General features: G+C 40.1%; 2 protein-coding genes and 1 pseudogene across 2 annotated transcripts; 1 reads left to right on the top strand and 2 right to left on the bottom strand.

Annotated features, from left to right (window-relative positions):
• Nucleotides 1-2,525: 2,525 nt before the first annotated feature.
• Nucleotides 2,526-62,055, bottom strand: LOC124787617 (bridging integrator 3-like). The gene is made up of 4 exons (XM_047254377.1): nt 61,870-62,055; nt 61,621-61,728; nt 16,296-16,470; nt 2,526-4,074 (listed from the first exon to the last, which is right to left on the bottom strand). Exons 1-4 carry the CDS (start codon nt 61,875-61,877, stop codon nt 3,535-3,537), a joined length of 831 nt encoding a protein of 276 aa, XP_047110333.1. The 5' UTR covers nt 61,878-62,055; the 3' UTR covers nt 2,526-3,534.
• Nucleotides 53,397-53,514, bottom strand: LOC124790824 (annotated as a pseudogene).
• A 1,147-nt stretch (nt 62,056-63,202) lies between the features above and the next one.
• LOC124787618 (uroporphyrinogen-III synthase-like) lies at nt 63,203-100,354 on the top strand. The gene is made up of 4 exons (XM_047254378.1): nt 63,203-63,706; nt 65,448-65,645; nt 65,807-66,090; nt 100,037-100,354. The coding sequence occupies exons 1-4, from the start codon at nt 63,514-63,516 to the stop codon at nt 100,154-100,156; spliced, it is 795 nt and encodes a 264-aa protein (XP_047110334.1). The 5' UTR covers nt 63,203-63,513; the 3' UTR covers nt 100,157-100,354.
• The last annotated feature ends 21,633 nt before the right edge of the window (nt 100,355-121,987 follow it).

The raw sequence follows: 121,987 nt of genomic DNA, 5'->3' as shown, positions 1-121,987 counted from the left end.
AAAGACCTATTCAAAAACATATCACAGTGTACCATTCACTGAAACGCAACAATATTAATTACATAACACAACATTGATGTTGACACTCCCAGTGCTTATTGCAGGTACTCAGGGAAATGGAACACATCCATGTGCTGACAAATGTAAACATAAGTAGAATGCATACCGGTCATTCAGTCAATCATCATCAGTTGGAGAGTTGTGTGAGTAGAATGTACACCAACGACGAGAAGTTAGAAATGCTACTCATCTATGCGGAATGTTAAGTAAGCAGAACAGTAATTGCAATACTGTTTTCTTATGTACGGGTACATTTAGTACAGTAGTTTAGTCCTTTTAAATACTGATGTGTGGAGTAGGCATAAATTAAAAAACTACAAACTGCATCGACATAACGTTTCTTTTATTGTTGTTGTTGTTGTTGTTGTTGTTGTTGAAGGTAGGCAAAGTGCTACGCAGGCAGCGGAACTGTACAGAGAGCGATATCCTGATAAGAACCCACCTTCCCGATGGATGTTCTCTCGTCTTGTTGTGACGCTTCAGGAAACGGGAAGTTTCAACCCACAACAACGGAATCATCGTAGCACTCGCACAGACAAAACTGCCGAAGTTACTGTTCTCACTTCCATTGTTATGAATCCACATGTGAGCACACGACAGCTTGAACGTGAGACTGGCATTCCTAAAACCAGTGCACATTGTATTCTTACATGTCACCAGTTCCATCCTTACCATGTACACCTACATCAAGAATTGCATGGGAATGATTTCCAGAATTGTGTACAGTTCTGTCAGTGGGCACAGCAGCAAATCCCCACCAACCCTAACTTCTTCTTCAATGTTTTATTAACCGATGAATGTTCCTTCTCAAACGAAGGACAGGTAAATACAAGAAACATGCATTATTGGTCCAGCGACAACCCACGATGGCTTAGACAGGTGGAACATCAGCATCAATGGAGAAAAACGTCTGCTGTGGGATGCTTGGTACTACAATTATTGGCCCTTATTTCATCAATGGCAGTCTAAACGGCACAGCGTATGCCAACTTCCTCAGACGAATTCTTCCTTCTCTTCTGGAGGAAGTGCCACTAAGAACCAGAATGCTTATGTGGTATCAACACAATGGATGTCCAGCACATAATGCCTTGTGTGCATGTCGTGTTCTGAACAGAAGGCATCCTGCCAGATGGATTGGTCGAGGAGAAACAGTTACTTGGCCTACTAGGTCTCCTGATTTAAATCCTCTGAACTATTTTCTTTGGGGAAGCATAAAAGACGTTGTCTATCGCGATATTCCAACAACTCCAGAGGACATGCAGGACTGTATCCTGCTTGCTTGTAATTCTCTTTAGCAGGCAACAGCAGTAAATAATTCTTTCATTCAATGAGTGCACCAGTGTATCGGTGTCCTGGGCCACCACTTTGAGCACCTCTGAATGTTCTACCATTGGGTAATGGTACAGGAGAGTCAAAGTCAATTTTGTGTTAAGTTTTTACTTGGTTTTCATTTGTTTTCTGACAACTCCAGCAAGTGGATGAGTTTGTGATCCCAGTCTCAAAGTCAATGTTGTGTTATATAATTAATAACGTCGTGTTTCAGTGAATGGTACACCATGATACATTTTTGAATAGGTCTTTATGGGAGGAAATGAATTACCGAATAAAAAATACAGGGTGGCATTTAAAAAAGTCATATCGCTGTTCATATCTTTGTATAAAACAAAGCTACAACGAAGGAAATCATGCTGATTGATATCCCCCTGATGGCTAGAGAACATTTGCTTGAAACATTTTGTAATTTGCATCTGGACAAACAGTAATTTAAGTGGTCAAGGTAAAAAGGGCACCCTGTATATATATATATATATATATATTTTCATTTTTACAGACCATTATTGAGTTACACACTCATCTTCAGAAACTGTGTATTTTATTTGTACGTCCTCTTTCATAACTGTTTGAGGATGTGCTGTAAACCACATAAAATTATTACAAACATCTCCACAAACATGTTCGAAAAATTACACAAGAGTCTTCATGGAATTCTATTTTCAGCAAATTCTTTTTGCAATAAAAGCTGTGGTGCTTCCAAAAATTCCCATCAATAATGAAAATACACATTATGAAGATAAAGGAACATGATAAATTGTGCTAAAAACAGAAATAGGTCTGTAGGACGTCAATTTTAATATGTAGAATGGTTTTCATTAATTTGCTTCACTGATAGCATTAAACATGATGCCAGCTGGAACCTACATAGCTGTGAAGTGAAGGAGCCATCTAGTGTTATCCAGCCCATGTCGCCTGCACCAATCATCTGGCTGAAATGAAAATAACTTACTAATTCAGGACAAGAATGCCTTCTGCTGACGATACAATGAACTAATTACAATCTCTTTTACCAGATTTTTATAACAGTAATTTCTTAAAATGTACCCTCAAAAAAATTAAAACAGAACATTTTTTAAACACTGTTTTTAATAGTTGTATTAAATTTGAACAAAAGTCTGAGAGCAATAGAATTACTATCAAACCATGGAAAATTGGTTATGAGTATAACTTTTAAAATATACGTATCCTTTAAATTCTGACACAGTTAGTTACTTTATTTCTGGACTATGTAACTTATTCAGTAATTAACAGCTGACATGCTTGCAGGCACAAAATGTTAAGTACATTTGGTTTTAAGTAGTAAGACAAGTTTCCATTACAATGGTTATTATTTTTCATTTTCTTTCCATTAGTTCTGAAGATGACCACTTACAATAGAAAATAGCCAAATCTGGAAACATGAGAGTAATTGGGCATGGCAATAATTTTTTTTTAACATTCGTCAGTCACAAAATTTTCCTTTGACAATATGCCAATTCTACCAACAATGTCTGTCTATTGCAATAAATGCTTCACACAAGCCCTTTCGTACTGGACTGCAAATCTTGTTTCTTTGTACCTTTCAGGGAAAACCTCAAAAGCTCTACGCCAAAGTGCAACCAAAATGTGAACAATTTGAAAGCTCTTAATTCCAGTAAACAATGATTGTTAACTGCCTTTCACCAGTCAACCAAACTGTATACCTGGGCAAAACTCATACGCTACAGCTACAGTACGACTTTCATTTGTTAATAATTAACCTGCACTGGCTGTTTGCTATTAAGAGCCAGGCTCTGCCTTCCATCAGGAAAAAAGAAAACAGACTTAGATATATGGTCTTAAACAGATGACAGCTGGGGTTCAATTTTGCCATTGAGGTCATTAGAGACTGAGCACAAACCTAGACTGAACAGGGTTTTTCTGAAAAGGAACCATCTTGGCATTTGCCTTAGGCAATTTAGCGAAACTACAAAAACCTTGGTCAGATAGGATTTCAACCCCACACCTTCCAAATGGGAGTTCAGTGCCTTAAACTTTGTAACACCTGGCTTGGTGGGTCACAGCCGAACAGGACAAAGAAAATAAGTAGCTGTTGAAAACTTACATATCTTTTGTCACTGTTATTCCTGCACTATTATCTAGAGCAGAATATTGTACGTATTATGTATGTACTGAACTGCCCTTGGATTGTTTCACAATTGACAGCGCCCTTATTTGTGACAACTTTGATTGAACAGACTGCTGAAATTCTGACTCAATAATTGCGGCAGAAGAAGGAGAACCTTTTGCCGCAGATCCTGATGCAGGTGTAGGGACAAGGAGAGTAAAGAGTCGTGTAGCCTCCCCATAGTAATCCAGCTGAGCTAATACAAGGGCTTGCAATGAAGGCTGCAAATAGTCGATACGGCGTGAATAAAACTGAGTAACATCTGACAAAAGTGATTTGTGACACACTATAAGTTCCTCTGCAGCTGTCTCGGCAGTCTTTCTCTCACGTTCTAATTTAACAACATTGCTAGCAGTTCGTTCACGTTCTTCAAGGCGGCGCACTTTTGCAGCAGCATTCTTCCATTCTTGTACCAACTGTTCACGGCGATGAAATGTGGCATCAATGTCACTGAAGAAACTTCCGTACTTTTTTAATGGGTCCAAGAACCCCTGTTGACATATTTTAGATAATTCTGGAACATTTTCTACACCCTGTAAAAAATATAAGAGACAATTCAGAGACAAAGTAAAAGCCTTTTCTTGCAATAAAACAACAACTTAATACAAAGCTGCAAATAAAACTTCTTGCTTGCTCCACAACAAGCATACACTTCACTATAACATCAGTAGTTTTCAGTTCTCGTCCCTGATGTGTTACTTAACAGTTTCTCCACTATGTGCTTTGTGCAACATGCAAGAGCTAAATGCTAAATACTTTGGTTGCATTGTGTCACACTACTCTTCCACTGGCTTCACTTTTGTTTTGTGATTATTTGAAGAAACAAATGGCTGTATGCAAATAGAGTATATTTGCAACAAGCCTCTGTATAATATAGATGCTCAAGATATTGCCTATATGGGGAATATTTTGAAACAAGGAGTAACAATGTGCAACACCATAGACCTTATACATTTTTCTCGATTCTTGCAAGGAGAGGTCCCCAATGGGGAGATCGATTTTTTGAAATTGTCTATGTGGTGATGTCGGTTAAAATCCCAGATATCGCATGCTGCAGCCATTAACCCTGGTGGGCCCTCGTCTGCGAGTAACTGAAGAAAGCAAAATTCAGAATTTTGTGTGACACTCAATAAAGTTAAAAAAATTGTATTGTTTAGTCTGGTTGAGGAGGTATTGAACATAATTGGGGAGAAGAGGAGTTTGTGGCACAACTTGACTAGAAGAAGGGATCGGTTGGTAGGACATGTTCTAAGGCATCAAGGGATCACCAATTTAGTATTGGAGGGCAGCGTGGAGGGTAAAACTCGTAGAGGGAGACCAAGAGATGAATACACTAAGCAGATTCAGAAGGATGTAGGCTGCAATAGGTACTGGGAGATGAAGAAGCTTGCACAGGATAGAGTAGCATGGAGAGCTGCATCAAACCAGTCTCAGGACTGAAGACCACAACAACAACAGTCTGGTTGCATGGTGTAACAGATAGGGTAGTAGCTTCACATGCAAGATGTTGTCGGTTTGAATCTCATCAGAAGGATATATCTTTTTTTATTTCTAAATCATTATCGAAATTACTTCAATCATCATTTTTATTTAATTAATTGGTTTGAAAGTAAGGGAGATTTTTAGAATCAAGGAAGGATATATTTTCTTGAGCGACATGTATATGAAAAAACTTAATCAGACTTTCTGTGTACTTGAGGAAGGGTTGCTTATCACAGCAGGCATAAAAACTTCAATGATATCTGCTACTAAAGTTGGGTCCCCCCCCCCCCCCCTCCCCCCCCAAAATCTATGGTGTCAAGTGAGAAAAGCTTCGTATAAAGCCCCATCCAGGAAGGGGAAATGTTGAGGTTTTGGAAAAAAGAAACATACTGTCTTAGACTTGATTCGAACTCATTATGAAATCACAAGCAAACAATGTGAAAGTTTTCAGTGTTAAACATGGGGAGTCAGTTCTCACAAAATTATAATGAAATTTTACAATGTTCAACTATGTGGCTTTCTAAATAACATATAGAAAAAGAGGAAACAATGAAAAAAGCTATCCAATAATAAGAACTAAGTCATAGAAGTACAGTGGTGTGTGTATTTGCTATTAAATAATGTCGTGTGTCTAGGGCCTCTTGTCGGGTAGACCGTTCGCCAAGTGCAAGTCTTTCGATTTGACGCCACTTTGGCGACTTGCACGTTGATGGGATGAAATGATGATGATTAGGACAACACAACACCCAGTCCCTGAGTGGAGAAAATCTCCATCCCAGCTGGGAATCGAACCTGGCCCCTTAGGATTGACATTCTGTCGCGCTGACCACTCAGCTACCAGAGGCGGACATTTGCCAGGTGTGTGGAATAATTGCATTAAGATGACTCATTGTCAAAGCATGACAGTACAGCTGATACATGCTATCATGTTTGAATACGCATATGACCAAACGACTGTGAATGTAGCAGCCCTATTGGTTGTTGTATCAAATGCGGACTGTCCAACATGTCTACAAGTAATGCTCTGTCACTCACATTCATGTAACACAATGAATACTAGTGACTGTGGAAAGATCCTAACTGACATGTATCAGAGATGAGTGTCATGCCTTTCCAATGAAAGTAAGTTTCAAAATAGGAATTGATGTTGTCTGTGAATGCAAGTCCACCTCAGCCAGTTTCACAATGAACAGTACAAAGGGAATTGCATGCAATGTATATTTGGATACAGGTACCTCACAAAAGGTCAGTCCTCACAGTGGCAAAAGCAGCATGTCTTCAACGGGCCAGACAACACAGATCCTGGACAGTAGCTAACTGCTGATGTGTAATGTAATCTGAAGAGTCATGATTTTGCCTCTTTTCAATTGATGTATGGCATTGAGGGCAGTTCAATTATCCTGCAATGTGTGGAGGAAGTAGTGTAGGCTGCAGGTTGTTCTGTTATGTTTTGGGAAATATTCGTGTACCATGACTTGGGACTACTCATTCACATAATTGTGAACATAAATCAGAATGTTCATTTCAATATTCTCAGTGACTAAGTGGTGCCATTCCTTTTAAATCTTTATAATTGGTATGGTGCGCACACTCCAGCCTTCCAAAATGCTACAGCTGTTTTCAGAGGGCAGCTTGCATACCCTCCTGGTTTGACAAACATGCATGTATCCTACAGCACCTCAACAGGACTGCTAAATTACCCAATCTTAATCACACAGTGGATGAGATTGACAATCAGCATCCCCACAACTTGGTAACTCTACAGGATGGACATGCCACATCTGAAGAAACTTGTGCGATTATCAAGCCAAGAGGCAACGTCACATTGGTATTAGCGTTATCTCTCCTGTTGGTTGTGAAAATGGAGCCTGCATCCATAAGCATGGCTTAAAACGAGCACTCTACCATCCAACCTTGCTATCCTCACATTGCCTAAAGCACCAAATTCTTCTCTCACTGCAAATTTAATTTGCCTTGGCCTCATGCCTGATCACAGTAATGGTTGCCAAGAACGATTCAAATCAAGCACAAGAAGAGACAACAAAATTCTACTAAAATGTGTCAACCACAAGCTCAATGAAACATAAATGTTTTTCATAGATTCACTGGGAACCATTTAAATGAACGCTCACTCTTTCAATAAATTAGAAAACAATGAAATGAGTGGCAAAAGTGCTATTACCGTAACGAAACTGTTAAGGTACCAGCAGTCAGCCCTCAGTCAGTAAGGAAGAACAAAACATAGGAAATCATGGAACACAGATCAATATAGAAACAAATGGAGGAGAACAAGAAAAATTCTTTCGAGTTATGGTACCTGGCAGTAGAATATTTAAGATTATCTTAGCGGCAGCATAAATGCCTCAGTGGTTCGAATGCAATCATAATTACAAGTTCCTGTCATAATTCTAATGTATCAATTGTCACAACTAGCTAGCAACAAGCCTGTAAGTGGTTCTGCTCGACAAAACTTCTCAAATCCTGAGGTATTAGTCACACAGGTAAGCTGCAGCAACATGGTGCCTAAGCTGTAGGCTCACGTGGCCTGGAGGCTGACTGTATGAACTGCAGAAGATGTGTGTTACCTACAGAAGACCAACACGCAAACTGAGAGTGATCTATGGTTTTGGGTGGCACCAAAAGAATACAGCTGACTGTCCAGAGAGCTGTTACATTTTAGAGCAAACCTATCCAGGTTTATTTCTCATAACTTTGGGAAGGTTGCTCACAAGCAAAACTCCCTATCACAGCCCCCTCAGATTTAGTGGTAAGTTGGGTGATTGGATAGCCTGTCAAAAACTGAACTGAGATCAAGTATGAAAACTGGAAGAAGGTGTACGGAACTGTGGAAAAAAGAAGAAAAATAGTAACAGTGAATGGTCCAAATTTAATATGTGCTATTTCGAGGAACATGAATGTCTGCTGTGCCCAGGTTATGTGGTCAAGATGTTGGACCAAAATGGCAAAGATCTGGGTTCAAATCTCAAAATCTCACTCGTTCCTTCCCCCTCCCCCCATGAACTTTCCATCCAGACACTGACATGTCTGGTCTGTTCAATGTATTCATGTATTCATATTAGTGTATGTGCCATGGCGTTTGCAACAGTGACTTGTAACAAAGGGATCTCCAGATGCACATACCTAATATTTGTTCTATGCAGGTATCACATGTTATGTCTCTTGTGTTCCATCTTGGAAGTCTTAACTCCTGATTTCCTTTGTTGTAACATAGTTCACACCCACTTATTTTTTGTTTTCATTTATGTGAGAGGCATATGCAGCATCCTCCCTTCTGTCACTATTCAACTCATTTACTTGCGATGGTAATAATGTATATACTTACCATACGAGTCATATTCTGTGGAGACACATAGGTCACAAAATAAGCTTTCAGGGAACAAGGCCTTTGTAGAAAATAGACAACAGACATTGAGTATAGTAATGCATTACAAATTTTTTTGACAAAGGCCTTGTTGGCCGAAAGCTTATTTTGTTGTGCCTATCTGCGCCTCAGCATCTCGGCTATGTGGTGAATAGCGACTACCCTTTTCATAATATTGTTACATCTCATCCTGGATTAACCATTGTTTGCTATGCTTTAATTACATTAATTATTTATCAAATTCCAGCACCCCAGACAGTATGTCATCATAGCCTGACTAATGTTTTGTTGGGTGTACTAATGTGGATTATTAAACCTATAGGAACTAGGTCCACTGAAAACTTCACAGCCTTGGCAGCAGTGAAGCTGAAGAACCTCAAAATATTAACTATTCCTGCATAACAGACCCGCTTTCTAAACTCTTATTTAATATATCAATGTGTTGGCTTAATTCACATACAATCAGTCCAAATAACTTTCGCAAAAATGGATATTTCACCTTTTTTATCACTGCAATAATGTGCGAACAAACTAGAAGCTTCATACTCTGATGCACCAAAGCTCCACACTTGGTAAGTAACCAACCATTTGCATTACACAAGAATTGCTGTGTGACTTTTATTACACGTAAGTAATTTTATCAATGTGATACATATGGATTCACACAATTACTAACGAAGTTCTTATACACAGGTGTTTGCTTGTTAAGGTTATATGGACATGAACTATTGTGTCAACTGATGACATTCAGAAACTTCATATTATGTAACATTTCTTTTATTGTTAATTGGAATAAACTAAGATCAGAAAAGTGAACTGATATTTAAAACTTTTCCAGCGTACAGACAGTTCTCTGATACTTCAGGTGAACTGCTGTAAGTTGGTAACTTCCTTCCATGCATGATATTTTGGTGCAGGGCCTTCTGTCCATCCACAGTTCCACTGTCTCAAACAAATCTGAGCTATAAACCATAAAATATTTTATGGTTCCCATGAACTGACCCAATGTATCATGAAAAATCTGTGTCAGAACAAAACTGTTCCCCCCCCCCCCCCCCTCTCTCTCTCTCTCTCTCTCTTTAACAATTAGAAAACTGTTTGCGTTCCACAATTATTTCACATTTTGCTCTATTTTGTGATGCCTGTGCAGTTTACCTTTTCATGCTATCCCTACGTAATAAACCTCACAGCTCCTGCAATTTCCTGTGTTTGTCTGTATAAGGTCAATACCACAAAATGTGAGAGCAATTTTTTTAAACTTTTTCCATTCAATATAATAAGCCCATAACAAGCCAAGATTAAAATTGTGGTGTAACATTACAAGGAAGTACTTATCAGAAACCAGTAAAAAACCAAATTGAGCACTACATAACTGAGAGATATATAAGATATCTTTTCGTTTTTTAAACAATGGAAACTCCATGTAGGAATATCAACAATGTAGGAAAACACAGATGGCTACTTTCTGTAAAAAATACACGTCAAGTTGCTGACAGGCACTGGTTCCTTCATCAGAAAACCAACCTTTCAGTAGAAGAAAGACCAGCCACACACAACCTCAAAACAAATCCTGACTTACATCCTACCTGTGGACAAAGGTTCCACCATTGTTGTTATGAATCGAAATGACTACCTAGCATAAGGCCTCCGCCAATTATCCGACTTCTCCACCAAATAAACTCTGCCAGAGTGATCCCATCCCAGAAGTCAACACAAACTACAATCTCCGCTTAAAGCATTAGGCCCTTCCCAGAACATCTCCCCTGAATCTATTTCCCTTCTCGCCCCTATGGCCGGTATTACACTATCAAATTTCTTTGTCCAATATCTTTGTCAAAGATATTTGATAGTGTAATAGGGACTTTGTCAAATGTCGTCCAATATTTGATCAAATCTAGGGCCTCGCTGTATATTTGATCAAAGAAACTGCTTGTCTTCTGTTCACTGCAATGTGACATGTTACCACATGGAGCACTAGCAGCGCTCTGTCGTCTGTAGTGTTTTTATAACCATTGCCGGTAAATACAATTGGTGTGTGCCGACAACTACAAAATTAATAGAGCTGAAGCTGATGAGGCGCTTTACAACGTGAGGCACCCTGAATACAAAAATAGATTAAGAAGATTGGAGACCTAACCTGACCTGACCTAACCTAACATAACCCTCTCCTGTAGCAAGGAATCGGAGTGTTATAGTGAGCCTGTATTCTGAAGATGTAGCAGTTCTTAAGTGAATATTGTGCTTTGTGATATGAGGATACACTTCATTGAGCACATACAGAAATGTATGCTCATCCATTCTTAAGTAATTGATGTACGACTTGACATCTTCCACTGTAAGCTCACGTAACAAGTTTTGTTGAATGCTTTTATCGTGTCGTCGTAAAACCCACGGCTTCACCCAGATTAGATTAGTTTTTCGTTCCATAGATCCGTGCTGAGGAGATCCTCGTGGATGTGGAACATGTCGATTTTTTTAAAGCTGAAATAACAATACTAATAGTATGAATAAATACAATACATCATTTGTTTCTATTAAAAATTTCGCCAATGGAGTAGAAGGAGTTGGCCAGTAGTAAGCCTTTCAGGCTCCTTTTAAACTGATCTTTATTTCTAACTAAATTTTTTATGTTTCCTGCCAAGTTATTGAAGATGAGTGTTCCTGAGTAGTGGACCCCTTCTTGAACTACAGTAAGTGCTTTTAAGTCCTTGTGCAGATCATTTTTGTTCCTGGTATTGTATGTATGAACTGAGTTGTTTGTTGGAAAAAGAGATATATTATTTACGACAAATTTCATTAAGAAGTAAATATACTGAGAGGCAGTAGTTAGTATACCCAGTTCTTTGAAGAGGTTTCTGCAGGAGGTCCGTGAATTTACTCCACAAATAATACGTGTTACACGCTTTTGGACCTTGAAAACTTTTGTTTGACTTCAAGATTTACCCCCAAAATATTATCCCATATGACATTATGGAATGAAAGTATGCAAGCTTTTTCATTTTTATGTTGCCTATGTCTGCTAACACTCGAATTGCAAATACAGATTTGTTAAGGCCTTTCTGCAGTTCTGTGGTGTGCTCCTCCCAACTGAATTTATTATCAAGTTGTAATCCCAGGACTTTTAAGACTGTCAACCTCGTATGTATGGTTCCATTTTTTCCCCCCACTTCTTTTCCACATGTGCACACAATGCAATTGGAGTACGTAGAACTGCTGCGGTTAATAACAAGTTGTTGTCAGTCATCTTGAACTTTGACGAAAAATTTGATGACAGTGTAATACCCCTTCTAGCGCTCCGTCAAAGATCTTTGTCAAATATATTGGACGGAATATTGGATCACATCTTTGATCAAATCTTTGACAAAGAAATTTGATAGTGTAATACCGGCCTATGACACCCTGCACACCCATCTTCTACATGCTCCCTAAAATCCCCAGACCCAACAATTCTGGATGCTCCATTGTGGCTGGTTATTGTGCCCCCACTGGAAGAATTTTGGCCCTCAGGGACCACTACCTCCAACGAATTGCCCGTAATCTAGCCTCCCATGTCAAAGACACCAACGACTTCCCCCACTGACTCTCCACCATCCTCACCCCTTTCCTTCCCTATACACCAACATCCCTTATGCCCATGGTCTTCCCGCTACTGAAAACTACCTTTCCCAATGTCCTTCAGAGTCCAAACCCACTACCTCATCCCTCATACACCTTACTAACTTTATCCTAACCCACAACAACTTCTCATTTGAAGGGAAGGCATATAAACAAATCCATGGCACAGCCATGGGCACCCACATGGTACCCTCCTATGCCAACCTTTTTAAGGGTCCCTAGAGGAGACCATTCTAGCCTCCCATAACACCAAACCCGTAGTCTGGTTCAGGTTCACTGATGATATCTTCATGCTTTGGACTCACGGTTAAGACACCCAATCTCCGTTCCTTCACAACCTCATTCCTTCTCTCCCATCCACTGCAAGTGGTCCTCCTCAACCCATTGTGCCACCTTCCTACACGTTGACCTTCTCCTCTCTGATGGTTTCATCTGTACCTCTGTCCACCTTAAACCCACCAACCACCAACAGTACCTGCATTTTGACAGCTGTCATCCCTTTCAAACCAAAAAATCCCTCCCGTACAGCCTGGCCTGCAAGGGATAGCATATCTGCAGTGACGAAACTCCCTTGCTCAGTATGTTGAGGGTCTTACCAATGCCTTCACAGACAGGCACTATCTCCCAGACCTAGTCCACAAACAGATATTCCATGTCATTTCCCCTCATACCCCCAGGAAGAAACCACAAGGAAGTGACCCCTTTATCACCCAGTATCGACCCGGACTGGGTTGGGGGTTGTTTGGGGGAAGAGACCAAACTGCAAGGTCATCTGTCTCATCGGATTAGGGAAGGACAGGGAAGGAAGCCAGCCATGCATTTTCAAAGGAACCATCTCGGCATTTGCCTGGAGCGATTTAGCGAAATCACGGAAAACCTAAATCAGGATGGCTGGACGCGGGATTGAACCGGCGTCCTTCCGAATGCGACCTGCAGTGGCACAACTGAACCACATCCTTCAGCAGGGCTTTGATTACCTATCATCTTGCCCTGATCTGAGGAAGATCCTACCCAAGATACTTCCCACCCGTCCTAAAGTGGTGTTCCATCACTCACCCAACCTCCACAACATCCTAATCCATCCCTATGCCACTTCCAATCCCAACCCGTTGCCACAAGGATCATATCCCTGTGAGACCGAGGTGAAAAACCTGCCCAGTCCACTGATCCAGCACTTCCTATCCCAGTCCTATCACAGATTTATCCTACCCCAACAGGAGCCAGGCTACCTGCAAAAGCAGCCATCTCATTTACTGGCCCTGTTGCAATCATTGCACAGCTTTTTATATTGGTATGACTACTAACCAGCTGTCCACCAGGATGAACGGACACTCCAAACTGTGGCCAAGAGCAAAGTAGACCACCCTTTGGCACAACATGCAGAGGAACATAGCACATTTGATTTCAGTGGCTGCTTCACTACTCAAGTGATCTGGATCCTACCTTCCACCACCAGCTTTTCTGAACTGTGCAGATGGGAGTTATCCTTACAACACATACTACACTCTCGTAATTATCCCGGCCTCAACCTATGGTAACATAATGTCCCCTCACCCTCCACCCAACAGTTTCCACCCCTTCTGTCCTATCATCTCCTCCCCATTCTCATCTCCAACCTTGTGTATTTGCAGCTCTCTGTCAACATATCCACCCGTTTTTCCCTGCACCTCTCATTTTTTGCACCTTTTTTTCCCCACCTCCCTGGCCCACAACCTCCTGACACTGCACAGGTTGGCGGTCTACTTCCTACATACTCCACAAGACAGCATTTTTCTCTCTCCCCCCACCCATACACTACCATCCCTTCCCCTTCCCCACCCCCTCCAGATTGCTGCATGCATCCCACATGATGTTGTACTCCCGCTAAAGATGCTGGAGTTGGTGGTTGTGCATGCATGAGGTGTGCTTTTGTGTGTGTGTGTGTTTTACAGGCGAAGGCTGTGGCTGAAAGCTATGTGAGTGTCTTTTAATTGTGCCTGTCTGTAACTTTTCATTCTTTATGTTTCTTCACATATTCTCTGCTCTGATGGTATGGTTTGGCATGATTTAAGTGCACAGTTAAAATCATGTTTTATGTGCGCAATTAAAATAAGAGTAACAACAAAGAACAAAAATAAAATTACATGAAATGTATTCGTAGTTGTGGATACTGACAGCCACCAACTGTATAATGGAATGACGACAATGAAAATTTGTGCCAGACCGTGACCCGAACCCAGATTTCCTGCCTTATGTGAGTGTCTGCCTTCAACTCATTGCACTGTACTTCTTAACAGGCACTGCAATATAATATTTATCTGTCAATACCATGCAGCAACTTTCAATTAAAATGTCCTCCACTGTAGGGGAATTACGTAATATGTAGTGCAGGTTGTGATGCACGAATGACGACATATGGACATGTGGGTCTGGCCATGGGTCATGTACAGATAGCCAAAGCGGTTAAGAAGATCACTCGAATAAAGCAGGTCTGAGACCAGATTCAGCATAAATTCTCATTGTTGTCATTCCATTATACAGCTAACGGCTGCCCATGTTCGCAACCGTGAATTATTTGCAACTGTGACTACGTTTCATGTATTTCATAACGACTGTAGTCATGCAGTGCCTGTTCCTTTGGAATTGCATGTATGTCCAAAGGAACACTGCATCATACTTCTTAACAACACAGCACTGCAATATCATAAACATAAAACTGATTACTTCAATAGGTATCTGGTGTTGTATATATCTATGTTCATGGGACTGTTATCATTTGACACCTTTCCTTGTGAAAATGTACACTGAAATTGTATGTGTGCACAGTACTGACATGATTACGGGGAAAGATAGATGCTTCCTATTGACAATTAAACAAACCTTTGGGAAAAAAAAGAAACAGCTTTACGAATACTAAGAACCATGTGGCGTGATAGTATCAACAAAAACAGAAAATCTGGAAGGTGGGAGGAATATAGGGAAGGGCAATAAAGGGAAATCAACTTGAGAGCAACAGTATAGACAGAAAGAGCAAACAAATAAATATGAAATGGGAGATATGATACTGCAAGAAGAATTTGAGAGCGCACAATGGCCTAACTTGAAACAAAGCCCTTAGAGAAGATGAAATTCTCTCAGAATTAATGTGATCCTCAGAAGAGCCAGCCATGAAAAGACTATTTCACCTGGTTTGCAAGTTACAGTGTTACAATTACTGAGCTATACGAAATAAAATCATCATAACTTCTGAACGGTTTGCATTAGGACATTTAAACTGCACAGCTGGCCATGCAGCATGATGGGAGTTAGTATGAGCACGCACATGCACCTTGTTGTTGTCGACTATTTGCACGTCAAAATAATTGAGTGTCTAGTGCCTGTGAAGGCCTACTGTGCAAGCAATAACAGCCCAACTGCAGCTCAAAGGAAGCTTGTGACCAAGTTCAAGCTGAAGACAACCAGTCCAAGTGTGCTAAATATCAATAATTTGATTTGCAAGTTTGAGAAAACGGGTAGTGTTTGTGAGGACAGTGTTGGGAATGTCTACTGGCATGGGCCTTGATTGGCCGCCATATTCTCCAGATCTGAACACATGCTACTCCTTTTTGGGGGCTGTAATAAAGACGAAGTGTACAGCAATAACACCAAAACCATTTCCAAGCTAAAAAGAGCCATTCTGGAGCTCATCAACAGCATCGATGTTCAGACACTTCAGCAGGTCATGAAGAATTTTGCTGTTTGTCAGCGCCACAACATCACCAGTGATGACAGGCACATCAAACATGTCATAACCCAATTCTGAATATTTGTAGCGACATTTGCATTTGACTAATGTGTGTGCATGGCGTAGTTCGTAACTCATTTACATTTTTTTCATATAGTTCAATAACTGTCACCCTGTATATGAGATAGGCAAAATATCCTGCAGGGAAGTGAGAGGGTGGGGGAATTGGAGGAACAAACCTAAGCATGAATACGGTAAACAGTTCCAAGAGATGTAGATTATAGTAATTATTCAGAGATGAAGATACTTGCACATGATAGGCTACTGTAGATAGCTGCATCAACAAAGTCTTTGAGCTGGAAACCAGAACAATAACATAGTGCCATAGTCTGAAAAGATTATTTGCATTCTTGAGACAGGCATGATTAGATGTAATACATAGACCTATGTCTGATGATTTGTATAGTCATCCAACTGTGAATGTGCAGAAACATTAAGCAATTGAAAACGGAACACACAAGTTATGTCTGCATTTGCTGAATTAGTTTTATTAGTATTTATAAAAAAATTACCTTAACAGTAACAGTATGGTAATCATCAACAATTGTGCGAAATCTTTCATTTTGATGAGACAGTTGACTTGAGCTCAAATCAGCACTAATTTTCTGTTCCGCTTTGCTGAGAGCTCCAGCAATTTCCAAATATTTTTTCATCTCTTTCTGCAATCTTCTTGTGATCTCTTCCAAACTGTAATGAAAGAAAGACCATTAAAATCTCATACAAACCTCTCACTGAAGACTTTTTTTAATGTAAATCTGCTTGTCTATCTGGGTACATAGAAGTCACAAAGCACACAAAGTCATGAAGCACACAACTGCACCAGGTGTCAGTGTGACAAATGGAGCAATGGTGACTCAATGCACTTCTATGTGCAATGTTAAATACAGAAATTTCTGAGGTTCATTATACTAAACTACTATGCTTACACAAGATCATCAAAACAACAAACACTGGGTTAAAAATAGTTTTCTTCACTGATAGCCACTGTACGGTAGTAGCAGACATCCTGAGAAATTAATCAACAGATTCTGAAACAACGGGAATTAGTAATCCAGGTGCATAACTGAGAAGTTGATTTTTTTAAAAGAAAAAGCAATAAAAAATGTAAAACCTCTTTAAAATGGCAGTAAGTGTACCATAATTTTTGCACAATCAGCCTTCCACAGAGAAGATTTAATTGAAAAATTGAAAAAAAAAATAAAAACAGCTTTAAATAACAGACAGAAAATTTTAGGACACATTTCCTGCATAGAAATGCAAAGGGAAAGCAAGCAATGAGTCAGGAAGTATTGTAGTAGATTATGGATACACATAACAGAAATACAGTGACAAGGATCAGCATAAATCATAAAATCATCTGCAGGTGGAACAGCATAGCAGCAACAATAAATGGATCAATAACAAAAGGGGCCAAAACATCAAGAGTGAAGAAACAGTAAAGAGAAATTTGGAAAGTGAATTAAAGTTAATGGAGAAAAAATTTTAAGTTTGATGTTTGCAGTAACAACGTAATTCTGTCAGAGACAGTAAAGGAATAGCACCTGAATGGCTTGGATAGTGTTTTGAAAAAGAGATTATAAGGCGAGAGTCAATAAAAGTATAACAAGTGTTATAGAAAGTAGCTGAATCAGATAAAGTGATGTTGAGGAAATTAGATTAGGAAATGAGATACCAAAATTAGTAGATGAGTTTTTCTGTTTAGGCAACACTGACGACAGCCAACGTAGGGTAGATACAGATGCGGACTGGCAATAGCAAGAAAAACATACCTGAAAAAGAGAAAATTGTTAACATTGAATATAAATTTCAACATTACGGTCTCTTTTCTGATGATATTTGAGGGACACCAAGGCTTGAGACACCAGTAAGTAGGTTTAAATTAATGTAGATTGCACTACTTATGTATAAATGAAGAGGTATGCACAGGATAAACAATAGTCCATGTCACATAGGAAGGCAACCCAATTTCCATCCATTCTGCACATTGCCCCATTACTGCTGGCAGCCAGTAAGATGCGTTCTCTTTCCATTCACCTAGCTGCAAATTACTGCTAGATGGCGTGAATCTCTCTCCTGTAGGCTGCACTGTTGGCATACTTCAATGTGACAATTTTATTCACAGATCGATTGCACTATTCACTTAACCACTGGTGACATTTTCTGTAGCAGTGTAGCTGTGAATGTATGAGGGCAAGTCAAAAATTATCTACACTTTTGCCATAACATTTTTTACATTGCGCACGTTGTCTTCTGTCCCTGCACATGTCATTGTTGTACTGTTGTGGTAACGCTGTGACAGTTTGATCTTACTTCCGCCATTGTTCTTCCTTCTGTTGCATATATGGCATGGCAGTTTCATTAGAAGTGAGCACCAAAGAGGAACAAGTGGTGATCCGATTCCTCTGGTCAGAGGGTCAGAGGGTGTCAGAGGGGCAGACATTCATTGCAGACTATCATCGTAATGTGGGAGAAGTGCACTATCACATAAAACTGTGTTTTTGTGGATCGAGAAGTTTAAAAGTGGTCGAACAAGTGTAACACATGAAGAGGGAGTGGGATGGCCATCAACCTCCACTACATATGACAACATTCAGCAAACTCGAGAGATGGTTATGGTGAATAGGCGAATCGCTATCGATGAGGTAGCATCCACTTTAAACATCAGCCATGGCTCCGCCCATCACATCATCCGCGACAAGCTCAGTTTCCATTAGGTCTGTACACAGTGGGTACCAAGAAAGCTTACCGACGACTATAAGCTCACCCGTGTTAGGGTATGTCAACACTTACTTGCTTCAACAACAAAGGTGATGCATTTTTGAGCAAAACTGTCATCAGAGATGAAACATGGGTGCATCACTACAAGCCTGAGTCAAAGCACCATAGTATGCAGTGGAAACACACGTTTGTGCACTTTCTAAATAAATCTATCAAGTGACGGCAATAATCATGAAATGCTCCAAAAGCAGGCAGGTGAGAGCAGTTATTTACCACATTTATAACTTTTTAAAATCTGAATCTAAACGTGGGACTCCTACTGTTGACATTCTGATAACACAAGAATGGACCACAAAGCACGTAGTGTTGGCAAAGAAACTATACAGTGAATTGTAAACAAAAGTGTCACAACTGTAGAAATGTCAGGAGTAGTTGGTTTCAGATCACCTGGAAGGCACTGAAGTAACAACAAATCTACAATGCATATGGATGGTTTTGACAAGGATGTTTTACACTCTGTTTCTGAAATGTATATAAATAGCAGATATTCGACCTCACAGCAACTTGTTAGTATTATGCATGAGGATATTGACTTCAAAGGTACCACTTTATCAATCAAAAAATTTTTAAAAGATATTGGTTTTAAATATTTTAATACTTGTTCAACATTGCATTATTACTCTGATGAAACGTGGTTGAACCAGAATCATTCCAAGGAAACTGCTGGAAAAAGAATGATGGTACTGGCAGTTTTCAAGTTCCCGTAGGAATACGTCCTCAGATAACTGTTGTGCCTGCTATTCTTCTTATGGTTTTGTTCCTGAGCGCAAACTTATACTTAGGTGTAAGAAAACCAACAGTGATCACCATTCGGAAATAAATGCTGTCACTTTCAAGAAGTGTTACACAAAACAGTTCTTGACATATCTTGCTGCAAGGTCCATCATTGTATTAACAATGCCAGAATAGCAAATATTGTGCTCTGGCTTTAAAATAAAAATATTCTGCGCAATACAAGCCAGATACATGCCAAACTCCTGCAGCTTGCTAATTTATGCAACTTACGATAGAAAATCTATGAACTTAACTTACATGCACATCAATACAGTCTCACACCATACTCCGACTGAATTAATTTGGGCATAGGTTAAAGGTTATGTGGCAGAAAAATGAAACATTCAAGATAACAAACACTGAGTCACTTGTGCATGACGCCTCACACAATGTCTCTCCTGCAGCTTGAGCAGACTGTGTGTGACATGGTGAAAAGCTTGAAGATGAGGTCTTTAACAGGGAGGTGAAGACAGATATAAGCCTTGAACCTATCTTCATAAATTTACAATCAGATCATTCGGATGCAGTCTCAGATAACAGTGATGAAAAGTATTATGATGTCAGAATCTGGAACAAAATAAGTAATGACAATTCTTGGTTTTAAGAAATCATTGTTTAAAAAACGTTTATGTTTTTCAAAATACCAATTACATAAATAGTGTATGACAACTTCCTAGCCTTCATTGACTGGGAATTAGTAACCCAAGAAGTATGCAAACATTCACTTGTTATGAGTGACACAACTATGATGTTCGACATATCACCCAAGGAGAAGCAGCTATTTAGTTAATTAGTTAGTTTCGAATTTTAAGCTTTTTGCAGCGTCTAATGTGCTCTACTAACTTGCGAGAATGTGGCTGGATAAATCTGTCAAGAACTCTGATATTTTGACAGGTAACCCCCCCCATGTAATTTTCAAGGCACAAACTGGAAAAGCCCTTAGAATGATAGGAATGATCATTTGTCAAGATATGGCTAGTTTTCAATGAACTTGTCAGATGCATTATTCAGAAAGAAGATCATTAGTTGTTTGCTTGCACATGAATCACACATACGGTCTCTCACTGTAATGTGGAATAAGTTAGATTACACTCACAATGATTTATTTATTTTTTTTTTTTTTTTAAGCAAAAAATACGACAATATTCGACCATTTACACAACAGACTTCCGATTTAACCTTTGCCAAGTATAATTCTTTTTTACGCACAGTAATTTACACTTAACTACATTAAAATACACCTGCACAAATGCATTATAAAAGTACACTGTTTTAAGAAATTCTATGGCGTAGGAATTGTCAAGAAAATATTATGATTCCCATTTATGTTTGAAGTTAATTTTATTATCCGTTAAGACTCTTTACTTCAATCGATAAGCTGTCAAAGATTTATTTGGCCAAATACTTCACTCATTGCCATGCCACATTATGGATGATTGATGGTCAGTGTAAAGAATCTCACTTTAATTATTGTAATGATGAGTGTTACTGACATTTTCAAATTGCAATTGATCATTGAAAACAAACTTTTTGTAGTAGTCACTGTCCTGTAAGGCTGTTGCCAGTATGCCTAACTGTTTTATGAGCTGTCTGCAAGAGGTTTCTGGAGTGAACATCACAAATTATCCCTATTACATGGTTCTATGTGACCAACACTTCATTCCTCTTAAGAAGAGTGACCAAAGAACATGATGTCATAACAAAGTAGTGAATGAAAGTAGAAAAAGTCAATCAGCTTTACATTTTCATTTCTAAAAGTCTACTGTTATCTGTAAAGTTGCAGAGCTTGGTTGATCAAGTCCTTTAACATGTGAATTCCAATTCAGGTTTTCTCAATATGTGATTGCGTATTACATTTTTGCTTTTAATCAGTTTTGATGACCTTGTCATTAGACAATCGTTTTTTTGAGAAAAACTGGACTTGACGTCTTCACAAAGCAGCAGAAGTTGCTTTCACCTTCCAACATCATGCAAAATACAGCACTGGAACGGAGTTGTCAATCTGTGAAATGAGATCATCAATCTGTGAAATGAGACTTATCTCATGTAGATGATTGATCAAAAACAGTTGCATGTGGTGTCCTCCTCAAAAGTATAATATGATGTACCATAGTCAAATGAACCTGACTGTTGTTCACAGGAACATAAGACTTTATTTATCCCCTCCCTGTTCCCATGTTTACGCAAACCACTTCCCCTCCACACTTCCCTTGTGCTCCCCCATTTCTAGTGAGCTGCCTTCCTACATGACAGACTGTAGTGGCAATCTAACCAAGCTCCTGAGTAAAAACAACAACAGCAGCAGCAACAGCAACAACATCCCCCCAGTGCCTAGCTTGTGAAGGTCTATAGCAGACAGATTTTTCAGTGAGTTTGATGTGTTACTAACTGAAACTAAAAACATGTAATAATGTCAGGTAATTTCAATATTATATTAATGCAATAACAGAAAAATCTTGCATTACAAATTTATATGGATTGTTAACAGCTACCATCTACAGGGGTTGGACAAAAACATGGAAACTCCGCAAGAAATGCAAACTTGAACATAAATGCACACGATAGCCAAGCCTGCAGGTTACGCAATCATATCTGACCACAAATGGCACCTGTACAACATCCCTAATACATTGTAATTATCATTCATTGTCAGAACAGTGTTCTGTGTTTACATGTACATTATGCCAGAGGCAAGTGGATGCAAATGTGGGCAAATTGTTTGTGCTTGTACACCAGGTGCGTCTGTGACCAAGCGAAACAATGTACTTTGGTTTCAAGAGGTAGTGTATCTAAGATTTATACCATGTACAGGGGAAATGGAAAAACATCATCTGCTAAGTCACAATGCAAACAAAAGTATGTGTTTAGTGATCATGACAGATGGTCATTCAAGAGGGCAGTGGAAAACAAATTAGAGGATGACAGCTGTAAAAGTCACTGCAGAACTGAATGTCACACTCACGAACCCTGTCAGCACCAAAACAACTTGAAGGAAGCTGCATAAGCATGGAATTGCAAAGCAAGCTGGAATTCCAAGGCGAGCTGGAATTCCAAAACCACTCATCAGCAATGCAAATGCTTGTAACAGGAAAATGTGACGCTGAAGCCATGCAACATGGACTACGGAGCAATAGAATTTTCAAATTCTGCATGAGTTTACATGCCAATAATGAAACATGGCAGCCATAGTGGTATTCCACGGGCTCCATGGTTACTCTACAAGGCTGCATTACTGCCAAGGATTATGTGACCGTTTTGGCTGATCAGATCCTTCCCATGGTACAGTGCTTGCTCCCCAATGGTGATGCTGTGTTCCAAGACAAAAAGGTACCTGCCCACAAAGCGTGCATCATCCAGGATTGGTTTTATGAGCTTGAGGATAAACTGTCCCATCTCCCCTGGCCACTCCAGTCACCAAATCTCAGTATTCTTGAGCCTTTCTGGCCTACTTTGAAGAGAAGGGTGTATGATCGCTATCCATCTTCACCTTAGTTCCCTGCACTTGCCGCTATTTTGCAGGAAAAATGGTGTAAGATTCCCCTGAAAACTGTACAGGGCCTGTATTTATTCATTCTGAGATGACTGGAAGCTGTTTTGAATGTCAGTGGGTTTCCTGCACTGTATTAATCATGGTAATGTGCTCTTTTTGTGGTGCTGCCACATTTTTTCCACTACTCAAAAAAGAGAGAGAGAGAGAGAGAGAGAGAGAAACTGCAAAAAACTGTATAATTTTGAACATTATCATGGTAGAAACAAAATGTACAGGCTGTATAATCTTTAGGGCTTAAGAATGGAGGTAAAAAAATGTGGCAGCCAATTGAAATGTGAAAATTTAGGAGTATAAAAAATGTGGCAGCCAATTGAAATGCGAAAATTTGGTAGTAGAAAAATGACAAGCCAACCCACAGAAACCGAACATACTAGAAAAAGGACTGAGACCATATTTGCATGACAAGAAACTTCGAAAAAAGATGGAAAACTACCTGTACAATATTAAGCTAATGTGTAAATAAAGCTTGTTATTAAATTATTAACAGAGGTACACATAAACCCAAATACAAGCTGAAGTAGGGAAGCGAAAATTAGGGAAGCTGAATAAAAATTACAAGAAATTGACAGAATTATCAAATGTATAAGAGACACTGACAGTAAGGCTTAGAAACTCTTGGACTTTATTATCTTTGAGCTGGCTTGTCTCAAAATAGTGCACAGAAAAACAAAATCCACGCCTTTTTGAAACACAGCCTTTTGAAAACCAGACAAAATTGATGAATAAATTTTTGAATCGACTTTGATCTTGGATAACTCTGTAATTATTTGCGAAATCAAGATCCGACCTGCACAGCATTATGACATGTTGGCTGACTGCAAATGGGGGGAAAAAACAGCATGAAAAAGTCATTCTATCATAAGATACAAGCTGCCAAACCTTCTAAACTTGCCAGAACAAGCTGTATGAGCTACTTTGACAGCAGACTACAATGAATCTCCTGTACACTGAACAAATGTTCAGCAAATAGGCTACAAGTTGATCAGAATCGAATCATCAAGTTCCTGCCCAGAAGCCCGCTTGTTTCATGAGCAACAGTAAAGCAAACTTTGTGATTTATTCATATCTATCACAAGGTGGAAAAACTTGCCTTTACAAGAGCATGCCTAGTGGCCCCACCATATTACTTACCAGACTGTAATTTGGCATGGCCCCATGTAAGACCCTGTAAAAATTTCATCAAAATTGGAGAGAGTTGGATGGAAACTGTTAGGTCACTTGACTTGAGCCGGCCGGAGTGGCCAAGCGGTTCTAGGCGCTACAATCTGGAACTGCATGACCGCTACGGTCACAGGTTCGAATCCTGCATCGGGCGTGGATGTGTGTGATGTCCTTAGGCTAGTTAGGTTTAAGTAGTTCTAAGTTCTAGGGGACTGATGACCTCAGAAGTTAAGTCCCGTAGTGCTCAGAGCCATTTGAACATTTTTGAACTTGACATGAAATGACCCAAATTCAATACATAAGGATAATATACTACTCACAAAGGAGGGGGAAGGGGAGGGAAGTAACATATCCACATAAGGCACATTACATTGTTAACTGATACTACAATAAGGCAGTCCACATGCTGGTATTAAAATTAATACCATGAAAACAAAGATCAATAAAATAATGTAATAAACAGTACATTTATTGTGAAAGGGGTAAGAATTTTATACAAAAGATTCAAAATATTAGTCACAAAAGCTGCCAAGAGATGACATTGTACAATGTACATCTCTTACCAGCACGCAAAAACAAACTCATTCTCTGCAAGAAATTTTTGCAGTCAGATCACAATCTTTTCAACCACTTGCAATAGAGGGGTGTCACAAACAAATAATGAAATTTGACATCACATCTTGTAGTGCGAATAGCTTCACGACTTGCCTCAGTCCACCAAGGGACTGAGATACAGTGTGGTAAACAGGAAGTGCAAGGAATGGAATGTTCTGCAGCGGTAAGGATAATGTTTGTAAGATATACTACCTGGTCAGCGCAACTGGGAAAATGCTGTTCGTTGAAGGTCGCCAGGGAGCAGTAAAGCCTCCAGTCGGCCAAAAACTGCCATTTGGGTGTGCACGTAGGTGGTGTGGGAATCAGAATTGGATGGCACACCGGAAATGGTCACTTGAGTAGGTGTCAGAGAGAACGGACAACTCGAGATGATGGGCAAGCTGGGCAGTGGGAATAGGTGTGAGTGGAGTCTGAAAGGAACATGGGTGCTCCCATGTTAAGGCAGATGAGATTAAGGTGATTGAGAAGATCGGCCAAGAGGGCACCTCTCTGACAGGTTCTGGGTGAGTCCAAAGGGCATGGTGTGCATTAAAGTCACTAAGTCACTGAGCAACAGAAAGGGGTGAGGGAGTTCCCAATAAGATGGAAGAAGTCTGCCCTGTTGACACTGAATGATGGAGGCATGTGGACAGTATAAAGGGAAAAGCTTAAGTGAGGAAGGAAAATGCAGACTGCAACAGCTTGAAGCCAGGTAGTCAGGGAGATGGGTTGACTATGATCATCATCCTGGATGAGCAGCATGACTCCCCCCACGAGATGGAATGCTGTCCTCGGGAGGAAGGTCAAAGTGGACCAGGAAGGAATGCAAGTGCTCAAAGCAGCCATGAGGACACAATTTTGTTTCCTGGTGGCAGAGTACAAGTGCATGCTGCGATTCTAAAGGCAGCTGTAAGTCCTCTTTGTTGGATTTGAGGAGAGTCACGACAAGGAAAAAATGAAAGGGTGTCACACTGGTGGCTGCCAAGGGCCAGTCTTCGTAGACTCGCAGCTACAGGGCACAGAGGCATGAGGATAATGCTCCATGAGGTCTACAGAGACATCGACATTCTCCCTCTGTCAGTCTCTGGGAGTTCAGGGCAGAAAAATGGTTGGCAGTGTGTACCGACATGATGATCTTCCGAGTCGGCGAAGGAGAAGACCGTTTCCCTTTGTTTGACTTCTTGGAGCCTTTCCGGTTGGCAGAGGAAGACTCACGTTTGTTGGCTGGCGGGACATAGGAAGTCTTCGCAGGAGTATTCCTTCTGTCCTTCCCGGTCTGCTGGTTGTGTAGCAGGTGTCTTTGCCCATGAGGTGAAAGTTTGGTGGCTTATTGCACAGCTGGAGGAGGAGGCAGGGATGTTACCATGACGCTTGTCAATTTCACAACCATAGTGCTAACTTTGAGGTCGCGTGTCTGCATGGCCATGTCCTTCATGGAGTGAGATGTATCAAGAACAGTACTGTAGGTGCAAGATGGTAGAAGGCATGGTTTCCGAGTAGCCAACAAATTGCAAGCGACCGGATAAGGCACTTTTTCCTTCACTCAGATCTCCTGGACAGCCCACTCATTGAGATACATGGGACAATCTCAGAAGGACGCAGCATGGTCACCATTGCAGTTGATTCAGTAGGGAGGAGGAGGTGGATAATTGCCCTAGTGAGCATCCCTTCCACAAGTTACACATTTGGCCCGGTGGCGACAGGACTCTCGAGTGTGGTTGTAATGATGACACTGGTAGCAGCACATCAGGTTCAGAATTTACAGTCATACTGTGATTACTTTGTAGCCTGCTTTGATTTTTGACAGAAGAACCACTCTATCAAAAGTGAGAAAAAGAGTGAGTGTGGCCACTAAGGATGCATCTACTGTTTTCATCATCTGATGGACTGAAATGACATCCTGATCAGAGAGGTATGTTTGGATTTCTGCCTCAGTCAGACCACCAAGCAGCCTAGTGTAAATAACACCTCATGAAGAATTTAGCATTCAATGGGCCTCGACATGAACAGGATAGCCTTGGAGGAGTGAAGCTACAAGCAGTTGTTGTGCTTAAGAATCAGATGTAGTCTCTAAAAGCAAAGTGCCATATCGTAAACAAGAGCAGGATTTCACAGGGTTAGCAATTGCATCAACACCTTTCTGAATAATAAATGGATTTACCACAGCAAAAGATAGACCATTTTCATTACAAGACTCCACAAGGAACTGTGGTGCAACTGGAAGGGCCTTTGAATCATTAGCCTCATTCCTTTTAAATTTTGTAGACGCAGACTGAAAAGAAGATGTTCAGCTCATTGTGAGAAAATTCCTCTTGATTACCGGCGCTCCTTCCAACTGCAGGCCCCCTTCAAAGGGTGTGCACCCACCTTAGGTGATTGTTCACACCTCCCAAACACCTGACAGAAGGACCAATCAGCAATTTAGGAAGGTCGCAGCTCAGGCAATCACCCCTTCCTGGGCCTGGCCTTTACCATGGGGTACATGGGAACCATATCTGTCAACCCAGGGCTGGGAATTACATGTTACCCAGTCACCCGTTAAGTGTCAGACGCGTGGGGTGGCCTTCAGGAGCACATAGGGAGGAAAAAGAAAAAGGGGAACCTCAAATGTCAAAGCAGCGGTAAGATAGGAGAAGTGAAATGAAAAAAGAAAAAAGGAACGAAAGACAGTGGAGAGACTGTTATGATATCGGTGACTGAATGTGCAGAACACATTTCCAACAACATCCCAGGTATGTTCCCCGAGGGAGAGTAAAAAGAATAGCAAGAGGACAGACGTGCAGCACAGACAGGAAAAGATGCTGCAAGGTCTGGGACCACATGGTAGCCAAGCACGGACCCGTCAAAAAGCGGCGAGCCCCTGGGGGCTTCCTGTAATCTGTTCCCCACGGTTCTTACTGGAACTCTTATCTGTATCCTCTTCCCAGATTTCAGCTGAGGTTCTTTCTATGCATCAGAGTCAGTCTAAGACTCCTATGATCCTGTTGTGGTAAACTGCTTCTGTAATGACAGGCTACTCTTCTTGCCACACTACTGTTCTGTCCATCTTGTCACCACTCATTCTGCAGTTGTGGTGCTACAGCCATCTGTATGTCTGATCTTTCAGTATGATGCTCCCATGTCCCTCAAGCCAACAACAGTATCTTTTTCAAAGTCCAAAACATGGTGATAAGCTACATGTGCATATCTTCTGAGAATGTTGTGTTGCAATTACAAGCTGAAAAGGTTCAGTAAAATGATATGCCCAATAGCCATCATGTACTCACACCATTCATTATCTATAGGAACTGCTTTTTCTGCACTAAAAATAATCTCACATAAGGATGAAATTTTAACCATAATATCCCACATGCATGGAAATGATGGAGTGTCAGCTTGATAGTGTATGGTCAAGGTGTTCATGGAGTAACACTTTCCATTTACATTATCATAAATATTCCCAGAAAACATTTTAACACAAATTTATATTCAATGATCATAAATAAATGGTTTTCTTGTTGTTGCTTGTCTGCATTTTATATAATTTTTATTTTTGCTTTTCCTGCATCAGTTATTTGATATACAAATAACAAAACTCATCTGATGCTTTTTGTGTCTCCTTTTCTTGCCTAATTCCCTCAACAATGTCTGGTTTCACTAAATACACTCCATTACATGTGTTTTACTCTGTTAATGTTTGTCTTATAATCTCTTTTCAAGGTACTGTCAATTCTGTTCAACTGATCTTTACAGTCCTTTGTCATCCACACACCTCAAAGTTTTTATTTCTTCTCAAGCTTTTATTCCTTTTCCAAATGGCTCTAATGGCAAACAAAATAACCAACATTAAAACAATGTATGTAATAATCTGTAGCGATATGAAATGCAATGGCCACAAAAGTTCAGTTGTAGGTATGGCATATGTGACAGACTTCAGCTGATTGGCAGGATGCTGGAGAAATTGCTTATAGTGAATGTGCGAGTGTGCTTACGAAACACTTGTGCATCCCATCTTAGAATACATTGGTAAAGTATGTGGGACTGAACAAAATAGGACTAAGAAAAGGCATCAAATATATGCAAAGAAGGTAGTTCAAATGGTCACAGGTTTGTCTGACCCATGGGAGAGTGTCATGGAGATGCTTTATGACAGATGCTAACTATCCTGCAAAAGCCCACTTAAAAGTTGTGAGAGTCAGTATTAAGTGAAGAATCTAAATATATTGTTCATCCTCCCATGTATTACTCCTGTCGGGACCACAAAGATGAGAGTCACTGTTCCCACACTCCATACACAATGGGAATGCTCTAATAACAATTATATGTATACCCTCTGCTGTTCACTTCACAACAGTTTGTAGAACTTTATTTTAGATGTAAAAATGTTTTAGGTGCATATGAAAATTATTTTCAAGACAGGCTTACAAAAATACATTTAGTAGAATCACAAACATGAACGACTGAGGACAGGTTTCCTTTTTAACAGAACCTGCATCACACAAATAGACAACAATTAACTTTCTAATGATATGTGCAGCACTTCGTGAATTGTGGTTTATCTGTCTCATATGTACATAACCTAAATTATTTGGTTCAGGTACATCAAACTGCAGGAAACACATCAAACTGCAGGAAAATTTCACAATAAACAAAGTACAGTTGATGTTAACATACATACAATAAAATCTGACACTTAATTCCCCCTTGCTCAAATTATCATTTCATCCTCTATGGATTCTTCTATTGAATAGCAGCATTTCTCCCACAGAATCTGCTGTAGCCTCATTTTTAAAATTTCTGGCTTCATATTAAATATGTTTTTTCCCATTAACTTGTTATACATTGTCATCCCTATGTACCGTAGAGTCCGTGTATATAATTTCAACTGGTGTGTGGGTATCGTAAAATTATTTTTATTTCTTGTATTACGAGGGTAATCCCAAAAGTAAGGTCTGCTATTTTTTTATAAGTACATACACCTGTTTATTTCTACAATGGTTTACATCAGTTTACAGCTTGAAAATTTAACTACTTTTCGACATAATCACCACCTACGTCGATGAATTTTTGTAGACGCTGTGTCAGTTTCTGTATGCCTGTGTTTTACCAGCTCACCGCCATGCTGTTCAGAGAGTTATGAACCTCTTCTTTCACCTCGTCGTCAACGCTGAATCACTGGGGCCACAATTAATGCTGAACAGGTACTGTGAGACTCTGAAAAAACTCAAACGGGCAATTCAGAACCAGAGAAGTGGAATGTTGATCAAGGGTGTACACATTCTCCATGACAACACTCGCCCACACATCACTCAGCAAACCGTTGCTCTCCTGCAACAGTTTCAGTGGAACATAATCGCCCACCCATCCTATAGCACTGACTTGGCACCCAGTGACTATCACCTGTTCCCTAGGTTAAAAGAACATTTGGCTGGAAAGCGATTCAGTGCCTACAACGAAGTGAAAGAAGAGGTTCATAACTTTCTGAACAGCATGGCGGTGAGCTGGTATGACGTGGGCGTACAAAAACTGCCACAGCGTCTACAAAAATGCATCGACAGAAATGGTGATTATGTCGAAAAATAGCTAAATGTTCAAGCTGTAAACTGATGTAAACCATTGTCGAAATAAACAGGTCTATGTACTAGTAAAAAACATAGCAGACCTTACTTTTGGGATTACCCTCGTATATGTATGGTTAAAATGATTCTCCTCAAATAATTTTTGTCTAGTCTGTAGGAAGATTATAAATTCATAAATATTTGGAGGAAACAGTTATGATTTGTAGTTTCCAAAACAATGGGTGACAAGACTCTGTTTGCTGTGGAGTACATGTGTATCAGACAATTTTCTTTTGCAGTTTCCGAATCTGAGATACACTACTTGAACTTCCCCAGAAAATTATCCCATATCTAATGACAGATTAAAAATAACTATGATAAGCAATTTTTCGTGTACTCAAGTCAGTGGAATTTGCTAGTATTTTCACTGCGAATGCAAAACTGCTCTCAGTTTATTTGATAGGAAGTCAATGTGTGTTTTCCAGCTTAAGTTATTGTAACATTTAGTCTCAGGAATTTGACCATGTCAACTTCTCTCATGGGTTGATTGTTATGTTGTATTTTAAGTGCCATACATTTTGAATGTTTGGTTTTGAAATGTACCATATGGGTTTTCGCAATGTTCAATTTCAACCCATGTAACGAGAACCAGTTTTCTAAGGTATCCATTGTGCTTCGATGGAGCTTGGAATTTTCTCTGCATCATTATCTTCAATGAAAACAGAAGTATTGTCTGCAAACAGAACTCATGGGGAATTTATATTTATGGGTAAGTCATTTACACAGAATAGGAACAGGATTGGCCTCAAAATGATGCCTTGAGGCACACCTTGTGATACTGTACTCCATTCAGAATAATAATTCACTGCATTTGAGGTGATAGTTACCCTTTGTTTTCTGTTGTGTAAGTATGACATTAACCAATTTAGAGCATTGTCCTTAATCCCATACTTTTCTAATTTGTAGATAAGCAAGTCATGGTTCACAGAAGGTACCTGCAACTTTACTCCTCTGATCCAATGAATAGTCTATCTTTTCAATAAAGTTATTCACTGCATCCAAAGTGTTTTTTCCTGGTTGAAATCCAAATTGGTTACTTACAATAATATTATTTTTTACAATAAAGTTTTTGACCTGGTTCGCAGCTACTTTCTCTAACACTTTTGACAGGACTGGAAGAATAGAAATAGGCCAATAGTTTCCCATGTCTTCCCTCGACCCTTTCTTGAACAGAGGTCTGACTTTGGCTTACTTAAAAACATCAGGAAACCATCTCTGTTCAAACGATTGGTTGAATAATTTAGTTAAGGGAGGTGTTACAAGGGTTGCCCAGAAAGTAATGCACTGCATTTTTTTTTCTCAGCCGAAAAAAATGCTATGAATGTAAAACATTACACATGTATTATTTGAAGTTTCCATCACTTCTGACAGCGTAGCTGCAGGACAGTTTCAAAATGGCGTCTGTAAGTGATGTACCTTACAAGCAACATACCGCCACTGAATTTCTCACTGCAGAGAAAGAAACTGTGGGAAATATTCACAAACGCTTGTGCAAAGTCTCTCAAGCATCTGCTGTCAACAAAAATACAGTTAGTCGCTGTTCACGGAGGTTGTGGTCATCACAAGGAGGTTCGGCGGAGCTCTATGATTTGCAGCAGTCCAGGAGACCATCCACGGCCATCACACCTGACGTGTTGCAGCATGCTGATGACTTCCACTTGTTTGAGCTATTAAAGGATGCCATTTGTGGAAGACATTTTGGGGATGACGAGGAGGTGATCCACACAGTGAAGCACTGGCTCCACCACCAGGACAAGGATTGGTACCAACAGGGCATGCAAACCCTAGTTTCGCACTGGAGGAAGGTCATCGAATGAGATGGAGATTAGCCATAAAATGGGATGGAGATTACGTGGAAAAATAGGGTGCGTAGGTAAACCACCATTCTTTTGTGTGTGTAATTATTATTATGTTCAATAAAGATTTGTTGAAGAAAAAAATGTGGTGCATTACTTTCTGGGCAATTCTCATATTTTGCCAACGCTGTTTTAACCACTATTTTTAATTTTTTAATGATAATACACTGAAGTGGTGAAGAAACTGGTAAGAGCATGCATATTCAAATACACAGATATGTAAACAGGCAGAATGGGGCATTGCGGTCGGCAACACGTATATAAGACAACAAGTGTCTGGTGCAGTTCTTAGATCGTTTACTGCTGCTACAATGGCAGGTTATCAAGATTTAAGTGAGTTTGAACATAGTGATATAGTCGGCGCACGAGTGCTGGAGCACAGCATATCCGGGGTAGCGACCATTTCACAAGTGTACCATGAATATCAGGATCCAGTAAAACATCAAATCTCTGACAGCGCTGTGGCTGGAAAAAAATCCCGCAAGAACAGGACCGGCGATGACTGAAGAGAATTATTCAAAATGACAGAAGTGCAGCCCTTCTGCAGATTTCTGCAGATTTATATCCTGAGCCATCAACAAGTTTCATTGTGCGAACCATTAAAAAAAAAAGATGATCAATATGGACTTTCGGAGCCAAAGGCCCACTTGTGTACCCTCGATGATTGCACGACACAAATATTTAAGCCTAGCCTGGGCCCGTCAACACCCACATTGGACTGTTTACAACTGGAAACATGTTGCCTGGTCAGACGAATCTCGTTTCAAATTGTATTGAGCGAATGGACAAGTATGAGTATGGAGAAACCTCATGAATCCATGGGCCCTGCGTGTCAGCAGGGGACTGTTCAAGCTGGTAGAGGCTCTGTTGTGGTGTGGGGTGTGTGCAGCTGGAGTGATATGGGACCTCTGATACTTCTAGGTACGACTCTGGTAGGTGACACATGTGTAAGCATCCTGTCTGGTCACCTGCATCTATTCATGTCATTGTGCATTCTGACAGGCTTGGGCAATTCCAGCAAGACAATGTGACACCCCACACATGCAGGATTGCTACAGAGTGGCTCCAAGAACACTCTTCTGAGTTTAAACACTTCTGCTGGCCAACAAACTCATTATTCAGCATATCTGGGATGCCTTGCAACATGCTGTTCAGAAGAGATCTCTAGCCCCTCGCACTCTTACTGATTTATGGACAGCCCTGCAGGATTCATGGTGTCAGTTCTCTCCAGCACTACTTCAGACATTAGCCAAATCCATGCCACATCATGTTGTGGCATTTCTGCATGTTCGCGTGGTCCTTAGACGATACTAGGCAGGTGTACCAGCTTTTTGGCTCTTCAGTGTATAACATTTTCCACATCCTTTATTATGAGTTTTTTGAAATCTGTAAGATACTCAACTTCTTGGTGGATTCTAAAGGGATTTACTTTAATCTGATGCTCTGCTACATCAACATCTGACTTTGCAACATTTATAAAGAACTCATTTAAACACTCTGTTATTAGAGCCGGGTTTACAATAAAGTTATCATCTTCTTTATTCCTTGATATTTCATTACTACTAACCCTAGCACCTAACTTGGTTTGACAACAGACCACACTGCATTTTTTTATGCTGTACAATAAACTTGTTGTTTGCCATTTGTTTGACTGCCTTCACAACTTTTTTTAAAAAAATACAGCTTTATAATGACGAACATACTCAGTAAAATGTCTGTTTTTTATTATATTTCAGTTCATTTTGGAGTTACCTCTTCCTGGTACTAGAAATTGTTCTACCCCGCATTATCCATTTAAATTTATTAGTTGTTTTGTTGCATGTGGTTCTAAGTGGAAAAATTTCACTAAATATTTCAAGAAAGCTGCTTTAAAAATCGTTAAAGTTAATATTACTCAAAATAAAGCTGTTTTAAGGCCATTCAACCTCTCTCAACTTACTTCTAACTACAACTGGACTTTTTTCACTGAAGTTCCTTTTCATATGGCTTTTGTTACATGAAATTTCTTTCTTAGTTTTTGGTAGTTAACTGAATAATGTGGAGTGGTCAGAGATTCCTAGATCTATGCAAAATTTATAAACATCTTCAAATACATAACTTCTTAAAATATTATCAATACTGGTAGCTGACTGTGCATTTACTCCAGTGGGTTGCATGAAGTTTATTCTGAAGCCAAAGTTTTTTATTAAGTCAGTGAATTTGGCCACATCATTGCTTTCAACTACAGTATTAATACTGAAGTCAGGAGCTGTTCCTGTCTTTTTCCTTTTTTCTTAAATGAGTTTTTCAAGCAAGTAACGAAATTTCACCAGAAAGTCTTCAATTGTAGCTTTCTCTGTTACTCTATAAACAGCAACTACTACGACATTTGGGTCCCTCAACTGGAGACAGCAGCTTTCAAATACACACTCTTCATTCAAATGATTCAAATCATTCCTTTTTTCATATTTTATATCAGAATGAGTAAGTATGCAACAGCCTCCTTGTGATTTCTCTCGCCAGTAGAAATTTTCGTGACCAAACCACTAGATCAAAAGATGATTACCACATTACCAGTATTAACATTTAAACTCAGTAACAAAGATCCAGTAGGAGCTGGGCGTGTATCTTACAATAAACTGTCAAACAGGATAGTTTACAAACACAAGCTAAAATGTCATACAATCTCGTACTATTGCTCTAAACGACTTTTAGTTAGAAAAAAAATACAATGACCGTATGCCTGTCATAGCATACGCTTTGGAAAAAAATGGCATGTTGTCCTTGGAGATTAAGTCATTGTAATTATGATGTTATATTTTTATGACATAATCACGTGAGCATTTCACTGAGCCATAAACAACTTCTATCAGTCATTAGTCCTCTTCAGATTTTCAATCAATAAAAAAAGGCAAAGAATCATTAAAGATTCCATCAAATCAGCCAGATAATTAACTAAATGGTAAAAGTTTTATATAAAGACACAAAATAAAGATTACAATTATACTGAAAAATGAAGTCAGAAGATGAAAGAAAGATCACAAAGGTGAAAATCGAATACACAAGAAATTAAATGGCTGTTACCACAAACCAGTAAAAATTATTCTAATTATAAGATTCATAAGTCAGATGCAAATACCTTCTTGTTTTCAATTATGCAAATGAAGTACCTATGTGAACACTTTTTGACTATGCAAATACATGATACATGTATTTCCATTTATGTACCATGACTTGCCCAGTTAGTTGTTTATTCATCCATAAATCACTTACAAAATGATGCCAATATACAACCTAATTAGGAATGTAAACAATTTTTAAAGAGCTCATGAAAATGGAAAGAGGTTAGAATTATTCATAACAGATCGTGGGCACATGATTTTACAGTCAGATTCACTAAACTATGGTAGTTTACTGAATAATGACAGTTGTTTATTATTTCTAAACAATCCCTGCATGACCAACAGATTTTTTTAACTATCTGAATTTTATTTCTCTCTTTAATCTCAATGGGCAATTTCTTGTAGGTGTGATTTTATTTCCTTGTAGAAAATTATGTTTTGTGCTTTTTCTTTGCTTAGTCTCTGTAAATGTAAGTTTAATCCGGTTCTTGTTCTATGATGATGGAAGCTGCTGTTTGTGAGATAGTTACAAATATTGTTCTTGGTGTGCATAATAGACTGGTATATGTAATGACATAGTGCAGTTGGATTCTAACAACTTCACAGCTGTTTAAATAAATATATACAGGGGTCTTGATTATTATTTTTAATTATTATGCTTATGGTACATTCTGTAGTTCTAAGGCTGTGTCCATGTTTTGTGTATGGGATACCACAAAATGATTTCATCACTAAAATATGTATAGGAATAATGTGTAACAATAAGGCGTTGTCTGTTAAACACTGATGACAGGACTCAATTTTCTTTGCTAATGTATTTGTGTGTTCACTCCACTTCAGGTGACCATTGGTATAAATTCCTAAAAATTTTGTGTTTCCTACAGAATCTAAGAAATTTTCATCTATATTTACAAGGTGTACAACTTTGCTTCTGCCATTTTTTTCCCAAAATTTGAGGCTTTAATGAAACAAATTGGTTATACGTTTCATTCAAAGGATTTTCCATTGCTGGCCATTACTTTCTCCCATCTTTCGGGCAGTGTACGAATCCTGCGTCAAAAAAATTGTTCATCTTTTGAAGTGACCCACAAATCGATCCAATTTGTGACTTCTTCATGAGATCAGAAATGTTGGTCAGCCAGGCCATGTGCCATTGATCTAAACAGGTGATAGTCAGAGGGAGCGATGTCTGGAGAATACGGCGCATGGGGTAGCACTTCCCTTTTTAATGTTTCCAAGTATGTTTTGACCTCTTTTGCAACTTGGGGTTGAGCGTTGTCATGCTGCAAAATCACTTTATCGCAACTCTCACTGTATTGCGGCCGTTTGTGCTTTAATGCTCTGCTCAAATGCATTGAGTTCAATAACAAGCACCTGTGATTGTTTCACTTGGTTTTAAAACCTCATAGTACGCGACACCAAGCTGGTCCCACCAAATGCACAGCATGATCTTGGAGCCGTGAATATTCGGTTTGGCTGTCGACATGGAAGTATGACCGGGATATCCCCATGATTTTTTGCATTTAGGGTTATCGTAATGAACCCAATTTTTGTCCTTGGTCCCAATGCAATGCAGAAATCCCTTCCGTTTTTGCCTCTGAAACAACTGTTCACAAACACACAAATGCCGTTCAACGTCTCTTGGTTTCAGCTTACAAGGGACCCCAAGTTCCTTCTATCTGACTCATGCCCATAGCCTTGAGACGTTTTGAAATGGCTTGCTGTGTCACTACCACTAATTGTGCCAATTATTCTGGAGTTTGATGCAAGTCTTCACTCAGCAAAGTCTCCAATTCTGCATCTTCGAAAACATTCTCTCTTCCACCACTATCCCAATCTATGACATTCAAATCACCCTTCTTGACGCATTGAAACCACTCACGACACATTCTTTCACTAATAGCGTCCTTACCATACGTACTTGAGAGCATTCAATGAGACTCAGCTGCTGTTTTCTTCATACCGAAACAAAACAGTAACACCTCCCACAAATGATGAGAATTAGGCTCGTAAACTGAAATTTTCAATCAAGAATAACTTTATGATGAAGACACAAATCGACTAATGTTTGAATGAGGTTATGTTGACTGAGGTCCAAGCTAACTGCCTGATGTCTGTGATCTGTTTCTTTCGACCACTACTTACCGTTATCGCCACCTATCAGCAAATGGTGGAAGCAAAGTTGTACACATTGTAATTTTACTGAATTACTTCCCTTCTTTAAGCAAACATTAATTCTGTTTGTATTGAGTGTAAGTTTAAGTAAATGCATGATGACCAATCCCTTAGGATTTCATCTGCTATCTATACTAGGAATTCTGATGTTTTATCTGAGATTATAATGTTGCTGTCATCAGCTAAACGATTTTTCTTCCCCACATGTAATACCGTTTGGAAAGCCATAGATGTATATCAGCAACAATACCAGCCCTAAGATGCTTCCCTTAGCGACTCCAATGAAATGTGCTTGGGGTCTGGTAAGTATGTCACTAAAAATTTTGAGTCATCAATAGACAGACTTACAAAAAGAATGAAAGCTTTCTAGCTTCCAGACAATTCCCTTAATTATGTAGAGTTCTCTAGCTCATTAAAGGATTCGTCTGAAAGCTAGCTAGCTTTCATTCTTTCTTGTGCATTCACAGAGGGTGAGATTACTAATAGTTGGGAGCTCCAAAGCCACGCAAGTAATGGGGCCCCTTAGGGATATAGCTGCCACAGAAGGGAAGAAATCCAGTGTGCACTCTGTTGTGCGCATGCTGGGAGGAGTCATTATGGAAGCCATAAAGAACATAGGGTGCAGCCAACTGCAGGTAGTGGCTCATGTCAGTACCAATGATGTGTCACTTTGGATCTGAAGAGATTCTCTCTGGTTATGGATGGCTGGCTGAAGTGGTGGAGACTGCCAGTCTTGCTTACTAGATGAAAGCAGAGCTCACCATCTGCATCGTCATCAACAGGACTGACTGTGGACGTTTGGTACAGAGCTGAATGGAGGGTCTGAATCAGAGGTTCAGACGGTTTTGAGATCATATTGGTTGCTGATTTCTCAACTTGTGTCGTAAGTTGAAGGGGTTTCAGGTTCGAAAAACCAAAGCTCCAAGCCTTAATAGAAAGCATTGAAGCTTAAATCACTTTAGGTACCGAAAGATAGATAGAGCCGGCAGTAAGTTCAGCTGAAATTTTTACAAAGGACCTAACGGTATTCAGAAAGGATGAATTAAATGATAGTAGTGTGTCTATTGCTGTTAGAAGTACTTTGTCTTATAGCAAAACTGAAGTAGGTAGTTCCTGTGAGTTGCTTTGGGTAGAGATTATACTTGACAACCCAAATACCCTAAATTAATAATTGGTTCCTTTTACAGACCCCTGATTCAGATGATTCAGCAGCTGAACAGCTCAAAGATAACTTTAATATCATCTCCAACAGGTATGCCAATCATTCATTGGTGGTGACTTCAAACTACCATCAATAAGCTGGAGAAAATACATGTTCAAAGCTGATGGTAGGTATAAAATTGTACTAAACGCTTTCTACGAAAATTATTTTGAGCATTTAGTTCACGAGCTCACTATAAGTGTAAATGGTCATAAAAACATACTTGACCTCTTAGCAACAAACAACCCTGAGGAAGTATGGAGCATCGTGACACATACTGGGATTAGTGACCACAGGGTCACTGTAATGAGACTGCCCACTGCACTATCCAAATCCACCACAAGTAGACAAAATATATCCAAAATTCAAGTGATGCCTTTCTAAGATGTTCTCCATACCTTCCCAATTCACTATGTAAGTGAAAACCACATGTGCCTTAAATTCAAAGAAATAGTATTCTTCAGCAACTGAGAGATATACCAAATAAACTAATAAAAGATGGTACTCATCCCCCTTGTACACAAAACAAAAGCAATGAAAAAAGCTTGCCAAATTTTAAAAAATATAAAATCTCCAAGATTGCTAATGCTTTACTGAAACTAAAAACTTAGCATGGACTTCAATGGGTACACCAGCAGTAACCCACAATCAATAGCTTCACTGCGCAATACTAATAGTAATATTACCAATGACAGCACCAATACAACAGTGTTTTTAAACACAGTTTTCCAAAATTCTCTCACAAAAAAGATGAAGCAAATATTCCCGAATTTGAATCAAGAACACCTGCCAACACTAGTAATTTTGGAGTAGATATCCTTGGTGCATAGTATCTTAAATAACATAATAAAGGCAAGTCTTCTGGTCCATATAGCATACCAATAACCTTCCTTTCAAAGTATGCTGATACAACAGTCCCATACTGAGGAATCATATACAACCATTCACTTGACAAAAGATCCAAAGCAAAAGGTTGGAAAGTTGCACAGTTCACATCAGTACCTACTCAAGATAGAAAATCAGAGTAATTATGAATTACAGACCCATATCACTGACTTCAAATTGCAATAGGCTTCTGGAATGCATATTGTGTTCTTGGAATGTATACTGTGTGTAAAATTGAATTACTTCGAAGGTAATGCTCTACTGACACAGTAGCACAGATTCAGAAAATATCATTCTTGTGAACCACAACTAGCTCCTTATTCGTACGAAGTAACAAGTGCTACTGACAGGGGATCTCAAACTGATTCCATATTTCTAGATTTGCAGAATGCTTCTGACACCATGCCTCACAAGAGACTTCTCATCAAACTGCATGCCTACAGAGTACCATTTCAGTTGTGCGATCCAATACATGATTTCCTGTCAAAAAAGTCACAGTACATAGTAATTTAGGGAAAACCATAGAGCAAAACAGAAGTGATATCTGGCATTTCCCAAGGAAATACTACAGGTCTCCCTCCACTTTTCCTGATCAATATAAATGATTTAGGAGACACTCTGAGCAGCCCTCTTAGATTGTTTACAGATGATGCTGTCATTTATCAACATCGAAAATCATCAGAAGATCAAAACCATTGCAAAATGACATAGATACAATATCGGTATGGTGCAAGAAGTGGCAATTGTTTCTAAATAAGGAAGTGTGAAATCATCCACATAAGTATAGAAAAATATCCATTAAGGCTGTCAATTCAACTACAAACCTTGGAATTACAATTACGAACAACTTAAATTGGAACGGTCATATATATAATGTTGGGGAGGAGGTGAACCAAAGTCTGTGTTTTATTGGCAGAACACTCAGAAGATGTAACAGATCTACTAAAGACACTGACTACAGTACACTCATCCATCCTCTGCTCGAGTGCTGCTGAGCAGTGTGGGATCCTTACCATATAGGATCAACTGAGGCCGTCAAAATAGTCCAAAGCAGGCAGCTCATTTTGTATTATCACTTAATAGGGGAGAGAGTGACATGGATGTGATAAGCAAGTTGAAGGGGCAGTCATTGAAACAAAGGCATTTTTCGTTGCAGTAAGATCTTTTCACAAAATTTCTACCACTAACTTTCTCCTCTCAATAAGAAAATATTTTCTTGTCACCAACCTACATGGTGAGAAATGATAGTTCTAATGGAATAAGAGAAGACAGAGCTAATACAGAAAGATTTAAGTGTTCATTATTCAAGTAATTTATTACGCTGTCTTTCACCACGGATTTTATCATTGTTGAGAATGATAAAGGGAGAGAAAAGGACATGTTATTTTCTATATATTTTACATCACCTTCATTTGTTACAGACAGAGCCCTTGCCTGTTTCTGATACTTGGAAAGTTACCTCAGCTGTAAGACTCAAATGGCTAAAACCTATATCAGAGCCAGCGGCAGTCATGGCAGTGTTTCTATATTGCACTTAGGTTCGTAACACATCAGTTTCATGTAGCCATGGGATGATACTTTTAGACTCTTTTTCCAAGTATGCCACAAATTACAAGATTGTGGTTAAGTCGGGACCTAGCAGCATAGCTAAAACTTAAATCAATAAGATTCATTGTCAAAATATTTATCTCTTTCTTCTGAATGTGTTACAATTTTGGAGATTCGTGATATACTGATGTGATCACTGGCCTCTCAATGGCTATGTAGACACAACAGCTGAAACACCCCCTTTCCTTTCATAACACCTCATTTCAAGCACTGACAACAATGCAGCACAAAACACTTAAATATGCCAATGACCCTGATCTAGGCTTTTACCAACTCATATACACTACAAAAAAAAGTATCATTTTTTTTCAAAATCCCGTAACTGTCTTCCATTTCGACGCATAAGACTCCTGCTACCTTCCTCTACTTCAGTGACCCTACAGATATAAAGGTGTCAACAGATGCAAAAAAAGGCCGCAGCCCATAGGTTTATGTTAGGTGTAAGGTGCGTTAATGATGTCACATTGGTACCAACTTTCACCACAATTCTGCCTAACACCACCATGGACGTGTCACCCCATGGGAAGGTCATCACAAACCCTCTTACCCACATTTCACCTCTTCTTTTGATGCTTCCATGATGGAGACCAGAACTGTGACACCCAGGATTGAAATCATGCAGCTTTCTTCCAAACACACCACCACTCTAAATTGATACAAAAAGCCTCCACACATTTGGTGATCAAAAACTAAAGGTCAGTGTCGATGAGCAACAGGATGATGTTCTTGACAGTGTTCGACACTACTAACACCACTTCCTCCCCCATCCTGACAATTCAACCCTATTTTAAAGACACTGTGATATTGCAACCCCATTGAACATGATCTGACCCCTCTGGAGTGTAACGCAACCCCAGTTTTTGCTCTGGTGTACATGGTGGAATCTCTAGGGATGGTTCAAACCATTCGACGAAATCTGAATGAGACCCAGAGCAGCAAAGAGTATTTATGCTTTTCATGTCTCCTGTAACATACAGGGTTGCAACATTGTCAGGCGTGCGAATAACATAGCGAAGGGTCCCTCTAACACCTCCCAGGTTGGCAACACTCAGTGTGACCCACACACCTTTGTTGAGCATGTCAAAAATGTATAAAGCATGTCATTTGGGTTGCCTGCTCTCAGGTGCTAAAGCAGACAATCCTAACCAGACAATGCCTGAAGGGAGGCAACACCTTCTACACCCATTAGATGGAGTTGCCTGCCCTGACTGAAAAATACATCGGGATTCAACACCCCAAGGGAAGGGATAGTACCGTTAACACCCTTTATGCCATCTCCTGAGGGCTTCTTGTCTCGAATGTGAGAGGCGGTGTGTCTGAAACTTTTTTCTTGGTCACCCATGAGAAAACTACACGATTTCAATGCTGGGTGTTGCAGTTCTGATCTCCATTGCAAAGGCCTCAAAAGGAGGGGCAAAATGTAGGTAACAGGGGGTGTGACAACCTCTTTCCATCATGTGATGTGTCCATGATGGTTTTGGGCAGACTTTTGGTGAAATTTGATACCAATGTGACATCATTAACCCACCTTACACCTAACATTATAAAATATATATATATATATATATATATATATATATATATATATATATATATATATATATATATATATATATATATATATATATATATATAAAAAAACAAAGTTGATGTGACTTACCATACGAAAGCGCTGGCAGGTCGATAGAAACACATACATACACACAAAATTCTAGCTTTCGCAACCAATGGTTGCATCGTCAGGAAAGAGGGAAGGAGAGGGAAAGACGAAAGGATGTGGGTTTCAAGGGAGAGCGTAAGGAGTCATTCCAATCCCGGGAGTGGAAAGACTTACCTTAGGGGGAAAAAAGGACAGGTATACACTCGCACACACACACATATCCATCTGCACATACACAGACACAAGCACACATTTGTAAAGGCAAAGAGTTTGGGCAGAGATGTCAGTCGAGGCGGAAGTACAGAGGCAAATATGCAAATATGTTGTTGAAAGACAGGTGAGGTATGAGCGGCGGCAACTTGAAATTAGCGGAGGTTGAGGCTTGGCAGATAACGAGAAGAGAGGATATACTGAAGGGCAAGTTCCCATCTCCGGAGTTCTGACAAGTTGGTGTTAGTGGGAAGTATCCAGATAACCCGGACGGTGTAACACTGTGCCAAGATGTGCTGACCGTGCACCAAGGCATGTTTAGCCACAGGGTGATCCTCATTACCAACAAACACTGTCTGCCTGTGTCCATTCATGCGAATGGACAGTTTGTTGCTCTGTACTTTGTTTGTTGCCTCTGTACTTCCGCCTCGACTGACATCTCTGCCCAAATTCTTTGCCTTTACAAATGTCTGCTTGTGTCTGTGTATGTGCGGATGGATATGTGTGTGTGTGTGTGTGTGTGTGTGTGTGTGTGTGTGTGTGTGTGTGTATACCTGTCCTTTTTTCCCCCCCAAGGTAAGTCTTTCCGCTCCTGGGATTGGAATGACTCCGTACCCTCTCCCTTAAAACCCACATCCTTTCGTCTTTCCCTCTCCTTCCCTCTTTCCTGACAAAGCAACCATTGGTTGCGAAAACTAGAATTTTGTGTGTATGTTTGTGTTTCTATCGACCTGCCAGCGCTTTCGTATGGTAAGTCACACCATCTTTGTTTTTAAATATATTTTTCCCGCGTGGAATGTTTCCCTCTATTATATTCATATCATTAATTTGAACCCAACAATCACGTTTGTTATTGTCACTGTTGCATTTCGAAATCTTTTCTGTCATCTTATTTTGTCTTTCTTTTTTTTGCCAGTAGGTTCACTTTGTATTCACCTTCTCCTTTTTACCGTAATCTACATACAATACAATTTTATCCCGCCTATATATACTCAATAATACGTAACCCACTTCCAAACCATAACCAAAAAAAAAAATTTATTATTTTTTTTCCGCTTTCAACACTACCGCCGCTATAAAATCCACCGTTTCTAGTTCACAAACAGTACCTTTCACCTATTAAACAACCATTTCGGCTAGTTCTAATAACTTTCGCTTTATTTCCATTTCCGTTTTTTCACACATTATTGATCTTTTTTAGCCGCTTCCCACAGGTTTTAACGTCATTATTTCTTCGTCAGACAATTGTTAGCCTCATTCTCATAATCTGCCACCACAAAACCACTCCTTTTAATACATTTACACGTAGTTTTTTCGAAATTTTCCCGAATTTCTCCACCCTTTAACGTGTTTTGGCGGCAACACAACCACCTAACCTTTATGCACATCGTTGTCTACCAACCCAAGTTCACCACAGGATCAACACAACCAACACTTTTACGCCTTTTTTCACACCGGATCTCCAGTTGCTTTCTAGTTCACCTTTATCTCTCCCCATATATATATATACTTTTTTTCATTTTCATTTCAGCCTCATGTTACACTTTCCACCTTCTAATACCATGTTACCCTCACAACACCCCCGCAAAGACCCCATTAAGTTTTATTTACATTCTCTCCGCAAACATGTCTTCGCCCTAGCCAGATTATGCTCCCATATTTTATTTTCTCAGGCTTGTCTGACATTTGGCATTACCCCCAAAGGCCTCACACTTAAAGTTCCCATCTCTGCCTGTAACCCTTCTTTCCATCAGTCCCTATACCAGTTCCAAACTGAACAATCCATTGGCCTCACCCACCTAATCCTTCACCTACACATCAACTCAGCCAATGAACACACCCGTCACCTCCTATCCTTAATAAAAGTCCTCAATCTTTCCTCTCCCACATCCACACCGGCTGTTCAAAGCATCCTCCTACAGGCCAACCGCAAATTAGAAGAGCATGCCACCCTCCACCTCAAAAAATTATCTCATCTCCTGGTTTCCCACCTCCGGAAAGGCAACTCACTCACCCTTCACAACCTTTCCAGCAAACCTCAACCTCCTCTCACTGCACACAAACCCAGTCTCTCCCATCTACTCAATCTCCCACTTCCAGCTCCACTCCCTCCAAAACCTCAAAATTCCAATCAACACAATCTGGAACCACAACACCCCAATTCAGTAGTTAACCTTTCCTCCAAACCTCTCTCCCAATCCGAAACCTCTGTCCTATCCAAAGGCCTCACCTTCAGCCCCACTCCCAGATTCAACCAAACAGCCCTCGTCAAAGTTTTACTGTCCTACACTAGTACTCTCTGCTGGAAATATCACTTTGCCATGAAGAAAAATGATCCTAATCCTACTCCTAATGATCCAACTCCCCAAGACACTATCCAAATTGAACCCTGCCTGGAACAGTTCCATCCTCCGTCACAGCGGGACCCACCTCCTCTTCCTCAAAATCACCCTCTCCAAACCTTTCAGGAATTTCTGACTTCCAGCCTTGCTTCTCAATCCTCCTTAAGAAACCTTAATCTTACTCCCAACATCACCACTGCTGAAGCCCAAGCTATCCGTGATCTGAAGGCTGACCGATCCATCGTCATTCTTCCGGCAGACAAGGGTTCCACAACCGTGGTACTTGATCGTCGGGAGTATGTGGCTGAGGGACTGCGTCAGCTTTCAGACAACACCACATACAAAGTTTGCCAAGGTAATCCCATTCCTGATGTCCAGGCGGAGCTTCAAGGAATCCTCAGAAACTTAGGCCCCCTACAAAACCTTTCACCTGACTCCATCAACCTCCTGACCCCACCGACACCCCGCACCCCTACCTTCTACCTTCTTCCTAAAATTCACAAACCCAATCATCCCGGCCGCCCCATTGTAGCTGGTTACCAAGCCCCCACAGAACGTATCTCTGCCTACGTAGATCAACACCTTCAACCCATTACATGCAGTCTCCCATCCTTCATCAAAGACACCAACCACTTTCTCAAACGCCTGGAATCCTTACCCAATCTATTACCCGGGGAAACCATCCTTGTAACCATTGATGCCACTTCCTTATACACAAATATTCCACACGTCCAGGGCCTCGCTGCGATGGAGCGCTTCCTTTCACGCCGATCACCTGTCACCCTACCTAAAACCTCTTTCCTCATTACTTTAGCCAGCTTCATCCTGACCCACAACTTCTTCGCTTTTGAAGGCCAGACATACCAACAATTAAAGGGAACAACCATGGGTACCAGGATGGCCCCCTTGTACGCCAACCTATTCATGGGTCACTTAGAGGAAGCCTTCTTGGTTACCCAGGCCTGCCAACCCAAAGTTTGGTACAGATTTATTGATGACATCTTCATGATCTGGACTCACAGTGAAGAAGAACTCCAGAATTTCCTCTCCAACCTCAACGCCTTTGGTTCCATCAGATTCACCTGGTCCTATTCCAAATCCCATGCCACTTTCCTTGACGTTGACCTCCATCTGTCCAATGGCCAGCTTCACACGTCCGTCCACATCAAACCCACCAACAAGCAACAGTACCTCCATTATGACAGCTGCCACCCATTCCACATCAAACGGTCCCTTCCCTATAGCCTAGGTCTTCGTGGCAAACGAATCTGCTCTAGTCCGGAAACCCTGAACCATTACACCAACAACCTGAAAACAGCTTTCACATCCCACAACTACCCTCCCGACCTGGTGCAGAAGCAAATAACCAGAGCCACTTCCTCATCCCCTCAAACCCAGAACCTCCCACAGAAGAACCACAAAAGTGCCCCACTTGTGACAGGATACTTTCCGGGACTGGATCAGACTCTGAATGTGGCTCTCCAGCAGGGATACGACTTCCTCGAATCCTGCCCTGAAATGAGATCCATCCTTCATGAAATCCTCCCCACTCCACCAAGAGTGTCTTTCCGCCGTCCACCTAACCTTCGTAACCTCTTAGTTCATCCCTATGAAATACCCAAACCAACTTCCTTACCCTCTGGCTCCTACACTTGTAACCGCCCCCAGAGTAAAACCTGTCCAATGCACCCTCCCACCATCACCTACTCCAGTCCTGTAACCCGGAATGGGTACACGATCAAAGGCAGAGCCACGTGTGAAAGCACCCACGTGGTTTACCAACTGACCTGCCTACTCTGTGAAGCTTTCTATGTGGGAATAACCAGCAACAAACTGTCCATTCGCATGAATGGACACAGGCAGACAGTGTTTGTTGGTAATGAGGATTACCCTGTGGCTAAACATGCCTTGGTGTACGGCCAGCACATCTTGGCACAGTGTTACACCGTCCAGGTTATCTGGATACTTCCCACTAACACCAACTTGTCAGAACTCCGGAGATGGGAACTTGCCCTTCAGTATATCCTCTCTTCTCGTTATCTGCCAAGCCTCAACCTCCGCTAATTTCAAGTTGCTGCCACTCATACCTCACCTGTCTTTCAACAACATCTTTGCCTCTGTACTTCCGCCTCGACTGACATCTCTGCCCAAACTCTTTGCCTTTACAAATGTCTGCTTGTGTCTATGTATATGCGGATGGATATGTGTGTGTGTGTGTGTGTGTGTGTGTGTGTGTGTGTGTGTGTGTGTGTGTGTGCGCGCGAGAGAGTGTATACCTGTCCTTTTTTCCCCCTAAGGTAAGTCTTTCCGCTCCCAGGATTGGAATGACTCCTTACCCTCTCCCTTAAAACCCACGTCCTTTCGTCTTTCCCTCTCCTTCCCTCTTTCCTGACGAAGCAACCATTGGTTGAGAAAGCTAGAATTTTGTGTGTATGTACGTGTTTGTTTGTGTGTTTCTATCGACCTGCCAGCGCTTTCGTAATATATTTTTTTTATTTTTATTTTTTTTTTTTTTTTTTTTGCAGTATGACTCAAAGGTGCCTACAACCTTCCTTTGTTGTGGTACACAAGTGTGGTACCATGTGACAACACTCTTGGATCCAGTTATATATAAAAACAAAGATGATGTGACTTACCATGGAAGCGCTGGCAGGTCGATAGAAACACAAACAGACTTATGGTAAGTCACATCATCTTCATCATCATCATCATCATCATCTTTGTTTTTAAATATATTTTTCCCGCGTGGAATGTTTCCCTCTATTATATATATAATGGAAGGAAACATTCCACGTGGGAAAAATTATATATAAAAACAAAGATGAGGTGACTTACCGAACAAAAGCGCTGGCAGGTCGATAGATACACAAACAAACACAAACATACACACAAAATTCAAGCTTTCGCAACAAACTGTTGCCTCATTAGGAAAGAGGGAAGGAGAGGGGAAGACGGAAGGAAGTGGGTTTTAAGGGAGAGGGTAAGGAGTCATTCCAATCCCGGGAGCGGAAAGACTTACCTTAGGGGGAAAAAAGGACAGGTATACACTAGCACACACGCACATATCCATCCACACATACAGACACAAGCAGAACATTCCACATGGGAAAAATATATCTAAAAACAAAGATGATGTGGCTTACCAACTGAAAGCGCTGGTAGGTCGATAGACACACACAAACAAACACAAACATACACACAAAATTCTAGCTTTCACAACCAACGGTTGCTTCATCAGGAAAGAGGGAAGGAGAGGGAAAGACGAAAAGATGTGGGTTTTAAGGGAGAGGGTAAGGAGTCATTCCAATCCCGGGAGCGGAAGGACTTACCTTGGGGGGAAAAAAGGACAGGTATACACTCGCACACACACACATATCCAACCGCACATACACAGACACAAGCACACATTTGTAAAGGCAAAGAGTTTGGGCAGAGATGTCAGTCGAGGCGGAAGTACAGAGGCAAAGATGTTGTTGAATGACAGGTGAAGTATGAGCGGCGGCAACTTGAAATTAATGGAGGTTGAGGCCTGGTGGATAACGAGAAGAGAGGATATACTGAAGGGCAAGTTCCCATCTCCGGAGTTCTGACAGGTTGGTGTTAGTGGGAAGTATCCAGATAACCCGGACGGTGTAACACTGTGCCAAGATGTGCTGGCCGTGCACCAAGGCATGTTTAGGCATGCAGACATTTCTGCTTGTGTCTGTGTATGTGCGGATGGATATGTGTGTGTGTGCGGTGTATACCTGTCCCTTTTTCCCCCTAAGGTAAGTCTTTCTGCTCCCGGGATTGGAATGACTCCTTACCCTCTCCCTTAAAACCCACATCCTTTTGTCTTTCCCTCTCCTTCCCTCTTTCCTGACGAAGCAATCGTTGGTTGCGAAAGCTTGAATTTTGTGTGTCTATCGAACTGCCAGCGCTTTCGTTTGGTAAGTCATTTCATCTTTGTTTTTTTAATATATATATATATATATATATATATATATATATATATATATATATATATATTTGTCACTGGATCCAAGAGTGTTGTCACATGGTACCACGCTTTTGTACCACAACAAAGGAAGGTTGTAGGCACCTTTGAGTCATACTGCAAACTTATACTTTGCGATGGGAGACAGTCATGAGGTTTTGAAAAAGTGTTACTTTTTTTGCACTGTGTATTACACCAGTTGGCCATCTATTAAGACAAAGGACTTCTGAACACAATCGTAGAGGGATATGTCGAGGGAAAAAGACCAAGAGGAAAACCACGACTGAGGTACATGGATCAAATCGTGAAAGATGTGGGATGTAACACCTATAAAGAAATGAAGAGAAAAGCTGAAAGACGCACAGAATGGAGACAAGCTGCCATTGTAGCTGTTGCAAACCAATCCTTGGATTGACCACTACAGAAGAAGATTATACCAGTTAAAGAGGCTTGTATACTGCCAATAGATTCTTTATATTCACAGGCTAGCCCTTCACCTATGCTTGCTGCCTTCTTATTTTATAATTTTTATACTGTTTTCCTGACCTCATACTCTCTGGGAGGTTACATCATTGTGCTAGCCACACAATTTTTTTACGGGGACAATATTTAATTTTGTGAATTCTCATTTTGGTGTTATTTCTGCTGTACCTTAAAACCATTCATTCCCAAAATTTGTTATTTTCTATGGATCATTTATCAACATACCATTGTAATTGTATGAGTAAATTATTGTGATTTAGTTTCTTTGTTCCTGTTTCTTGGTTTGCAATCTTCTGCACTATTTTGCTTTTTATCCTGAGTATTTGCTCCTGTTTTGTCATTAGCTACTATTTTCTTCCCATAAATCTTTTTGTATCTTTGATAATAGTTTAGAAACTCTGGATCACTGTGGGTTTATCTTATGGAACAGAGATATTTTATGGTCTTTCTTATACCTTCTGTTATCTACTTCATTTCACTGGATATTCCTATCGGTGTAGATACTTTTGAAAATAACTATTCAAAGTTTAGTTTAAATATCATACAGAACCTGGGACAAATTTACATCTGCATTTTTCTGTATATATTTCATCCTGGATTTGGTTTAATAACTTGACAAACCTGAATTTTGTGTTTTGAAGGATATCTTTTTTAGACCTGCAGTATGGTGGGCCTAAATTGACATAAATGATCATACAGTCCCAGATCTTTTACATGAACCACATAGTGTTCCCTGTGTATATCTGTAACAATGTGATCAATATCAATTAGTGATCCTACAGTTTTTGTTATCCTTGTTGCACTGTTGGCCAACCAAGACATGCCAAAGCTATGAACGATGTTTGAGAGACTGCTGCTGCTTTTATCTATGATATTTGTTTATATTTATGTCTCCACATATGACAGTTTTGTTCTTGGGAATTGAAATTTTGTCCAGAACTTTCATTAATTTAGTTGAAACAAGTGTCAAGTCTCGGGCATGGGAAAGGGAAATGATTTTGAAAAATTTTGACTCTGACTTGAAGTAAGTATTAGTTTTGTAAATTTAAACAGGGTATTTTTGCAGTTTTAAGACATAACAGGTCTGAAACACAAAATCTGCTCTTGGATTCATTAATCAGTTGATTCTAAATGATACAATAATAAGTTTACATTTATCTCATGTGTTCAGATTTACTCCATTAGGTCAGGAGCAGACAGAATCCCGGTCACAAAGTGTCGACTGGGCATGGATTATCAGCATGAGTAACTGTAAACCAATATTGTTCTCTGACTTATGAACATCTTCCTGAATGATTATAACAGTATTTTTATCAAATAAAATTAAAACTGAGGAGTAGGTAACATAATCCTTGTCAACATACATAAACAAAACACAAAAATATGTGGATAGCCCTCGAAGAAATCAATGTAATTTTGAAAATGAATTTAATCTGGTATTAACATTTTTGGAGAGATGGTACTGGTAAAACAGCTAAATCATTTCAAGTATACCTTCTTGCTGTGCTTGAAGTATTGACTTATTTCAGTTCACAGGTTTGAAGCCCTTAACTTTTTATTTCCTGCATCAAAGCTGCATAGGTGTAGTTGACAAATTTTCCTTTCCCAGAAAGAATTCTGACCATTACAAAGAGTCCTGTTTTAACTGAAGACTGAGTTAGGATAGAATAATCAACCTGATCCCAATCATCTGTGTCAAAAACTTCAAGTTCATAATCAAACACTGGCAACTGCTCCTTAACTTCAGTCGTCACTCGGTTCTATTTTTCTCTTCTTATTGGTCTTAATCCTCTTTTTTTCCCTGTTCCTCCTCTTCATCTTCTCCCAGGTGGCATAAAACTTTTGTATTTGTTAACACTTTTCCATACTGAAGATGTTGAAAATTAGGATTGATTTTTCTTATGGTGTGAGTGGAAGCTGATTTCTTGCCATTTTAGACAGTTTTGCAGAACAAATCTACAAGATTTTTAGAATTGAAAACGGACATGTCTTTGATAGGTTGAACTATTACATGAGCTAGCCCTACATCATGAATGGGCGAAGGAGGCAGATGGGGTCTGCCCAACAGTGATGTTTCCAGCGAATTGACAAATGAAATGCTGGGAGAGGCAGACTGTGTGCTATGAAGAAAATGTCTGTATTTTATAAATCCTTACAGTCAAATAAATCTGGAAAAAAATCCAGCAGTAGGAATCCATGGTTAATGTTTTCAGATGTTGGTGCAGTTGACAAAATTTGACCAAGGATGTTCACCAACTACTACTACTACTACTACTACTACTACTACCACCACTATTATTACTATTATTATTATTATTATTGCAAACATTGCTCTATTTTACCCATTTGCTGTTTATGAAATCATAGACTGGCATGGCTAGCATCCCTGTCAAATATCAAAACAGCACTCTGGCTGGATAACTGGTGATTTGTTATGACATTTTTGTGTGTGAGAACCACTGATGAAACTGAAGCTCCTCCATCCACCCACTCGTTGAAGCAGCAAAAAGTTACCTTGGATAGGCATTATACTGCACCACCCCTGTACATGATCAATGGTGGCAAGTTGCAATCTGTAGTAATGTAGGCTATTAAAGTTGTTGATTTCCTACACGACCCACCAGACACCTTAATCAGTAGCTTTCCCTGCTTCCCAAGAGCTCTTATCCTGGACGGGATCACAGCTAAACCCAGACTTGTCACAATTGCAGACAAAGTACGATTTTTGGTCATCTTTTAGTGCATACATTTCATAGAAATTATTTAGTTCACTATAGAGGCGATGAATCACAAACGGATCTCTAGCATTCACAAGGGACACCGTAAGCCACTCTTGCTTCCCTATATTTTTAATTGGATTTATAACATCATTCACTGCCCTTCACACATCATTTACAGTGTAATTCTTATCTGGATGCTTTTTAATGTAAATCCTTGACATTTTTAGAACCTGACACAGAACAATAATATCATATTGTTTTGCAATCTCCACTCAGCATCTGTGCCCAGTTATCCCACTTCAAAATTTTTTGGTAAAATGTTAACATGCAATGGTTCTTATTAAGCTTGAAATTAAGTTATTTTATTATTATCTTGTTTGGGAATGATATAAAAAAACTTAACAGACCATAAATGCGTTTAACTTGCCAACAAATCAAGGAAACAAAACACAATTTTCATTCTTATAAAACCTGGATCTAACAAATTGTTAGAACATAGCAACATAAAAAGCTCAACAATTAATAACATTCAACAATAAAAACGAGAGGGTAGTGGTGTTAGAATAAAAAATGATGGCTGGAAACAATGCTGCCAACAATTACACCAAATGTTTCTCCACCAAAATTTTCTACCTACTGTTTCCCATGAACCCTTGTTTACAAATGCCCCACCTGGCCCTATCTCACCACTAGGTGATCAGTCAAGACAAAGAATGAGTATTACTTTTTGTAAATCCCATATCTGTACTTAGCACTATCTTCAGGCCACATTGGGACCATCTGACCGCTGTATCTTACTCAGCTCAGGATGCGGATAGGAGGGGCATGTGATCAGCACACCGCTCTCCCGGTCGTTATGATGGTTTTCTGTGACCAGAGCCGCTATTATTCGGTCGCGTAGCGTCTCAACTGGCATCACAAGGCTGAGTGCACCCCGAAAAATGGCAATAGCGCATGGCGGCCCAGATGGCCATCCATCCCAGTACTGGCCACGTCCAACAGCGCTTAACTTCGGTGATCTGACGGGAACTGGTATATCCACTGCGGCAAGGCCGTTGCCAATATCTGTGCTTAAATATCAGATATTTCAAAATTTTTCATCACCAACTGTGGTATGGTTATGCCCAAGTTTAAACTGTGTTCTCTTTTTGATACACATACACTGTCTAACTATATGTCTGGGATTAGCCCAGATAGTCCTAGTTCTTTAGTGCTGTTTGAGGTTACAACAATATGTGAAGTCTGATAATTTTATAACTCGTTAGAACTATTTTTTTAAATGTTTGATTGAACTGTCTGACAGTGCATTTTTGAACATTCTCTTACGACTGTGCCTCAGTCAGCCGACCTTGGAGTAAGCACTCGTGTTAATGGGGAGAGGGGGCCACCAAGTTCCGCCACAACTTTTTGATCACACACTTTTTTTCATTTTATTTTATCAGTTTTCTTCATCATCATTTAGCTCTGGACTAAATAAGAGTGTCTAATTTTAACCTGCAACAGGAACAGAAATTTTTGAAATAGCGTAATGATGGTAACAGTGAATGTAGCAGTAATGATGGATAGCTCAAACAGAAGCAACGGAAACTTGTTCTGGATTCTGTAAGATATTTCAGTTTGGAGGAAGGAATTAATACTTTTAAGTTTCGATGAAGGTGAAACTGGTCAAATTTTGAGTCTGTACCTTTCACAGAGTATGAAAAAAATATAAACTCAAAGAAAAGTTGGTTTATTATACTGATAACGCCAACATTAATTCTGATGGTGTGAAGAGAAAGTGGAATGAAAATCTTTTCACAGACATTCCAAGTGATTAAGACAGATGTACAGGGTGATTATAATTAAAGTTAAATTTTCAAAATGCTGAAGAAATAACACCACTGGTCAGAATTACATCAAATTGCAATGGAATATTATCGGAGAGGGCAGAAAATGTATGGCGGAAGAAAAAAAAAATAGTGTGAAAATGGATCTACATATGGCGCTGTATATGTCAGAATTCATAAATGAAAACACCCGTCATGTGCACGACCCATTGAAGTTAGTATAAACACGCCGGATACACGAATTTTCCTCCTTTCACGTCTGTGACAGTCGCCATGACTGTCTCAATGCAGGATCACGCTCTGTTTGTAAAGCTGTATTACAAGAATGATGACTGTACACACATCACTCTGCTGAAGTTCCGGACACTGAAGGGTTTGAAAAATGGAACTGGTTCGATGACTGCCACCAGTCTGGAGAAAATTATTCAGAAATTCGAATAGATGGGTACTTTTGGTGTGCAACCTGGTAGAGGGAGGAAATGAATTGATTCGACATCAGCAGAGGCAGTGACCACAACAATGCAGGAGGAGACAAGTGGTGGTGTGCAAACATGTAATGCACGGAGAATTGCCTGAACATTGGACATATCTGTGAGCGTGGTGTGTAAAATCGTATGAAATATCCTTCTTTGCTATCCATTCAAAATTACCCATGTGCACGAGTTGCTTCCTGTTGACCTGTGGGTCAATCCATTTCAAATCACCCAGGCGATGTTGCTCAACATTTTTGATTTTCTTGATTTTTTTTTATCATGACTTCCATGTAGACAAGACATTCACAAAACACTGTTTTAAAAATTTTTATAAGTCATAGTTTTTTTCTGGCAGCCGTTTTTACAATGTCGTTTGGGCAAATTTTAGTGGAAATCAATGTTTGCGGAAAGTTTAATTGCCACGTTATTTTAAAAGATATCAGAATAATTCAAAAACCAGTGTGCTCAGTATGAAATGAACTTCACGCATATTTTTTTTTTTAGTTTTTCTATCATGCAAAAGAGTCACTCAAACTCTTTCTGTAAAGACTCAGAAAAAATTTATCAATCTTCACTTTTTAAGGCCTTCAATCTTCATGAAGGAAGAGAGACTCACTAATAATATGTTATCTCTGTGTTGTGTACTTACATAACTACCTGCAGTAAAAGTTGCAGTCCTGAGAATGCACTCCTGTTTTTTCTAGAGCTTTTCAAAACTGGCCAAAACCCTTCTAACGTCAATTTTCGCAGGTCAATATCTAAAAAGGGACTGAATGAAAACAAGTGAAAATTTTACAGAATGTTCTTTATTCTCATGGGAATATCTCACAAAAAAATTATGACTGAGACTCAACTACATTGAGAGTAATAGAGCAGCAAATTTCAGTAAAAATGCTACCCCTCTACATGCTCGTGCAGTGTCAAATTAGCAAACAAGGGCTTGAAATTATTACAGTTGACATTGGTCAAATGATGTTTAAATCATTACATACAATAAATGATCAAATATTTCTACTTTTAAATAACAATGGGCAGAGATAACAATTGGTAAGAGTTCTAATTCTTAAAATTAACGGTACATTTGTTGTACTACACTTGCGTACAGTATACACATAATAATGTTTCTCCATGTATACAGATTTAAAACTTCAGTTGTAACTACTTGCCAGCTGCAATTTTCATTAGGGAGTTAAACAAACATGATATTTCATTGCATAGTTTATCAGTTATATTGTGCGTTCTACCAGACACTTTGTGAATTCCATTGGAGTTACTTTTCACATTACTTTCTTTGCAGGACCCAAGACAATAAACAAGTGAATAAGAGTTTTGTAAGTGTAGATCTGAAGTGTCCCATCTTCAACTGTTTTCAAGAATAGTAGATTTTTCAAGTATTGAAATGAGTTGTTTTGTGGGTGAACTAATAAGTGAACAGTGCCATAAACAACACTACAAGAAGAAAGTGCATCAAGAATTAATAAGAGTGAGTGACTTGCCAGCTGAAGAACAATGTTTGTTAAAATTAAGAATTTTGAAAGAAATTTCTAATATTTGTTATTACCACAAAGATAAATATTTAGACAAATACAACCACATTTTTGGTAAACAGTGTTGTGACCAATTTGGTACTCAAAAAAGCCAGTTAAAAATGGTTTGCGTAAAATACTAGTAGAACACCTAAACAAAAAAAATGTGGATATTAACCTAATTCCTGGACGAGCTCTATGCCCAACTTGCGCATCAAGAATATTTGTAAATAAACCAGCTGAAAAAGTGGCAATTAGTGTTGAGAATGATCCTGAATTTCTTCCTTGGCCTTTTGAATTGGTTGAGGATGATCCTTTGCATCAAGTAGAATCAACCTGCGAAACTTTGGAATTATCTCCTTTACGTAAAATAACAAAGCTCAACAAAGACCAGTGACTATCAGTTTTACAAAGAAAAACTGATAAAATTACAAGTGCTGTCAAGCGAAAATTGGAAGAATCTTTCCATAATCCTCAGAATGGAAATAGTACAGAAAATGTACAAAGTGAGTATGATATACTTATTACCAAAATGAAAGAAAAATTCAAAGTTTCCAGTAAAGATGACAAAATTAAGATAATTAGCCTCTTGCCAAGATCATGGTCAAAGAAAAAAATAATCGAGGAATTTGGTGCATCAGAATACATGGTGAAGTTAACTAGGCAGCTAGTTATGGATCGAGGTATCTTACCACATCTTTCGAAAAGACAAGGTGCCAACAAAATAAGTGAAGTTGTTGTTAATAGTGTTAAAGAATTTTACGAGGATGATGACAATAGTCGCATGTGTCCTGGTAAAAAGGAATGTGTTTCAACTTGTGATTGACAATGTTAAGGTGCAGAAGCAGAAAAGGTTAATTCTTCTCTCGCTGAATGAGCTCTACAGCTTCTATAAACAAAAATACCCAGATAACAAAATCGGCCGCTCTATGTTTTGTGTTCTACGACAAAAGTGGTGTGTTCTTCCGGGTTCATCAGGAACTCATACTGTATGCGTTTGCAAGCATAATCAAAACACAAAGCTTATGATGGAAGGAGCAAAGCTTAATGCAAATTATAAAGACCTGATAGCTTTCATGGTATGTGATATTGATAATGAAAAATGTATGCTTGACATGTGTGCAGGATGTCATGGACCAGATACCCTACTTGATATCTTAAAAAATGAACTTGACATCTTGCCTGATGAAGTAGTTTTCAAACAATGGGTACAAACTGATAGAGTTGAGCTTATTACACAGGTAATGCCAAGTGAGGAATTTTTACAGTCTCTTGTTGATAAGTTGGTGCTTTTAAAATCACATCACTTTATCTCAAAAGCTCAAGCTCAATATTTTAAGGAAACGAAAGATAACCTGAAAGAAACCCACTGTTTAGTGATTGCTGATTTTGCAGAAAACTATACATTTACAGTACAGGATGAAATTCAAAGTTTTCACTGGACTAATGCACAAGCGACACTGCACCCGTTTGCCATCTACTTTAAAAAAGAAGACAACGTGTGTTGCAAATCTATTTGTGTAATTAGTGACCACCTAGAACATAATACCACAACTGTGTATGCATTTCAACATCACCTCATTAGAGAAATTAAGAATATCATACATAATGTTGAAAAGATAATCTACTTTAGTGATGGAGCAAGCGGCCAGTACAAAAATAAGAAAAACTTCATTAGTATCTGCCAACACAAAACTGATTTTGGTTTACCAGCAGAGTGGAATTTCTCTGCCTCATCACACGGAAAGAATTCTTACGATGGGATAGGTGGAACAACAAAAAGAGAAGTTACACGAGCTTCCCTTCAAAGACCTTACACAGAACAGATCCTGACTCCACACGATTTGTTCAAATACTGTCAACAGAATATTACTGGAATTAGATACATATTTGTATCTTCAACTGAAATTGAACAAATCAAAACAAAGCTGACTGAGAGATTTGCTTGTTGTTTACCTTTGAAAGGAACAAGAAGCTATCACAGATATGTTCCCATAAGTGACAATCAAATAAGATGTTTTGTTACTTCCAAAGGCTCCAACTCTGATGATCATCAAACTTCAATACTTTTTACAAATGTATCATCTTTTACAAATAACGATTTTGTTGTTTGTATGTATGATGAGAAGTGGTGGCTTGGAAAAATTGAGAAGAAAAGTGAAGATAACAATGATGTTTTAGTGCATTTCTTTCACCCTTCTGGTCCAAGAACTGCCTTTCAACTTTCCAAAAATTGCGCTGCTTGGGTGCCTGCAAATAAAATAGTACGAAAGCAGACTCCACTGGAACTCACACCAGTGTCTGGTAGAACACACAACATAACTGATAAACTATGCAATGAAATATCATGTTTGTTTAACTCCCTAATGAAAATTGCAGCTGGCAAGTATTTATAACTGAAGTTTTAAATCTGTATACATGGAGAAACATTATTATGTGTATACTGTACGCAAGTGTAGTACAACAAATGTACCGTTAATTTTAAAAATTAGAACTCTTACCAATTGTTATCTCTGCCCATTGTTATTTAAAAGTAGAAATATTTGATCATTTATTGTATGTAATGATTTAAACATCATTTGACCAATGTCAACTGTAATAATTTCAAGCCCTTGTTTGCTAACTTCCACTAAAATTTGCCCAACCGCCTTTGTAAAATTGCTGCCAGAAAAAAACTATGACTTATAAAAATTTTTAAAACAGTGTTTAGTGAATGTCTGCCTATAGGGAACTCATGATAAAAAAAAAAAAAATCAAGAAAATCAAAAATGTTGAGCAACAAATTTTATTCATATTGGGTGATTTTAAATGGACTGACCCCTGCCAGCAAGAGAGACCTTTGCTTTAGAATTTCTTGCTCGCATAGAAGTGGAAATGATTGGCTGTGGAAGATTTTGTGGACAGGCGAAGCCCACTTCCATTTGACAGGCTATGTCAATACACAGAATTGTCGAATATGGGCAACAGAAAATCCACACGCAAATCAACCAGTACCACTTCATCCTGAAAAGGTCACTGTGTGGTGCTGGTTTAAGGCATCATTCATCATAGGGCCATATTTTTTTCAAACCGACAGGTGTTTCCATCCTGTTACCTGTACCATCACTGGTAAGTGCTATGAGTGTCTTTTGAGCAACCACATCATTCCAGCTCTCTACCACCGTGGACGTATGGATGGGATCATTTTTATGTAAGATGGTGCACCTCTGCACATTGCAAATCCAGATAAGCAGCTGCTGAAGCACCATTTCGGAAATGCTAGAATTATCAGCCATCATTTCCCTACGGCCTGGCCATCCTGATCATCTGATCTTAACTTCTGGCTGCGGACCTATCTGAGAGATGATATGTCAGTGTTCCAATTGTGAACTTAGCTGCATTGAAGGCACACATTGTGCAACATATACTGAACATGACCCCGGAAACACTTCTATCAGTTGTGGTACAAGCTATTTCTCGATTTCAACTTGTTGCAGAAAATGGTGAATAGCATATTGAACATGTTTTGTGCCAGTCACATGGAAAGTAATAATCCGATTTGATTTTGATTGATGCTTTTTATGCAGTTTTTGGCCTCAGGACAGTTAAAAACTGATGTGATTTATGCTTTTTATGCAATTTTTGGCCTCAGGAAAATTAAAATCCGATCCAATTGTTGCTTTTTGTGTGGTTTTTAGCCTGAGGACAATTAAAAACCGATTTTCCCATCCGATGTGATATGACCTTGCCACGGTGGATGGGCTTATGTAACTAATAGTATCACACCTGTACACCATACACACAGAGTAGTGCTATTTGTTTAATGTCAACTTGCAGCTTAGGCATTGTTGTATGATTCATTTGTCATTTGTAGTCAACCACTATTAAATTATGTTGCTTACACTGGCATCTATTGCTAGCTTTTGTAACTATTTATCTTTCTTCTGCCATATGTTTGCCCCCTTCTCCGATAATATTCCACTGTGATTTGATCGCATTCTGAGCAGTGGTGTTATTTCTATCACGGTTTGAAAGTTTATCTTTAATTATAATCACCCTGTATTTTGGGAATTGGTAGTTCAGCCTACATAACACACAAATCATTACTGAAAATAGGTGCACCTGTAAAAATATATAACTCAATAAATAAAGTTGAAATGTTCCAGTAAACTGTTAGGGCTTTTAAGTAATTTCAAAAATATGTCCTTGGCTGGACCCAAAAAATATGGTAATATGTCCTGGATTGGAAGAATAAAATGGTGAGCCTACACATACATGATCCTCCCCCTGTATGGAAGACATTATTCTTTGCCATCTCATATATGAATAATGTTATATGTTTCTGGATCTCAAACCCAGTGTTCAGTGATTAATATTTCTATAGTTTAAAGATGGAAATTCAGCTCCAAAATGGTGTACAATGATTATTTGTGACTGACACTTTAGCCAACTGTTTTGATGAAACACTGTTAGATCTGTTTGAGTTCCTGTGTTACTTGCCCATGTGGTTTCTTTGAGATTAACGTACGTAACAAGAAAGCTTTTTGCTATAATTGAATCAAACATTCATGGGCTGACTAGATAAGTTTAGCAGGGCCACATGCTGTAGAGGTTTATTCTAAAAAATGATCTATTCTTCCAATCAATGACAACATGTATGTGATCATATGACCCCACGATCAAACCACAATGCTTTTGCTCATGAAGCCACATCTGTCGATAGTCCCAAATGATTCCAGTGCAGCATGCCCGCCATCAGCCATCATTAAATATCATCTTCTTTCTGTTGCCCTGCATATACACTTCATGATGCTATGAAGGCATGGTTCATAATGGCACCATAACAATTCAACTAAGTGCAGCTCTCTTGAATAATATACCCAGTCCCAATCAAAACTATTTCCTGTCTCACCCACTATCACTACCTCTTTACTTGTGAAATCCCTATATAAATGCCTTATAATTCCTCTTATCACTTGGTTCACCCTGCACTGGGTTACAAATTCTACTGACCTGGTACACTGACCCTAACATTTCCTGCAGCTCAGAGTTTACACCTCAGCCACGCCTACTTCCTCAACATCAATACATTCTTCTTCTTTACATTTTTCACACTTACATCGCAGTCACTGCTGCATATTCCATACACCTACATACATTATTATCACAGTGTTCAAAGAACAAATAAATGACGTTCTACTTTTACCTAATTGAGATGTCAAATTCGTTCACATATTGTTACACGAAAACAGGTCTAACTAAACATGCATTAACTAGAAGCCAACAATGCAGTTTTTTGTATACCCTGCCATACGCAATTTTATTAGTTAAATGCGTAAAGTAATTAATGTGTCGGACATACTGCTGCAATCTGTGGAACATGACATCCAGCTCCTTGTCATCAGCTTTGCTTATAACTTGTGGAACCCATGTTGGCTTCGTTGTCAAGTAATTCCTTTTCAACGGATTCCTGAAAGACAGTGTATCCGTCATACTCGCAACAAACAATATATACAACAATCATCAACTCCAACAATTCGCATATAATCATCAACTCCAACAATTCGCATATCAGCTGTTCTGATAAGAATAGTTTCTGCATCATTCGTACCATGTCATTTTCCTATCACTCCTCTGTTCTTTTTTAATACAGCAGCACTTTTCACAACAATGTCAAAAGCTTACGGCACACAACAATCCCTCGATGTCCACCTCACTGCAATGTGTACGTTCTTCCCTACTCCAGTTAACTCAATCGAGTCAAGGAGCGCTGGGAGCAGTATGCGTCGGGGGCTTTCGCCAGGTAGTCATTTGTTTTTTTTTTTTTTTGGGTGCAGCCAACCTTTTACTTAGCTGTGTGTGTTCCCGTCTCGCGGCACCTACGAACTGATTTCAGCGCGTTGTGTTCTTGATTACAAGTTCTTGCGTGTATAGGACCGTTTTAATTGCATTGTTACTTGTATTCTGCCTGATTTTTGTTCATTCGAAATATTGGGTGCGGTAAATGATTCTGTTGCGGCTTTAGTATGAATATTTTATTAGGCCGGTATTACACTGTCAAATTAACTTTGACAAAAAAAAGTGAACAAAAGGTTCGTTTAAGCAGCAGCCAGACAGCTTGACGTCCATGCGCAGAGCTGAAAATGCGTGTAAGTAATGTCTCATCCCGCTTCTGGTTAGTGGGAATGTGGCTGTGTACAACCGGTGTACAAGCAGTGGGAGCAAACTGCCAGATTCGCGCATGCCTCGCTTCACGTGAGTCGAGTTTAGTTTATGGCGCATTTTTCAATCGTTTCGAACTATTGCAGTTCCCTCTTTCACGTTTACATTTCATTGTTAATAGTAAGGAAAGTATATCAGATGCTTATCCACCACTATGCCCGGGAATCTATCCAGAAATGGGACGAAAAATGCAACGACCAAACACGGAATTCTACGACGTCGTAGCTGCGCATGAGCAATAAAGCATGCAAATTGCAGAATGCCGAATGGTAGCTGCTGAAACGAACCTAAATATTCATCGTATCTCTATTGACAAAGATCTTTGACATGGCGTAGGCAGGGATATTACAGAATGAAAACGTACTACGTAGCGAGAAGGAGAGGTAAACGTCAAATCTTTGTCACAGGATCCTGAAATGACAACTGACACAATAAACGAAATAAATGTCCTGAAACCAACTTCTCAGAAACATCCTTTGGAGAGTGTATTAACAACATTCAAATTCCATAAATTTTATTTTATTTATTTATTTATTTTTTTTTTTTTACTCACACTACGTAGTGGTTCTCTGAAGACACTTTTCGTTATAAATAAATAAAAGTGCAACATTAATGGAGAAATATTGTTTTACGCGATAGGAAAACTTTGCCAATTATTTCGGTGCGTAATGCATACATATATTGCATGTAAATTATCAGAAAATAGGGGGGGGGGGGGGGGAATCTAATGCGTACCTAATTATAATAGGAAATGTAAACGCTATTGTATAGCTGTAAAATTCAGAGTTTTGTCTAAGCATACCATACAGTCCACTGACATTCTGGTCACAGACGCAGAACAACAATTTCAGGCCGGTGGGGAGGGGCTTGGATTTAGAACTTTTCCATGAGTAATTGTCGCCGTCATAGGTGTTTTAAAAACAGTCAATGTTTACGTCACTATGTTTATACATGTACAAAGTGTGATCTGTATGAATGAGAGGGTCGGCCTAGCTTTATTGTGTGTATATGACTATCGCTTAATCACTAGGTTATGAAAACGACTAGGAAAGAAATCATAATTTTCAAAGCGCCCGCAGAAGACGAGGATAAAAATGGAGAAGATGCTTACAAGGTCACCTTGGAGGAAGCCGGTATCACAGCACATATTGTTCCAGTGTTAACGTTTGAATTCTTTGATTTGGATAGATTGCGTACAAAACTGCAATGTCCGGAAGAATACTCAGGTATGCCATGTAAACTAAGAAAGGTACTTATCACTGTAAATTTCTGATACATGTAAATTAATTTGGTTGTGTGTTACCTCCGATGTGTGGTTAGATTAGCTACTTGATAATTTTTCACGTTTTAAGGCAAGCAGCATAATCAGTTATTACTTGACATTTCGATATCGTAATTGTTTATTTGGTTTGACATTTTGATGATTTACATACACACAAGTGTCTGCACAGTAACATTTGGTGTAGGAGCATGGTCGGTAAAATATTGTAAACTCTAATTATCTGATATTTTCTTTGTGTGTTAAGTCATTTTACTTAAGGCCTTCTGTGTACTGTAAATGCAGGAACATAATGTTAGTTTATGTGCAGAGCAGATTTGCAACCATGTTTAAAGGTACAACTTGGGCATTTCAGTATCCTTACACAGGATGCGTTTTCCTTTACACTTTGGAGTATAATTTGCTCCTAAAGCCATTTTTTGCTTAACACGTTAGTCTTGTTTTAATGTAGTGTGTAAAGCACCACTATAAGCTTTAGCACATATGTAATTTAGGTCGCGCTGTAAACTTTGAGTGCAGATATTTAGAGAAACACTCACAAAGCATAAAGAGTAATGATGTACAAAGCACGAAAAAGACATATTGATTATCAGAAGAAATAATTGTGGAGGGTAAAACCGTAGAGTCAATGGAACTAATGGATAGTGGCTTTTAAAGGTGTAAAATATCTGACAGTGGTAAAGTGAAGAGAATATGAAATGCATGCAGGCATTTTTAATAGCAAGAATATCTTCTGTAACAAAGAAAAGTACGTCCATCTAATATAGACTTTAGTGCCAACAAGCCTTTTTCTGAAAGCATTTGTGCAGAGTCCTATCCAGAAATGAAATGTGGATGATATACAATACAGTCAAGATGACTTGAAGCTTTAGAAATATGGTACTAAAGAAGAATGCTTATGATTAGCTGACTAGATCGGATTACTACATCTACATCTGTACCCTGCAAACCACCTTGAGTTGCATGGCAGATGGTACATCCCACTGTAGCAGTTATTGGGGTTTCTTCCTGTTCCATTCATGCATGGTGCATGGGAATAATGATTGTTTGAATGCCTCTGTGTGTGCAGTAATTATTCTAATCTGACCTTCACGATCCATGTGTGAGCAATATGTAGGGGGTTGTTGTATATTCTTAGAGAAATCATTTAAAGCCGGTTCTTGAAACTTCATTAATAGGCTTGCTTGGGACAGTTTACGTCTATTTTCAAGTCTCTTCCAGATCAGTTCCTTTAGTATCTTTGTGACACGCAAATGAAGAGTTACTGATATCAATTGGGGACAATGATGTATATGGCACAACTTGACTAAAAGAAGGGGTGAAGGAATAGTCGATTTGATAATTTATGAAAGTGGAAAGGGGTGAGCAGAATAATAAAGGAAGATCATGGATTGACTACAGTAAGCAGGCTCAAAGGACTGTGAATTAAAATAGTTAGACAGTGAGGAAGACTAATGTGGAGAGATGTGTTGAGCCAAATTGAAGATCACAACAATAACAACCATTTGATGCAAATTGCAGGCACATAATTTTTGGACCATCAGTTACAAACTGTATTAAAACATAAATACTGCAGCAGATAATAACATATTGTTATAACATTTTTCACGTTCAGATAAGTTTTATAAGACGTTTCAGGAATTTGTGAAAGTTTGAAAAGTTATTGTACAAATTGCAATGTATTGCAGGGTTGATATTTACAAGTCCTCGTACGGTTAAAGCAGTTGCTCTCTCTCTGGAAGGGAAGACACCATCACATTTTGGATGGAGAAATGCATATGTCGTAGGTGAAACTACTCGTAATGTTCTACAGAGAGAACTGACAATGGAAGGCAAGGGAAGCAACACTGGACATGCTGTTGCTCTTGCTGAATTTATTCTTTCAGGTATGTTTGTTGACAGTATGGCAAGTTGCCTTTATAGATATGTTGCCCCATGAGATAAGTCTCAGCGTATTAGTTCAAACACTACTGATTTTCCCTTCAGAATGTAACCAGAGAAAATATTTGATTTCAGTGACAGCACTTTTTCTCCACTTGTTTCTCAGAAATGCAGGGGACAGAGGGCAACCACCTGCCACTGCTCTACCCCTGTGGAACACTATCAGTAGAACCTGGAGGTGATCGCCTAAGTGGTGCGTTAGCAGTTGGTGGCATCCATTTGGATCCTGTGCCATCATATCGCACTTGTCCGCATCCTGACATTGAACAAAATTTGAGAGCTATAACAAAAAAAGGACTACCAGAAATGGTTGCCTTTTTTAGCCCATCTGGAGTTCGTTTTGCGGTACCTGTGTTTCGGAAACTGGGGATTGATTTGGCTGCACTCAAGGTTTGTTGACATAATTTTTCTTGAAAAACTGAGTGATTATGTATTAATTTATATAATAGTTGTGTTTGTCTCTAGTGATTATTTCTCCTTGATAAATGAAAAATGTGATTTGCAACTCATTGATTAAATGTGGAGCATTCTTCTGCCATTACATGAAAAATTAAGCACTTGCCATGAATAGAAAAATACTGGGCTTTTTTTCATTAATAATGTAACACCTGCAGTAAGATTACAGTATTATGAAAAGAATGGCTTGCTACTCAACTTATAAAGGGGATGTCACGTTATAGAGAAGGTGTTGTGTTGGCTACAGGCACTGCAAAAATACAGTAAAATGTGAGCTTTCAGCCAAATGGAGTGCTTCTAAAGTAGAAATAGAAGGGGAATGGGAGAGGGGGGGGCAGAGAGAGAGACTAACAGGTGTGCTGGTGGAATAGAAGGCTGTGTAGTGCTGGAGTGGGTGATTAGAACGAGATAGGTGGGTGAAGGGCAGGCAGGGCTTAGCAAACATTGGGGCCAGAGTGGTTAAGGGAATGTAGGATGTATTACTGGAGAGTTCCCACCTGAGCAATTCAGAAAATCTGATGTTGTTAGTTAGGATCCAGATGGCACAGCTTGTGAAGCAGTCATTGAAGTGAAGCAAGTTGTGTTTGGACCACCCAGTTGCTGAATACGCAGCCCTACACAGTGAATGCTTTACAGCCTGAGCCATCTGGATCCTTTCTTCCATCACCAGCTCTTCTGAACTGTGTAGGAGGGAACTCTCCCAGCAATATATCCAATGTTCTTATAACACCCCCAGCCTCAACCTTTGCAAGTCCCTTTCCTTCACACGCCTATCTCCTTCCTTGCTCCCACTCAAGCACTACACTCTCTTCTATTCCACTAACAGACTCACTAGTTTCCCCCTGCTGGCTCAACTTGTATCTTTTTTTCCCTCCTCTACTTCTCTCCTTTTTCACTACGTTCCTCCCCCCTCAAACATCCTGACTGCACCTAGCTACCATACCCTGCCCACCACCATGTTTCTGCATGCTCCCACAAACAGCACTACATCCTCCCCCATGACTATCCTTCTATCCCTTACCCTCCCCGCCCCAGCCTCCTCCTTATCCTCGACACCCAGATTGCTTCTTCCATTGGTGCTTACGTGAATGTGTGTGTGTTATCTGTTAGAACAAGGCCATTTGGCTAAAAGCTCACATTTAGCTGTCTTTTTGTTATGCATGTCTGTGCCTCAACATCTCCACTGTAGGATGAGTAATAATCTGTTCTTTTCTTAATATTGTCTTTATTCCATCCTGGATTTTACATTTTTTAGTGTTTGCTTAAACTTATTCCATGATTTCTTTAAATGACCTTTGGTGAAAACAAAGATGTTTCCTTCACCAAGTTCATGATCAATGGCTTTCCTCATTCCTCAGTTGAGTGAGAAGTGCATCTCTAATAACTTCAGTGTAGACGTCAAACTACATGCGCCATTTCTTCATAATTTTTCCCTATTGTCTTTACATGGCTGCATTACACAGATGTAGCATTTTTAATGCAAAGATGCACTGTATGCTGAGTGACTAACTACTTCTTGACTGCAATAATCAGTGCATGCATGCGTACTGCAAAACGTATGTTCAAGTAGCAATTCTGATTATTTTGAACTGTTTTTGACCAACAGTAACCTCTTTGAGCTGCGAATCATGTCTGGCAGTGGACAGTTGGCAACTGTCAAAATGAGTGTGTGGGTTTTCCTCGAACTACAACTCACTGTCATTTGCACAGCTGGATATTCATTTAATGTTCTGTGGGTGTGCTGTTTAGAATTATCAATTCATCTTCAAATTTTATTTCATGTTGTAGCTAAAGAATAAAAATGTTGGATGTAGCCTATTAAAATCACGAAAGAAATAACTTTGAATAAATTGCCGTGATTACAAGCAGAAAAATTAAACTTTTCATTCATTTATATTGATATCTAATTCTGCAGAATTTATAAACAATATAGTAGATTGGTAGTGTTGGTTTTGATATTTAATTACCCATAAGTGAGAGTTCGTTTACATATATTAAATCAGTTTTCTTACAACTGAAAAGTAAAGATTTCCAGAATAACAAGTGTAACACACAGCACCTTTGTAGAGCTCTGCAAGTTCATTCAACTTATTTCATTCCAGCACAGGTATCACTTTCCTCCCTCTATTACTAACTGCATACAAATCCTAACAGACAATTCTAGATACTTCACTTGATATCGGTTCATGAAACTTTGTCTTTCGCAGGACAGTTGGCGTCTTTCTTCAAGCATCTGCCAGTTGAGGATTTTCAGCATTTCTGTCAGTCTCTTGTGTAAATTATACAAACACATGACCATCTGTCTTCCCTTCTTTGTATACATTCATTATCCTCTGTCACTCACATTTGGTGTGGGTGCCACACACTAGAGACATTTTCTAAGATAGGACAAGTGAAAGTATCCCTCCTGCTATACCCATGATTGGGACTATACGATAATTCCATTTCATATCCCCTCATGTTGTTACACCCAGGTGCTTGTATGAGTAGACTGATTTCAAATGTGATTTATTTTATTGATACATATCCTCATAGTACTACATCTTTGCAACAATTTGAAATCCTATGAAGATCTGCGTGGATTGTCACCTGCAGAAAGTGTGAGGTGACTGTTAATATTCCCTACCAGGTCATTAATGTGCAATGTGAACAGAAGGGCTCCCAACACACATCCCTGGGTCCAGGTCTGAAGTTAATCTGCTTCCATTGATGACTCACATTTCCAGATTACATGCTACATCCTTCCTACCTAGACATTCTCAATCCAGTTGTGATATTTGTTTGATGCCCCACATTATTGAACCGCTGTTAATAATGACTGGTGTGGTATGGAGTTAAATGTACGTTAGAAATCCTTCATCCACCTGATTACCTTAATGTGAGAAAAGCTTAAGTTGGGTTTATCATGGCTGAGGCTTTCAAAATCAGTGGTGGTGGCACGTGGGAGGTTATTCTGTTCAAAATATCTCGTGATGTTTAAGCTCAGAATATGTTATATGATTCTACAACAGATGCATTTCATTAATGTTGGACAGCAGTTTTGAAGATAATTTCTGCTACCCTTCTTGTAAACAGTTGTGACCTGTGCTTTTGTCCAGTCACTATGCATAGTTTTCTGTTCCTGGAATCTACAGTATATTATGATTAATATGGGAGGTAACTGCAGATTCAATGTAAACTCTTGACAGCAATTCTATTGAACCCTAGAGACTTGGCTGTACAGGACTGTCAGGACACTAACTTGGGTACCACTGACAAAATGGATCTGAAGCCATGAAGCTTGGTGATGGTGTAAGTCCTATAAGGCAACATACTTTTCCAAACAATGTATGACTTGACAGAGATCTTGTCAGTGGTAGCCGGTTGTCGTGTGCCAATGTGCTACAGCACACTGTGAATATTGCACTAAAATTATACCATTTCTCTTTGAATGTGAATCCAAAATTGCACTAAAATTATGCCATTTCTCTTTGAATGCAAGCCATAAATTGCACTAAAATTATATCATTTCTCTTTGATTTTGAGTCAGAAATTGCACTAAAATTACACCATTTATCTTCAGATGTTTGCTGGTATGCAACAGAAATGAACAAAAACGTGTTTTGTAGTGCTCTCTTCACAATAACTATAATCCAGTGTCAAGTGCTGAATGATGGTCAGCCGTGCTACGATCACCTCAAACGAGGGACGCAGCTGTCTGATTTCAGGTGTATGCTCTGATGTGGCATTATCCCTTCTGGCACTGTGAGTGTTACTTTACTTACAGCACCAAGTCAGTATTTTTCTTTGAAACTGCATTTGGAATATTGCACAACTGTACAGCATGAGGGATTTTTGAGGAACTGTCGTCATAACCACACTGAGGCCAAGTAGTTCAACATGCCAATTGGCAATTTGTGGACCTGAGTTTGATTCCTGCTATTACAAACATCCCCTCTCTTAATGTTGAACTATTAATTGTAGAATTTAAATATATTTGAACAATTCAATTTATGCATGGCAAATTAACGTATGCAATTTAGTTACTATTACTACCCTTGTAGGTCAAAAGGCTACTGGCTAGACAGTGGTAAAAAAAAAAAAAAAAGCGAATATTTGAGGAAATTCAGTATGAAAGTGTTTTCTGTAGACGATCTGCTAAACAGGCTCTTTTCCAGTAGATCCTTGGAGGAGAAAGTGAAATTTAAAAGAGTTAGGGAGGCCTACTTTGAATGTAAATCTAACAACAGAGGGGCGTGGGATGAAGCTCACTGATTTGACTTACGAATCACTGAAAATGTCACAGCACTTGCAAAATATTTTGATCAGCTTCTTAATTGTAGAGAACCAATCCGTAAGTTTGAATACTCAAACATTCATGTGAATCTAGAAAAACATTTACCCTCAACGCTTAAAGAAATTGAAGAAGTTACTAAAATCTGATGAAGCTAGTGGAATACACTCTATTACAGCAGAATTTCTGAAGTTGTCTTTACCAAAAACTAAAAAATAGACTAAAATTAATCTTTGAGAAAATTTGGAAGACAGAGCAATTCCCAAGAGAGTAGAAGGTGGCCTTGGTACATTCACTGCATAAGAGACGCAATAAATAAGATATTAACAATTACAGTGGTATTTCTTTGCAGCCATTTGCATATAACACATTTTCCAAGATTATACTAAACAGAGTAGAAACAACACTGAAGAGTAATTTAGGTGAATATCAAGGTGGTTTTAGGAAGGGCCTGAACAAATATTTAATTTGGAAGTCAGTCATTTGCCACAGAATTTGAATGATGTTCATTGATTTCCAATCGCCCATTGAGTCCATTGAAAGAAACTATAGATAAAATGAAACTATGTAAGTTGAAGCAGCCTGATATCCCTTTCAAGTTCCTAGAATATTTTGCTGAGTGGGCAATAGGAAAAAGTACAATGCTCTCTAAAGCTTTACATGTAGAGCCTGAAGGCCTTTTAAGGAGACGTAATCATGCTGTGGCCGAATGGTTTAATCCATGGACTGGCAGATCAGGAACCTGGGTTCAATTCCCATGGTTGTCAACTCCCCCCTCTTGCAGTGTTAAACTATTGATCATAAAATTTATATACGTTTAAAAAGTTCAGTTATATGTAAAATTAATATACTGGCGGGAGGCCACCACATTGTAGCAAATTGGTAAAATTTAGCATGAGTCGCAACTGGATCTCAGTTGTAAAAGCCAGCATTATGGTTGTTCAGGAAACATTCCATCTTTGAACAATAGCCCTGTCATCCCTCTGGAAAAGCCAGCCATGCAGTAGTTTCTCCATCTGAAAAAGGAGGAAGAAGTTGCTGGATGCCATGTTAAGAGAATACAGAGGGTGAGGCAGCATGGGTGACGATGCTGTGCAGAAGTAGCTGGGGTATTTTGGAACAAAAACACACCCTTTGTAGTGACGGGACAACCTACTGCTTTTAACAGTCGATTGACCAAATGAAACTAGTCTCTGCAGCCGTGTGAGCTGTTTCAAACATTTTTCACTCACTCTTAGTTTTTAAGTGATTTCAATTACTTTTTCAGGTTTTTCAGTTATACATGAACCAAGACTAGGGTTGCCAACTTTTCTGGAAACCAGTGACATATCTTAGTTCAAGGAGAGCTGAATAAAAAGTATATTTCTAAAAATGAAATATTTCCCAAATGTGTGAATTTATTTACTTGAACAGAGAATTTTCATTCTTCTGGGATAAAATGTGGGTTTTTGGTTGATGTCAAAAGGGCAACACCCAGCACTACATTATAAACTTGTGTTTAAATAAAGAACAGATTACCTTTTTTATTTAAATTTATTGATCCTCCATCTCTATCTTCCTATTGGCTTGCACCTCTCACTGATAATTCTCTTTCATAAATGCCGAGGTGATGTGACACAAAGCGTGTAATATACCGTTTTTAAAATTGATTGGTGACTTAATCACTTGTTTTTGAGTAAATCCTGTCACTTGTTGGAACAGTTATTATTATTATTATTATTATTATTATTTCATGTGAACTATTTGTCACCATTTGTTAATTTTCTTTAGTTTATATACAGTTTCATAATATTAATCATCGTTTTAGATACTGTGCACCACAGTGAATTTATCTTGAGGATCACTTTTTATCCAGCTGTATATTTTCTTGCATTCCCGTACCACTGAGCATTTTGACATTTCGATATGCGAACCATGAGTGAGCCGGCAGACATCAATATGGTAATAGAATTCTTGCCATACCTTTCCCAGCATGGCATCGTCGACTGTGGCAGTCACTTCCCATATTCTCTCCCAGAGCTCTGCTAAATCACGGGGTAGAGGCGGTACACACACCAGACCTTTAATGTGTCCCCACAGAAAAAAGTCACACAGAGTGAGATCTGGTGATCGGGAAGCCCATTTCATGAAGCAGCTGTCTTCTTCTGTAGCATGGCTGATCCATCGATCCGGTAGCTCCGTGTTCAGGTACCCACGAACTTCACGATGAAAATGGAGAGGAGCCCCATCCTGCTGAAACAAGAACAGAGAGTCCAGTTGCATTTGAGGCATCAGCCATCCTGCAACATGTCCAAGTAGGAGTATCCAGTGACAGTGCTTTTGGTGAAGAAGAATCGCCCGTACAGTTTTCGACGTGACAAGGCACAAAAAACATTTACGTAATTCAATGCATTCGTGTGGATGCTTTGTATACCAGGTTCAACAGTTATGCCTGTTCACTTTCCCATTAGCGTGAAAAGTGGTTTCATCGCAAAAAATTAGGTGAGCAACGATGCCATCCCCATCCTCATTCAATTGTTGCAACTGTGAACAAAACTCAAAACGCTTGTCTTTGTCTCGTCATTGAGCTTCTGTACTAGCTTCAATTCAAATGGTTTCATAGACAGCTTCTGTCGCAGGTCTTCCCTCGCTATTTGGACTCCTTATGAATGTCTCTCGCACGCACTTCACATTCACTTCACTCACTCTGGGACGTCCACTTCTCTTTACCGGGCACAAGCAACCCAGAATGAGATTTTCATTCTGCAGCGGAGTGTGCGCTGATATGAAACTTCCTGGCAGATTAAAACTGTGTGCCCGACCGAGACTCGAACTTGGGACCTTTGCCTTTCGCGGGCAAGTGCTCTATCATCTGAGCTACCGAAGCACGACTCACGCCCGGTACTCACAGCTTTACTTCTGCCAGTATCTCGTCTCCTACCTTCCAAACTTTACAGAAGCTCTCCTGCGAACCTTGCAGAACTAGTACTCCTGAAAGAAACGATACAGCGGAAACATGGCTTAGCCACAGCCTGGGGGATGTTTCCAGAATGAGATTTTCACTCTGCAGCGGTGTGCGCGCTGATATGAAACTTCCTGGCAGATTCGTTCTGGAAATTTCCCCCAGGCTGTGGCTAAGCCATGTCTCCGCAGTATCCTTTCTTTCAGGAGTGCTAGTTCTGCAAGTTTCGCAGGAGAGCTTCTGTAAAGTTTGGAAGGTAGAAGACGAGATACTGGCAGAAGTAAAGCTGTGAGTACCGGGCGTGAGTCTGTTGTGACAGTGCCACGACATTCAAAAGTGCCGCTACGTTAGTACGCGAACACGGCGATAGAGGCGCTCCGCAGCTCGGCCGAGCGCGGGAGCGCTACCTAGCTATGAACGGCGCCGGCCGCATGTCACGGCTCGGCAGTCGAATGACAGATATGGAGTTAGTAACATGTAACCCGCTAGTGTTTCTACTTTTGTATATCCACGCAATTTATTAGTGATTAAAGGTTATAACACTTTTTGGCGACGAGGTCGGATATTTTTTTTCCTGCGTTGTGGAATTGTGTGTTCGTGTCGGGGCAGACATGGAACAGCTTATGCAAGCGCTTATTGAACAACAAACACAGCTGACGGCTGCTATTCAGGTGTTGTCGACGTCGCTTACTCATCGTCTGTCTTCCTCTTCCCCGCCACCGTTCCCTCCTTATGACGAGGCCACTGAAGACTGGGAGGATTATGAGAAGCGTTTGCGGCAACACTTCTTGGCTTTCGGCGTTGTCGACGCTCCTATGTGTAAGTCGTTATTTCTATCTTGGATTTCCCCACTGATCTATCAGCTGCTATCTCAGTTAGCCCCTCTGCGGGAACCTGCCTCTCTGTCCTTCCAAGAAATGTGTGACTTATTGTCTATTACCGAAAAAACACCCATGTCGTTGCCGCCCGCATGGCGTTCTACCGGTGTCGTAAACAGCCCCATCAATCTTACCGGGCTTGGGCGGCGGAACTACACGGTCTGAGTCGGAAATGTCAGTTTGTCACGGACACTCATCATGAGTCTTACGCTGATTCAATGGTTAGGGACGCTATTTTACGGCTTGCTCCTGATAAAGAAGTTCGGCAACGTGCCTTACAATTGCCAAACCCGTCGTTGTCGGAAGTTCTCAGCATCGCTCAATCGTTTGAAGTGTCTCACGCTGCTGGTGCGCAAATAGACGCGTGGTGTGATGTAGGCGCTGTACAAACCACTTTCGACGCAGACAATTTGCCTGTTTCACAAGGAAACGACGATGTGGCGGCGGTGCGCTCGCGTCAACAACGTCGCGTTGAGCCGCCACGCTCGCAGCGAAAACAGCAACCACAGAAGCAGGTTCGTTCCGCCCTTCCTTCTTGTCCACGTTGTTTCGTACAGCATGACAGAGCCGCGTGTCCAAAACGTTGGGCCACGTGTAATTCATGTAGGAAAAAAGGCCACATTGCTTCTGTGTGTCAGTCCCCTGAAGTTCCTGTCGACGAGGACGAGGCATCGGACATGGATGTTAACTGTGTGCTTTCTCAAACGAATAAGTTGTTTGTTACTGTTCGTGTTCTGGATAAAGACATTCGCATGCAAGTGGACACTGGCTCTGCAGTAACTCTCATTAATTCTTGCACGTATTTGGAGTTGGGCTCCCCTCCCTTGTCTCCAGTTACGCGAAATCTACGAACTTATAATAAGCAGAAAATTCCTATCGTTGGCCAGTTTGATGCTTCCACTGCCTACAAGTCTGTTGTTAGGCCCCTCACGTTTTATGTGGTGGATCATGCGGGCACTGAAAACCTGTTCGGTTATGATGATGCTTTCCAGTTGTTCGGGTTTTCCATTGATGATGATGTGCACCTCATATCTGAGGACATTCTGTATCAACAGCTGGATGGCTTGTGTTCTGAGTTCTCGTCCGTGTTCTCTGCTGGTCTGGGTCGTGCCAAGGATTTTGAAGCCCACATTACTCTTAAACCTACGGCTCGCCCTAAGTTTTTCCGGGCACGCCCTATTCCGATGGCGTTGCGTGTGCGCCTGTCAAAGCTGAGATAGACAGGTTAACAGCTTCGGGGATTCTCCTTCCTGTTACCTCCAGCGAATGGGCATCGCCCATCGTGGTGGTTTCTAAACCAAACGGGAGTCTGCGATTGTGTGGTGATTTTAAAGCCACTGTCAACGCTCAAAGCCTCATTGACACTTATCCTCTTCCCCGTCCTGAGGAGTAATTTACCAAGCTCGCTGGGGGCCAGTTCTTTTCCAAACTTGACTTATCGGAGGCGTACCATCAGTTGCCGTTGGATGCATCTTCCAAGGAATTTCTCGTCATCAACACTCCTTGTGGGTTGTATCAGTACCAGCGGTTACCATTTGGCGTCGCTAGCGCGCCGGCCATTTTTCAGCGGTTTTTGGAACAGCTCACGGCTTCCGTTCCCGGCTGCATCAACTACCTGGATGACATTGTCACGGGGGCCTCCACTGAGGAGCACCTTCGCAATTTGCGTTCACTGTTTCGGGTTCTGCATTCCGCAGGGTTGAAGTGCAATCTGGACAAGTCTCAGTTCTTCCAACCCTCCATTGTGTATCTTGGTTTCCACTTGTCCCGTGAGGGTATACGTCCTCTACGACAGCACGTTGCGGTCATTACCGTTCTACCCCGGCCGTCTACGGTCAAAGAACTTCAGGCGTTTCTAGGCAAGGTTGCTTATTATCACAAATTCATTCCCTCCGCGGCGGCGGTGGCTCATCCTCTGCATCAGCTGTTACGCAAAAACGTTCCTTTCTGTTGGTCCGCCGAGTGTGAGCAGGCTTTTGTCCGCCTGAAGGCTCATTTGCAGTCGACGCCTTGTCTTGCCACATTCCGTCCAGGTCAGCACTTGGTTCTGGCGACTGACGCGTCACAGTATGGCCTAGGGGCTGTTCTCACCCATCGGTATGAGGATGGGTCGGAACGACCCATCGCCTACGCTTCCAAGACCCTCAACGATGCCCAACGGCGTTACTCTCAAATAGAAAAGGAGGCGCTCGCTATCATTTATGCTCTGAAAAAGTTCAGCGTTTTTTTTGTATGGTTCTAAGTTTCACCTCATCACCGACCACAAGCCGCTGGTCTCTCTGTTCAGCCCCTCGGCGCCGCTTCCGGATAAGGCAGCTCACCGCCTGCAACGTTGGGCCTTATACTTGTCTAGTTTTCACTATGAGATTCACTATCGCCCCACGGCCCAGCACGCCAACGCTGACGCGTTGTCGCGTTTGCCGATGGGCCCCGACCCGGTTTTCGATCGAGATGAACTCCTCTGTTTCCACATTGATGAGGAAGAACGTCGTGCGGTCGAGGGTTTTCCACTTACAGGTTCGCAGGTCGCGTCGGCTACTGCGCGGGACCCGGTCCTGCGTCAGGTGATCGGTTTTGTTCAGCGGGGTTGGCCGGACAGGACCAAGGGCCGGGCGTCGGATCCCCTTCGCAACTACCATGCCTTGCGCCTTCGTCTGTCTGTTTGTGAGGGTGTTGTTCTTCTGGCCACGGATGGCGCATCTCCACGGGTTGTGGTGTCCGCCTCTCTTCGCAAAGATGTTCTCAAACTCTTGCATGAGGGCCATTGGGGGATTTCTCGGACTAAGTCCCTGGCCCGCAGGCACGTTTATTGGCCCGGTATTGATTCGGACATCGCCCACATGGTCGCTGCGTGTGATCAGTGTGTTCAACAACTGGCTGCGCCTCGTACTCTGCCCTCTCCGTGGCCTGATCCGGCGCAGCCGTGGGAACGGGTGCACGCTGACTTTGCCGGCCCCTTCCTCGGCACTTATTGGCTACTGTTGATTGACGCCTTCTCGAAGTTTCCATTTGTTGTTCGATGTCCGTCGCCCACCACTGCGGCGACGACGCTGGCTTTGTCCAAAATCTTTGCGCTAGAAGGTCTTCCATCCACGATTGTCACGGACAATGGCCCTCAGTTCTCTTCGCAGGCCTTCCGTGATTTTTGTACTGGACAAGGGATTCATCATGTTACAGCACCGCCCTTCCATCCGCAATCGAATGGGGAGGTCGAGCGCCTTGTCCGCACTTTCAAAAGCCAAATGAAAAAATTCCTTAGTGATTTTTCCACAGATGACGCTCTGTTGCAATTTCTGAGTTCTTATCGCTTCACGCCACTGGGTGATCGCAGCCCTGCTGAACTCTTGCATGGCCGCCAACCGCGCATCCTACTGCACCTGCTTCACCCTGTCAGGCCTTGTACTGTGTCCCCTAGTGCGGGAAAATACCCGGTGGGCGCCGACGTGTGGGCACGGGGGTATGGATCTCGCCCTAAATGGATTCCAGGGGTGGTCCAGGCTCTTCGCGGCCGCCGGCTTTGTGAAATACGTACGGACGACGGCATGGTTGTTCGCCATTATGACCAGATGCGCCCACGAGTGGTGGCCACGCCGGTACCACCGCCACTTCTTTCGTCTCCACCATCCCGAGAAGCCAGTCCTGTCACTGCTGCCGATCTTTCGGGCGTGTTGCTGCCGCCGCCGTCGCTACCGCTTCCGAGTACGCCGGAACCGGCCCCAGTCGCGACGCTGTCTTCTCCGGGACCCATCTCGCTGGAGCACACCCCCAGGTCCACGACACCTATGAATGCTGCTCCGGAGTTTTCACCCATCATCTCGTCCAGGAGGCACGTTCCACGCGCAAGCTTCCGTCCTGGACATTTTCGACCATACTCTGTGTTTCTCCACGGGATCTTCTCGGGACCTCCCAAGAGGCCATGGATGGCTCCGCACTGTCCGTGTCTCCACGGAAGTGAGTGTTTTTTTTTTTTCAAGGGGGGAAAAGTGTTGTGACAGTGCCACGACATTCAAAAGTGCCGCTACGTTAGTACGCGAACACGGCGATAGAGGCGCTCCGCAGCTCGGCCGAGCGCGGGAGCGCCACCTGGCTATGAACGGCGCCGGCCGCATGTCACGGCACGGCAGTCGAATGACAGATACGGAGTTAGTAACATGTAACCCGCTAGTGTTTCTACTTTTGTATATCCACGCAATTTATTAGTGATTAAAGGTTATAACAGTCGTGCTTCGGTAGCTCAGATGGTAGAGCACTTGCCTGCGAAAGGCAAAGGTCCTGAGTTCGAGTCTCGGTCGGGCACACAGTTTTAATCTGGCAGGAAGTTTCACAAGCAACCCGTCCTCACGAATTTGTTGTGCCAGTGGTAAATGGACTTCCTTGTTGGTGGCTTCTTACCGTACTTGGTTCTAAATATCCATTGAACAGCTGTAGCACACTTGTTTTTGTCGAACGCCAGCACACAGAAAGCTCGCTCCGCACACACTCTCTTCATGTTTGCGACTAGCCCTGGCTATCAGCAAATTACCAAACTATGCTGTGGTGGTTTAAAAAAGAAAAAAACCTTTCATGGTGTCTCTTCAAAATGACATATGTATGATACCTGTGCAATGTTTGGTTCTTGTGCAATAAATAATTAAGTGTTCCCGGACTTTATGTTCACACTGTATTTATCTCCCACACAAATAAATAGCTGAATAAATGATTTAGAGCTCAATTCAAGTAATTTTTAATTAACAGGCATCATCACAGCTTTTCGTTACAATCAAATGCATACCATTGCTAAAGTTTGGGAATGGTCCTGTCTTCTCCATGTACTCCCAAGGGAACTTCCCAATTAACTTTGTAATCCAAACAATACTCCAACTTAATTACTTGTGTGTTTATTATATTTGGGACACCTTAATTCTCAGCAGTACATTAATCAGTTTTAATTGATGAAGACTTAGTCTATACAGTACATAATTAAATGAACGTATATACTGCTTACTTTAACTTTAACAATATTATGAAAAAGATGACTGTTACACATTGAGCTTTCAGCCAAACCTTTCTTCAGCAAAAAAAAAAAACACACACACACACACACACACACACACACACACACACACACACACACACACACACACACAAAAGCAGGCCTCCCCGCACGCACACATGACCGCTATCTACAGCCACTGAGGGCAGAATGCAACACTCTTGAAAGCTGTTGAGTTGGAAGAATGAATATGTGGTTCATTGGATAGAAAAATTGCGTACTTATTTCATTTGAAAAAGAAGAATGAATCATTCATCAGTATGCAGAACTGCAGCAGACTTTGTTGATTATTTTCATTTGATTGCTCCCACGGACTAGTTTAACTGAAAAGAAATAAGCGAATAATAATCTAACCAATACATAAAACTACAACTGGCTCGAAACACCCACAAAGTAGCAGCCCAAGGTGTTGGAAGTAGTAGTAGGGTCCACTATGACATCATCTGCTATGGTCAGGCTGGAAATTGGGGAACAGACCTTGGTCCCAGAGAGCTGTCGGGAGTTGGCCCACATGACGCAGGAGAGACAGGAACTATTAAAAGAACTAGTAAATGAAATCCAGCTTGCTTTTGTACTAGCCTGAAGAATGCAGCGACACTGCTCACACAACTTCTTATAACAAATACAGTTTCCCATCATAGGATTATATTTAAAAATGTGGAGAGCAGATGTTCCCATCACTACCCCTTGGACAACCAGCAGCAACATTTTGTCTTGATGGCCTCCAATAAGCTCATTGTGTGATGTCAATAGCTTGTGACGGTTTGCCTCTTACAAGCATAATCTTTTGGCACTCAGCATCACCTTGTACTTTTATGATTGGGTCTTTTTCCTTTTTTGGTGGTGATGAATCCATGTTTCCACTACTTGCTTTGCTGCTTTTTTTGGGCTCATTGTTGTTGAGTAGTTAAAGAAGTCATCTGGATTTGTCTGAAACAGCTGTAACATTTCCAGTACCAGTCAGGTTAGCCAAGAGCGCTAATGGGCTGCTTCCTGGATTCAGGTAGACGCACCAGCCCCGGATCAAATCCGCCCGGCGGATTGACGACGAGGGCTGGTGTACCAGCCAGTCTGGATTTGGTTTTTAGGTGGTTTTCCACATCCCCTTAGGTGAATAGTGGGCTGGTACCCATGTCCCACCTCAGTTACATGACACTCAGACATTTGAAACACTATTTCATGATTTACACTAGACGCAGACAGCAGGGGTACACTGATTCCATCCCAGGGGGCACAGGATGGAGGCAGGAAGGGCATCCGGCCACCCCTTCAAATTAACCATGCCAAGTCCGATTGTAACCATGCTGACCCTGCGGAAACTGCGGGACAAGGCACTAGCTAAAGAAGGAGAATAAGAATAAGAAGAAGCTGTAACATTTCCACTGCTGCCTCGGTGCAGTAGTCATTTAGAACGGCTGTGAGCAGCTGTGGAACACAGTAGGTGGCACCCTTTGTCATATTCAAAATGTCACACAAGATATTGAAAACTAATCCATAACTGATATCCACTTTTTCCACTGCTAAGTTGACTGTGATACACCTATCTTTGAGCGTGGCCTCCACTTTTCTTACAGTTCCCATTTCTTTGCATAGGGATGGTTTGTCACTTAATTCTTCGTCATTGGTCTTGTTTGACCACACTGGTAGCACCTGCACCTGCCTAACAATTGTGTCATGTAACTATTTACTGTTGCTATACACTTCCATCAACTCGGCATGGATTGTTATAGTTTTGTTCCCCTTCAAATGGAGAAAACAAATTACCACACAATACTCCACATTATCAATGGACTGCATCATTTAGTTTTGGCTTCTCTAGTGGCATGGGTAGAGTGTTGTTGCACAGGGATTTGAACATGTACCAGGTCTGCATACGTGTACCTGCAAACAGTCAAAAAATGAAATATGTAACTTTATTTTTACGAAGTGATAATCGGACTTTAATGATTACCCATCTACTACCACCCTGCCTTTCTTCTGCATGAGAGCAGAATTTCTGTCTACATCAGTCATTGATCATTTCATGCATTGTCCTCTGCCAAAAGTGCACTTCATTAAGTATTTCTCTGTGTAGAACCCTGTCCTTTGTTTTACATCTATTGTGAAGTTGTTACTGTTTACTCAGCTCCTCTCATCATGAACTGCTGTACTAGGTACATATTTATTGTGTACTTTGTCAGCTATTCCTTTAAACTGGAGTCAGTTCTCACATGCTCCTGTCAATAAGTAAATGTTTGAATTTCCACTTTGAGATGATATACTTCTGCATCTTTATCTAGGTTAATGAACATGTAATTATTTCTTCTTGGTTTAGTTGTCCTTTGTACTGTGGTAATTATTGTTGCTACAACTGCCTCATCATCACTGATGCCAGTTTGAGGACAAATACAAAGATGTCAAGTCTGTTTGTTGCTATTAAAAATAATATATTGAATTCATGAGTAGTTTTATAAATTATCTGTTCGTAGAAATTTTTGGAGAAGCCATTTAGTACTATTTCGCAGCCTGCCGTGTCTCACCCAACACTTATGAAACTGTAAATATGCCAACTTACCAATTAATTGTTGGATGATTAAAGTCTCCTTATGATGACAGTATGATTAGGCAACATACAGTGATCAGCCAGAACATTATGGCCACCGACCTACTATCGATATAAATCCCATCTGGTCGATTGCAGTGTCACCAGGCGAGAAATGACTTCTAGTAAGACAAGTGCATGGTGCATGTAGTATCTGTGAGTGTGCTGTCCATGTATAGAATGGGGAAAGCATGTGATCTATCTGAGTTTGATGGAAATCAGATTGTGATGGCCCAGAGGCTTGGTACGAACATTTTGAAAGCTGCATGATTTGTCAGGTATTCGGGGAGTGCTGTGGTGAGTCTTCAACAAGAGGTGAAACCATGTCCACATGTCCCCCACAGGAGGCTCACCACTATTTGCTGAGTTCGTGCTTGGCAACAAGGGGTCCCCAACCTTCGTAGCATCTTTTCCCTTACGTGCTGTAAATCTATCCGCTTGCTATTCTTTTTCCCCTCCCTTGGGGAACATGTGTAGGATATTTTTGGAAATGTGTTCAGCATTTTCAGTAGCCTGACATCAGAATAGTACCTCCACTGTTTTTTAGTTCTTTTTTTCTTTCTTTGTTCCCCTTCTCCCATCCTTCCTCCACTTCAACGTTAGAGATTTTTATTCTTCCTCCCTGTGCACTCCTGAAGACTGGCACACCCATCTGACATGTAACAGGCGACTGGGTAACGCATAATTCCCAGCCACAGGTTGACAGGTAGGATTCGCATGTATCCCCTGGCACAGGTGAGGCCCAGGGAAGGGTGATTGTCTGAGCTGTTACCTTCTCAAATTGCCAATTGACCCTTCTGTCAGGTGTTCAGGTGGCATAACCATGTGAGCAATCACCTAAGCCAAGTTAGCCCGCCTCTGAGGGGGGGAGAGGGGCAGAGGAGAAGGGGCCTCCAGTTGGAATGAGTGTGCCATCGGATATGCTGGCAGTCGTGGAGAATTTTCTCGCAATGAGCCAAACATCATATTCTCAGTCTGCGTCTACTAAATGTAAATGGAATGAGGCTAACAATTCAAAGACTCTCCCAGCTGCTCCTTGGTTCCTCATGGTTTACATACTGAAGACAGTCAGTCCTTTGGTATGGTTAATCCATTTATTATTCAGAAAGGTGTTGATGCAATTTCTGGCCCTGTGAAATCCTGCTCTTGTTTACAAAATGGCACTTTGTGGGTTTTGGAGACTACATGTGATTCTCAAGTACAACAACTGCTTGCAGCTTCACTCCACCAAGGCTATCCTGTTCATATCGAGCCCCATTGAACACCAAATCCTTCGCGTGGTGTTATTTACACTAGGCTGCCTGATGATCTGACCAAGGGAAAAATCCAGACTTACCTTTCTGATGAGAGTGTCATTGCAATCCGTCAGACGATGAAAAAGGTAGATGCATCCGTGGCACCCACTCACACTCTTTTTCTCACATTTGATAGAGTAGTGCTCCCATCAAAGTTCAAAGCTGGCTATGAAGTTATCAAAGTCTGAACCCAATGTACTGCTACCAGTGTCATAGTCACAACCACACTCAAATGTCCTGTCGACACCTGGCCAAATTTGCAGCCTGTAATAGGGATGCTCATATGCACTGTATCAATTGCAGTGGCAACAATGCAACCTCCTCGCAACCTTGATCAGCGGGCTGTCCAGGAGATCCAGGTGAAGGAAAAAGTGCCTTACCATGTTGCTGCAAGTTATTGGCTATTTGGAAACTGTGTTTTACCATCTGGCACTTAACAGTATTGTTCTTGCTACATCTCACTCGATGAAGGACAAGGCCATGCAGACACGTGACCTCAAGTTCAGCACCTCGGTTGTAAAATTGCCCAGTGTCACAGTAGCATCCCCATCTCCTTCTCCTCCAGCTGTGCAACAAGCCACCAAATTTTCGCTTCACATGGCGAACTCACCTGCCACACAAGAAGCAGGCCAGAAAGGACAGTAGGAATGCTCCCGCAAAAAATTTTTACATCCCTCCAGCCAGCAAACTTCAGAATCATCTAACAACCACAAAGGCTCCAAGAAATCAAACAAAGGCAAATGGTCTTCTCCTTCATTGACATGGAGATTCTCTTCAATGGTGTCACCATTTGATACCTTCCTTGTCGTTGGTGCACATCACCAATTGTTTTTCTGCCCTGCACTCTGCAGACTGACCAAGGGAAAATGCCAATGCCTCTGTAGATCTCATGGAGCAGGATCCTCCAGCCCCTGTGCCCTGTAGCAGAGACGTGCTCCCCACATTTTTAACTATCATCCTATGATGGCAAACTGTATTTGTTATAAACAGTTGTGTGCGCAGTGTCGCTGCATTCTTCAGGCTAGCACAAAAGCAAGCTGTACTTCATTTACTAGTTCTTTTAATAGTTCCTGTCCCTCCTGCGTTATGTGGGCCAACTTTCGACAGCTCTCTGGGACCAAGGTCTGTTCCCCAATTTCCAGCCTGACCATAGCAGATGATGTCATAGTGGACCCTACTGCCACTTCCAACACCTTGGACTGCTATTTTGTGGGTATTTCGAGCTTCACCCACTATCACTGTGCTTTCCTCCATCGGAAACAAATGGCGAAGGCTCGGGCGATACCCTTCTCTTCCAAGAATTGTGACTGTTACAATGCCGCATTTACTAGGGGGAAGCTAGATCATACTCTCACTTCATCCCGATCCTTCGCCCCAGGGCCAGACGATGTTCACACTGATTCCTTGCAGAACCTTTCTCTTGCAGGCAAGACTTTCTCCTTCATACATATAATCACATCTGGGCAGAGGGCACGTTTCCCAGATGCTGGCGTGAAACCACTAAGCCCAGTAAGGATGAACACCTTCCTTCTAGCTACCGCCCCATTTTCTGACAAGCTGTGTTTGCAATGTGATGGAACGTATGATTTATGACCAGCTGGTATGGTGGCTGGAATCTTGCAATTTGCTAACCACTGCACAGTGCGGATTTCGAGTGTGCCATTCTGCAGTTGACCATCTCGTCACTTTGTCAACCCTTGACAGGAATGGTTTTCTGTGGAAATACCAGACTGTGGCCATGTTTTTTGATTTGGAGAAAGCCTACTATGACACCTGCTTGAGGACTGGTATCCTCTGTACTCTCTCACCTGCCCCGTTTCCTTCAGAAATTTTTAAAAGACAGTGTTTTCAAGTTACATGTTGGTTCTGCCCTGTCGGAAACCTTTATCCAGGAAAACTGTGTGCCTCAGGATCCAGTTTGGAGCGTCGCCCTCTTTGCTATCGCCGTTAATCCTATTATGGCTTGTCTCCTTTCAGGCACCTCAGGCTCTCTTTTGGTTAATAATTTTGCCATATGTTGCGTTCTCCATGGACTTGCCTTCTTGAGCAGCGTCTGGAGCGTTGTCTCGGTTGTCTTTACTTGTGGAGCATCGACAATGGCTCTCATTTTTCCACTGAGAAAACCGTTTGTATGAATTTCTGGGAGCACTTTGGGTTTCTTCCACCATCTTTACACCTTGAGCCTGTTGCTCTTCCGTTTGCTGCAACTACCAAATTCCTGGGGCTTATGCTCGATAGAGAACTTTCTTGGTCCTCCCACATATCTTACCTGGCCGCCCGCGCCATACCTGTTCCTCAATGTCCTACGTGTCCGTGGCTGTACTCCCTGGGGAGCTGATCAGACCACCATCCTCCATTTGTACCGATCCCTCTGTTTGAAACTAGACTATGGGTGTTTCATTTATTCATCTGTACGTCCATCCATCTTACACCGTCTCTATACAATCCACCATCGTGGCATCCATTTGGCCACTGGCGCCTTTTACACGAGCCCAGTTGGGAATCTATATAAAGAAACTGCTGAACTACCTCTGTCATACCAATGTAACGTTCTCCTCAGTGGATACACATGCCATTTGTCTGCCATGCCTGGCCACCCATCCTATGCCTCCTTCTTCGATGAATCCCTTGACCGCTAGTATGGTGTGCAACCCTCTTCTCTGTTACCTCCTGGAGTTCACTTTTGGCTGTTGCTTTGGCAGCTTAACTTCACACTACCTCCACTTCCCCAATGGATGTGAACGCTTCACTACATTGGATTCATGTGGTGGCCTGTGTTCACCTTGGACTTCATTCGCTTCCTAAGGACACTACTCCAGACTAGCTGTATCACTGTAAGTTTCTTGACCTTCACAAGGAACTTCACAATAGTACCTTTGTGAACACTGATGGCTCTCGAACTGAACATGGTGTCACATGTGCCTTCATCATCGGTACCGACAATTTTTGGTATCGGCTTCCAGAACACTGCCCTGTATTTACAGCAGAGCTCTTCGTGCTGTATCAGGCCACACAGTACATCCAGCGACACAGGCTTTTCAATTGTGTCATTTGCTCCTACTCTCTCAGTGCCCTTCAGAGCCTGTGCGTGATGTACACTGTCCATCCCTTAGTGGAACAGGTTCAGGAAAGCCTTCACATGCTCACTCTTGATGGAGTCACTGTGACGTTTATGTGGGTTCCTGGTCACATCAGTGTGACAGGAAATGAGACCTCTGAGTCTGTTGCCCAAGACTCAGCCTGCTGGTTCTTCCATTCTTTTCAATGATCTCTGTGTTGCCATCTGTCAGCAGGTGGTGTTACTTTGGCATCACCACTGGTCTTCCCTTCATGGGAACAAGCTCTGGGGAATTAAACCTCACCCAGCAGCTTGGCTGGCCTCCCCTCGCCGCAAGGAGATCATTTTACCTAGGTTGCGTATTGGGCACTGTCATTTTAGCCATCGCCATTTGTTAAGCGATGAGCCCCCACCACTTTGTGCTCATTGGCATCAACCTTTGACAGTTTGCCATTGCTGGTGGAATGCCCTTTTTTTACCACTTGCGTACTAATTTATCTTTGCCGTCTGAACTATCGGCCATTTTACCAATCGACATACGGGTGTCTACCACATTTTACGATGTACCTGTCATAACAATAAGGTGGAGGACATTTAATCTTTAGTTCAGGACCTCCATTATCTCTGTGGCTTATTTTGTGGACCTTTCTCCAAAAGAAAGTCCCTGTTTTTATCTGTCTTTCCTTCTGTTGATTGGGCATAATGTGTAGTTGCTTTTAACTTCTTTTTCATCTTTGTGTTCTATGGTTCTGACGTGGGCGCCTAGTTGTTTTTGTGCCCTAAAACAAAACAAAACAAAACATCCAGACATCATGAGGTTGGGCGGCCACCCCTCATTACAGATATCAGATGTCATAGGCTGGGCAGATTGGAAAACAGGGCAGGCAGCAAAGTGTGGCGGAACTAACATCAGACTTTAATGCTGGGCAACTGCAAGTGTCTGAACACACTGTGCACTAAAGACTCCTAACGTTGGGTTTGCACAGTTGACAACCCATGCATGTGCCAGTGTTAACACCACGACATTGGCAACTTTGAGTGAAATGGGCATGTGAGCATTGGCACTAGAAGTTGGCACAGTGGCAGAGCATTGCATGATCTGATGAATCCCGATACCTTCTTCTATACTGCGGGATGAAGACAAGTTGGCAGCAGCTCCATTATGCTCTGGGGAACATTCACACGGGTCATACATGGGTCCAGTGTAGCTCGTGTGAGGCACCATGATGGCCGATGAGTATCATACCCTGGTTGCAGACCATGTACACCCCATCCCGAGGATCATGTTTCTCGATGGCAGTGTCATTTTTCAACAAGATAATGTGCCATGTCGCAAGGGCAACAGTGTGGTGGAGTGGTTTGAAGAACACAGTGGCGTATTCCAATTGATATTCTGCCCCCCCCCCCCCCCCCCCCCACACACACACACACACACACACACACACACACACACACACACACACACACACACTCGCCAAATCTGAATCTGATCAAATACATCTGGGATGTGATTGAATGTCTCGTCAGAGCTCATCGTCCCCCTCACTGGAATTTATGGGAACTAGGTGACTTGTGTGTGCAGATGTGGTGCCAACTCCATCCAACGACCTACCGAGGCCTCATTGCTTTACTACAATGATGTGTTGCCACAGTTACAGGGTGACAAGTATTGAAGTACATGAAAAAAAATGTAAATTAGTTACAAACGAAGGCAAGTGCAGACTTTATTTCCCATGTAAACATCACTACAGATATTTTGATTTATGTTACGATATGTTCGATAAGCCTGCCATCATTGGCGATGATGTGGCGCAGACAAATAGCAAAATTGTGCATCATCCGTTGAAGTATCGGAACATCGATGCTGTTGATGACCTCCTGAATGGCTGTTTCCAGCTCAGCAACAGTTTTGGGTTTATTGCTATTCACGTTATTGTTAATATAGCCCCACAAAAAGGAGTCACATTTGTTCAGATCATGAGAATATGGTGGCCAATCGAGGCCCATGCCAGTGGACTTGGGTACCCCAGAGCCAGAATGCGGTCCCAAAGTGCTCCTCCCAGACGTCAAACACTATCCTGCTTCAATGGGGTCGAGCTCTGTCTTGCATGAACCACATTTTGTTGAAATCAGGGTCACTTTGGGTAGTGGGGATGAAATCATCTTCCAAATCCTTGATGTACTATTCGGTAGTCACTGTGCCATCAAGGAATATCATATTTATTATTCTGTGACTGTACATTATACCCCACACAGTCACTCGTTGAGGGTGAAGAGACTCCTCGATGGCGAAAAGCAGATTCTCAGTCCCTCAGATGCACCAGTTTTGCTTTTTGATGAACCCATCCAAATGAAAGTGGGCTTCATTGGTAAACCAAACCATATGCACATACTAATTCCCATCATGCCCCGTGGCCGTGCAGTTTGAAAGTCCTAATGCAAACCGTTCAGAAGCTACGACGATTTTATTTCATATAGTTCAGTAATTGTCATCCTGTATCTGTGTCTAAGGTGGTCATACCGGATATTAGGTAGGTGGCCATAATGTTGTGGCTCATCAGTGAATGAATTAGTGAGTTGCACTATAAAAGTTTATTCCCACCCCATATAATGATTCTTGACCAAGCTGTCTCACATCCAGCTCCATTTCTATCTTGTTGGATTTGAGTTTGTTTACTGTGATGAACAAAACTCTTCCATTTCCTGTTAGCTTATTTCTTTGGTGTAATTTAAATTTACCCCAAAAATCTTACTGCTGTCCAGGTTTTGGCCAGCATTCTGTGCATAGTATTTTATGAGCTTCTGGCAGTTTCCGGTGATTAAGGGTGGCAGTGAGGTACCGGTGTGCAAGACTCACACTCCCCCTTAGCTATCGAACTTACTTGGAGTTGCTTCACTGATCTTCTTTTCAGGATAGCCGGCTGCAATGTCCTGCACAGCTCCTTCTCCGAAGATAAGCTGCTACTTTTGATCAATTTCTTATGCTTTTAAAATAACTGCTTACACTCGAGAATACTTTGAACTCAACCTCACTGTATTTTCATCACACATAACAGTGTTCATGCAACTGAAATATTTTTTGTAAGCTCGACACCTACCGGTCTGTCAGAAACTATCACATTCATTTTTCCATTAATACATTCTACAAATCTCTCCAAGTTTAACGAGACAACTCTCTGGACCTTATGAAGGTAAGAGAATAAATGAATAAGTAATTGTCTCTTCTCTTCTTTCAACAACATTCAAATGTTCACACAATAATGTTTGATGTTGCACGGAGTAAGGCGCATTTATTCCTTGAGCTGGACGTGTAACATCTTAGGCGGGTTCGGCGACCACCTGCCCATGCCGATCATCCATCCGATACACGTCCGTCCTGCACACATGTAATTGTGGTGCAGCAGATACAGTTCTACTTTACCACACTCATTTATAAAATAACGCATGTTTGAGATGGAAATACGAGGGCCTCTAGAATTTACCCCGAAATTCTCGAGGCACTACATATCCCTCCCCTTAGCTCGAACACACAATATTTTATACATGTTCATTATGTACATCAATATTGTATTCATATAATATTACTTTACGTTTCCATCAATGTATATGACTTTTTTTTTTTTTTTTAAAGCCATCGGGTTCTTTATATATAGTTCTATTTGCTTTTCCATGTTAATACCATTATAATCATGGACCTTTTGATCAATGTAAACTTTGTAAGGACAAGAATCTTTCTGTTCCATTTCCAATCATAAACTCCAAGTGCGCATAACCCAAGCGTATGCAATTATTTGCCCGTACTTCGTGTGCTACTTTTTCTAAGTATGGACTCATTCAATGCCTTTTACAATCTGGAGGAACTCTGGGTAAATAAAGGTGTTCTTTTCAACACATGTAACTTCACACAAACATAACAATGTGAGTGGAAAAAAGAATTCAAATTTACCAGAATAATGAAGCTTCCTGGCAGATTAAAACTGTGTGCAGGACAGAGACTCGAACTCGGGACCTTTACCAGAATAATCTCTACAAAATGTGTGACTTGTCACGATACTGCCCTTTTCCTTTGGCACAGTACCTATACCTCACATACGGGTTGATACTATGAAAGCACTTCCTCCTTGCATTTTGGTAGGTACGCCTCTTTAAACAAATTCCTAATATACTATGGTACAGGTCAATCCCCTTCTTGGTGCCCGTGCCCGCACAGTATAGGTCAGCCTTTCTTGGGTGTGCCTACCTGCCCTTTTCCATCCAATCTATGCTGGCTGCGTCCTCCTTCTCCTTCCTGAATGGGCTGCATAGTTCATTGCCCTAGCATACATCTTTATGTACCCCAGAATTCGAATACAGAGAAATTAACATCCTACTTCACTCCTTACCACTCGCTTCTCAATACTCTCTTTAACCCTTTAGAGTCCTCCACCATTACTCTTCCATTTGGAAATGTTATTTAATACACACACACACACACACACACACACACACACACACACACACACACACACCTACTTAAACTCCGCTTGTCCCATTATCCTACAATTTGTCAGATCAGTAGTTAGGCTGACATCAATTCTGTCCACTTAAGTGTACAGTGTAGCATAATGAACCACAATATGTTCCTCCTCCTCTCATGTACACATACTAGTGTAACACAGTCTTCATAACCATAAATTCTCTTAGCTCTTACATATATAAATATACCCCTGTACATACCTTTACGTGATGTGGAACCATGACCTCACATAACCAGGTGCACATACCTATCATTATGTACACACTATTCACCCTCCAACACATGACGGTTCCCTCATTATTTTAAACTGTACTCTTCCTGTTTGTGTCTTTGTGTGTATGCATATGGGTAGTCGTGTAGCCTGATTCTTCGACCAGCTTATGAGAAATAAGTTGAAAGTCGTAGAAAATCACGGAAATTGAGAGACTTGATAGAAGTGGGTGCATATGGACAGAGGGAAAGATAGACTGGTACTCAAAAGAGAAGTAAGGAAGGGAAAAGTAGAAATGGTTGCTAAGATTGAAGAAGAGAAAGAAGTTAGCCCGAAAGACAGGAAACTCTTCCCACCCCCCTTCCCCAGGATCCCCACTTTACCGGTACTTGAGTGAGACATCCCAGATGTCATCAAAATCATAATGTCCTTAAAAAATCCAAAATCTGCGGGTTGGGATGAGGTCCCCACTGAAATAATAAAAATAGTCCGTCACAGTATTACATATCCACTCTCTTTCATAATCAACCAATCTTTTGATGAGGGATGTTTCCCAGATAGATTAAAATATGCAGAAGTTCGGCCCATACATAAAAAAGGCAAACAAGATGAATTGGGCAACTATAGGCCAATCTCACTGTTACCAATTTTCTCAAAAATATTTGAAAGAGCTGCATGTGATCAGATTGAAAATCACAATTCATCTAACAGCATTATCTTAGGCAATCAATATGGTTTCAGAAAAGGCCGCAGCAGCACAATCCATGCAATAAATGAATTAGTCACAAAAGTCAGCAGATGTCTTGATGATAGAATGTGTGTGTCAGGCATCTTTTGTTACCTGTCCAAAGCCTTCGACACAGTAAATCATGACCTGCTTCTCCAAAAATTGGCACGCTATGGTTTTCAAGCAGAAAACAAAGAGTACTTTTTAACATCAACGGCAAGAAATTTCTCTCTGGCTGGAAAAACACTCAATTAGGTGTTCCACAAGTTTCAATATAGGGGGCACTGCTTTTTCTGTATTATATTAATGATATGCCATGTTAGGTCCAGTCTGATACTATCCTCTATGCAGATGACTCAACAGCTGTAGTCGGTTGTAAAAATGAGGTAGACCTAATTTGTCATATTGAACAAACACTTGGGGAAGTAGAGGCATGGGTCTAAAACAATAAATTGACATTAAATTTTACAAAAACAGAAATTGTTGATTTTTACCACAAAACAATCTCCACAGTCTATATGTGAAATAAGGTATATGGACAAAAAATTAGAGACTGCAGACTGTGTCAAATTCCTTGGCGTGTTAGTCAATAAAAACCTGTTATGGAGTCACCATGTGGACAACATACTGGGTCGACTGAATAGCCTTGTATATATTATGAATATCTTGTATAGTATTACTGATTTAGCTGTAAGAAAAACTGTATATAATGCATATTTTGTTTCAGTCATTAGGTATAGTATAATTTTCTGGGGGTCTGAAAAAACAAATTTACTTAGAGCTTTTAGACTACAAAAAAGAATCATCCGAGCAATGGTGGGAGCAAAAGCAAAGCAACATTGCAAACCTTTATTTGTAAAACTAGATCTAATGAGCATTCCAAGCATATACATTTATGAAACTCTCACTTTCACAAAAAGAAACCCACAACTTTTTGAGGGCAACTTCTTCTTGCATCAATATGATACTAGATATAGAACGAGCTACATGTTACCTACCCACCGTTTAAAATCATGTGAAAAAACCCCATATTATATGGGCATGAAATTTGTAAATAAAATAAGGAAAGATATGGATGACCCAAATGTAAAAGGTACCAAAAGAGACCTGGAAAAATATCTGAAAGATAAATGTTACTTTAGTGTAGAAGATTTCATGAATGGCAACAATGCATTATAATTGTAATTAAAATACCTCTTTGAAGATGTTACACCATATATATTATTAGTTTATTGTCTATTTTTAGTATTATTATATACAGTGTAAAACTGACAAGTCACCTATGTCACAATCTTTGATTGTATAAGGCATGTTATGTGATAATAAAAATAAAATTGAATTGAAAAGATCTCTTATTACTACCTCCACAGAAAGCAGTATGACCTTGATATCAACCATGCTTGTCCACAGCGTCTAGATGATTATGCCCAAGTACTAAGCTGTATGACAGTGTAAGAGGAATAAAATAGAATACAGGATAGTATAAGACTTGAAGATAATTTGATGTAAGAAAACGAATATGGAAGTAACACCAAACCCAACTTGGGTTCCGATGGTCATCACTCCGCCCGTTAACACAGAATGTTAATGTCCCTGGGGAATGATGTGACTCCACCCGGATCCCATGGATCTGCTCTTAACATCACTTGAGCAAGTGCAGACCAGCACTTCTTATTACATTTTGTGTGAAAGTCTCCCCTCAACAAAACAATTACCACTTTACTAGCGAACACTACATTCTGTGAAGCTACCCCCTTCTCTGTCTTATTCTGGATAAGTTTAAATTCCGTCCACAAATCGTCTATGCCTTTTTTAGTATCATCAAGTTCTGAAGCTAAACATGGTGGAATGTTGTCTGTGTTTACCCTTTCAGCAACTTTCGGTCGATTAATTCCTCTACCTGTTCCTCCAGACTGCTTATATTTATGGTGTCTTTCATTAAAATTTCTCTCTACTACATCTACATGTGTGTTGACCCCTGCAATTTGCGATTGGACAATAGTGATCAGTTTGTCTTGTCTTTCAATGGTATCTTTTAAGGTATATAATCTCTGTTTCACTGCGTCGAATGTAACATTACACACACTTTGAAATGACCCTAAGTTCTCATTAAACTCAGGCTCTATATTGGTACACTTGTCCTCAATATCAAATTCTAATTTCTGGGTCAACTTCTGAAATTGATGATCCTGCTTTTGGTTAAAGTCCGTAAACATTTGATTCATTTGTACAGGTAAAGAATTACTTAATTCATTCTTTAAATGTACTCGTAAATTTTCCACTTTATCATTTAACATCTCAAATTTAGAATTTAAAGCTTCACTCTGTGCTTCTAACTTTTCACTTAAAGTAGTACTTATTTCATTTCTCAAAGACTCAATTTGAGCAGTTAAAGTAGCACTCTGTGCTTCTAACTTTTCGCTTAAAGTAGCACTCTGTGCTTCTAGTTCTTCATTTAAAGTATTAATCACAGAGTGCAACTTCAGACTTCGTCCCTTAATTAAATTTGCTACTTCAGTCCAGTCTGGCGTGATCTTAGTCACTGTCATCGCCATGTCTGGTCCTACAGTTTCTGTAGGTTGTTGTTCCTCCTCCACAGTCCTACTTTTCTTTGATCTTGTGATCATTTAAAAAAAACTTACCTCTGTAAATAATGACCACCCTAGTTTACATTCAGATAGTTATTATCTTGAGCTCACCTGGCAGGCTGCATCGGTGAGGTGTAGATACTGCACCAGTGTACCACAGGGGCGCCGGCAGTGTCAAATGTTGGTCGCGGCATCGGTGTCTTCATCGGCAGGCGTGAAGTCAGCAACTCGAACAGCAACCAGCAACAATGGCTGGTTACTGCGTTGGCTGGTTACTGCGTTGGCTGGTTACTGCATGTGTGAGGATTGCTTCCTCCCCACAACCAAATCTTCTTCATCGAATCTTGCAGACCAACTTTTTTTTGTCTCGTTATTATATGTTGCTATGGCAACTCTCAACTTTTTCTCATCTCAATCTTCTTCAAAAAAAATTCCTCCTTTTCATGTCCTGCTCACTTTTCTGGTGATTAAGGGTGGCAGTGTGGTACTGGTGTGCAAGATTCACACTCCCCCTTGGCTATAGAACTTACTTGGAGTTGATCAGCGATCTTCTTTTCAGGATAGCCAGGTGCAATGGCCTGCACAATTTCTTCTCCGAGGATAAGATGCTACTTTGGATCAATTTTTTGTGTTTTTAAAATTACTCCATACATTCAAGAATACTTTGAGCTCAATCTCACTGTATTTTCATCACACATAACAGTTTTCATACAACTGAAACATTTTTTGTAAGCTCGACACCTTCCGGTCCGTCAGAAACTATCGCATTCATTTTTGCATAAATACGTTCTACAAATATCTCTAAGTTTAACAAGACAACTCTCCAGACCTTACCAAAGAAAGAGAATGAATGAATTACTAATGGTCTCTTCTCTTCTTTAAACAACATTCAAATGTTCACACAATAATGTTTGATGTCGCACGGAGTAGGGCGCATAAATTCCTTGAACTGGACATGTAACTTCTGAGGCGGGCTCGGCGACTACCTGCCTGCGCCGATCACTCATCCGATACACATCTGTTCTGCACACACGTAATTGTGGTGCAGTAGACACAGTTGTACTTTACCACACTCATTTCTAAAATAACGCATGTTCGAGGTGGTGGAAATACGAGGATCTCTACAATTTACCCCGAAATTTTGCGAGGCATTACAAACTCCAGTGCCTTTTAGAATTGCTTCAAACTCTGGGACTTTGTTGCAAATGCTTCAACAGTTTATCACTAGGATTTTACTTGACTCATCTGTGGGGGAACATTTCTTTGGTTCTTATACTTAGTGTCTCGTGCAGCTATCGTTATCAAAATTTGTGGTCACAGCTTCTAGAGGAAATAAGCTGAACCATTACACCAACAACCTGAAAACAGCTTTCGCATCCCGCAACTACCCTCCCAACCTGGTACAGAAGCAAATTACCAGAGCCACTTCCTCATCCCCTCAAACCCAGAACCTCCCACAGCAGAACCCCAAAAGTGCCCCACTTGTGACAGGATACTTTCCGGGACTGATTCAGACTCTGAATGTGGCTCTCCAGCATGGATACGACTTCCTCAAATCCTGCCCTGAAATGAGATCCATCCTTCATGAAATCCTCCCCACTCCACCAAGAGTGTCTTTCCGCCGTCCACCTAACCTTCGTAACCTCGTGGTTCATCCCTATGAAATCCCCAAACCACCTTCCCTACCCTCTGGCTCCTACCCTTGTAACCGTCCCCGGTGTAAAACCTGTCCCATGCACCCTCCCACCACCACCACCTACTCCAGTGCTGTAACCCGGAAGGTGTACACAATCAAAGGCAGAGCCACGTGTGAAAGCACCCACGTGATTTAGCAACTGACCTGCCTACACTGTGAAGCTTTCTATGTGGGAATGACCAGCAACAAACTGTCCATTCGCATGAATGGACACAGGCAGACAGTGTTTGTTGGTAATGAGGATCACCCTGTGGCTAAACATGCCTTGGTGCACGGCCAGCACATCTTGGCACAGTGTTACACCGTCCGGGTTATCTGGATACTTCCCACTAACACCAACCTGTCAGAACTCCGGAGATGGGATCTTGCCCTTCAGTATATCCTCTCTTCTCGTTACCCACCAGGCCTCAACCTCCGCTAATTTCAAGTTGCCGCCGCTCATACGTCACCTGTCATTCAACAACATCTTTGCCTCTGTACTTCCGCCTCGACTGACATCTCTGCCCAAACTCTTTGCCTTTACGAATGTCTGCTTGTGTCTGTGTATGTGCGAATGGATATATATATATATATATATATATATATATATATATATATATATATATATATATATATATATATATATATATGTGTGTGTGTGTGTGTGTGTGTGTGTGTGTGTGCGCGCGTGCGCGCGTGTATACCTGTCCTTTTTTCCCCCTAAGGTAAGTCTTTCTGCTCCCGGGATTGGAATGACTCCTTACCCTCTCCCTTAAAATCCACATCCTTTCGTCTTTCCCTCTCCTTCCCTCTTTCCTGACAAAGCAACCGTTGGTTGCGAAAGCTTGAATTTTGTGTGTATGCGTGTGTTTGTTTGTGTGTCTATCGACATGCCAGCGCTTCATTTGGTAAGTCACATCATCTTTGTTTTTAGAAGTAAATACTTTAGCGTAGTTAGTACCACGAGATAGCATGCATGTGCAAAATAACAAAACCATGTATAGAGTTCTATACATGATCACTATGTATAGTGCCTTGTCAACAGTCTATGGCCAGGGGCAAAACTCAGCCGAGAGTGGCTGATACAGTGACTCATCTTACATGTCTTACACCCCTAAGGTCCAGTAAGCACATCAAGCGATGTGGCACAGTGGTTCGTACACTGGGCTCGTACAGACAATAGTTCAAATCTCCATCTGTCTGGCTATCCAGATTTAGGTTTTCCATGATTTCCATAATTCAGTTAAGCCAAGTGTTGAAATGGTTCCTTTAAATGGGCACAGCTTATTTCCCTCCCCATCCTTCCATAACTAGAACATGTGCTCTATCTTCAATGACCTTAATGAAATGGAAATGTGCTGTCTTCTGTGCAGTATGTGCTGTCTTCTGTGCAGTGGCTCAAGGAAGATAATTTGGTTGGCCATCTGATCTGATGTTCCATGAAATTGGCAACCATAAGGTTGTTAAAGCATCATTGATCATTTGTTAAATAAATAGTTAAAAAATGTTACAGATTTCTGCTAACTACGTACAACAGTAAAATGGTTATGAAGTGCCAAAGTGATCAACAGCAAAATTCAGCATTGAAAAAGAGAATGTAAAATATGCTAAATACATTTTTGCTGTAGAAGGTAATGTTGGATTGCAAACACCAACCATATTTCAATACCTGTATTAGAAAGTATCTTTGGAAGCAGAGAGAGTTGCATGCCAAGTTGAAAGAAAGATGAATCCTTGCTGACAAAAGCTGAACAAAGTCAAAACAGACATAATGACAGCTACTTGATAAGTATTCACTGAATTGAGGAGGAGGATCTCATTTTCCAAGTTGTCAAAGAACTCAAAAACATTGTTTTTCTGCATTCCATCTGTCACTGGCTCAAAGTCATCTGCTAGCTGATCATTACAACACAGAAATGGAATATGATGAAATACAGACTTATATATAAAATTCTGCTTCCAAAACTGCTTCACTGAGAACACAACACAGTTCCTTGTTTCGATCGTCAGAGGGATGTCAAAATTTAGGACATGGAATTGATTGAGCTTAGAACTGAAAAACTGTAGATATTTTATGGGCAAAAAGCCACTAGACCTGATGCTCAGCCATAAGATTCTATGGTGAATATGCAGAAGAGCTAGCTTTTCTCTTACTGGCAGTGTGTTGTAAATTTGTGGAACAAACAAAGTACATTGTTGGAGAAAGGCTCAGATCATTCAAAGTCTTTAAGAAAGGTTGCAGGATAGACATACAGAACTTCAGACCCATCTTCATTATAACAGTTTACTACAGGAAGATATGATGGCTTCTTTTCTTTCCCCAAGATCAGGCATTCTCTCTATAGGAATCTATGTGAAGTCTACAGATGCTGATTGTGTGTGGAGGCAAGGTTGATGCTGTGTTTTACATCTTTCAGAAACTGTTATGTATAATTTTGCATCATCACATAGCTATCGTACAAGCAGGAAGACTCTCAGATGATTAGTGTTTGCTGCAAAGACAATTAACCGCCAAAGTAAATAAATTCAATCTAATCCACATAAACAGACAAAAAGACCCAATATTGTTTAACTGCATGATTGGCAATCAGTATTTTAGAGTCAGTCAAGTATCTGTCCAGACTAATTTAAGATAGAATCACTCCACCGATCAAACTGGATCTATCTGTCAAGTTGTAAGGAAGGGTAACTCACCCACAAAGAAGGCTTCTTACAAAGTTCTAAGTTGATCCATTCGTAGGTATTGTTTTTCAGTGTAGGAACCTTATCAGGTTGGACTAACAGATAACAGTGTTTCAGGAGACATGCGTGAATAGTCATGAGTTTATTTACCCAGAATGAAAGCATAACAGAGATATCCAGTAGGAGATGCTGCAAGGTGATATACATTGCAGAGAGAATTACTCCCAAAATTTCAAGACCACATTTTAATATGTGCCAAGAAACATACAACATCCTCCAGAATACATAATGTGTAATGATGAAAAAGAGAAAATCCGAGAAATTTATGTGTATGCAGTGGGATACTGTCAGTCCTTCCTGCATACCATCCACAGCTGAAATAGGAAGAGGGGGGAAAAGATTCTTGTACACTATATGGTGGCTTATAAGAGTACAGGAGTACATGTAGGTCTAAAAATGCCTCATCATCATGTCCAGTATTTGTATATCATCTGGATTCTACTCTGAAGTAATGTTAATCATTATGGCTTGTTAGTTACTTCCTAAAATTCGTACTTGAGATCACCAGTTTTATTCATAAAGCGCCTTTGGTATGTCACTACACTGTCCAAAATAGTTCATAATATCTCCAGTGCAGTATTCATTATCTATAGAAGAGAGTGGAGCATCGAATATTGCTTGTTCACACAGTGGAGTGTCCTGTCTGTCCTGTACCCACTGTTATACGGTCTTACCTGACAAGTGGGGTTCAAATCCCTATCAGTCTATCCAGATATATGTTTTTCATGGTTTCCCTAAATGGCTCAACTGCTGATTCCGTTTGCAGACCGTAATAGAAGATCATGTCTGTCATTCCTGTGTGGAATAATTGACTTCTCCGATGCGAGTAAGTGCAGATATAACATCACAATGTAAAAGCATTTCACAAACTTACTGAAATGCAAACTAGTTCTGTTGGAACTAGTGTATATGCCACATTTACCCAAAACTGTTAATATGGTTACAGTAACAACACTAACAGATGTTCACTAAATGCTGTATCCATGGACATCAGCAGAGGAATTCATCCTCATTTGTTTACTGCATTTTATAGGTGATTTGTAATAGTAAAGAACTTGCAGTTGAAGACATAGGTTTCACATTAATCAAGATGGACACTTGCTTACAGTTCTCAAGATATGCATTTTAGGGCCCACATTTTGTCTTGTTTTGGTCCAACATGCCACCTTTCAAAATTTGTGATACATTTTTTTAAGCACCCTGTCTACTGTTGAAGGCATGTGTATATTTGAAACATACGCTTCACTGATATTGTCCCATGAGTTTTCCCTTGTCAGTGAGTACTGTACTTACTCTGTGTCGTGCAGCAGATAGAAAATCAGCTGGAATATTAATTAAAATAAATGTATTAATTTCTTTTTAGATTGTGGCAATTGGGCCCACTACGGAGGCCTCTCTGAAGACTGCAGGTTTAACTGTGTGGACAACGGCAGAAAAACCAACACCTCAGCACCTAACCAAAGCAATCATAGAACATTTATAACTTGTTGCTCTAATGTGATATTATTATTAGTCAATTTTTTTATCGTTTTACCGCTCATCCAATTTCAGTATGTTGCTGATGTTAATATATTATTGCAGAAATTCGTGTTAATTATTTTTGTCTTCAGTTCATGGGAGAAAGCATTCTTATGTCATTTTTTAAATGAGCATACAATAAAGAACTTGAGAGCTGTTTTAACACCTTGTTACTTGTTGCCAACTGCATTTGTGGTAATTTTCAATAGAAATTTGTGGAAGTACTTTCAACATAATGGTGAATATTTATGCATGAACTTTTGTGTTTGAAGATCCTATAATAAACATTTGAAGAAATTTTTTAAGGGAATGAGTGCTGAAAAATATCCTCGTGTGTGTGTGTGGGGGGGGGGGGGGGCGCGCTTAAGTATGCTGCAAGTTGAGAACGAAAGGGGGGAGGGCTAAAGGTAACAATTCATTTATAGATGCATGAGGGATGGTGCTTAAGCACCCATAGAAGATCAGAAAGTTGCATAGGTTTTGAGGTGGTTGCACATAGTAGACTATAAGATAAAGTATGGGGGCAAGATGTACAAGGAGGAGTTGGAGAAGTATCTGGGTAACATCTTACCAAAATAAGGTGGAGGGGTATAGATAATGGTAGAGGAGAATACAATATTGGAACAGAAGAAGTATGCGATTGTAAATGATAGCAGAAAAGGATGAGGGCTAGAAAATAGGAAGGGATTTGCCAATCATCAAGATTTAGTAAGTTTTGACCAGGGGTGGAGGGATGGGAGAATGTTTCTTCGCAGCATAGAGAAGGTTATGGCGCAGGAAGAGAATTCAAATGGTACAGTTGTTGAAGCAGTTGTTAGTGTCATTAGTGTTACAGACTGCAGCATGTTCCACAAATGGGTAGTCGAGTTTTTGAATTGTGGTAGTCAGTCATACAGGGAGACATTTGATAAGTTGTCATACACAATCGCTTTCTGCTCACTTATTACTCACCCTGTGATCTGCAGTTTGAAAACCTGCTTTTGAAATGTGTAGTCACCTAGGTTAATGTCCTACTGTAACACCACTTTGTCTTTGCCATAACACTAAATTGTAATGTTTCTGCAATACATTATCCTTCAATTTATTTTCATTTTATAATATATACTTTGCCTTGCTGATGCACTCTTGATATGTACATCTCAGTTTGCTAACCACTGGTTATCCATCACAGTCATGTGTATTTTATTGTAATGATGCATGCAGATTTCTGAGCTGACACATTCAAATACAACACATTACCCTCTCCACTATTTTTGTCATTTTATACTCTCTGCACAACCTTATCACAATGAAGACTTCTTTAAAAAATTATTTTTAAAATTGTTCTTCCCTATTTTCACTCCCTCTGTTGGGACACTACTTCTGTGCTTGGCCCCACCATGAACCTTCATTCTACTTTTGCCACTTTAAAAAATTTGCTGTCTCCCTAATGAAACTGAAATTCTCCTCAGCAATTTGTATCTCTCTCAGTGGATTTACTATAAAAATTCCTCTTGTTGCTTGCCATCCATCCATCCACAAAGACCTTCTTCTCCTTTTCCAATACTTTGTAACATTTGACCACACTAGTCCTAGGTAATTATGCTAGTGGCCATTCAAGTTGCAACACCATGAAGACGGCATTAAATTGGCATGAAGTGTAGTATGAGCTTGTATATGCAAATAATTAACATTTCAGTGTAAGCACATAAAGTAGGCAAGAGTTGCAAGACCCATTTTCTGTACATAAAGAATGATTACACGGCAGATTTCTCATTCAGAAACCACATTTGTGCTTTTGAATGTTGATTGTGTGTGAGAAGATTGTCGTAGGTTCTGAGAGCTTTTGACATTTATTTTTTAATGCACTAAGGTATGTGAGTCCACCATGCTTAAAAAGAAAGAGAAATGTCTACCGGCTTTAATCTTACACTCCCACATGTCACCATTAAATTTCTTGGTCTTTAAAAGTTTTGAAAGCATTGAGAGGCGTAAGGTATACAAAACAAAAACTTTTTACGTATCTTCATTTTCTCTTGTTGTTGGCTGCAGTTCTCGTGTCTAGGGGTACATTCTCAAGGCTGAAAATTTTGATTTTGTAGGTTCCTGTTGATGTGAATAATGTTTGAAGATTTGCCTCTTTTACCCTTGAATTTTATTTTTTGTCACATTTTTCAGTTTCACGCCGATTTTACAATTTCCACTTCAGAACACAAATCCACGTTGTTAAAATTATAAATACATCTGTTTCCATGGGAGGCATGCCCACTACCCCCAACATGCAGTACTGACAATATTCCAAAGAGTTTACAAAGCAAAAGAGTTTACAAACTTTTTTGACAAAAGAAGAATTTTTACCATGTTATATCATTATCTTATAAATGAATCCAGAAATAAATGTAATAATTTGCATTAGATTGTGCAATTAATAATATGAATTTTAAGTATAACACATATTTCATAATTTCAAATAAAGAATAATTTTAACCATACATGCAGAGTGTAACAAATTAATTTCTTTTTGTACATCTTAGTCTGAAATATAATACATCGTATACAAAACCAAATGAAATTCTTTTCAGTGAAACAGACGAGGATGTTCATCTATACCAGATTCGGGATTAATCCTGGTATCAGCTACTTCTAAAAAAAAGGTTTTGTTAGAAAAAGGTGTCCCATTACAGTATGTTTACAGTATTTTGTGACATACTATAAGGTTTGCCAAACAGCGTACAAGATGATGCTAGAATATAGTGTACAGAAGTATCTGATACATAAGATATTACAGAAAACATAAGCAAAATATCTACTATACAAGTCATAATCTATACATATATCAGGATATGGTATTCAGATTTTCAGATCTGTGGAACATACTGTCACAAGAAAATAATACAAGGTCAAAACTACAACATTACATCACTAAACTATATAAATAAATACAGAGACAATGTAAATTTCTAGACTTACAAATTGTAAGTAACACCCATGCAATCAAGCTTTCTAAATCTTCAAAAGAGAAGAGAAAATTTCAGAGCCTAAGTATACGACAAGTGGGCCGACTCAAAAAACTCACAATGACGGGTACAGACCAGAATAATGTTTCGACGCAACAAAATGAATAAAGCTCATAATCATGTCAATAAGTTCAAATATGCAAAGAGTAATTGTAAGAATCATCCAGCCTCAATCAATAGTTGTATGCTCTCCTTGAGTACACACAGTCACGATGACCAGGGGTACCCAAAACAGAGATAAGCATGAATCTGTCCACAACTCAAGTTCAAATCAGATACAATATTGCGATACTCAGGATAAATACAGGTAAACAGAGTCATGGTTATCTTTGAAGGATGACACAATGCAGTAGCTCGAGAATTGAAAGCAGGCATGTATACATCTTGTTATATTGTCTATATGTGTAAAGGTATTCCACACTATTTGCCAATTATCTATACAACCAACCTACGTGCACCAAGACCTAGAAGATTCATTTACAACTGATTTAAAAAAATACATACTGATTGAAAGTTACATAATGTTCTGGAAAGTTAATCCCCCTACTCGAAAAAACATGCATTTATGTTGAATAACACTGTCTTTAGCAATCTTGGCTAACAATTCACAAATATCAAACACAACGCAGATGTAGTTGATGGATGCGCATACATTACCCAGCACTTATGATCTCTTGTAAGTCAATTGGTCAGCAGGATACAGCCATACAGCTGCGTGGTGAGTGAATCCACCCACATCTTTCAGCTTCCTCCTTAGAGTTCTTATCACACACTCCGACGGATAAGTAACGTCCTGTCTAGCATTCATATCAAATCTTGAAACATTATTTTGTGTACTAAATACACTGTTCTATACATTCTTCACATCAGACGAGATATGCTCTCCTTAGTCATTTTTCTAAGTCAATTATATGGGATTTATGTCAGGTGTGATTAAAAAGTGTTCATATATGAAACATTAATATTCAGAGTTAAATGCAATGAAAAGAAATGGATTATTAAGGTATTACACACAGATATGCTCAGATACTATTCCTAATTTTTGCAGTACAAATTATGAACACTCTCCCATTTTAAAATTGCTAAAAGATCTTCTCATTTAGTCTCATGGCATATATGTATCAAATTCTAAAGCACAAATCTATTACAGAACATAATTATATAGTCTAGCACAGATTTTTAACTCAGTCAATAGATAAAATAGAACTTTAAAATTCACATCATCTTACCTACTAAATAAATGACAATAGGAAAAAAATAGATACTTGAGGATCATGTCTATATGCTTTCAGCTCAGTGATATTGCATAATCCAAATAACTTCTTAGATTTAGGATACACAAGCCTGTATGCACTAGGATGTGAATTGTCATGAATTTCAAATGATTCAATATAAGTATCGGAAAATTTCTTTATCTCAGATGTCAACACTTTAGATTTCTCTCTGGCTTTCACCAACCCAAAATCTCCTCCCTCCACCTTAGAAAATCTACTTTTTCCCATCATGTCTCTGCTTTCTCCTACCCCCCTGTTTTTTCATCATCTCCCTAACACATTCTTCCCTCTCTTGCGGTGACAGAATTTTACATAGAGGAAACTCAACATTTTCAGAAATAAAGTAGCTCATCTGCTATTAAACATGGTTTCAAATGGTGAAAAACCTGTTGAAGAATGTTGTAAGCTGTTCATAATATCCTCAAAATCACTGACATAATCTATCCAACTGGTATGATTCTTACTACAATATGTTCTAAACAGTCTTCCAATCTCTTTCATATATCTTTCTGCAGGGTTCTTGAAGGATGGTACTCCAAGGGTTAAAATATGCCTTATTTTTGTGTGATCAACAAAATCTTGCCAAGCTTGTGATGTAAACTGAGAACCATTATCAGATAAGGTTGTTTTAGGATTACCCACCTGATGAAAATATGTATTTTCAAACTTAGAGATGATTTGCTTACTGGTAGCTTTCTTGAGAGGAAACAGCTTTATGAAGTTCAAAAATACATCAACCACCACAAAAACATAATGAAATTCATTCTTAGATTTAGGTAAGGGTCCATAAACATCCACAGACACAAGATCTAGGTTACTATTAGGCAGTATGCTTTGCATTTGGCCTCTACTAGTTTGGTTACCTTCACTCTTTGACATCTGTCACAGCTGGCAATCTTCTTCTTGACTTTCCTTCCTATGTTTTAAAATATATGTTTTCCTGATTCTTTTGTTAGCATTTGGTGGATCCACAATGACCAAAACTCTCATGTGTAGAAGTAATTAAAGTACCAATATACTGTTCCGGCCAACATAGTTTCCAATCCTGTGAGTCAGTCTTATGTCTCCTGAATAAAATACCCTTGTGTACCTTATAATACAGTTCTGTCTTTTCTTCTCCTTTCTTACCCAACATGCTCTTAACCAATTTCCAATTTTGATCATGATTTTGATATGTGCAGGTGTGTTTGCAAATTTTCAAAAATTCTTTTTCCTCTTTCACACCTCTCAAGTACATAATTTTAAACTCATTCTTTCCTTCTCCAAAGCTGTTAGATGATTTACTGCCTAAAGGTGCCTAGACAAAGTGTCATCAACTACATTGTTTATGTCCTTAATGTATCTGATTTTATAATTGAACTGCTGTGAAAACAAGGCCCAATGAGTAATTCTGTTATGGTACAGCTTACACACCTGAAGATAACATAATGCTTTGTGATCAGTATAGATGATGACTTTGTGACCTAGCAAATAATTTTTAAATTTGATGAAAACCCAATATACAGCCAAATTTACAGTGTATGTCTTTTCGTGTTTCTGCAATACTGTACTAGCAAATGCAAGAGATCTGTGTTCAGTAATACCAACAATTTCATTCTCTTGAAATAAATGAACACCCAACACAACATCACTACTGTCTGTCATAAAACAAAAAGGAAGAGACAAATCTGGTCTGAACAATATCTGACTTTGATACAACTGTCATTTGATCTCATTGAAAGCATCCTGACACTCCTGATTCCAATCCCAAACAGTATTCTTCAAAAGTTCACACAAGCATGGAGCAATCAAAGCTTGGCTGTTACAAAGTTTTCTATAAAATCCTGTTAGCCCAAAAAATGATTTAAGCTGTTTTTTGTTGTGAGGAGTAGGAAAATTAGCAATAGCAGCAAGTTTCTCTTTATCTGGTGCAATTCCTTTTTCAGATATAACATGTCCTAAAAATTTAACTTCTTCCACACCAAATTTACACTTACCTATTTTCAAAGTCATGCCTCCTGATTCTAATTTTGAAAACACATCTCTTAACAGATTCAAATGTTGTTCCCAAGTCTTTTCTGTGACCAGAATGTTATCAACATACACAATTAATTTTGAACGCACTTCACTTCCTAAGACAGAATCCAGAGCTCTTATGAATTAAGCTACCGATACATTTAGCCCAAATTGCACCACATATTATTGAAAACACTTACCTCCATACAAAAATGCTGTATACTTTCTAGAATTAATTTCAAGTGGGATCTGGTGAAATCCAGAGATCAAGTCCAAACTAATCATGCATTTTACTTAACCAAATTCTGTCTGATGAGAAATTTATTAAGATGTCTGGAGTTCAAAACAATTCTCACTCGATCATTTATCTTACTTACCATAACTAAAGGATTATTGTAAGCATTCCTATTTCTCTCAATTACACCCCATGTTTCCATTTTCTGAATTTCTTTCTCTATGTCTTTCCTTTTCGAAAATGGTATATTACGTGGCTTGAGAAGGAAAGGTTGATGATCTCTATGGTAAAGCATACAATGATAGCCTTTCACTTTTCCTGGTTTTTCACTAAACATGTTTTTAAACTCCAATAACGAATTCCTAAGTTGTTCGTTTTGTAGATCATTAAGCGTTGTGGCTTCCCTTGCTTTAGAATCTACTACACTTTCAAAATCTTGATCCTCAACCTCATAAAAAACTAATATCATCATCAAACACCTGGTACTCACCTTGGTTCACAATGTTTTGCAGATAGTTACAACTTTTCCCACAGTTTAAAATATAGAAATTAGTTGTCACATAAGTATTACTTTTAGGTTCGAAAATAAACAATTCTTTAGCACTCCATCCGAAACAAGCCTCAACTTTCACTATCCAATCCATACCGAGAATTATATTTTCTTCCAGACTAGGGATCGGTAAGCATCCATGTTCAAAGGTTTTGCCCTCTATACTAAACGTTAATAGTTCCTGAGATTTTACCAATTTGCTTTGCTTACCTGTAGCTCCTCTTATCTTTAGACCTACTATGGGCATTTCCACAAAATTCTAACTATACTGGATCTTGTCTCTAAATTGTTCAGATATACCACAAATTGGGCTACCTGCATCAAACAGTTCCCTTCCCATTGATCAACCTTGATCTTAATGTAAGGACATCCAAAATCTGAATCATCATCTCTGTTATTAGGCGCTTCATGTAAAAGATAACTTTCAGTTTCATTAAATGCTACATCCACACTGTTTTTCCAAGGTTTTATCAATTTTACTGGTACCATAGCATTACTTTGGTTACACATGCTGTCAGGTGAAGATTGAACGCACTGCATGGGTTCCATAGCACAACTAACATCACTTATTACAGAAGGAACACAAAATATATTACTGTCAAAATTACATTTCCTACTGACATCATCTTTCACTTCATTCCACCAATTTGGATACAAATTTTAACTAACCACAGCTAACTTACTCCAGATTGCACATTTATCTACATTATCATCAATTTGTTCCCAAACAAATTTCAAAAAGTTTTCACCTTTATTCTCTAAGCTTACAGATAACACACCTTTACTGTTTGGGTCACTGCTCTGCATGAAATTAATGAAAAACTGCTTTGACTGGACTAGTATTCCATGACTCTTGCTTGTTGTTGTTGTTGTTGTTGTGGTCTTCAGTCCTGAGACTGGTTTGATGCAGCTCTCCATACTACTCTCGCTTATATCATCATAAGCATCACTTACCTTATCTGTATTCGCAAATAACTCTGAAACTTCATTATTCTTAAACTCCACAAAACCTGATCATCATCATCATCATCATATTCTTCCAATATTACTTCATCAACATCATTAGCAACAAAAGTCTCAGCAACATTAAAGTCACACACCTCACCTACATTCATTTGCAATAAGCTGCCAGCCTCAGACTTACCAACCTCAGTTATTTCACACCTCTCATTCACATCTACATAAAAAATACCACCTAATTCAGATCCAATGCAGTCAAAACCTGTTTTACATGCATCAATAATGCTGTTTTCTGACCAAGGGAAGTAATCAGTAGAACACGCTGCATCAAAATTCCCATTACTCTCACATTCTGGTTTGTGATTAGTACCTACATCACTATAATTAAACATAGTATTCCAAAACTTTTGATCAAAACATAAATGAGAATCCGATATTCCTCATGTCCAACTTCAGATACTTGTGCCTCATTATTAGTACTGTTATTATTGTCTAATTGTAAGTGTAAATTGGAGGTCCTGTACTTGTTGTGTTTCCTCACCCCAAAACTGTGGCCGGCCGCGGTGGCCGTGCGGTTCTGGCGCTGCAGTCCGGAACCGCGGGACTGCTACGGTCGCAGGTTCGAATCCTGCCTCGGGCATGGGTGTGTGTGATGTCCTTAGGCTAGTTAGGTTTAAGTAGTTCTAAGTTCTAGGGGACTTATGACCTAAGATGTTGAGTCCCATAGTGCTCAGAGCCATTTGAACCATTTTTGAACCCAAAACTGTGAACCTTCATTGACGCGGACTGCCGTTTCTCAAGTAGTTACCTCTATGATTGTTTCTCCTATTAAATTGACCATGATTATCCCCATTATTCCTGTTCTGCTGATGTTCAAAGTTTCTGTCTCTATTACCATGTTGATCCTGATAGAAGTTACCACTAGCTCTGTCTCTGTAGTTATTACCACTTTGATCTCTATCATTTCAATTGTTATGGTACATGCTTCTTTCCATTGCCCTATCTAGCCTGTCAACATATCGTAAAAATTGTTCAAGACAATCATCAGGTCCATGTACTAAAAAACACTGCAATCTCTCTGGTAATCTTCTTTTGAATGCATCAATCAATGTCATTTCGTCAAATGGTTTTTCAAGGTGTGTTAATTTCTTAAGCTGATTCTTACAAAACTCTTTCAGGGTACCATCTCTATTCCTATAATTAGGACCATTCAGAAATTCACTTTTAATTCTCCCTTGGTCAGCTTCTGACCAAAATTTATTTAAAAAACTTTTTTCGAAACTTTGCTATGTCTCCCACTGACTTACATTTAGATTTACCCAAGACAGAGCTTCACCTTCAAGACATCTTTTAATAAATTTAATTTTTTGGTCATCACTCATGCCTGACACAAAACTATCTCTACAGTGGTGTAGAAAATCCACTGGATGTAAATTGTGTGATGGAAAACTTTTGATTGGAATGTTGGACTACGCAATACCATTATCTGAATATAGATTGTTGTGAATTTTTTAATCTAAAACATTTACAGTAGTTAGCATACTGTTTTCAGCATTTAAAATTTTTTGATCTAAGCTACTAAAGTTCTGTTCCGTTTTTCCTCTACGACCTTTTGCTGAACTCTTGATGTCATTAACATTCTTCTCCTGTCATGCAGATTCATTTACTAGATCATTTTCCAAAACAATAAATTTACTTTGGAGAAGACATCAACTTTTTCATTCACACCTTTTAATACATGTGATAGCCCATTTTTTATTTCCCAAACCTGATTACTAAGTTGGTCTATTTGGTATTGTACCCTGTCCATTTTACCATTGTTTTCAGTTTTCAGGTCATTTAATTGTCCTTGTAGTGAAGTAAATTTTCTGGTTAACTGATCATTAATGGCACGAAATTTGCTATTGTTATGTGTCTTTATCTCAGTTAACTGATATTCACTGCACAAAATTATCCGTCTTCATTTTTTCTAATTTTTCAAAACATTGGTTTCCAAGGTTTCTTTGCTGACTAGACTTTCACTTGGTTCAGACATGTTTTGGCTGGGTCATACAGCTTTCACTTCATCACCACTACCCTAGCCTCTATTCATTTTCCTAGCAATCTCACGAGTCCACCAAAAAAAAAAAAAGTTTGTCCTTAGCTTTTTTTCTTATTGATGTCCATCATCGTAGCTGTAAAGCCCTCTTTCAATTGATCTGGTTCGTCATTGTTGATAGTATCTCATCACTAATGACATGACTTTGTTGGACAGTCCTCGGGTCTTCTTTTGTTGCGTGATTGGGACTTCAATCTTTGTTGTTGTTGTTGTTGTTGTTCTTCTGCAACAGACAAAACTTCATTATCAGTCAACAGATCCTGGCTGAGCACCCCCACTTGTAATCTTACCCTCCCTCACATCACCATTAAATTTCTCTGTCTCTAAAAGTTTCGAAAGCTTCAAGAGACATAAGATCTACAAAAGAAAATATTTTTACTTATCTTCATTTTCTCTTGGTGTTGGCTGCAGTTCTCGCGTCTGGGGGTACATTCTTGAAGCTGAAATTTTGATTTTGTAGGTTCCTGTTGATCTGAATAATGTTTGAAGATTTGCTTCTTTTACTCTTGAATTTTATTTTTTGTCACATTATTCAATATCGCACCGGCTTTACAATTTCCACTTCAGAATACAAATCCACATTGTTAAAATAGTAACTACATCTGTTTCCATCAGAGGCATGCCCACTACCACCAACATTCTGCGGTACTGACAATATTCCAAAGAGTTTACAGGCTTTCTTGACAAAAGTAGAATCTTTACCATGTTATATCATTACCTTATAAATGAATCCAGAAATAAATTTAATAATTCACATTAGATTGTGCAATTAATAATATGAATTCTAAGTATGCCACATATTTTGTAATTTAAATAAAGAATAATTTTAACCATAAATGGAGGGTGTAACAAATTAATATTTGTTTGTACATTTTAATCTGAAATATAATACATCGTATACAAAATCAAATTAAATCCTTTCAGTGAAACAACTGAGAATGTTCACCTATACCAGATTCGGGATTAATCCTGGTATCAGCTACTTCTAAAAAAAATTTTCTCTTAGAAAAAGGTGTCCCATTACACAGCACATGTCAGAATTCAATGGCAGCACAATCGTCACTGCAGTTTGTTGTTCCAAAATATTGCTGGTCTCGTTGGTCAGGTGTCACAACTGTCATGTGAATATGGAATCAATGGGTTAAAATGACTGTTGAATCTTATGCAGTTGGTGGATTCAGAGGGTCATACTGAACCCCATGCAGGATCTCAATGATGTTGCAGCGTAACAAGCGATGGCATAACGATCAAGGATGGAAGAGCAGAGACGGCTGTGAGACGACGCCATGCTGACGAACCCCTCTCTAGGATGACACCAAGACAGGTGCTTCCTCTACACGAAGAGAATATGAGCACTGCACTGTCTAGCCGTGGATGGAGTGGAAGAAGAGCCGTCATACAAATGCTGCAGCAGTGAATTATGAACTGTATTGTTTTGCTTGCATTGAAACTGTATATACCGAAGGACATTGATTATTTGCATGTTGCCACTTGCTTGTTACACACCTTTGTGAATACCAAAGTTATGTATAGTCAATTTAAATTAGTGTTAAACTCTGTTAATAAGATTTGCTTGAAGTGTTGTCTAGCAATCCGAAAAAGCAGCTTCCTATGCACCTTATATTAGATGAGTGGGCAGAATAAAAAAATTGGTTCCAGGCTACTAGCAGCTGAGAAGACCGACATATTGTTCATTCGGCCATGTAGGATAAACAGCCACGTCACGTACATTGAGTCACTAAATGAACTTGTTTGCAGAAAGACATATATCCATCCATACAGTGTGAAAACGTCTAGAGCACTAAACACTGTCAGCATGGTAACCATTTTTGCGGGTCCGTTCGGTTATGTCAGCAGACAGATGCACAAATTGTGGCATGCCCGTTACCAACATTAGTCTGAGGAGTACCACCATGTCATATTTTCAGATGAGTCCCAGTTCTTTTTTTAGTTTCATGACATACCTGTCCCTGTGTGGATGCTCTGAGGATAATAAAAGATTGCCAGACTGCATCTGTCACCATCATCATCGTCATACGGGTTCAGCGCCTGGTGTGATCATATGGGATGTCATGGGGTACACAGTGCAGTCAGCTCTGGTTCACATAGCTGGTAGTTTGGACAGCAGGCTTTACGTTTCTGACATGTTAAGGTTAGTGGGTGTGCCTTATTGTAGAAGGCTCTGTGATGTTGTCTTTCAATGTCAGTTTGCAAAACCGCATAATGTCCTGACCTATTTCAGTACAAAGGATGTCCAACTTTTTCCCTGGCCAGTACATCTACTGATATCTCACCCACCAAAAACATTTGTTCATGAGTTGCCAAGGGCAGCATGCACCACTCACCAGCCACTACGATTGATGGACTCTTACTTGGAATTGAAGCAACGTGGAACGACGTACCAGTGTGTCAACCAAGCTCACTTTGATTCGATGCTTGGCTGGATTAGAGCCATTTTGGCTGTCATAGGTGACAGGTTTGAGTAATAAATTTCACATCCTATACATCCCTAAATCACCTGCAAATGGTATCCTGTATTCTTCCTATTAAACTATATACAAACAAGAAATAAGATTGTGTTATTTGTTTTCCTTTCTGATGTTGAAATTTTAATTGCCAGTAGTGTATGTTGTTCGACACAAAATTTACTGTTCACAATAATCTGATCAAGTAAGTGTCCATATCAGCAACACATTATTCATCTTCAAGTAAGTGGACGACTTTCCTCATCCAGAATGAGATTTTCACTCTGCAGCGGAGTGTGCGCTGATATGAAACTTCCTGGCAGATTAAAACTGTGTGCCCGACTGAGACTCGAACTCTGGACCTTTGCCTTTCGCGAGCAAGTGCTCTACCGACTGAGCTACCGAAGCACGCCTCACGTCCGGTCCTCACAGCTTTACTTCTGCCAGTATCTTGTCTCCTACCTTCCAAACTTTACAGAAGGTCTCCTGCGAACCTTGCAGAACTAGCACTCCTTTCCTCATGTTTTTATTTCCAGGTATGTTAAACTGTCCTCACACGGGATGTGTTTCACATCATGAAGCAAGCCACACGTGGTATCGAGTGTTGCTATACACTCTGAAATAATGTGTTACGATACATATCATGGAACGTGGTCCTTATCGTGAATTGCGAGCACAGCAGTCTCCAGTAGCAGTCGTCAGCTGCATCTGGAACCTAATCACACAGTTTATTTATGAAAATGGACACACCTAAAAACATTGCTTTAGCACTGTTAGCAATCATCAAAGAAGAGTGGAGAAAACTGTGAAGAAGAATCTGGGCTCGATGATGTCTTCAACAGTGAATTGTTGGTAAGAGATACTACATAGGCTGCACAATGATGGAATTCCTCACTGTGATGTCACCAGCTTCTCATCCACTAACATTTTCATATCCCACGAGAGAACACATTTACAGTTTGAAGCATTTGTTAAAAATAAAATACAGCACATTCACTTAATGTGCCATTAATCTCTCTAAAAAAAAAAAATGAAAAAAAACAACAATTTTTACATTCCCCAGCAGAGAATTCATATTCATATGCATAACACTGGTCTTTGTAATTCTGGCTATTAGGTCCTACTACGGTCAAATTTTACTGACTGCTAAAATTTACCCAAATGCTTCATACAGTGTGAACAACTTGAAGCACGCAAAAGGGAATACAAACAATAGAAAATGAGATTGACAGTGAGCGCAAAATGGCTAAGCAGGAATGGATAGAGGACAAATGTAAGGATTTAGAAGCATATTCCACTAGGAGAAGGATAGATGCCACCTGCAGGAAAATTAGAGGCTTTTGGAGAAAAGAGAAGCAGATGTATGAATATCAAGAGCTCAGACGGAAATCAATCCTAAGCAGACTTCTTTGCTGAAAGGTGGAAGGAGTCTATAGAGGATTATACCAGGGAAGTGAACTTCAAGGCAATATTATAGAAAGTAAGAGGATGTAGATGAAGATAAGATGGGAGACACTGTGAGAAAAATTTGACATAGCACTGAAACAAGGTCACAGGAGCAGACCATTCCATCAGAACTACTGATGGCCCCGGAAGAATCAGCCATGACAAAACTCTTCCATCTGGCACGCGAGATGTATGAGTCGGGCGAAATACCTTCAGATTTCAAGAAGAATATAATAACTCCAATTCCAAAGAAAGCAGTTGTGAGAGATGTCAAAATTACTGAACTGCTTGTGTGTCTATCGACCTGCCAGCACTTTCGTTTGGTAAGTCACATCATTTTTCCCATGTGGAATGTTTCCCTCTACTATATTTACTGAACTATTAGTTTGATAAGTCATGGTTACAAAATACAAACATGAATGCTTTACAGAAGAATTGAAAAACAGGTAGCATCTGACACTGGAGAAGATCAGTTTGGATTCCAGAGAAATGTAGGAACATGCAAGGCAATATGAAACCTATGGCTTATCTTGGAAGGTAGGTTAAGGAAAGGCAAACCTGCATTAAAGCACTTGTAGACTTACAGTTTTAGACAACTTTGAGTGAAAACACTCTTTAAAATTCTGAAGATAGCATGGATAAGATACAGGAGAGAAAGGCTATTTACAATCTGTACAGAAACCAGACTGCAATTATAAGAGTTAAAGGACACAAAAAGCACTGTTTGAGAATTGAGGATAGTAGTGTAACCCCGACGTTATTCAATCTGTACATTGAGCAAGCAGTAAAGGAAACCAAAGAAAAATTTGGAACAGGAATTAAAGTTCAAGGTGAAGAAACAAAAACTCTGAAGTTTGTCAATGACATTTTAATTCTGTCGAGAACAGCAAATTCTTGGAAGAGCAGCTGAACAGAATGGAAAGTGCCTTGAAAGGAGGATATAAGATGAACTTCAGCAAAAACAAAACAAGGATAATGGAATGTAGTCTAATTAAATCATACGACGCTGAGGGATTTAGGTTAGGAAATGAGACTCAGAAACTAGCAGATGAGTTTTGGTATTTGGTCAGCAAAATTACTGATGATGTCTGGTGTAGAGAAGATATAAAATGCAAATTGGGAATGGCAAGAAAAGCATATCTGGAAAAAAGAAACTTGTTGACGTAGAATATAGACTTAAATGTTAGGAAATCTCTTCTGGAGGTTTTTATCTGGAGTGTAGCCATGTATGGAAGGGAAACATGGATGCTAAACAGTTTAGATAAGAAGAGAGTTGAAGCTTTTGAAATGTGCTACAGAAGTATGCTGAAAATTATATGGATAGATCAAATAAGTAATGAAGAGGTACTGAATAGAATTGGAGAGACAAGAAACCTGTGGCACAACTTGACTAAAAGAATGATCAGTTGACAGGACACATTCTGAGACCTCAAAGTATTACCACTTGAACATTGGAGGGAAGAGAGAGGGTTAAAAATCATGGAGAGTGACCAAGAAATGAATACACTAAGCAGATTCAGAAGGATGCAGGTTGCATTAGTTATTCAGACATGAAGAAGCTTACACAGGATAGGGTAGCATGGAGAGCTGCATCAAACCAGTCTTCAGATTGAAGACCACAACACCAAGTTTCCAAGATGTGAGAAATTCTTTCAAGGTAATGGTCAGACTTGTCATGTCAAAACCTTTGGCTATGTTCTTGCTTCTTGTACTTAACACCAGGTAAAATCCATATACAAAATTTTCGCTACTGACATTACCTGGAAATTACTGAAAAACAGTTATAAGGCATGCTGATTTTCACTTAGTTCCTGCACTTGAATTTGATTGGTGTACTGTTCTAGATTCTTTTGTTGTCTGGTGTGGTGCTTGGAGTATACACAATTAAATATAAGGTTTCCAACATGTTAGCATTAAAATGCGAAATAGTGATGCAATGTTGCAAATATATGTTTTTGTGCACCGTGACATACAGTTAAGGATGACATCAGAAGCCCTGCAAGATACATCAGAAATTTTTAGATAAAATTGATCCGCAGTTAGGAATGAATCTGGCCAAATGTCAGTGTGTTTTGAAGAGTCTGACACATATATAATCAGATTTTGAAACTGGGTAGAGAAAAACAGACAGTGTACTACTAATTATAACTTGAGAATATTGGGCCCTCTACACAAATGATCTTCCACTGACTTTAAAGGGCACTTCAAAAACTGTAATGTTTACTGATGATGCAAGCATACTAACCAATGCTCCACATTCAACCCTAGCATGCAGAGCGCAAACAGTAGCAGGGCAGTCCTACAAGTGGTTCACTGCTAAGAAGTAGAGGCCCCAAGAAATGTGATCGACTTTTTGAAATCATCTGTACTCTGAAGTGTAACAATAATAGAAATTCATGGATGGAAAAAATACGTAAACAGTGGAAAGGCTACCACTTACCAAAAGAAGACTGGCACATGATGTACAGAAACATGGAACAGAAAACAGGCAATACTAGCATTCGAGCTCTTGCTGCTTTTCTAGTAAGAGAACATACATTCACACACACAACCACACAGACACCCAAAGCTAAGCAAATCAGATGATGGTGAGACGATTATGGAATATCAATTATTGCAAGCAGTTGCCTGGGTAGAGTGTAGGGAAGGATGCATGAGGCAAGTAGTGGGTAGTGTGAAGTAGGTCTTTCATCAGATGACTTAGCAACTGCATAACAAGACAAAAGGAGTTCAGAGGGAGGGCGTAAAAGGGGTAGAGAGAGGGAGAAGGGTGAGAGGGAAAAGAGGAAAAGAGAGGAAGGTGGTGTTGAAGAGAGAGAGAGTAAGGCAGATGGGTGGAAAAAACAGGGTGAGAGGAGAGAGAAGGGGGTGGGGGCAAAGAGAATGAGATAGAGAGCCCATATGAGGCCAGAGGGAGTGTCTGCATGAGTTATGGATATGGAGAGGGGGGGGGGGGGAGCAAGACTGGTGGTTGAAGCAGTATGTGATCTGGATGGGGACAGAAGAGGAAAAGTAATGTGATGTCTTACGGACCATGTAGATTCTGGAAGAATCCTTCCTATCCAGTCAATGCCTAAAGCCCCTTGCCTGGTTCAGATTCACTGCTGACATTTTCATGATCTGGACTCATGGTAGGAACGACCTTAGCTCCTTCCTCCATAACCTTAACACCTACTCCAAAATCCACTCCACCTGGTCTTTCTCAAATTAATGAGCTACCTTTCTAGATGCTAATCTCTGCCTCTCAGGTGGCTCCATAAATATGCCTGTTCATATAAAGCACATCGACCACCAGCAGTACCTCCACTTTGACAGCTGTTGCCTGTTACATGTCAAAAAGTCTCCTCCTTATAGCCATGCCACACATGGATGCCATATCTGCAATGGACAGCAGGAGTTGTTGAAATACACTGATAGCCTTACCAGAATCTTTATTGACAGACAATATCCTATTCAGTGCATCCATAAACAAATCTCCCATGCCAACTCCTCCTCTGATACCAGTAACCCCTGTTAAGCAGCCGCCAAGTAGCACTCCTCTAATCACCCAGTAATACCCCGACCATGAGAAGCTCAACTACATCACATATCAGCACCGAAGCTGCAATCGTTATAGGTACAGAAAGCTGGCTGAAGCCAGAGATAAATTCTGCCGAAATTTTTACAAAGGTACAGACGGTGTTTATATTCCTATTAACTTCCATATTCAGGGATGCTGCAACGGCCTTATGATCACTGATTCCCTGTTCTGCACATACAGAGTCGAAAAGTTCGGGTCTGTTTGTTATCAGTAGGCCCAAGATGTTATCTCCTTCACACCCTCCTGTAGTGTGTTTTTTGTCAGTCTAGCAGAAGGGGGGCTGGTGTTATCGTGGAGTAGCATCACTTCACGCAGTCTCCTTGGTTGCTGTTCGTGGATTGTATCTGCAAGACACCTCGATTGTTGACAATAGATGTCAACAGTGATGGTTACACCTTATAGAAGCAATTCATAGTACACCACACTGTCGCTGTTCCACCAGATGCATAGCATTATCTTTTGCGGATGCATAAAGATCTTCGTTCAGGGAGTTGCTGCTTTGTTTGGGATCAACCATTCTTTCTTTTCTTTATGTTTGCATAAAGACACCATTTCTCATTACCAGTAATGATACAGGACAGGAATGGTCAGTGTTGCTCACAAGCCAATTGATGATGAGCAGGCAGAGATGCACATACGGCTAACCACCGATTTTTGTGATTTTGGCTTAAGAGTATGCGGCATACAAACACCCAGTTTTTGAACCTTTCCCATTGCATGTAAATATTGCATGATGGTGAAATGATCACAATTCATCGCATCTGCCAGTTCTCAAGTTCACTGATGTGGATCATTGTGGATTAGTGCAGTTAAACAATCTTCATCTTTCCTGAACATGGAGAGTCACTATGTCAAAACGATCCTCCTTAAAACGACAAAGACATTTTCTTGCCATGCTCTATCCAATGGCATTATCCCCATACATAGTGCAAATGTTTCTGGCTGCTTTCAAGGCTGTCACCCTTCTACTGAATTCAAACAGAAGAATATGTCAGACATGTTCTGATTTCTCCACTTGGCACTCCATTTCCTAGTGTCCACAGCTCCACTCACTGTCTCTGAATGACAAAATGTTAACTCAGATAACAGCACTGAACTGAAAATAAAAATGACAATCAATAAATAAGCCCACAGCAACTGGAATACCAACATGCAAAATAAATATGCTTTGATTTTACGCTTGCCTAGTATTATGTAGATACTATTTCACACACTATGTAACATCACCTCGTTTTTGAAATTCACTTGAGAAATATCACTATCTACAGACATAAACTGAATTATTATTTATCTTTGTGCTTTGTTCCTGTTTCTATACTTGTCATTTACTACAGTCTTTCATTTATGAGTTGCTCTCTATTCTTCCTCTCCTCTCATAGTATGTCTATAAGACTGTTTATAACTTACTGGCCCAGATTATTTCACTTACCTGTCTATGGTGCAATTATTGTAGGGTGGACAAATTTTTATAATGTAGCTAAATCTCACAATTTTAACTATTCCCTTAATCTGATGCTAATAACAGATAGCTCACAAATTTATAGAACGGCATGAGTTAGTCTGTCTGTGATAAGCTGTCAGAATGCACATAATGTATTTTTCATTCTGGAACACAGTGATTTTGATAAATTGTCACTGCAGTGATTACTTTATCTGTGAAGTAAATATTTCTGAAAGTGCAAAGTTTGTGAACTAGTACTTGTTAGTACCAATAATAATTAATGATTCTTCGAATCAATGAGTCTTTAAAATTGTGATGCTTCAAATATATTGCATTACTGCAAATAACTAACATGGAAACTGTTGAAATGACATATGCTGTTTTTAAAAGAAGTGAAGAGGAGCTAGAAAAGTACAAACTGGCACATATTACACAATGGAGTAACTGCCAGATTCTTGTCTAACAAGGGGAGGGTCTGACACCTGGGTCACCAATTTTGATCAAGTTTTGCAAGCACATTCTGTATTAAAAATAAAGACACATGTTTCTGCTTTTTGCTAGACACTCCCTAGTTTTTGAAGAAAATCAAGGTCAAAGCTGATGACGGAAAATCATATTCTGAATGTTATACATCAAAAGATCACCTAAAAACAAACATTTTTTTAAATAATAATATGCAGTCCAAAGTTAATCATGTTTGAGTAATTTACATTTTTGTGCTTTAAGGCTACAACCTACATTGGGTATCTGTTATTCAAAATGTTCTTGCATAACTTGATCAAAATCAGTGACCCACATGTTAGACCCTCATCTTGTAAGACATCACTTCATGACTCCCTATTCCAGGTGAGCTCTGAAAGCACAAGTCAGGGCTGTACCTATTATAATAAATGTCTGTTAGCACCAAATGCTTCCAATTATGCAGCAGAAGTGGAACTGAACTCCTACTGTTGTGCAAGGATCTGACTGTTCTGGTAAGCTCAAATTCTCTGTGTACTGAAAGGCCATAAGTTTGCATATTGGTCATATGAAAACATCTTGCAATTATTGCTGGTAGAATGGCATCTGACAGTATATAGTATGGTTTGTAGATGCATCTGTGGATTTTCCAAGATTGTTTAGCATCATGAAAGGCATTATTACTTTATTTGGTTCTGAATGCATTCATGTATATCAGATAACTCACAAACACACTGCCAGAAAAAAGAATTAGCACACCTGGGAAGACGATGTTGATTTTGATCCAATGACAGCGTATGCCACCTGGGGGATAGTAGATGTACTGATAATGGTTTCAACATAGTCCACCAACGGACTGCATAGTGGCATAGGTACCCGAGTGCCATCTGTTTGCTCACAGCCTGAAAGCACAGTGTGGTGCAAATGTGTGAAGCAAGCAGGCAACCTCGCCATGGCAATGCATTCATGCTTCCAACAGCCCACTGGGTGAGACTGAAACGGGTCAAATCGTGGCCTTCCAAGTGGCGGCATGGTCCTTTTAGAGAACTGTCACACAAGTTGGACATGCTGCGTCAATTGTGCAATAATGTATCAGTGGTCACGTGAATATCCTCACCTCTGTAGATGGGGTTCTGGACACCAGTGCAGCACAGACACTCACCAGGATCTTCACACTGTATGAGCAGCAGTCGGAGACCATACAGCTACCACAGTAGAGATAAGAGGGCTTACAAGCCCAAATGTGTCAACATGAACTGTTGCTAACTGGTCATTAGTAGTGGGACTACAGGCATGCACACCTCTAGCCATCTTCCATTCATGCCACAGCATTGATGTGCACAGCTTGACTGGTGCTGTCAGAGGATCACTTGTAAGATGACATGATGCACCATGGTCTTATGCAATGAAAGTAGATTCTGGCTGCACACAAGTGATGGTTGCTCATGTGTACAACATAGATCAGTTGAGCACTGTCTCCTTAGAATGCATTCGTCCAACACACATGGCCCCAATCCAGATCTTACGGTCTTGGGTGCAATAAGCTACAACTCTTGTTCACCTTTGTTTTTCTGGAGGGGATACTAACCAATGCCCAGCACATGAAAAACGTTGTTGGACCCATCCTTTTGCCATTCTTGCAACAGGAAGGCTGTTCCAAAAGCATAAAGCTTGTCTACACACTGCTTGTGAAATTCAATGCACTCTGCAAGACGTGCAGCAACTTCCCTGGCCAGCATGATCCCCGGACTTGTCTCCAATCGACCACATGTGGTATGTAATGAGACAACAAGTGACTTGTGTGTCTCGTCAAATAATAATTCCTACAGAACTAAGCGAGCAGGTCAAGCATACATGGCGTAATGTACCCCACGGCAGTATGTGCCATTTGTACAATTCACTGGATGCCAGAGTCTGCACCTGCATTGCTGCCTGTAGCGGCTACATCACGTACTAATGTGGGTACTTCACCATAGGTCTATACCTGGTATCTCAGAACCGCTTGTGCTACTGATATGTAAATGTACTCATTTCACATGCTCCATATTCACTGTTGCAACAATAAATTTTGAGTGAATTGGAAACCTTTAAAAGGGTTTACTAAATTTTTTGTCCAGCACACGTAGACTGTTTTCTCAGAAGATCCACCAGCTAGATACCGTCACAATCTCTCTTCAATTCTGAGTGTATGTAGCAACCTACATCAACTTGATGGATCTAGAGAATAGGTTCTGTCAGACAAAACTGCACATAAAAGAGAATATGGTCTATTATATTTGGATGAAATTATTTTGTTG

This window comes from Schistocerca piceifrons, chromosome 3, assembly GCF_021461385.2.
Source record: "Schistocerca piceifrons isolate TAMUIC-IGC-003096 chromosome 3, iqSchPice1.1, whole genome shotgun sequence".
In the NCBI taxonomy this organism is placed as follows: Eukaryota; Metazoa; Arthropoda; class Insecta; order Orthoptera; family Acrididae; genus Schistocerca; species Schistocerca piceifrons.
This window is presented reverse-complemented; position numbering and strand designations above follow the sequence as displayed.

Excerpts from the sequence above, each read along its gene's own strand:
- LOC124787617 (XM_047254377.1), bottom strand. Across the intron at positions 16,471-61,620 it reads ATGTTCCACAGATTGCAGCA|TTTGGAAGAGATCACAAGAA; the intron begins GTATGTCCGACA and ends CTTTCATTACAG. Across the intron at positions 4,075-16,295 it reads ACCATACTGTTACTGTTAAG|GGTGTAGAAAATGTTCCAGA; the intron begins GTAATTTTTTTA and ends TATTTTTTACAG.
- LOC124787618 (XM_047254378.1), top strand. The coding sequence starts at position 63,514 with ATGAAAACGACTAGGAAAGAAATCATAATTTTCAAAGCGCCCGCAGAA. Across the intron at positions 63,707-65,447 it reads ATGTCCGGAAGAATACTCAG|GGTTGATATTTACAAGTCCT; the intron begins GTATGCCATGTA and ends AATGTATTGCAG. Across the intron at positions 65,646-65,806 it reads TGCTGAATTTATTCTTTCAG|AAATGCAGGGGACAGAGGGC; the intron begins GTATGTTTGTTG and ends CTTGTTTCTCAG.